The 107,964-nt window shown below is 43.4% G+C and overlaps 3 protein-coding genes across 5 annotated transcripts; 1 reads left to right on the plus strand and 2 right to left on the minus strand.

Moving 5' to 3' along the window:
- Nucleotides 1-6,558: 6,558 nt before the first annotated feature.
- SETX (senataxin) lies at nt 6,559-34,478 on the minus strand. Its single transcript, XM_040531583.1, has 26 exons — nt 34,327-34,478; nt 33,672-33,815; nt 32,655-32,835; nt 31,141-31,351; nt 30,848-30,957; nt 30,094-30,313; nt 29,681-29,800; nt 28,076-28,247; nt 27,554-27,644; nt 22,143-26,699; nt 21,233-21,332; nt 20,407-20,580; nt 19,540-19,769; nt 18,861-19,028; nt 18,131-18,287; nt 17,186-17,287; nt 16,594-16,706; nt 15,973-16,044; nt 14,960-15,109; nt 14,344-14,451; nt 13,284-13,471; nt 12,831-12,923; nt 12,058-12,222; nt 11,477-11,575; nt 9,001-9,088; nt 6,559-8,448 (listed from the first exon to the last, which is right to left on the minus strand). Exons 3-26 carry the CDS (start codon nt 32,832-32,834, stop codon nt 7,645-7,647), a joined length of 8,472 nt encoding a protein of 2,823 aa, XP_040387517.1. The 5' UTR covers nt 32,835; nt 33,672-33,815; nt 34,327-34,478; the 3' UTR covers nt 6,559-7,644.
- Nucleotides 34,479-36,056: 1,578 nt separating this feature from the next.
- On the minus strand, nt 36,057-56,307 carry TTF1 (transcription termination factor 1). Of its 3 annotated transcripts, none has more exons than XM_040531701.1 (12): nt 45,515-45,616; nt 44,845-44,945; nt 43,792-44,700; nt 42,539-42,783; nt 41,907-42,092; nt 40,315-40,393; nt 39,899-40,029; nt 39,143-39,371; nt 38,737-38,826; nt 38,459-38,524; nt 37,689-37,774; nt 36,057-37,243 (listed from the first exon to the last, which is right to left on the minus strand). In XM_040531701.1, exons 3-12 carry the CDS (start codon nt 44,604-44,606, stop codon nt 37,065-37,067), a joined length of 2,106 nt encoding a protein of 701 aa, XP_040387635.1. In that variant the 5' UTR covers nt 44,607-44,700; nt 44,845-44,945; nt 45,515-45,616; the 3' UTR covers nt 36,057-37,064. The 3 variants fall into 3 exon arrangements, with proteins under 3 accessions (XP_040387635.1, XP_040387636.1, XP_040387637.1); XM_040531702.1 differs by having other exon boundaries at nt 45,375-45,588; XM_040531703.1 differs by lacking the exons at nt 44,845-44,945; nt 45,515-45,616 and adding an exon at nt 56,297-56,307.
- Nucleotides 45,781-106,641, plus strand: CFAP77 (cilia and flagella associated protein 77). Its single transcript, XM_040531704.1, has 6 exons — nt 45,781-46,022; nt 81,363-81,462; nt 82,019-82,247; nt 94,302-94,404; nt 95,959-96,054; nt 106,390-106,641. Exons 1-6 carry the CDS (start codon nt 45,897-45,899, stop codon nt 106,456-106,458), a joined length of 723 nt encoding a protein of 240 aa, XP_040387638.1. The 5' UTR covers nt 45,781-45,896; the 3' UTR covers nt 106,459-106,641.
- The last annotated feature ends 1,323 nt before the right edge of the window (nt 106,642-107,964 follow it).

Consider the following 107,964-nt stretch of genomic DNA (forward strand, 5'->3'; position numbering starts at 1 on the left):
CCAGGAGCCCCATGCAGTCCAGGCTGGAGCCCCCCTGGCATTTCCAGGTCTGGTGTCCTTGCTCGAGTGCTTCTCCAATAAGTTCTCTCAAGCTGTCTGTTCTGTGTCAGTGCTCTGTTGTCCTGTTCCTACAGCTCATACTCATCACTTGTGGCTGGCACTGGGAACAGACCAAGTTTTGCAAGTCCAAGAGCCCGCAGCATCGTCCTGCCTAATGCTGCACACCCCACCGTACAGCCACCTCCCCTGAGAGGGAGGCAGTGAATTTTTCTTACAGGAAGCAGAAGAAAACTGGAGTGAAGGCGCAGGACAGACACCGGCACATCAAAGATCAACATGAAGAAATGTGGGACCTATTCTGAGTGACCAGGACTTCAGCATTTAACATCACAGAGAAAGGTCACAGGACTTAATCCACCACAAAAGAAGCGAGGGTTAAACGCACCCTGCCGAGATTTGATTTCTGAGGGAGTGGGCTGACACAAGCATTTCCTCCCTTTAATGCAGTCATTTGCTGTCTGTTGCTATTGACACTTGCTCTTTCTTTGTACTTTCTTACTGAGATATATTTAAAATCCTCATACGCTACCGTTCGTACAAGTAGTAACATAGAACAGACTGTAACAAGATCAAGATCTCTAATGGCACTTCTGGAAGGTGAAGCACACATTCTCCTCTCCCTGCACTAGTGTTTTTCTCTAGCAAATTAGATTAAGCAACAGAAAATTTACTACTTCATAAAGCTATATCCCAGACAAGCTCTGCACCCAGCAGCTTCCCTGCAATTGCACACTTTTATTGCGATGCAAGCGGGAACGTGTCAAGGAGCAACAGCACCGAATTCCCACAGAAAATAACCACAGGAGAGCACAACAAAGCTCGGAACAGCCCGAGAGAGATTGCTGTAGGTGATATACCATTACACTAGCCCTTGGGGGATTTTCCTTTGGTTGATCGGGTGTTGTTTGGTTGGGTTTGGGGTTTTCTTTGTTTGCTTTTACAATAAAACATCACTGGCTTCCTAACCAAGTCACAAAGTTGGTGCTACCTTCCCGTGAAGCCCAAGTACCTCTAATGTTCAGTCCTGGACTTCTTTAACCAAAGCCTGCTGAATAGTTTAGTAACTGCAAGCAGAAGTGGACAGCTGTGGTGCTAATCCTCCTGCAGTTCTGCCAGAGGACACTTGAAAACTGTTCAGGAAAAAAGAGAAACCAAACACAAGCCCACCCTCCACCCTACCCATACCATCCTTAGGCTCTTGCTACTGGTGCAGAAGCACAGACCTCTGAAACAGTAATTGCAAAGGACAAACGCTCCAGACTTCATCTCCCAGAGGAAATTAAGTGGCATTCAGCCTGTGAGCAGGAGCAGAGGCAGAAGAGCAAGTTCCAGCCAGGGCAGTCAACCTCCTGATCTCCTCTCCCGGCTGCTGCGCGGGGCTAACCCCGCTTGCTGTGTGTCAGGACGCTGCATTACCTGCCCAAATGTGCTAAACAACTTGCAGTCACCTAACAGAAATCACTGCAAGACAGGAAAAGATAATCTCACACCAGACTTAAGCCTGGTATTTAAGAAAATAAAGCTACAGAAAGCTTCAGCGCTGAAAACCCCTTAGCTGCAGCCATCAGTTAGCAGCGAGGTGCGTGCACAAGGAGAATGGAGCATTATTGAAATCAGACTGAGAGAAACCAGCACAGCAAGTACCTGCAGAGCCTAAAGTTCTTCTTTAAGAGACGTTTGTGCATTAATGGGGAAGTTGTCCTAAATGGGACAAGCTGTCCAACGAGCTTGCTACTTCACTAGTGGAAGGTTAACCAACGGGTACTTCTCTTTCCGAGAAAAGCCACTTGCGCTCTTTCAAGAGGTTTTCATGTGTATCCTGTCGCCTGTGTGCAGCCAGCATTTGATTCCTTTGAAAAAGTTTTTAAATTATACTTCCGTCTGCAAAAAGGTGACCTCTTCAAGCTGTACAAGAAGAGCTTTTGATTTTTCTTGTTTACCTCAAATTCTTCTCTGATTTTTAACTATTTAGAGTACCGACAGATCTAGGTGTTCCAAACCAAAATCGCCTGGTGAGAGGGATCACAGTGGCCAGGCTGGGTCCACAGCCCCAGCTGTGGAGAAGTCAACAGCAGCCTGGCTTTATGCACATTTACTCACTCACCAGATGAAGTGTGAAGCCTATAGGTGCCGTGACCTGCAGACAGAAGGAGGAGGGGGGGAAATAAAATGTCTGCTGGAACTTACCAGGCATGGTGGTTGTTGGTTGGTGTTGTTTGTGCTGAAGACGGGGAAGCAGACGTCTCATCTGTAAGAGGGGTTGTAGGCCTTGTGCAGGCTAGAGTAGCAAAAGCAGCATGCCGTTAGTGGTGACGGAGTTACTGGTCTCACCAACTACTTTTATTCTATAATTGGCTTCTGTGAAGAGCCTCAAAAGTAAATAAAGGCATTGAAGTATTAAGAGTGTTATTGCCAGAAGTAACAGCAGATCTGGAGTCGAAGAGCTTTCCATGGCCACCGTCTCAGCCCTTCTGGCACGGATGTGGTGTTTGGCCACTGTCATGCGGAAACCAGCTAAAAATTGCACAGTGATTTGAGATGCAGAAATGAGCTTCAGACTGTCCTAAAGGCTCCTTTTATCATTTTGATTCTCGAGGTGTCATAACAAGCATCACTGCAGGGTGAATTGTGTGAGGAAAGCCTAAGAATATCGATTTTTTCCCCAGTGCTATGTTTTCTCCCGTCCAGCAGCACTACAAAGCTCCAAAAGCTCCATCCCGACCCTGCTCTGTGCTATTTCAGGGATTACAGAGAAGGGAAACCTCCTTTGTAGCAAAGGAAGGAGATCTTGCTTGATAAAACAGTGCAAGCAAGACAAAACGGGACAGTCACATCAGTGTAGCCTGTCAGGGCGATAAAACAAGTTTTCTACTCTTTCACAGTATTGAATGTACTCAAGCTACCTTTGTTTTCATTCCTATCACTGTTTGCCTGGGAGTTAGTGGCAAATTAGTCGAGGCCTTAGCAGACAGGTACGTATGGCTGGAAGGTCTCATGTCAGCAATATTCAATGTACAAGACTGCTTAGCTTACATTTATTTGTATTAAAGAATAACGCGTTGGGCTCCTTTCCAAGCATCTTAAAGACAAGAAAGGAGACCTAATATACGACTTGGGAACGGACCCGTTGTGGCAAGAGACTGTATTATATTGTTAACATTATAAATTCCATTTACAATACAGCAGCCATTTCATCCATCATTTATTCATGTAGACTAGAGGGAACATCTCGCATTTCTAGGACCACAGTTCTGCTTATCCTTGGTACTGCCACAGTCCATAGGCTGTGAATAAAGAGCCCACCTCCAGTCGTTGGCTGTTTCAGTCTCTCCTGTCTATATGGTAAAGTAAACCATGACATCTCACCACACTTCAGTAACTGCAAAAAAAAAAAAAAAGTCTCATCTGGGGTTTCCATGTTATATTTGGGTCTCACCTGGGACTGAGAATGTTGTTTGCCCTCATCGGTATGTTTGGTCTCTGCAATTCCTTCTCGCTCTAGGAGCATGCACTGATCAGCACTACCATGGCAGGGGGAGTTATTTCCTTACACAGCACAGTGCGAGGAACAGGCTGAGCTCCTTGCAGGGCACAACTCAGTCTCCCAGCCCCCGTGCCTTCACCCCCTGGACCTGCTAATTAGTTTCTGCACACAGCCCATCTACAAACCAGCGCTCTGACACCTCATCACCTCACCAGTATTATCAGCACTGGAAGGGTGAATTTAGACAAGAGACTGGGAAGAGATGCTGGTGTTCTCGGGGCTGCGTAGGCCTCCCCCTCAGCACCATCGCTCAGCTCCCGTGACTCCCACCCCCAGTGCGAGCGATCACCAGCTCCCAGCATTACTCAGGCATAGGCGCTGCTGCCACCAGCGCACCGTGAAGCAAAACCCTCCCAGCTGTTTTTCCCCAGAGCAGGTTAACGCCTCTGCAAGCGCTCGGCTCCTCTGGCAGGCTGGCAGACTTCTGCGGGTGTAACTGGCAAAGCCACCCTTCCCCGAGCCAGCACCCAGAGCATACTGCACGTACAGTGAAACATAGGTAAGGAGAACTTCTTAAGAAAGTACCTGTTTGGATATTATCATTAGAGATACGGCTCTGGTTTGGAGCAGTGGCATGGAAAATAATTGGAATAAACTTTAAAAGAGAAAGGAATAAACGAAGTTATGCTAACCTTTACAGGAAAGCCTACTTCATGTACAACCAAAGAATTAAAAAAAAAATCACAAAATAGCCTAGTGCTTACAAGACATTTTCCCTTCTTAATGGTACCAGTGACCAATAGCACCACACAGGGAACTGGTTTTGCACTGAGAATTAAGATGCCAGGCTTAGAAGAAGAACGAAAGCCTCTGTGTAAGAATTTGAACATTTCTTCCAAAGTTTTTTTTGGCACAAATTCCAATTAAACTGTTTTCCATTAACTTGCGCTGAATATATTCTTTACTGATTTTTCCAACTTTTACACTCTGTGAAAGAGAACGATCACTGAACAACCTCCTCTGTCATTGCTTCTGAGATAACATTTAATGAATAAAGCAACCTACACTCACAGCTTACAGACTGCCCATCACTACTAAGTATTTTAAACACACAATGGAAACAGCAGAGAAGTTATCAAAAACTATCTGATCTGTTTGTTCCTCAACGCAAATTTTATTTGTATCCCTAAGAAATGTGCTTTCAATTAGAGTTTGCCTGTTTTTAACACATTATGGATATAAAAGATGGTTAAAAAAAAGTTAATTAAAACTACAAACCTAATCTGAGTGATATGGGAAAAGCGTTCTAAGTGCAAACCACTCCAACGTTTTATTCCATAATACACCCGTAATGATACAGACTGATACAGTAGGATTAAGCTACTGCTGGAAGATCAACAACTTACATCAGACAAATAAATCTAGGATTACATGAGAAAAAAATTTGAGCCCCTGACCATGCCTCAAAGACGATTTATGGAAAAAGACAGGAATTATGAAGTTAGACGATTTACTTGCTGTGTACACAATACAAGAAAAATGAAATGTTGAAACAAAATTCCTTCCAGCACGTACTAAGTACCGTTCTCAGAAGAACACATTCTGAAACACAGACTATTTAAGCAGAAAGAAAACAAGAAGAAAGGTCTCAGAGAAAATTCCCTTGACCAAGGTCTGTTTAATGGCCAGAAAAGCATCTCCTCATTCACGCTGTTGGCAGCTTTGCTTTACTTACACAAAGGCAGACTACGTGGCTTCCACAGCTATGGGATCTTACGGCAGCTTGCAGAACAGCAGCCTTTTTAACGTGCTAAGAAATAGGAGGCAGGACAACAGGGCCCTGACAAGAAGGTTTCAAAGACAACAGTGTTTTAAAGTATTCCTATTAACATAAAGGGAGATAACACCTAGGGATGGATTCTGTGAAGTGGGAGTGACAGAGTCCGATTCCTGACACTCAGATTTGTTCGGGCAGCCTTCCTTCTCGCACAAGGTGCCCAACATCAAGGAAGAGTCACGGCAGTTTTAGAGGCACGTATACTGCTGACAGGAGAAGGTCAGGGTTTATTGAAGCAATTAAGATTGCACCGTGGTGAATAACTAAAGCTGAGCACTGCACACACATCCCCATTTCATTTCACAGGCATCTCAAAGGCCAGAATTCTCCCCTATTATCTTAAATGCTCTGTATTACCCAGCACAATGAGCTGGACAGACACAGACAGCAACTAAGGCCTCCCAACACACCTGCAGCGCAGTTGGTGCTGGTAAAGCACGTTTGTTCTGGCCTCGGATACATCAGGCACACAAGTTACACTGGCAGCAATCACCATCCACCTGCTATGTGGCTTTTTGTTCGTCAGGCCACCTGCCTATCACTGAACTGGACCACACACATTGCTTTGGAGGGGGTTAAATAAAAGAACAAAGGTAACACTCATCATTGCAATGAATGTGTCAGGACAGAAACATAAATAAGATTATGCTTAAACTCTGGCCAGAAAAATCTGGCAGCTCATTCCCTGAGGGAAAGCCACTGCCGTTACAGAACCAAAACCACCCTCACATACTGCTTAAATGTTTTTCAGCACATCGGCGTACCAGAACCTGCTTCCATTATGTGACAGGTCTTTATTTTCAGGCGCAAGATTCACTTACCAGAGCTCACGCACAAAGGTAAGATTGATGGTTTCCTTCTAGGTCTCAGAGCATCAGGCCTCAGCACAAAAGTCAGGCACAGTACAACTGTCCCTTCTCGAGTCACTGCTAGAAAGGGACAGCAGGATACTGCCGGCACGTAACACACAGGATTTTGACACAAATGCCTGGAGGTAGCAGCCTGGCTTTGCATGCAATGCACCCGACTTGTGTTAACGCAGCCTGGTGCCACATCCTGAGGCAGAAGCACACGAGACCCTCTCCATGCACAGCTCTGCACACAGGAAACGTTGCTGTTCGCTTGCTTAGGACAGACGCGCTGTATTCCAGAAAAGAAAAAAAACACACTTCATTCTTAGGAGAAATAATTCCACTTTTATTTGAAATGTTAATGATGAGAGGAAGACTTTCTTAAAAATAGTTTTTTTCCCCCCACACCCCATTTTACTGGTTTTATTTTTTTTAAATCAATACTGTGGAAAGAATACAGTAATACCTAGAATAAACCGCTTGCCCTTTTTACCTGTGTAGATCTTCAAGAGCTCTATCCAAAGAAACTCAAGTGTCATCATCAATACGTGTTAACTAGATCTTTGACTAAGATTCCACAGTCCTGTTGATTATTCATCACAAGGACTCACTGGGCCCAAACAAACCTCATAGGCTTTAATCTGCAGTTCGTGCTGCCGCTACAAGAAGAAAAGGATTCCAGCTGACAGAGCAGCAGCGAGAGCAAAACTCAAGGCACATTTGTATAAATGAAAGCTCTTCTGTTCCTATAAAAACAGGCAATAAAATATACAAAATAAGTAGAATTATCTCCATTCAACCAATGTAAATCTGCCTTCAGTCTTCCCTGAGGCACTAGTGGAACATGAGGAAGACTCATTGTTACCACATTTTCAACATTCACTCTTCACTATTAAATAAATTAGACTTACTAGTGCAAAAGGGAAAAAAGAATTCTGGCTGTTTTTTTCCTTTTTTGTGTGGGGACTTTTTTCGTTCGTTTTATCTTTATTTCTTATTTTTTGCTTTGCTCCTGTTCTTCATAAAAAAAAGTTACGTCACTAAGAAATATGCATTTGCACAAGGAAACAAGAGGCTATATATTTGCCAAGTTAAATCTTAAAATATTTTTGTATGCTGTACAAATATACATCATTAAACATTTACAACCTTAACTTCCTAGCTGACAAAATTCACTGCCATTCCAAGCAATGCAGCTGCCCAACTTCTCTCTTCAACAGCTCAAAGCTATTAACTGTCAGGTACGAAGTCCCCTTCACAATTCGGGACTGGATGTGAAAAAAGATGGATCTACTGACAGTAGTAGTATCACTGTAACAGAGCTGTACCAAATATTTTAAAATACATTCTTTGCTAGATAGAAACTTGGGAAGAGACTTTCAGTAGCGAGCCATTATTGAAGGTACTAGAAGTCAGTGAAAGGTCTTTCTTCGCTTGGCACTGTTTGAGTCTGTGTTCTCTGGTGGCAGCTCTGATGTTCTCCTCGTTAAAGCACGACAGTCTTTGTTCCCCTTACTGCTATTACATTGACCTCCTTCATTGATGGCTTTTGAATTGTCTTTTGGTAAAGGAGCTTTCCTGTCACCCTCCTGCTGAGCTGCATAAGGCAACATGGAAGGCGTGTCACATTGTCCCATTGTTTGCTGGGGCTTCTTAGAAGTTTCTGTTCTGGAAATCTGATCCCTGGAAGCTGAGGTCACGTCCAGACACTGTTGTGACGTTGATCCTGGATTGCTCTGGGCTAACCGACTGCTGTCTTTTGGGACCTGTTCCTTCCCTTTTGTTTCAGTCCTACTGGCCAGACTTGCCAGCCTTGGGTCCCGTGGTTTCTCTTGATCAGCAGGGAGCGCTGCAACCTCCACCAGTGAGGAGACACTGGCTCGCCTGGACTCTGCAGCCTGAGCCCCCTGCAGCTGCTGAGGCCCTCTGCTTGCTTGCAGCGCTGCATGGCCGGGACCAGCAGTGAGTTCCCGCGGGCTGCTGACCTCATTCGGGTTTGCAAGCTCACCCCTCTTGCTGCCGGAAGAACAAGCCTGTGCTGGAGGAGCCTTCTTTGCCTCTGCTTTGGTGGGCGGCTGCCCAGCACCCCACTTCTGTGCTGTTGGTTTGAGCTTCAGAATCTTAACAGCATCTTTCTTGTAGCTTTTGTCTGACGTCTTGATAATAGCACCTCTCCTCTGAGCATCCTGAATCAACTCATTCCAGTCTTTATTTTCCTTTAAAATAAAGGAGAGAAAAAGACAACCCCACCCACACCAGAAGAAAATATTTATCAGAAGGAAATCAACACATATGGTCAGAGGTGTCAGAAGATGCACGACTCCTTTAATCAAGGTACCCAAAACGTAATGGAAATCACTTATGTTCCTTCCGGAATGGAAGGATCTAAAGTTTCTTGTGCAAAACTCTGGCTGCTGTAACACAAGGAAAGTACTTTCAGCAATCAGTGAACTAACCTTTAAGTGACAGTTTCTGTATTTATGCAGGCCAAGAGAGTTCCCTCAGAGCATGAAACATGGTTTTAATGCCCTCTAGTGGTGTAGCTAACACCCCTTGACTCAGAAAAAGAATAAAAATCAAGTACTGTAAGATACCAAGTCTATTCAAGAGCACTCCTTGCGCATTTCATTCGGCCTTTATAGTCCACCAAATATGTAGTTCTTTTCCAGAAACATCTGTTTCAAAAAGTACAACTGAAGACACCTCAAAAACTGACTTGACCTAAATGGGTAGATCACAGAAGATCATCTGATTAACACTGTACCCACCATGAGCGTTTTCAGTCTTCCAAGGATGAAGAGGCTGAATCTAGCTCGGGTAATTGTAACATTCAGACGCTGAAGACTTGCCAGAAACCTAAAAGACAAAACAAAATTAAGCTCCTAAAATACTTCTTGAAAGAGACTTGTAAGTTATAAGAAAAGAGATAATATTCAGCTTAAGTGAAATGAAGGTAACAAAAGCAGTTACAGAGAAAACAGTTCATAGCCAACTTCCAGATCCCATTGCAGCGTCCCTGCTTCACATGCAGGGCTTTGCTTGAATTGCATTTTCATTCTTTAACCACTCTGATTCCTTGCAGGGAATTCCAGTTGTTTCCAACTCTTCCTATCAATGTTTCCTTTCTTAGTGCAAATCCACCCAGTGCCAACTGCTGCTTCCTTAAATGTTCCTCAAAGTACAGAAGACATCAACCTCACTTCACCAATCAAGACTAAGTTTCTTTTTGACTTGAACTGAAATAGATTAATAATATTTGGCACGATTAATGGGAAATTTTTTGCTGAAATACTGAACACTGGACTTGAATATTTTATTTCAAAGGTGACCTGCACTGGAAAAACATGAAGGAAGACTTGCTTTGTCATGCTTCAAGATCTGAAAAGTACATTGCTTGCAGAAGAAAATTTTCATATTGTGATTATCAGAGTACCTAGCCTGTTTCTGTGGGATCACCAACCAAGGTACTAAAACCTAAACAGATAAATGTTTAGTGTATTCCTAAACACTGATTCCTCTTTTGGCTTGTTTACCTAAGCTCCCAACAAATCTTCAGGATTTTTCAGAAAAGAAACGCCAACAGTTTGTGAAACATTTCTTCTCTAATGAAAAAGCTCTCAAAATGCACAGCTTATTCTATACTGACAAAGTTTGCAATTCAAACCCAAGTTTTTGTACAACTTAATTTAAATAGGTACAACATCAATACCTGATACTGTGGTCAAGGCACTGAGACCTGCCATTCAGCAAGTTCACAACCCCTGAGCAAAGGCTGCAAAAGTCCCAGAACCACCCCAGAGGATTTGGCCAGGGCATGAAAAAGGACAGAGAGGCAAGAAGAGGAGCAGATGAGTGGATCCAGCAGCACAGATGATTTAGTTCTATAGGTCTTCTGGTGGAGAAATGGTCTCAAAAGAACACTTAATATTCTTATAAGCTTTTAAAATTGAAAGATGACAAGATGATTGTCTCAGGAAAGGAAAAAAATCAAAAACTTTGTTATTTCTTGAGAGTTTTCTGCTCTCTTGCAAGTTACCTTCAGAGTAAATTTAATGCTGGACTAGCAACCTTGGAGACCAAAATACTTTGCTCAGCTACAAGCTGATCAGTAATGGTGATGCAAACTTTCCCACTGCACCTTGCCAATGACACCTGACCTTGTAACAGAGACGTCCAAGTCATCGGCACGTACAGCTTCTAGGGCATTGTATTGCCAAAGCTTTATTACATAAACCTTCAGGGCAGTAAGTTGGAAAGTTTTCTTCTGAAAGAACAGATAGAGGTTAAGTCCCAGGCCAGCCAAAACCATTGGCAGATTCTAGCTGCCTTCAGTTTCCAAACTCAATCAACTAGATTAAGACATCTCCAAAAAGCATCATTGCTTACTATACAGTTTGGGTCCTTTTCCTTCCCAAAGCAGCATGGGTCAGCACAATTACAAGCCCTCTATCTAACAATTAGGAAATTACTATCAGAAAAGCTTAAATGGCTTAGCAAAACTTAGTGCGAAAACAAAGATTTCTGTTTATGTGGACAACTGTCGCGTAGATTAACTTAAAAGCTAACGCACTATAAGAAAGCACATTTCTACTGCCATTTTTAAACTAAATTAACAACTGCTGTAGCAGTCTGGGGGATAAACAGCTTACTTGGTATCTAGATCCTTCTATTTCAGATAGGAAAATCCTATATAAATGATCAAATCTGCAAGCTTGAATCAGAACTTTCTGCAAATCTCAACTCAAGCCCATTGCTCTGTGAATCAAAGATGCAGCTGCTCTGATCACACTCCTAACAGCCTATGTAACTAGGCAGCAGTACTTTTACAGACAGAATGCTACATTATCAGTAAAGCGACAGTCACAAAAAAAAGGATTTAATTTTAAGAGAGCAGCATTCTGAAAGTTACAACATAGAACAAAAGATACAAAAAAACTGCAGCAGTACTACAGATACAAGTTCCCAAGACCGATCCTGCCACAACAAAACGGTGACAGGCTAAGACAGACATGCAAATTCACCAGCATATAATGCAGAACAATGCTTAGCAATTTCCATGTCCCTTTTGTTTGGAGATCCCAATCCAGTAACATCAATAAACGCATTACAGTAACTTCTAATCCTCTGGCTGTAGTGACTTGTTCTCTAATAACTTTTCTACTAATCATATTTAAAATACAATGGCAATATAGATGTAGAGTGTCATTAGATATGGGACTTGCAAAGCACTGAAAAAAGTCATACCCAATTGATCCTCTAGCGCTGTTTGCCCGGACACACGTCACTATGATGCAGTCTTTCTCTCGTCCCTGGAATGCATCCACTGTATCTACTTCTCCTGGGCTGTTGAAGAAAAAAATATCGAACAGTTAAATTGTTAGTTGGATTTTTAAGCAACACACTGACGCAAATGCCCTAAACTATTCCGAATGATCAACTGTCAAAATTATCCAGACCAAAGTTTCTGATTCTAAACTTGAAAAGATTTAGTGTATGAACATAAAGGAAAATTTGCTTTTCTGAGGCCAGGATCCTTGCTGAAAAGCTGCTTGGTTCCACATAGGTTGGAACTTGAAAGAAAATATAAAGTCTGCTTTACTCAAAAAAGCAATATAATGAAAGCACAAATACAACCAGTAACTAAGAAAAGGCCATGTCAGTTTTAAGAGGAAAGGCTTGGAACGTCCCTGTCTGAAGGCCTAACCAAGTTCCGATTTTGGAAGTATAGAGAGAAGTTTGAGAGTTTTTGCTGTGATATTAAGAGGACGAAGAAAGAACTAACAGGCAAGAGCTAAGACCCATTTGAAACCTCACGGTTTCTTTACCTGTTATTCTTAAACACTCTGTCCAGTTCTTCTTGAATTTTCTTCTTCTGTGCGCTGTAAGGGGTAATTATTCCAATGCGACGAAGACCCAGATCCTTCCGTTTTTCTTTAATTGTTTTAATTAATTCTATCACCAGCTTCACTTCCTGGGGATTACTAAAAGACCTAGACAAGAAAGAATGGAAACATTAAAGAATTATGTTTGACAGCTTTCAAATTCGACTCTTCAGCCCAACTGGAAGGTGAATTGTGAGTCAAAGACCCTATTTTGAACTTTCGGAACCCCCTTCATATACGTGCTCAAAGACCTTTCCAACAGGCCCTGACAAGGGACTAACAATGAGAAATGCTAGCAGTGAAGGGCTGTTTCATGTTTCCTTAAAACTATACAGCTTTGTTTGTCTTACAGAATATACAAAGGGGAGGACTGAGCATGCCATCTTCTGGCCTTACCAAGGCATGCAGCTGTGAAAAGCAAACGACTGTTTAAAAAAATAATCAGAAAGTCAAACTGTTACTAGAGTTAGCAGAGACTGTCTGCTAGATGCAAGTGAATCCTGACAGCCAAATCAGGATTAAAACTAGTTTCATATAAAAATTAACATCTGCTTTTAGTAAAAAGAAAAAAAAAATCCATAAATTAAATCAAATTGAAAATGCAGTTCTAGCTACCTGATGCATATTGGGAACAATACAGGAAAGAAGACAATGCTTCTGCAGTTAACTGATGCTCAGCAAATCTAAAATTTGGTAGAGTGGATTGCAGGACTTACTCATTGTCTCGCTCCTCACGACCATCTCCTACATCAAAAACAAGATAGGGCTGGAATGGCCAGTCTGAAGAACATCTGTTCTCTTCTGTTGCTCTGTAAATAACAATCTTAACACTAAGTAACCACAAAAAATCCTAAAAACTGATACATTATTTATTTCTTATCAGTATAAATTACCAGCAACCTTCAGCTTTTATCCAGAGTCCTTAATTTTCACTGTTACCTGCATATACTGAGACCTAAAAATCAGCTCCGTGTAGTAAGGAATATGCTCCATTGTAAGTGATCTAGTTAACTTAAGTATCTAGCATTAAGAGACAAAACGCAGGTTGTCTTCCATTAAGCAACTTCCCCCACAACCCCAAGAGTTTTTAGACTAAAAAAAAAAATCCCGATTTGAAACCCTTCTCTGAAGTCCCCCCTGCTCAGAAATCAGAACAGAGTGCTACTCACTTGTCTGTCTTTAGAGCCCTTCCATAAACATAATTGGATGGGAAAAGGCAGATGTCAGGGTGCATCCTGTACTGCACAGTCAGCTGCACAACTGGCAGACTTCGTAAAACATTCTTCTGCACTTGCTCTTCCAGGTGTCTGTGCAGGCGTGCCATCAAGGACTGGTCGTAGCCATAATCTTGAGCTTTCTGCCAGAGAGAAAGCGTAAGTGATTTCTGTGGAATTCGGTCCCAAACTAACACTAGGAATTTGCTTTCTGGACTTGAAATCATTTGGTATTTTCTTTTGAAGTTCTAAATCACTGATTAAATTACTTGCACTTCAGTTTATTTGTCTTACTAACTGCTAGGTATCGCCAGCATAAATCTGAATTTTGTCAGTGTAGTCTTCAGCAAAAGAACTTTCCTTTCTGAGTCATAACATACTAAAATTTGAAGCGCAACAATAATGAAAAGCAAGATCTTCCAGGTGGGATCTCTCTAAACAAGCACTCAGCATCCAGAAAATTTGTGTTTCTAGAAAAGGCAGTCTGCTTTAACTCTTTTCTTTACCAGATGTTCAAAACACCTCCTTACTGTTGGATATAAGAAAGTGTTTCTGTGTTTTCATCCTTAGAAGGCATCTGTAGGGTGAGGAAGTCCCCACACAAACAGGTAGCATTCATCCTCCATTCCTTAAGGAACGTGATGCTGGCTGAAGCTCACGTAATGATATAACAGAGCCTGCAGCAACAAAATCCATCACAAAGCACTAAGCTGCACTGAAGTTTGTGTTGTCGTAGCTGTTCTTACTGGTGTATGAAATTAGTTTGAAGCTATGCCAGGTAAGCTACGGAAGTTGCGCCCACACTTATACATTAGCTTTACTCAAACATCTGAAGGCAGCATTGATACGGTCTCCACGTAGCAGACTAAACAAGAATTACTTGGCAGTGTAAAATGCTGTAATTTGATACATACTGTGATGTGCCTCCGAAGTTGTCTTTTACCCTTTTATATATTTTTCATACTGTTCTTATATAATACCCAATAGATAGTAAGAAAAAAGTTTGAACACTTACTACTGATTTTACAGTAGGAGGGAGCTGTCTGGGATCTCCAACAAGGACGAGTTTATTACAGCGATGAATCAGTGGAATCAGCGTTTCAACCTCACAGGACTGCCCTGCCTTTTGTATACGTAAACAGGACAAAAAAGTAGAAGTTGTAAGAAAAAGAGTGGAAGCAAGCATGGTAAGTTTCCTGTAATACAGTCAGAACTAACCCTGGAATGCTTATTAAGTTTTCTAAAAAAAGAAAAAAATAAATAGAAGGATTTTTCCCTAATGAAAACCCCAAACAGACTTTTCTTTTATTACTAAGTAGGCAGAGTTTTCCAAACATAAAAATATAACCCAACCATGTAAACATCTCTACAGCATCACTTCAGCCACAATTTTTAAGTAAAAGATGTCTGCCATTAAGGCACCAAAGAAGTCAGCAAAAGAAGCAATTAGTAGTTACTTTTTCTTCTCATTGCGCTACGTGGCAGGACAGGCTGGTTACCAGATAAAACGTGGGGACGGGGCAGTCAACCCAGAACATATTATAACAGCAGCCAGTCTCAAGTAACCTAAGCAGAGAACAAGGCAGACTTTAAACATGGAACAAGCTGCAAGTCTAAATATCTTTACTGACCTCATCCACGATGACACAGCTGAAAGGATCAAGTCCTTGCCGCCAAAAAGCATACTCCATGAGATTTCCTCCGCTTGTGCTCAGCGTGCAGCAGATTATGTCGGACTCCAAGATGATATCTGCCTGTACTTTCTGAGAGTGTCCCCGAACCTTCAAGTACAACAGGACACCGTGTCTCCTCTTTTCTTTTAGTGTTTTTGAATCAACTTAGAGCAATTTCTAACTGCCTGGACAATTCTAACTGCCAAACAAATCATTTGTATACATCAACCCAGTGGAACTCATCTCCATGACTACAAACAAAAGTCACAAAAGTCAGCTTGACTGTTACTTTCACTTCAAAATCACAGATTTGTGCTGTTGGGGTGGCAAACTAGAAAGAATCCCTTTACCTCTACCTTCTAGACACAACATCTGTGAGCAGTTTAGTTTGCCATCCCACTCGTTGCTCTAAGCCTCCACAACCCTGAGGGTTAGCATATTGTCAATCTTTTGCAGTTTTTGCTACTCAGCCTTAATGTCTGTTTTCTACCAGTACCGATTTCCACTTTCAAACCTCTCTCTTTCCACACCCAAAAATCTTCTTCAGCCACCACTTTTCTTAGAAAGGCTTAAACATATCTCAGCTCCAGTAGGACCACAAGGGACTTGAAAGCAGGGACGAAGATAGATCCTAGTACATGAGGATAGTGAGTACATTTTTATCATCTCCTTTGTGCAATATGCTGTATTTCCTTTTAAATTCACCCTCATCTGTTGAGTGAATCATCACATCCATTTTTTCCCCTCCCCAAAACAGAGCCAGAGCGCACCTGTATCTCACACCAGACTAAACATAACTTACTCAGCTTATCTCCTTATCTCAGCTTATCTCTTTACTTACTACTCGATTTACAAAATGCTCCCAGCTATGTCAAATCCAACTCTACACCACACCACAATTAAAGGATACCGAGTATACAAATACATTAGCTGAGGTTTAATCAAGAGCTGCCCTGAAAATAAATTCCTACCTCCTTTAGTTGAGAAGCAAGCTGTTGTCTCTCCTTTGAAAGCCTGCCAATTTCATCATCTATCATTTGATTCTATGTAGGCAAAAAAAAAGAAACCACATAAATATGAGGAATAATTAACACATATTTGCTATACACCTTTTTTCCTTCCATACTCAATACTACATTCTCACATTTCTGTGCAACTAGAAAAATGGTTTACCACTAAAAAAACCTACAATTTCAACATAAATGCCTATTTTTAAAGCAACTAAATTGAAAATTCTAAGTGTAAAACATATCCCAAAGTCTCAGATATTAGGTTGTCTTACTAGTTCCATGTGAACAAAAACAAAGCTTTGAAGTAAACAATGACTTCAAATCATTAAGCCTTATAAATGTGGTTACACTGAAATTAAGTGGTGATAAAACCAAAAGACGACTATTCAGCCCTAGAGCCATAGGTTCCATGACTGAGAAGCTGACAATACTAGTGTAAACAGACAAAAAAATCCATGATATAAAAGTTCCTCATTCCATTTCAGAGATGGCTTAAAGGAAGAGTTCTTTACTCTTTGGATACAATTTTGAATATAAAAAAAACACGAACAGGATTAAAAATACTATCATCTTATTTATTACCTCTCTCTTTTCACATCTGTGCATGGCACGCTGACGAGACAGCGTGTCCAGCTTTTGATCCAGAGCTGCTTTTTTCTTCTGAATATCCTGGTCACGGTCACCTGGCTTTCGTTCTATAAAAAATGAAGGAAAACATGTAGAGGGAATACAACAACTCTTACAATAACAGCGTTAAGTCATTAAGAATGAATGGACAAACTCATTTTTTGTCGCAGTTTCCCTATTATAACCTTATTTGGGGCAGTAAAATGAAGACAATACACTTTTCTTGATTCCAACTGTAGCTCTCAAAAGCTGCATAACTGGATTGTTTAAAAGTGATGGCTTTAACACATTTTAAAAAAAACATACAAAACTTAGCGTTGCTTAATTTCTATGCTTTTGCTTAAATTTTAGGCTGTATGTATGCTGACATTTTCCCAAGACTGAGAAAAATAATGCTTATGAAGCACTGTGGTATGACGTGCCATGCTGCGGAAAAAAAAAATCTTTTACCCAATCTACCTTCTTAAAGGGCACATAGTCCCAAGTGCCCCAGGTACATAACATTATCTAGAAAACTGAAGGAAAGTCTGATTTGCATGTTACTTACTCATTCTGTGTTCAACTTGCTTGTCCAGGCTAAAACCCCGGACTTCACTGTTGATCGATTTTTCGGCACCCAGTCGCACTAATTTGATATCACCACAGTTTCCTGTTTACAAAATCAGAGTCAAAAAATGTTTAGATTTCTCTAAGCACCTTTTCACTTTGGTTTGAGAAGAAAAAAGAAAATGTAATCATATCATGGATACCAAACAAGGCTTTTCCTTTTCTGCTTTTCAGGGGACCGCAACAATTTGTACTAATCTAAATGCAGGAACAGAAAAATTCAGTAATTCCATACTGAGAAAAAGAGATGTTGCCTATGCTTTAGTTATGCTTAACGGTTAGAAATGTTATCTTGAATCAACAAAACTACCTCTTATTCTCAGGCTTCTTATCTAAAATGTACAGAATTCCTAAGTTAGAAAATATTAGAGAAGTACCATTTAGTAATGCAGTTGGTATGGAATTAACTTCTGGTTAGAAAGAAAGTTCCCACCACCACCATCACAGACTAGATGCCTTGCTCAGAACTCATCTGCTTTGTATTAGCCACAAACTAGAAGGTGAAAAAAGTGAAAGGTTCTGGCACATCAAAATTTTCAGATCATTTAGGGTGATAAGTGCAGTCCAATTTTATTCAATACAATAGTAGTACTGTGTTCATATCCTTAAGGGGTACTTAAGAAGTAGTGACTTCATATTAATACTAAGAGAAAAGAAGGGGCAATGTCTACATATAGACAAAGAACAATTTATTCTTTTTTTTTAAAGTATACCTTTCTGAAAAGCAAATTAAAATCAACAACAGTATGCATGCCAGTCATGTTCTGCAAGAGAAAACAGCTGCCTAGAGCAACACAGAAGTATTATACCTAATCAATTGTTCCAGTTTCTCCTTCTGGTTTTGTCTGTCTAACATAGAAACAGATTTTTTTTAAATAAACCATACCCAAAGGCTCTTGTCTGTTTTGGCATTTTTCCTTAAATGCAACGATGATCTTTTTCATGAGTTCATCAACTGCAGCATTGGATGGTGCACAAACTAGAAAACGGTTTGGCTTGATCTTGGAACTTGTTTTTTGAGTAGTTTTCTCATTCCTAGTGTTCTGTAGATTAATTAACAATAAACCAGAATAGGCTCTTTAGATTGTTTTCACTCATATTTTAAAAGCCAGACTTGTATACTCATCTTGATCAGCATGCAGAGAATAGGTACTATTGTAATTTAACGTCTCTTAAAGCATACCTGTTGTTATTCAGTGTAAGGCAAGTCAAACATATAAATACTATAAGCACAAATTCCCTTCAACAATTATCTACTTGATGAATCCACTGAATGCTAATGTGAAAACAACTAAATTGGACAGGTCAAATAACACCCTTTAAAATACCTTAGTATTTTGATGTATTAATGTAGCAAATGTTAATACTACCAATTTACATGTTCGGCAAGAATGTTTTCTTCTAATTTTACCTTCTAAGATCCGTAAAACAAGTGTTTTCCAAAATGTCCAAAAGGTGTTATTTCCACCATTACAGCTTATTCAGTGCTGGTTTAATTCATTCAGCTTAACGAATTACACCGCTAGCAATTACCAGTGTTACACTTCCATTCAGCTATCACTGACTTCTATTGGGAAACCACACACCAGCACGACGAACACATCATATTCACCTACCCCTCTCAAGACACGAGACAGAAGTCCAACTATGGTTTTTGATTTCCCAGTTCCAGGTGGTCCATGAATGAGGCAGATCTTGGGAAGCCCGGGATGTTGCTTTACCATGGCATAAGCTGTCTCAATGGCTCTCTTTTGATCTTCATTGTATTCATTCATATAAAACGCCTGAAGGAACAGACAGGAAAGAAAAATAATGAATTACTTAATCACGATTAAGCCCTCCACGCTCATTTTATATATCTTCAGAATGTTCCCCACCCCCTAGCTAAGACTCAAAAACTCAAAGGACAAAGCTTTTGATTCTACATTTCCTCTAGACGTATATCCGATTCTGACTCAAAAGCGGTGATGAAGATTTTGTCTCCTCTACAAGACTAATTTGCATTACCTTCCCCATACTAAGCCTTATTTCCTGAACAGACTCCTCTACCTCTAGCAAGGGAGGGGAGAAAGCTGCTTACAGTACAACAGAAACACCTGAACAAGTTCAGCCTCCTTCTCTATCCAACCAATCACCAACTCTGAAAAACTGCCTGACTCAGTGCTTTTTTAAACTGGACTATTTGTACTTGGTTGTCTCCAAAATTAGCATGCAAAACCAGTTTTGCAGAACTCTCAGAAGCCAAGTGCCCACTTGCCATTTTTAACTATCGCTTCTCCTAGGTCCAGAACTTACAGCACTTTCCGAAGCTACAGGCAAGTCTCTTGGACAGAAATCATTGTAACTTGGATTTATGATTGGTTTAGCCAGGGGACTCCTGCTCAGTAGTAGTAGACCTTTGAATGTTCGTTGTGCAGTCACTAGGGAGCCGACCACTACGCACTTCACTTGTTTATTTATGAAGAACGACAAATTGCCTCGAGTTTGCACAGAAAGATGACAGACAGTATGCTGTTCCTTTTGTCCTAAAGTGGGGAAAAACGACAACACATTAACTTAAAGAATATTCAAAATGTTAAGTGGAAGATATTCAAACAGGTTATGCAAAGAATTTGTCAGAATCAGGTGCTGCCTTCTATTAGATAGAAAACAACTAATTCTCAGGGGAAAAATACTGCTCTGTAAAATGACTCTGATCATATCAGTCATTCCATTAAGCCAGACCATCGATGTTTTCATCAGGCAGCACCTATCGTGATACTTAGGAAACCTGGTAGTTCACAATGCCAGTTAGACAAGATTGTGAAGGTTTTACGCAATTACGTCACAGCAATTCATGGCACTTCGTATCGTACAGTACTGCACTCCTGAAGATGCATGCACAACACCTACTCATTAGTTTCTGCTGTAACACAAAGTATTAACATCTGCATTAAAGTCCATACAAAATGCATGAAAAGCTGGTCTGCAGCCTCAGTTGCTGTTTTGTTGTTGTTTTTTTTTTTTTTTATAAAGCTTCTAGCACAAAATAGGCATGCTGCAATGCTGCAGTGAAAAAAAAAAAATCTATTTCCTCCAAAGTAAGTGCTATACTACAACCCTCTTCAGCCAGCTTTAACAAAAATAAAAATTGTACCTTGAAATGCTAGCCCGTTTACTTACTAGTTAAACAGCCAGCACGGGAAAATCGTGTCACAAGACCAACGTGATTCACTAGATGCTCCTCCATCTCGCCGTCTTCCCCAAAGGCGTCTTTGCTCTTTTGGACCACCAAAAAGATTAAGTCATCCTCCTTTGGATGAAGCTGCTTTGCCAAATCACTTTCTCGAAAATGAGCTACCCAAAACACATTTAAAAGTTAGAGCTGTGCCTGTTTTCCTTTTACAACTACTTCTTGACTAGTGAAATAGTACAATTAATGTTATATATTTCAGTAATACCTACACCTGATAACTTTTGAAAGCTATAGAAAAATTCCATCCTTACTAACTTCATCCTGCACTCTTCAAGCTTGAACGTTGTAAAGGCAGAGCAAGTCAAGGAGTATTTTATTTACTAAAAGAAGTTACGTGGTGAGGTGGGTATAAAACCAGGAGGTAGTACCACCCAGATTCCTACTACAATGCCGCTCCAATTCTATGACTCAAGACACCACTTTCAGAGCTGAAGAATTGTGGCAGCAAACAAAATGTGTCAGGTTAGCCGGGTGTCAGGTGCTAGGAAACACACCTTAAATTCACCCAGTGAATCTATACCCGTATTTTAAAAAAGAAAAGTTAAATATCAGGGCAAAAAATAAACTGTCACCCAATCTTCCTAATATTCTTTTAAATTCACGTAAGCAAATTGCAAAAGGCACTCATGCTTATGTCATGTACTTATTTCTACCTACATGTGCTAGCTCATTAATAGGCACTATCTACTTGAAAACAAAAATAGGATTTTAATTAAAATAATAATTAAAAAATAAAGAAAAAATAACTCTTACCTATAAAATCTGCCGTATTCAAGTCCGCACAGAAGTTCTGTAAGTGGAAGTAGTAACTCTTCTCTCTTGTCTTCTGGTTTTCTACCCACTCGTGTGCCAGCTGCGTATTAGAAAGTAAAAGGACATAAAAATACTTAGAAGGGTTTAGTGATTCAGAAGCATAGCTTATCATGACTCAAAGAGTAAAAATACTAGGAAGAAATAAATTAAAGCTAACATACTGTCAAAGACATAGAAAAGTCTTACCATTTCCTTTCAGCATATGCATACACATTACACATAAACACACACACAGCAAGCAAAATGCTATTATTTTTCCTGTCATTTTGAATATACTTTCCTTACAAATCCCTTCAAAACAAACATGGGTTTTCCCTGCCTTGCATTTTCACCTTAAATACCAGCATCATCCTGATACCGTCTTCATTTTTTAACATATTTCTACTGGAGAAGTAATGCAATGACTGAGCTTAAAAGCATACAGCTTTTAATTGAAGAAACAGTGCTTTCTATTAAACTATAAAATTGAATTGTTTCAAAAAAATATTACTTAGATTAACCCACCCTCCCACATAAGTTCTCAACGTGAATCAAAACACTACATTCTTACTCTTTTACAGAAGCTGTAATTGAAAAACCTGTTTCTAAAACAAAAATTGCTGTTTTAAGCTTTAAATACTATAAAGAGGAACAACTTTCTTTTTTCCTCCTTTTACATGTTACTGTGGATGGGTACAAAAAAAGCCCTTATTATTTGCCCTAAATCATTGCTCTATTCAGATGTGTATCTGAACCGACCAAGGTGACATGATTTTCAGAACATAAAGAAATGTTTTACATTCTCTGTTTATCTCTTTCCAAAGTTTACTAGGGTTAATGAAAAGAAACCAAGAACTAGATAGCTACTTACTGTTTCAAAGGCATTTAGCATCATCAAGGGGAAAAACGTATTAAAGTAGTCATTGTATCCCTGAAATCTGATAGGAACAGAGGCCACTACAGATTGCAGGAGATTACTTGGAGGTCCAAACTGGCTGGAGTTCACAAACATTTCGTAAGTCCACTTTAAGACTTCCTTAACAAAAATACTGTGATCACGTTGCTGAGCACCAAGAAAGGAAGAATATTCTTCTCGGACAGGCCTTCTAGACATATTTGAAGCATTGTTGATATGTACATTTCGTGACTGGAGAACATTTCTAGAAACACAGGGTTGAGGAACATTACTGGAACTTGGAGTCTTGTATGTTTGATTTCCTGTTGGTAGAGCCTTTACATTTGGTGGTCTTACCACAGGTTTTGCTGTGTTCACTTTGTTTTTTGGTGTTGGTGGTTGTTTTTTAACATCTTCGAGATCCTTGCTGAAGGCTGCATTCCGCGAAGAACTTACTGAACTGAAAATTTTGGTAGTGGAAGGCTTTCTTGTTTTAGAAGGTGGCAGGGCAGGCGGCTTGGCAAACAAGTGATCTGATTCTGAATTGGTGGATGAATGCTTACTACAGTACTCTCCTGTTTTTTCCACTTTTTCCATACAGTCTTTGTATTTACATTTCACAATAGTCAAGGGTTCATTCTGCTGAAGCTTTTCAGCAGTTTCTACTTCCATTTCCTCTGTTTTTTTACTAGCAATAGAAGTATCTTCAAAATTTTCCTCCTGGGAACACAATTCCATATCCACAGGATCTAACTGAGTTAAAAATAAATCATCCTCCTCCTCCTCATTGTTTTCACTTGGTTTACATCCGTTTTCATTTGATGTTACCATCTCAAACTCAGGCTGGACAACGCAACCTCTTTCTGAAGAGCTATCTTTATCTCCAACAGCTGCAGCAGAACGCAGACTTGAAACCATAGGTACCGGAGGAACCACCACATTGCTCTCCTTTGTTTTTCTGTTTGAGTCTGAAGAACTAGGCATTTTAGAGAGATGCGTGGTTTGCACAGCCTCCTTCTTCCCAGAGACACTTTTGATTTGTTCTTTTTCACTGGCAGAGGGACAATAGGTCTGCTCCATTTTTTTCTCTCTTTGCTTTCCAACAGCTCCTCCAACAGATGCCCCATCAAAAAAATTAGCCTTTTGTTTCACAGACTTTGTATCCATTGTGCTAACCTTTTTGCTTCTACTCTCAGAACTTCTGGCAAAATTTTTCACTCTAACATTTTTGTTGGGCCTTGTCTGCCTTAAGAACTGAAGATCTTGGCAGGCTAGCATTTTTTTGTTATTTTTTATAGACAAACTCTGAGGTGCAATTAGTTTAACCTTCTGTTTCATTGCAATTCCAACTTTCCCTGCAGCTTTACCATAGCTACGCAATTGAGCTAGACTCTCTAAAGAGCGCTGGGATAATTCAAATGCTTTGCGGGGTGCCTTTTTCAGCCCAAGTTTTTCTACAGTTGACGTTGGTGCAGGACACTGACGAACTTTCTTTGGAGGAACCACAGCTGGTAACGTCCTGCCAGGTTGAGCATTTTTTGATGTAGTTTGAAGCAGTTTTTTAGTTTGTGCTGCTTTAAAAACCATTGTTTTAGGACTTCTTTGGATGGTTCTTGCCACCTTAGATTTTGCTGTATTCTTACGTGGGCTCACAGTATTTTTCTTAAGTGCCAACTTCGAAGCTAAAGTGATGTTAGAAGTAGATGCTCTGGGTTCAGTCGATTCTGCATTCAGACCAAAGTCTTTATCAACAGTGCTTTTGTCTGTAAAATTCTCCAGTTGATCTTTTGCATCTCCTTTACTAGAAGATTCTTGCAATGGTGAATTAGCTACTTCTTCTGTATTATCAGCTTCTTTCTGACAAGAAATATTATTTATCTGCTTTTCTGTCGAGTCTGCTTGTTCCATATCATCATCACTTATGTAATCTGTATCATAACCCCATTCATTTGTGTGATCCTTCAGTGAGCTATCTGAATGACTATTATCAACTGATGATGAAGCACAGTCGTGTTTATACTCTTGAGTTTCTTCCATGCTATATGCTTGAGTATCGTGCCAAACTGAAAAGACATCAGCTTCTGTTTCAAACTCAAAGTACTGAGAGTCACAGTCTTCAAGTGGCAAGGGAGAGCTTGGCATCTTCGATTCTAATGTGTTATCTTTAATATCACGCTGCACTTCTGTTAAAGGCTGTTTTTCAGGACACACATTTTCATTCTTTGTTTTTGTTTCCTCTTGGACAGTGACACCTTTTTCTTCATCAGAAGAGTCTGAAATTATAATGACTTCATTGTCAAGGCAATCTGCATCACAGGGAGACTTGTTACTCTGGGCATCGTTGGAAGACCTTACAGCACCTTTCACTTTCCTTTTAATATCACATACATTATGATGTACTGAGCTTTCTTGACTTGAATCGAAGGGAAAATTGACACCTTTTGCATATGCAGCTAAAGATAATTTACTAAGATCTGTATCAAGCTGTGAGTCTGTTAAAGTATCTTCAGAAACCATCCTCGCAAAATCCTTCTCCTTCTTCCCCACTGAATCGCTGTCTCTCTTGAAATATTTTGAAAATACTAACAACTTGTCACTTGATTCACTCTTTGTTAGTGGACTGATCAGAGGAGTGTTGGATACATCCCCCTTATTTTCAGAGCTAGATGGCACATGACCACTTGCCAAATTTTTACCTTTACAGCACGTCTTTGAAATTTGACCATTGCTGTCATAGTTAACTAAGTCACCTAAGTTAGCCTGTCCCTGGTCTGAAGTTTGCATGGTAGGGTCTTTCTTAAACACAGATGTCAAAAATGAACTTGATTGTTCTTGAGTGGTTACTTTTTGCAGTAAGGTGTCACTAATCCCTGAAAGCAAAACATCGACACTTTTGTTTTCTTGCAAGCCAGGCTCATTTTTAGAGGAGCTGAGGCAGTCTAATGGCATCTCTTTTGTTTCCTGTTTAACAGGAACCTTTCTGTATTGAAAAGCACTTTCCTCCTGCATACTTTCAAAACTCCTTGAATTATCTGCTGATTTTCCATCTTCATACATGGTATTCACTCCCTGATGTTTAAAACAATCTTTTCTGGTGCATAGACCACCAGTGCAACATACACGTTGGTCTGCTTCCGCTGCGCTTGTTGCTGAACTGCAGCTTTTCAAATCATGTGGCGCCATTAGAGGCAGTAGTCCTGGAGGCCATTCAGTTTTCTGTACCTTCATTTTCAAACTCCTAAGCCTATGTGCATCTACTTTAAACTTTGATGAGGAACCAAGAGACACATTTTTCTCCTTTACATCTGAACTGTAAAGGCATTCCGGAGAACCAACACTAGTTTGAGCAGACAGACGCATTGGTGTTACAACAGGTTCTGCTTCACATTTGTTTTCCAACTCTCCACGTCTTCTGAAATCTGAACACCGGGCATTTGGATTAAAACACTGATTATCCATACCACAGTTCCCTGACACAAGATCATTGTTCCTATTTTCCTTAACTTTCCCATACATTTCTATTGTGAAAGAGTTCTGTTTGCATTCCTGAGGTGTCATGTCATTAGGTTCCTTTTTAATATTCACCGACAGGCAGTTCATGGATGTCCAAGATCTTGAATTTTTAGGTGCATCTTTACATTCCTCTTCCCATGCACTATTTCTTCTAGTGAAAGAGTTCTCTTGACAATCTTCATCCCCACCTTCCTTCGCCATGAAGGCAAATGGTGAACAAAGGCCATCTCTGCCATGTACACCCATCTTATATCCATCACCAGGTACAGACTTCTCTTGCTTCACAGAAACAGGAGGCAAAGTTGTAGAGTTTGCATTGTTTTCCACAGGTACAGAGGCATTTAACGCTCTGCCCTTCATACTTCTTATAACCTGCTTTAAACACATTTGTAATTCCTGAGTTTCTTGGATGTTCAGCTGCCAACCTAAAGATAGATTTCCTCGCAGAAGGAGATTGAGTTTGTCTAGGTATTTCTTGCAAAGAGCATGCTGACCGATTTGATAGCCTTCTCTAAGAAGGCTGCGTATCAACTGTATGCAAGCGTGCTGCACAGAGTTAGAAGCCTGTAAAGATGGACTTCTCGCGTGGTTTCCAGATGTTTTTTCAGTGCACCGTGTAAATGCTATTGCTGGAAGCTTAGCACATCTCACCACTGCTTCCACCCATTCTTGTGAGCTAATCCACAGCAAATGCAGGCACTTTTTATTTCTGTGCAGTTCAATAATTGACACCAGGATCAAGAGAAAAAATTCAGAGACTTTGTCACACTGCCGGATTCTTTCATTGAGAATATCTTTGATTTCCGAGCAGAGGTAGTGAATGACCTCTACTATGTATGCTACACCCAAGTCCTTGAGATCCATAAGTGACTGAACAAATGGGATGAACCACAGAAATGTGCTGTGATGAACACGCATATCTCTGCCAATATCAGACTGAAGCACGCTAGCCAGTGTTTGCATATCTTCATACATATTAGGGCAGTAGTCTGGACAAATAGCAGTTTTCCACCCAGTGTCCTGAAAAAAAAATTTACCATGCATCATTATTCACATCTGCACAGTTTGATCTGCCTTTTTGTTTCCTAACCGTGTTACTCTCTCTCAAATATGTTAATTGATAGCAGATCTCATATCATAAATCAAAATTAAATGAAAGACAAGAAATCAAGATGGAACAAACACACACAAGAAAAATCAGTTCTTAAAGAGTAACCTATGAAGTAAGTGCAGTGTTGGATTTCCTTTAAAAATAATTTAGAACCCTCCAAATATATTATCATACTGGCATAATTTAACCTCAGATAATCAGGTACACTACATTTAATGCCTTTAAAAGATATTATAAATACAATGTTCCAACATTAAGAGAAAAACACACAAATGTTTCTTCTGCTTTTGAAAAAACAAAACAACAGCACTACAAGTTATGACAATTTTGGAGAACATTTTAAGTATAACACTTTACATACCACTACTTCATATTCGATATACTTTTTTTTTTTTTTTTTAAGTTGCTGATTGAGTTTTTGTATTTTACTTTTTGTTACTCAGTATTGTACTTGAATTCAGAGTGTTCATGGAGGTACCAACATTTGTTTCAATCTCAATACCAGTTTAGGGGCTTTAATAGTATCTCTGCCCAATTCACATTCTTCTTTCCTCTTGTAGCCTGAGAGTACCAGGCAAACAAGGAAGTGGCCACATTGGCTGCTCCTTAACGCACACAATAGCGACTTAATATTCTTGATTTGCAACATTATGAACATTACCAGTAGAAAGTGAACATATTTCCTTCTATATATTATAGATGATTTAAACTGACAGTGTCATTCAGTGATCAGAGTTCAAAAAGCAAGGCAGATTTTTAATACCTTTTGAGGCTTTTCTGTGTTATAATTATATACAATCTGACTGCAAGTAACCATTTCATCATCGTAGTCTGGCTCCGGTTCAGGTTTTGTCCTAAGAAGAAATACAAAAAAAAAACCTGAAACTACGTCATTTCACTGAAAATTCTGTAATTCTCATAATTCTGTCAAGAGCCTCATACATGACACGCTTCTTTAAACTCAAGTGCAAGTTGGTTATAACACTAAGCACTAAACGGTTAGCAGCCCTCCCGGTTCAGGAAAAAATCCTGAAAAAGTATACCAGGCATCAAGTAGTCAAAAGGAAGTAAGCATATTTTTTGAAGTAATCTCAAGTTTTATTGGCCCTACCTCTACTTTTCATTGCTTGAAGTTGGCACGACCTGATTTTTCTCCTTGCCACTTCCCTCCCCCCACCATAAATTAAGGCAGCACCAACAAGGAAACCAAGACCAAGCTGCTATGCTACCTGATATTAAAATCATAAAATCATAAAAACTGTTCTAGTATCTTAATAAAACTGACCTCTTAAAGCTATTGCGTATATTTTTTATTTCGTTGTTGTAGCTCACACTGTTGATAATGGTTTGAAAGGCTTGGACAGGATCAATAAGCTGACCCCATACTTTAGATCCGAGCTGATCCAAAATAACCATGAAACAATGCAGCGCTGGCCAGAAGGGGTCAGTAGAATCATCTGAAACATACAATAATATTGGCAAAAATTGAAATGCAAGAGGCCTGCACATTCTTCGACTAAGCTCAAGGTGAAATTAGTGGGTTTTCATTGTTTAGGTGTGTTTTTTACTAAACACTAATATAGATATAAGTATGTAAGTTGCAACTATGCTTTTTAACCCAGAGAAAGAAAAAGGAGGAGGAAAAAAAATCAACTTCACTTATCCGTACAGACGGACACTGGTGCTTGTCGTATTTAATCGACAGGAACCTGGATAACTATTATTAGCATTTCCCTACTCCATAAAACGGATTGTTCCACACTATTTTTTTGCAGTGTTATTCTAAGAAGCGAGTACTACTTACATGCTGTGACAATTTATGTTTCAAATTTAAGATAGAAGCAATTCACTGTCCTTCATCTGTGTTAATCCTTCTTCATATAAGGTGAGATGATACCATATCCTCAGACATACTAAGCTTTTAAAGACCGAGTTATTTTCTCTAAGAAGCAGCCCCACTCTTGAGTTCATGTGCCGTTCTGGAGCTAAGCTATGGCACGCCGGCTACAAGGACAGCACAAGGGCTACCAGTCTAAATTCTGAAGTCTACATTCCCATCTGTAAAATTGGTTCCCTAAAACTCAGATGCCTATTTAATCTGGGCTTGCAGTAAAGCTCTGGAAGACTCATCATCTGCCAACACACAACTCTCAGAATTTTCCTGACATGTAGGGTACCTGGTAAATGTCTTGCAGTTCTTGGCAATGTTAACATTTGCTAGGCAACTCATAGGTTCATCCTCCTTTTGTTACCATTGCTAATTATTTCTTAATTTAAAAGGCCTACGTTGCAAAAAAGATGATAAAAAAATGCAAAACAATCACAGCTTGAAATCAAGATATACATACACAAATAAAATCTCCAAGTTTCTGAAGAAGCTGTTAAAAACAAGTTTTTAGTTTTCCACAATACATTGCAAATGTTTGGGGAGGGGGACACGACAAAAAGGAAGGATGGACAAGATGGACAGAAAAGTCAGTTCTTTAAACCAGTTCAAACAAGTCAAAAGAAGGTGTTTCTCTATTTTAGGGCTCAAAATAGAATCGTCAAGCCATAGCGAAATGTTCACTCCCACACAACCTGTATATTACATGAAAATAACGTGGTAGAAATGAATTTGTCCTCTCAAAGCACTACCATCCTCTCTCCAACAAGGAGTTTGTTTTGAATGTAGTTTTACAGTATTTTTAACGATCATCCAAATATTGCAAAATATTAACCATCTCCCAGAAGAGAAATAAGCCTCATGGCTGAGATTTTATCAGCTCAGCATTACACTGCTAAAAACGTCCTCAACTAAATGATAAAGTTCTATAGAAAATAACAGAAAATGATAAAGATGAAAAATAGACCAGGAACTGCCTTAATCTCAGCAGCCGAAATTAGTTACCATCTGCTTCTTTCTCCATGGTGTGAAGTATTGACTGCATGAAATCATTCTGTTTGTCTGGGCCCAGCAACAAGGAGTCCATAGCTTGTTCTTCCAGCACCGTGAGCAACATACAAATCCCTGAAAAACAAACAAACAAACAACCTGTTTCTGAAAATTTGTCCAACTTTCATCAAATCAAAGCACCACTAGTTTCCGAACATCACTACCAGTGTAACACTTGACCAAAGAGATCAGCAGCAGTGTGAAACTAAATACCACCTCACTACTGAAGTTGCGCAACGTTCAGTTTTCCCATTTGACACTCCCCAAAATAAACAGCATCTACTTGAAATAGTAGAGCTCTGACTTAAAGTGCTTACCAGATGAGAGTGATTACAGGTATGAGTTCATTTCTGATCAGAAATACTCACCTAGCCAATAGTTCTTGTAGTTGGTAGTATCATATAAATGAGCTGGCAGAAGGATGAGTTTACCCTTTTCAATCATTGAAGAGCTGTAAATATCTGGACTTTCAAAAAGCCCCAATTCAATGACTTTAAACAAGCAAGCCAACACTTCCTGTAAGTCATAGTAGTCATCCCTGTCAACCTTCCCTAAATTCCTTGCAGTTAGAATGGCCCATCGACGAATCTAAGAATTAAAACAAAAAACATAAATCAAGTACAAATTAAGATCACAATGCTGCACAATTAACAGTCACTGCTACTACAAACAGGACACCGTATTTTTTTAAACCAGTATTTATTATTTGCATAACTGTATACTACAGCAACAACAGTTGAGTTGTGCAGTCAGAAGAGGACACTTACCACTTCTTGTCTAGGTGGAATCATTCTCTGAGCTGAGAAGCTCTAAGAAAATACTTGCTGAAACTGAAGTTAAGTACAATACTACTAAATCTTTTACCATTTCTAAGGGCAACCTGAAATTCTTTACTTCACATTGGTGTCCAAGCCAATCTTAGAAACAGTACAAGAGTCTTCTCTATTTCAGTAAGACTAACTGCGCTCCTACTGAAATCTCATTTTTGTTTACACTCTTCAAGAAAAAGACAGATCGACCATTTAACATTCTGAATGTGAACACTTTCTTATCTTTTTGTTAAAAATAAGAATTTGTTCTGATTTAAAACTAAGTTTTAGCGGAACAGAAAAAGTAACTCACCACTTCATTCGGGTGTACCAAAAAGAGATAAATTCCTGGATATTTTTCAAAGACCTGAAAGGAGTCGTGACTACGTTCCATTCTACAGAGCACTTCTACACAAAGCTCACCTAAAAGGAGAAACACAGTTACAGTAAGAACTCATTTATAAGCTCACACAACAAAAAACAAATTCAACTACTTGATAAAAAAAAAGGTACTTTGGTTTAGCCAATATTTTTTTTTTTTTTTTTTTAATCTCCTACAATACAAACAGCACCATGCCTTCCAACTATTTGCTATAAGATACATACTGACTTTCTCATGCAGCAGCAGATACGGGTATTTCAGTATTTCTAGAAGGGGCACTCGCAGGTTATTCTCAAAATCTGGACCTACGTAACCAGACAGCTGTGTCTCTCCATTCTCATCCACTATAAATAACTCATCATCTTCTCCAGCTTCTTCTTTCATGGATTTTCCTATGTGGGCTATGAGACGGGAGGTTTCCAATTCCCACAAAACCTATTCAGAAGGGGGGAAAAAAGAAATATAAAATTTTATTTTATAAGGAAAGCAATTAAGGACATTTATTATTATATGCAGAAACCCTGACTAGATTTTCGAAACCTACAATTTCATCTTGAAAAGTTTCTTTCCAAGCATGCTGTGAAAAAGTTTTGACACGGAATTCAGATTGCATAAATCACAACATTCTCACTTCAGAAATAAGATTACAAAGTGATTAAAGAGAAAGAGAGTGGCAGTCAAACTTCAAGCTTTTTTGTATCTCTTAAACAGCTTCAATAATTATTTCAGGCCATAGATTACACATAAAAATTTTGTTCCATTGGCCAACATAAAGAAGCTCACGGTACAGAAAAGTCATACTCCAAAATAGGGAAAAAATGATTTTAAAATATTGTCTTCTCATGTATTTTGCAATGTATCAGTGGAAGGGTATAACCAACACAAGCAGACTGACTGACTTGCTGAATATTTGTACAGGATTCTTCTCGCATAATATTAGCCATCTAAAGCAAGTGCTCCTATTAGAAATTGAGTTATTTCCTACAATCAGTACAAACAAAAAGGCACCTTCAGTGGCCCAGTTGCCCCAGTCTTTGCTCAGGTGAGATTGCCCTCCACAGATATGCATGTTTGTGGACTTCAGAGAAATCTGGCTTAATTTGAAGAGCAGCTGCACTACAGTTACTTAGCTATGAACATTCATTTTACGTACGTACTTATACAAGCACCATAAACATGAAAATAAGCTTTCCAAAATATGAAACTTGATGCTAATGAACAGCTTATAATAAAACAAGAATTTTGGAACGTTTTTGATTGTTTTTAAATCACACAGTTTCACATGCTTGCATGATCACAGCTCTGAAATTCATTGTCGTAACCATGAATGAGAAATGAAAGCAAAACCAGACGAGGAACAAATCTGAAACTGAACAGAAACTGAGGAAAGGACGAAAGAAAACACCTTACAAGTAGAGCTTGGCTCAGCTGGTCTCTTCTCTTTCAGACCTCAAATCACCACACCACGAACAAAGTTCAAACTGTAATGTCTAGTCAGAAACTTGCCAACACTCTTTCAGTTACTGCTAATTTGAATATATGCAAAACGAGCGGGTCTTCTCTTGTAACCCAGTACAAAAAAGCACGGATAATGCAAGATACCATATTCCCCCAAACCAGTAAGACAACCCCTGCACAAGGCTCCCCCGTACGCTGAGGCCAGACCACAGAAGCCCCTTCTGAAATTTTCCTTCCAAGTTCTCCTTGCTCAGTCAAGTGCAGGAGTGAAAACAATTACCTCGTGCAAGCTTGGCAATTTCTCCCTTGCTTTGTGGTATTCAACCACACACTCCAAGCAGTAACAGAGGTCATCGTTGGATCCTTCAAGATCTTCCGGGGACAGCCGTCCAGAAGCATAGCACTTCAGGTACTCAGTGGCATCGGGACCACTCGGCGTACACCATCGACATGTGCTCATTCTTTAGATGGAAAGAAAACGATCAACAGAAGACTTAAGACAGAGCAGCCAAGCACTTCCTTTCAGCCACAACAGTACCTCATTTTCAAATATAACGAGCAATGCAGTGATTCATGCAACTCATTAGCTGCACACCTGCTTATGCCCTTGGCTGCTTTTATATCACACAGGCAAATGCAATTAAACAAAGAAATACGGACTAAAGCATTACACAATAGTTACGGGAAAAGGTCTGCTGCATGGCAAACATTATAAACAGAGCACTGCGAAGAAGTCGCATTACACAATTTTCAAACTAGCGAACAGCAATGCATGAAAATTTGCTTTACGTACCAGAAAGCCCTTGTTCAAACTTGTGCACTTTCAAGAAGCACAATGCTAAATTTCAATCTGTCACTTTGCTGATACCTACAAAATCTAGGTCTAGTAAGTACAACGTTTAATTGGCTTTTTTCTTAGCCTGCTACTAAAATTTATAGGTCGACAAATCCCTGTTGTCAAAAAGGAAAGGATATTTATGCAGAGCTTTCCAGTCTTTATTATTATTGTGAGAAAGCATCATAAAGCCCTCACCACAACCTGCGTTCTTCAAAAACAGTTTCTTCACCAAAAAGCACTATGGGCATCCCAGATCACACCAGTCTAAAAAACTCAGAGTACTGTAAAAGTACGAGCACTTGGAGTGACTGTAAAAACTGAACAGTGTCAATTCACTGGTATTTAGCATAACAAGGAATGCGAAAGAGGAATCAAGATAAAGCTGAAAGATGCGTGTCCTCATGTGTAACACACCCAAAGGAAAATAAAACAGAACAAGAAAACGATGTGGTTGTTTACCTTTGGAAAATGATGGGACTTGCTGTGCAGGTGTTCTCTGGTCACATGATGGAAAAAAACCGTGCTGCCCTGCAGCTAGCAACGGGGGTTGACGCCTTCAGCCATCCGTGCCCTGGGTAACCGTAACAACTCTATTTCGGAGACCTTGAAGAGAACGGTAACCATCAGAAATCAGTTCAGCTGCTGTGGCATTCAGATGAATAGATTTATCTTCGCGTTAAACCGATCCTTTGAGCTGCCGAGCGCCCTTTACGCCTAAGCCGCCCCTTGAGCCGCGGGCAGGGCTTTGCCCGCCCCGCTTTGTTCCGGCGGACCCGGGAGGGCCGGGGCGCAGCCCAGCAACAACCCCTAGGACACGGCCCTGCGGGACACCAGCGGCACCTGCGGGGGCAGGCGGAACCCCCGCCTCCCGGACACGCTTTAACGGCCGCCCGCCGCAGCGCCCGCCCTGCGCGGCCCTGACAGGAACCGGGGGCGGCTTCCCACCGGCCAGGTGCCGCCCGAACCCCTCACAGGCCTCCAGGGGGTCTCCAGAGAGCGGTGCCCGGGACCAGACCGGGCCCGGCTGCACCTCCCCGGGAGCCGAGCGGAGCCCGGAGCCCGACCCGCGGGGCCAGGACTAAGGCCGGGGCCGGCCGCGGCTCCCTGCCCTCACCTCAGCTCCCCTCAGCCTCCACCGCCCCCCGCCATCGGCCGCCCGCCGCCGCCGCCGCCGCCCCCGAGCACTTCCGGGCCGCGGCCGGAAGTGGGCCCTGGAAAACCAGGGCGCGCGGGGCGGGGGCGGGCTTCCCTCGATGCCCCGCCCCCTTCCCGATGCCCCGCCCCGTCCCTTGGCCCCGCCCCCTCCTCTCTCGGCCCCGCCCCCCGCGGGGTGAGCGCCCTTAAAGGGCCAGCAGCGCTGGGGTTGCTGCGGGGAGGGCACGGCTCGGCCTCGCGTCCTGCTCGCCCCCAGCACCCGGGCACGTCGCACATCGCTGCTCCCTGGGTTGCACAAACCCAAGTTCCTCAGAGCTCGGCCCCCAGCCCCGGGGAGGGCCAGGGAAGGTGCTGGCCCCAAAGCCAGGGGCTCCCAGGAGCTGAACAGGGCGGGGGGGCTTTTCTCTTCAGCCTCCCCACGCCGCTCCTTTAGGTCTTCGCAGAAAAGGGTTGGGTAAAGAAGGCACGGCCCTCTTCGGTCTTCAGCTGCTGCCACGGTGAGGCTTCTCAACCCCGAAGCGCAGCTGTGCTGCAGCCACAAGGCCGGTAACCCAACTGTCTCTGTCACCCCCCGCATCAAGAGATGTTTTTTTACCCTACTCAGACCATTAACGCACTAGGAAAACACTGGCGGTTACGTACCTGGTTGAATCACCTGTGGTTTTAGGGTGCTTTTTAGCCCTCAATGCTTTTTAGCAACTCATGGTGCTTTTTAGACTGAGAGGACGCATCACGCTCTTATTTATGCGACAGCCTGAGACAGAGAGCTTTGTCAATGCTATTTTTTTTTTCCATTTCATTCTGGGGAGGGTTTTGTTTGTTTGTTTTTAACCTCTGCCTAGAGTTACTCTGTTTTTAGTAATATTTAAATATGCATTTGAAACTACTCCCTACCCCTCCTATGCTCCTTTGTAAGAGGAACACACACAGAAAACATGCTTGCTTATGCTCTCACGTCCTAGGACTCAGAGAAGGTGCAGTGATCTAGAAACCCTCTCCTCCGCCAAACAATTGTTCGTCCCTGCACACGATGGTTATGAACAACAAATTACCAAAGACGACTGAGGTAAGGAAATGTTTCCTGTCTCTGTTCCCAGTGCCCATGGGGAGGATGGCCACAAGAGTCTCCCCTTTGCGTGGTGGGGAGAGGTCTGCTCTGTTGTTGTTTTTTCCCCCCAAAGCAGCCACTGTAGCGAAGACCCCGAGTTTACAGTTCTTGCCCTGGCTTACTCCCTTATTAAATGCAGCTTCTCTATGAAAGAATGTATCAGCAAAACCCTTCATTTAGAAGCTTCCCGTTAAAAACACAGGTGACAAAATCCATCTTGTCATGGAGGTAGAAGTTTGTTTCCGTTGAGATCTGCTCTGCAAAATCTGCAACTATACAATGTTTTCTGCTCTAACCTGCAAAAAATTCAGAGGATCTCCATCTTCCAGGATACTTAAAAAAAAATAAAGAAAAAACACAAACTGTTTATATTTAAAAACTCAAGTTCTTCAACTTTTAACCTTCAAATTAGGCAAGTCTGGCTGGAAAACTTAACTTTATACAAGTGGCTGATCTCATGTGGCATCCTGCCTGTCCCCCTCAATCACACTGTTTTCTATCTTCAGAGAGACTAAAACCAAACCACAGTTAACACGGAACGTTCTCATGCAACATCCTTGGATGCATCACAGTCAAGAAGAACCTCAAACACAGCCTTTATTTCAAGAGCCTTTTGAATTTCTGCATTTTCAATAACAATTACTAGGGAAGGAAATTCTTACTTATCAAAATGAGCAAAAAGTACTGTCAGAACCAACTCTTTCTAATGCAGCATGTATGAAATATAAACAAGCCGTACAAATACTTTTTACACAGTAAGATTATTTTACATTCAAGTCAATTTATAAATAGTAATTTTAGGCAAATTAATAAAACATCATACAAAGACAGAAGTACAACCTCCATCTTATCCCTCTATTTTCATATTAAAATGTAAAAAACTCTCCTTGGCACAATAAAAAAATATGTATGTGCGCATATATATACACACAGTCTTTTCTCTCTGTATTCCAAATATTAACAAAAACACTTTAAACACATTGTTCTGGTTTGCATGAAATGATAGTACAACGTATGAATATAATGGAGAAAACTCCCTTTTCTCTAAAAGAGTTAATAAAATCTATAACAAAATAAAAATGAATTGCTCTTAAGAATATTGGTCAAAAAAACCCTTAAGGTTGTACTGTTTCAATCAATGCAGATGTCTGAAGTTTTGTTTATATGTTAGTGATTTAACTAACATATTGAAAGTCTACTTCTTCTACTTCAATGTTTAACTAACATTGAAAGTCTTCTTTTAAGGGATTTAATTTTTTTAATTACTGAAAATCAAATTCTTGGACAAAGAGTAAACAGCAGTTTCCAACTCCACAGAAGCCTAAGCAATGGAAAAAAAATATTTTTGAAGCTTTTAGAAAGAAACTTGGTTGCAATTAAAAAAAAAGATTTCTAAAATCAAAGCTAAATTAAGGTAAGAAAAGGTGGCCCAAAAAAAAAAAAGTGTTTACCTCAGTCTTCAATATAAAACAAGAGAAGACGACATGCTTTTCTTTGCTTTTTCCATTACTTCATTACCCATGTACCTGGGGTTGTTGATCTGTGCCCACTTTCAAACAGATCCCTTTCGCAGTTAAATTTGCAGACTCTTAATTGTTTTTCAGGCAGTCATCACTCTCTTCACTGGAATCGAAAACATCACTGAATCGGAAAACCTTTTTCTGTTGATTGTCTGTTGAATCACCAGAACTAAGCTGTTTCCCTTTTCTACTTTCTAACTTTTCTTCAAATTCCGGAAGCTTCTCTTCAAAAAGATAATCGATAATTTCTTTGAAAAAAGAAAAAAAAAGTTGTCTTAACTGGACCTGTAAGGGAACTGGATGCCATGAGGAAGCAGGATCTCACAGGCAGAAATTATTTCATCAATACTAAATACAAAGATCTTACTATTCCATGGTAATCATACTGACTGCGGAGTAGATCAGACGCATAAAAGTACATAAAAAGATACAATGAAAAAGCACAGGCAAAGCTTTTAAAGCCAAGGTACTAAAGAAAAGGGGTTAATAAATACTGCATGAAGATGCAATTGAAAGGAAACTAAGTGTCACAAAACAAAAAAAGCACTTAGGAAAATAAGTATAAAGCCAATGATTTTAGGCAATTTGCTTAGGGAGAAAAACTAAGAAAGAAAACACCAGAAGTAGAATATGTATCCTCTTAGATTCAAACAAAAACATTAAGGAGTAGATAAAAACAGCTGGAGTACTGACCAGAAAAAGTCTTTTTTTGCCAGAAAGGGACATGGGAGACTTTCAGCTTGTAAAATCTGGCTCGAACATAGTCTTTAGGAACACCTCTGAAAACAGAATTCAAAGGATTAGTGGTGCAACAAACTAGTAAAATCTACTTGTAACTGAGTTACCCATTCCTGAGAAGGACACCAGTCAAACAGTATCTTAGTTTTAGGTAGAAAAGACAGATTGTACAACCTAATAAAAACAGCTGTTGAGACAGTAATTCCCCTTAAGGTAAGCACCAAAACCATATCATTACATGTACGTATTATACATTTATTAAAGGAAACAAAGAAAGCTGAAAAAATGTGGAAAAAGAAAAAAAAGCACTACACAGAAAGCATAGCTTTCAGAGTATTGGTAGTTTCACATTCAACATTGATTTTGTTTGGAAGACGACTATAATACTGTATCACGCATTGCAGTACTAATCCCTTTCGCTATTTGTTCATTAACATTTGGAAAAATGCTTTTTCAAAGACTATAGCGCAGATTACGTAACAGTTCTAATACATAGAAAACACTGGGAATACAACAAGGGTTGCCTGAAGTAGTTAAAATAAAATTTCAGTGCTGCTGGGCATGGTTTATCATGTGGTACTGCGCCAGGATATACAGTTGTATGTTATCAAACCAGTGTTTTCTATGGTTGCAGAGACCTAAGAATGTTGATTCCTTTGGGGATTTTTTAAGAGAGTCTGCTTCAACTATCTTTTGTATCCATTTAAAAAAAAAAATGTTTTTACCCAACTATGTCACTGAGTTCTTCCCAGTTTACTTCATCAGCATCCTCCACTTTCATTTCATACAACCTGTGAATGTAACACAGAAGCAGTTTGCAGGCAAAAGTCAAGAAATAATAATGTTCACAGCTTTCCTAGTCAAAAGTTACAGGACATTTTGTCCAGAAAATGCGGTTGCAAACCTGAAGCTGCAGGCATACTGTTCACAACCAGCACGCTTTCATGAACACAGCTCAGAACAGTAAGAGATACCAAAACATTCCAGCAACTCTGAACTGTACCTTTTAATAAGATTGATCTTGGCCTGTAGTCCTCTGGTCCCCCTATATAACTGCTGCCCTTTGGTTATCTTGCTTGTTAAAATCGAAGTCCTTCGAAAACACACAAAAAAGGCTGCTATCATTTCACGAAATCCCAAGCATCGAAAGGAAGCAACTTCAAGATGCCATTGTTACAGCAACGAAGCAGCAGCTATCAGGCTTCATGCCCACAGCACAGAGAAAACTCACCGCAGCTGGCAAGGAGTTACTTATTTATCTCTTACACATATTTGCAATACCTCTTTTGTAGTCTACAACCTATTACCTATCCTGCCAAACAAACATCATGTTACAAACTGTTCTTCAGAAAGAAGTTAAGTACTCTCCCCAACAGATTTCACTCTCTCTATTTAGTATAAAACCTTACCATTTCTGTTTACATTGTCTCCAATACCTAGTTCCCACTTTAGCTTCAATCTCATTCCATGGCAATTTCTGGAAAAGTTTCTCACGTTCAATCAAGAGATTTCTACGTGACTTTTCTGATGATGAAACAGAATTTGCATCTTCCGGCTCCATTCCTTTCATAAACACCTCCTCCACTGCACGCATTAATTTCTGGGTCTCTTCCTTTGACCAAGGACCATAATTAATCGCTAAAATGGAAAAATATTCACAGTTAAGGTATAATTCATCATAAATTACTAGGGGAAAAAAAAAGAGCAAAACCCCAAATGCTTCACTTTGCCTTATTTTTATTTACAGGAACAGTTTCTTACACGCTCCCTGGAAACTCTTCTGCATACCAGATTTGAAAGGAAAATTCACTCTAATAAGAGGAGTTCAGCCTAAATAATAGCACAAGTTCCTAGTTTCTATTTTTTAAGACCTAGCTCTCAAATTCCCCTCACCCTCTCCACAAAAGCTTCTGTTTAGATAGCAGAAACGTCAGTTCCATTTAAGAAAGAATTGCATTAATCCCATGTCCTGTTCTCCAGACCCCACCCTTTTTTTCCTAGTTGGAGACTGTTCTTATCCTTTGTCTGAAATCACAAACAATGGTTTACAAAAAAGGAACCACCACCACCGATCAGTTAAAAAACAAACAAAAAATCACTCCAGCAATTTTTTCCAGAGTTTCTGCAATACACAGAATGAATTGTTTTTCTTAAAAATTACGTACGTGACTTAATTTCAGAGTATTTCATAGCAACTGAGAGGTTAGAACGGGACATCATCTCAGAAATCTTCTTCCAATCATTACCATGGAGAGCATGATACTTCTTTAGTTTTTCTTTTTCTTCTTTGGTATACCTAGTAGAAAAAATAGGCACTGCCTCAGACACAAATTCAAACCCTTGCAATGCCTTAAGAAAGCTGTACTCTTCACAGATGTTTCAATGTTACTCATGACTACAATTTCAATTTATATATTCCAGAGATTTATAAGAACTAGTCAGAAAAATGAATTGCCGGTTAAGTCACAGGAACTAGCACAAACCCAAGAGATTATTTTCATTGTATCCATATTTAATGTACAACTAAACACCAGAGAATTATATTAACCTTCTCTTAAACTCCTTCAAATTATTGGCTTACCTCCCTTTATAATTATTCGAGTCAAACATCTTCCTTGCTCGGTAATATATCAGCCGCCAGGCTCGTGGTATGCCCTCAGCTAGAAAGTAAACAATTCAATTTAAAGATTTTTTTTTTTTACACTGGTGAGGCCGCAAAAAAAAAAAGACATTTTCATGATTGTGTTATAAGTGATAAGATTCTCTCCATTCAAGAGAAAGCACTCTACAACTCAGGAACTGCACAGGAAACAGTCTGGATAGAATCTCCTGAAGACTTTCAAAGATGTAATTTCTACGACCGTGGTAAGATTGTGAACACTGACAGCTGGTAAATAGTTCTGTGTACCTTTGTGCACGAATATCCAAAGCTGAACCTTTGAACTCTGAAGCACAAACCTACAACTCTATAGCTACAGTTTGCACGGACTGGGTGTAGTAGTTGTTTTGTTTGTTTGTTTTAATAACATCCACATTAAGTGCAAGTAATGTACTGAGTGCTCCCGGCAATAAAGAGACGTGAGACTGCCAGCAATGAGGAGGCTGACGACACACTGTGCTTTTGCGTGCAGCGTATTGCAATTAGGAAAAGCAGAGAATGAAGGCAGCCAGTGAAAAGAAAGCAGAGATCTTGGCTGAAGGAAAGACCCTTGAAGTGGGGGAGAATCCACAAACACCTGAGAACACCTAACAATCTTGGCCCACGATGCGCAAGGCTGGTAGCTGCACGCAGCTGGCACAACACCGCTGCGAGTTTCTGCCCGATGTTTCCAGAACCGAAACGACCTCCCCAATGGGAAGAGAAGTCAGCGCCATGCAAATGTGACAATGCAAGTGGAATGACTGAGCATGTAAAATTCAAAAAGGATCAGGTCTGCAGCCTCACTGGACATTAAATAGGTAGCCAAACCCATTACAGGTTGTCATTCACTGTCTTGACTGTAATAATACAGAACCAACACCAAGTGGAGAGCCACTGAGCAGCTTCATCGTAGATGTTACAAGATGAACATATTTCTTGTATGAAGCAAGAAAGTCTTCTAGCCAAGAGAGAGAAGTCTAAGAACTAAAATGAGGAAGGAGGAAGAGACCGTACCTTCTGCAAACAGAATCTTAGTAGCTGAAATTTCATTTGCTCTCCTGGCATTTTGGAAAACTAACTACTTTGGTTAATGACCTAATTCCTTCCAGTTTATGCCATCACTGGGTCTTGAATCTGCCCCCTATTTATGTGCTCTAAGAACAGTTAACAAATTAAAGACAATATTTAATCATGCCTCCCATTAATAAATCACTAAACTTAGTTATAGCCTAGCAAATAATGTACCTTAAGCCATAAAACTCAAATGCAAGTTTAAAATTTCATCATGACCAGCAGCACTTACAGGCTTTTTAATCTCTAACATTTTCATGACCTAGAACAAAAAATAACAGTATACTGTAGAGATTATCAACTACATAACCTCAGCAGCATGTTTCTTTTTTTTTTTTTGCCAGCTTTACCAACATTTGTGCTCTTCAATTAAAAAAAAAAAGATTTGTGAGTATAGATAGTGATATCAGCAGTTTGCGGAATGTAAGATTCATCTATCTGAAAACGGACTTTATGCTTACCAAGTTTTTCACAAAAAAGATGCCGTGCTTTTAGGCGATTGATAGTGTTTTTCTCTTCTGGATACCTCGAAGTAAACAGGAGCTTTTCAGCACTGTCTATTCCAGTAATTGCCATGAACTCTTCAATATTTTTCCGGATTTGATCATTTTCCTTCTGGGAAAATCTGCCAAACTTGATAGGAATACCTAAAATATACAGAAAGTATAATTAAAAAATAATCTTTTATCTTTTGCACATTACATTTCAGGTTTACAGAGATGTTTTAGCAAATGTATAATGGAAGATCAACAAATTCAAAAGGTAAAAAGGCAAATGAAGAGAAACTAAGCAAGAGCTGGGAGCAGGTAACTTAAGCATGTACCCTGGACTATAATTTGACGATGAGGTTGTAGATGCTACTAAACAGAAACCACACTAATTGCAATTAAATATATTACAACAAAAGCCTACTAGAAAAATGCGTGTTTTACATATGCAAGCCTGTCACTAAATAAATTCATGAACTGTTGCTGAATTGAAATTAATTGAGCTCGGATGTGACAAGACACAACAGCAAGCTATTTCCGCCCTGTCTAAACATTAGCACAACTCCACGCTTCTTCCTCACCGCAGCATTCTTTGGGGGTCTCACCTTGTTTTTTAAACTCTTTAAATCTCATCAGATCTCTTCCAGCCATCTTCTTGATTGAATCTTCTGATATTTGCCTCACGTGAGGAATAAACTCCTCCAATTCTTGTTTTGCAGTATCTAAATCGAATAATGAAAATGTGATAGAGTCCAGGGACTCGTCACCATCCTGGCTGACGTCACCAGAAGTTACGGTTTCAGCACACGTATTACTCTGGGCCTCCTTTGACACTGTGGGTTTTGGTGTCCTGATTAAAAGATAATTTTAAAAAGTAAAATAAAATACAAAAACAGAGCTTCAAAACAGGGGTTTTGATCATATCTCTACATGTTGAACATCTACATCTCTACAAGTATGAACATGTTCGTTAATTAAATAACAAGGAATACTTCTCACATCCATGCACCCCAGCCCAGCATAAGCCTTTAAACACACATGAAATTACTGAAATTTCAGTATTTTCACAATATTCAAAGTTTCTGAAGTCTTGAAACCCCCAGCTTTCCCACAGAACTCACACATGGATATGCAGAAGAAACACTGTCCCTTGCTACCAGTGGCAACACAGAACTTTTCCTTCTGTTTCTTATTAGTGCTCTTATTAGCAAGAGCTGAAGAATATTTTTAACATTATTTTTCATTAAATGTCAGCTTTAGTCCACTAAGCTTGCAAATGGATTAACTTCACGTTTTGGTTCTGATGCTACACCACACGATAGCACACCGACTAGTGGAGATATTGGTCTAGGTTTTACGTGGACAGAAATAACGCTTATAACTGAAACACTCAAGCATTTTTTTCAAAAAAACTTCCATTACTCACAGTACTTAAAACTGTGGGTTCTAGACGCTGTAAAAGTACCAAGCGCTATTTACACGAGTATTTGCACAGAACATTAAATTCTTTAGTTGACCTCTCTAGTTTTTTTGGTAAAAATGCACAAGTTCAATATAAAGACCAAACTTAACAACTGGAATCTATTCTCCCTTTCCCCTGCCCCCCCCTTTTTACACATAATTTATTTCCATACCTACATTTTTTAAACAGAAGGAATTTTGTTTATTCTCAATCAATGCAAGTAAACTTTCACTGTACATTCATAAAATAACTAAGCTCTAAAATAGGTCTGTAATATCTTAACATTTAGGTTTTTTAAGTTGTTTTTAAAAATACATACAAAACAAACTGAAAAAGAATCGGGGACTCAAATTATGGGATATAAACAGCAGGGTAGAAAAAAAAGTCTAAACTTACGTTGTGTCAGAGTCTGAAGAGCTTTCATCTGTGATAAAAGCTTTGCTTTTAATCTTTATGGGCCTTGCTGGAGTTCTTTTGGAAGACTGATTAGTCTCTTCAGTAGGTTTTGAAAAATTATCAGGTACGGCTTCACATGCGGCAGGAGAAGCATCACAGTCACCATCTTCATGGCACGGCTTCGACACTGCCACACCTCCCTCTCCTGTGGGCGATGGCAATACCGCATCCTCCTCCTGCCTATTTTGTTCCGGAGATGGCAAAAGTGACTGGTCAACAGGCACAGCTGTGTCCTCTTGTGTATCTTCGGTACTACTGACTCTTCTCTTCTTCTTTTTCTTCTTCTTCTTCTTCGCTGGTTTTTCATTATCACTTTTATCTTGCATTTCTGAGGTAGGCTGCTCACTTACTCCATCCTCCTCTGGATGGGTTTTTTTTCTTTTCTTCTTAGCAGACTTTTTTATATAAACGTAGTCAGCATCATCCTCCTGACAACTGCCAATACAATGCTCATTTACTGAGATGTAAGTTACGTCACTTTGGCCATCTGTATTATATTCATGTTTATGCTTCTTTTTTTTCTTTTTCTTTTTCTTTTGGGGAATATCCATCACGGGTTCAATACTAACTTCAGGTTCCAGGCCTACATGAGAATCATCTAACAAAAACTGTTCCTCCTCCTCCTCCTCTCCTCTTTCTTTCTTCTTCTTCTTCTTCTTCTTTTTCTTTTTATAGACTTCACTGCTCTGTGCTGCTTCATCTTCAAAAAGCTCTGCATCTTGTATAGTTTCTTTCTCATCATCTTCCTGTCTCATATCGCGTTCTTTGCGTTTTTTTCTTTTTCTTCTTGAGAGGCTCCCCAACCTGAAAATCCTCTGCACTCGCTTCTTCTGTCATATTTTTTCTTACCTTAAATAAAATATGAGTTTACTCAAGCACCACAATATATGTACCTTTATATACTATTACGAAGTAAAAAGTTACTAGAGTTACTAGAAAACTACTGTAGAACAATTCAGTATTAACTTCGAAACATATAAGGAAGATACTTGCTTTTCAACACAGCAAATTGTGCAAAGTGACTAGACCAGAACGATGCCTTCTTCATCAAACAGATGTGCATCACAGCTGTATTCAGCCTTAAAACCGCCTTCCTGTAACAACAAAGACACACTTTAATAACTATTAGCATTTAGTTGAGCTGGAATAACTCGCACAGTAATAGGCTGCAGTATTCTACTCTTCCTCCAGCGTTGAAATAGCGACAAATTAAAAATAATAAAGCATTAAACCCATCAGTGCTACAACCAAGCTCCCTTGGCAGAAGCTTCTGAGCACGCCGTGACTCAGCGCTGGCTCTGCCTGTGCTCGAGCAGCTCCACGCCGAGCTCGCACCGATCCTTTAACGGGAATCACCCCTGAAAATCACAGTTACTCAGCGCGGGCGGGAACATTTCAGCACGTTTTTCGGCGCCAGCACGCGCAGGCACCCCAAAAAGCCTCCGCCGGCCCCAGCACGGCCCCGCCACCTCCCCACGGTCCCCAACCCCCCCCCCCACGTTCCCTCCTCGGCGGGGCCTTACCGAGGCCTCGTCCCGCCCCGCTGCGACCCCGCCGCCGCCCTCAGCCTCCCGGGGGGGACACGGGGGCGGGGAAGGTCCCCCGAGGACAACCTCGAGACCGCCTAAAAGCCCCCTAAAGCCCCTCTGAGCCCCTTAAGTACCCCCAGAAGGCCCGCGAGGCCCCTCAGCGCCGCCCGCCGGGCCTCAGCGCCCCACGCGGCCCCACCGCGTCCGCCCCTCAGCGGCGCCCCCCCGGCCCCCGCTCCCCGCCCGCTTCGTTCCCGTTCCCGCCCAGCGGCGGAAGCGTTCCCGGCCGGAGCCGGCCCGGCGCGGACCGCGGCGGTTGCTAGGAGACGGGGCCGCCGCCGCTCCGTTCCCCCCCCCGCCCCTCCCCGATGCCCGCAGCGCGGGCGGCGGCCTCTTTATCATTATTATTATTATTATTATTTTCCGCCTTTTTTTTTTTTTTTTTTGCCTTTGGACGCGCCCTCGGTCCGCGAGCGTCTGGTTATCCGGGAACGGCGGCGGAATTCGTTATCCGGGATGGCGGGAGGCGGCGGGGGGCCCCCGCGGCGGCCGCTGTGCTTGGCTGAGGTGGAGGCGGGCAGCGAGAACGAGAGGCTGGGGGTGGCCCGGGACAGCATGCTGCGCAACCCCCTGATCCTCAAGGTGAGCCCCGGGACCGGGATCCCTCCGGGCCCGGTCCTCCCCCGGACCCCTCACCCGGTCCCGGTTCCCCCCCCCGGTCGTGGTCCCGGTCCCGGTCCCTTCCCCGATCTCCTCCGTTCCCTGGTACCCCCCCAGTCCCGATCCTGATCCCGCCCCCCGCCCTGATCCCGGTCCCGGTCCCGATTCCCACCCCCCCCCCCCCCGCCCCACCCTGGTCCCGGTCCCGCTCCCGGTCCCGGCCCCGGTCCCAGCCCCGTGGAGCGCAGCCCCCAGCCCGGAGCCGCCTCCCCCGGTCAGAGCCGGCTGCAGCACAGCTCCCGGCCCCTGGGTGGCACCAGCCGAAAGGCTTCCGCCGCTCCCGGCGGCACCGGCCCCGCGCTGCTTCCCCCCCCCTCCCCCCCGCCGCCGGGCTGGGGCCGTGTTCTGAGGGCTGGGGGGCTCCGGGGGGGGGGTCCAAGGGGGTCCCGGCCGCTGCCGAGCTTCTGCGGGGCCAGCACCGAGCTGCGCTTTGCCTCTTCTCCTTGGGAGGGCAGCCGCTTCTGCTCAGAAACGCCTGGCGTGGGGGGTTTGGGGGGGCGGTTCTTACCCCCCCCCCCCCCCAGTCGGACAGCGGTGACATTTAGGCTGCTGCTGCCCAGCCTGCGCTGTGGCAGGGAAGGTCTTGAGCTCCCTTCGTTATCCCACCCCCCCCCCGGCGTACCGTCAGGCCTGGAAGGCGGCCGTAAAATAGTGGAATAGCACAGAAAACAGGAGTCCTGCAACGCTCACTATCTGCTCTTCCTCATGAAACTTAAAAACTTAATTTGGAAGCGATGTTAGGAAGGCAAAGAAAACAAGTAGGTTCTGTGCTATAACTCAAAAGGAAGCATCATTTTCAATCCAAAGCTTCTGCTTTGTTTCTTCTCTCTGGATCCTGTGAATTTGACTGGGAGTGACTTTAACTTTGGTTGAAGTGAAATTGGGGCAGGATTTCCTCGCCTAGCTACCTGCCCCAGAAGGGTGTGCCAGACCCAGGTGCGAGCAGGGCAGCCGAACTTTTGTGCGTGCGGTGATGCCCGTGGGGATGGAGGCAGCTCCGCTGGTGGCTGGGAGGGAGAGGAGGCAGCGCAGCACCTTCCCCATCACTCCAAACCATCCCTGCCTTTCTTAGAAAAAGATGCTAGTAAATACATTTTTAGGTGATACATAAATATAAACCAGAAGTGTATGTAATTATATGATAGTTAAGGTAAGTTAAGGCATAATCGCCAGGGCTGATCGTATTTGTCACAATGCATTCACATTCCTGAAGTCGAAGCGTGTATAACCACCAGTCAGCGCCGTAAAATTCCAGGTCTAAGAATTTATAACTGTGGTAATACTGCAAAGAGTGGCTCTTCTTCTGTGGCGCATATAGGGCAGGTAAATTATACGCAGTCGTGAAGATTATGTCAATTTGTGAGAGATCTGTCCACCTGGACTGGAGCGTTCAGCCAAGCACTGGCTGTCCGTAGGGTTCAGTGATGTCTCCTCCCCTTGTTTCCAGCAGTTTGCTCAACCTTAGCTCTAGGGCTTGAGTTCTTGCCCAGCACAACTGCTGCAGAGCACCTCGGCAATGAGATTTCTGAGCAATTGTAAACCGTGGGATGTTTTAAAAAGACTCAAATGGGATTTCAGCTATCTGGCCAGGTGAAATTAAAATTTGACCAAGTTTTGAGGAAAAGTTGTAAAAAATTTTAGCATTCTGAACAACTTCTCTCAGAGCTTCCTTGCAGGAGAGTTTCCTTCACAGTAAGCCAGCTGGTAAGGATGTAAAGAGATCTGTATGCACTTGATGCAATCCTCCCTCGTGCGTGAAGTAACTGGGCTGCTAACCACGACGCTTTTACACTTGGAATCAGCAGCAATTTCACCTCACAGTAAATTACACAAAGCGCGTGTAGCAAATTCTGCTGACCACCTTCCAGCTGCCTTCCCACACCATGTCATGCTGCACTGAATGCTGAAGTTACCCGCGTGTCCCCTGCTGCCAGCAGGTCACAGCGATGGGACGGCAGCTGTGGCAGACGCGCTGGTGGTGGCATGCTCACAGCACCAGCCCTCTGCCATGTCTCCTCTTCGTGCTTCCAGCTGCAGGCCTGGATCCCTTCTTCCTCCAGGGGAGCCCTGGAGACTCGGGATTTTGGAAACAGCTGCCCGAGGGGTTGGCCAGCATGTCCCAACCCTCACGCTGTGCACTGCACCTGAAAACCAAAGATACAAAGATGGTTTAAAGGAGGGGACAAAATCTTTTGAGACAACTGCTGCTTGGACGGGTGCTTCTAATAGTCATGGGAGGGCCTTAAAGAATGCCCAGCTGGCATTAAGGTTCACCAGTCAGCAAATACAGAAGAACCGAAGGCCCAGGAGTGGTGGATGGGATGCTTGCTCCCCAGCCTTCCTCTGAGTAGCATTCAGTCCCTGAAACCCTCAGTGCTCCGAGCAGTGGGCACAGCCAGTGGAAACGTGACAGACCTCCTACTTTGCAGCAGCTAACCACGGCATCCCCATCCTTCTCTCCCGTTCTCTCACACATCCTCCAAACGAGGCTCCACGTGCCCAAATGGAGGCCGTTGCACCGCCGACTGCCCGCGTTTCTGGCTGACCCTCCTGCCTCAGCGCTGCACAGCCCCTCCTCCACCAGGACGTGTCCACACGCAGCAGCTACCTCAGCACAAACACAGCATCTTTTCACATAACGCCTTCTAAGGAATGGACACCGTATTATTCTCTCGTAGAACATAGAGTAGCTTTTAGTTGGTCAAGGAATAAGTTTAGTTTAGCAACATCTGTTTTCTTGCAGCATAAAGCTGAGGAAAGTATTTCATCTAGGAATGCCAGTAAAAATCTGAGCAAAGCACTTTTGGGTTCTTTGTTTTTTCTGGTAAAAGCCTTAGCAAAGCACTTTTTCTCAGTAAAAACTTACTGAAAACTACTCTGTGGTACAAAAATAATTCAGCCCTGGGCACGAAACAAGACTTCACCACGCTTAACACCCAGCAGCCCATAATTAACCTCGACAGGGCTGCCAAAGTCATTGCGTCGCCAGCCTGTAACAGCCCATACCCCCGGTACGTGGAGGTAAATGTGAAATCAGAGCTGCAGGACCAGCTATCAAAGCATGCTCTTATCTGCTCAGGTGTGTCCAGGGGGCATGCAGGAAGCAGGGGCTGGGAGCTGCTCTCCATGATACAGCTTCAGAGCTGAGTAACACCCAGCTTGCATTCAGAAGCCCAAACTGAGCCTCAGAAGAAGAAAAAGAAGAGCTGTTTCAGAACCAGCAGTTCCAAGGAGGAGGAAAGGGGCTTTGGGTGCTAAAAAAGGCTGGCGCCTGTGAAAAAGGCCAGGCTGTGGCCGGGAGGGCTCAGTCCCAGTCATCCGCGCTGCAAGAGGACCAGATTAACAAACAGAACTTTACAGAACTACTAGAATGCAAAATATTTGTTTTAAAAGCGTGTTATTTACATAACAACTGCTGCCGGGCTCTTTTTATAGGTCTAAATGCCAGACCATTTAGAGTTCGTTTTCCTAAGCTTTTCTCTTCAACCCTAAGGGATGGAAATTGGGTACCAAGTAAAGGCAGAAATCACTCACCAGATTTTACCTTTTCCTTTAATGCCCATTGAACCTTATCACGAACTATTTGTCAGCCATCGGACTTGTTACAGAGCAAGGCACTGCTGAGAGTTGTTGCAAACTGATTTTGTTTTCTGGAGACATTCATAGGTAGAAAGGACAGCTAAGAAAAGGAACTGGTGGCATTTTATCAAACTAAAATTGTGTCACGCCATGAAAAAAAAGCGCTACTGATGTGAGAGACAACCATGGACAGGTGCGTGGTATGAAAAAGGATATTTACTTCAAGCTGCCAACTGCCACTATCAAAAACATCTCTTGCAACAGTAATTATTGAAAGGACAGGTTTTCCATCACTCTGGAGCTGAAGTTTTTATTAATAGACCTGCATTGTGGCAGTAACAGGGCTTTTATGTGCCTGAATGTTGTGCTCAATCTTTGAGCCTTTAACCTTCACCTTACTCTGTTTTTTTTTAAACCTTCTCTCCCAGTCCATGCATCTTCTTAAGCTCTCCCCACACAGGCATATGATGAGCCAAGGTGAACCTGCGCTGATGTTCCTAACTCATCAAGCCCCGTCTCAGGGCAGAGCCAGGATGCGCCACTCACCTTTGTAATCCTCATCCCCCTTTGCGCAAGGACGGCTAACCTGCGCAGGAAAAGAAGTTGATAAAATGAAGGCTTCCCTAAAAATACACCCACGGCTGGATGCTCGGAGCTGTGAGAGCTGGCAGAAACCGTGCAGGTACAGTGTCTGCGGGTGGGACTGATAGAGAGCAAAATCATTCCCTCTCCCCAGAAACACTAAGAGAGCGCAGGTCCCCATGGCCTCCTCTGTCCCCACGGCGTACCCCTGCTCTGCCCGCCTGATCCGGGGCTTCAGCCGGCAGCCGAGACCTCGCAGCTGCAGCAGTGCTGGCCGAGAGCAGCCAGAGAGAGCCTCAGACGTGGCAAACACCGACAGCATCACCGCCCAGCAAAGCAGCTTCTGCAGGCGTTCAGAGAACTTCTCTCAGGTGTTGGCTTTGTCGATTTAAATAACCATTCTCTTTCCTAATGCTTGCTCTCAGCTGTTTGGACTCGATGCATCTATTTGAAACTTGGTCAGGAACCAAATTTTAATTTGCCTGTCTCAGGTGAATAACCCCTGCAACAGGGAGGAGAGTAGCCACAAGTGCTGGGAGCTGTGTTTGGAATAGGGCTGTCTTTTATTCGCTGTTAATTATACTATTTACCTCAAATCACTACATGTGCTGAGCATTCTGCCTTCTGTGCTTGCTGCTCAGGGACACTGAGGATTAATTAGTGTTTATGCAGCGTTTTGTGTGCTTATTATTATTATTATACCACTAGTACTATTATATTTTTGCAATCTAAGGCAAGTATTGTGCTTTTAAAATGTATTCTGAAACGTCTACCCAGTACAGCTCAATAATTCATTAGAGAAATAAACTAATGAAGGGCTGGTTAGTCAAATAATCATTAGATTTGGTTCTGAGCTTTGTTTTGCCAATGCTCCGACTTCTAAGGGTTTTCTTCTCAGCATGAACTCATTTAAGATTTTAAATGAATTATTTGGTACACTAAAAATTAAACTCCTCGTGAGCTTTAGTACCCTCCCACATCTTGCACAGAAACCGCTGGAATAAATAAGGCATTTCCAAGCGGCAAGTAAACATTCTGCAGGAGTGAAAATAGTGGATTTTTTTGCTGATTATTTGAAGACGGGATTTAGGCTGCAAAGTGACGGCGCTGATTCAGCGGACAGAGGGGCGGCAGCAGCAGCACCGGGCGTTCAGAGCTGCTCGCCCCAAAGACAGGCATGCAGGATGCAAAGCAAGCAAAAGGGCATTTTGATCCTCTACGTGAACAAAACAATGCAAATTGGTGAGATTAATAGGCCCCAAAAACATTACAAGGTGAATGCCTTTTATGTTTGTGAAAATCTTCTATGTTTATCCATCCAATACAATGGAAATAAAGCTTCAAAGGGCCTTTGATTTAAAAGTGCATTATTGAAGTCAGCCAGCACGATAATAACCGTTAGACCAAATTGTTCCATTATGACCCTAACAGCAGAGAAAATTTGTACAGCTCCTTATGTGAGTTGTTGGTGATATAAAATCAGAAATTAAGCTAAAGGAAGAAAGAATGTAGGCAGAAAAAGAAAAAAATGAAATGACAAAAAAGGTCACAAATGTGTCCACGTACAAAATGAGGCCGCCTTACTCACAGAGCAACAAGAGGTGCGTCAGCTGTAAGATTTTGTGATGAACCTAGAACTCAGACTCTACTGTCTGAGAGATTTAAGAAACTCTGGGGGAGAGCCAACGCCACTTTATGGTGCTGGCCCCGAACCATGTAAAGCCAAAAGATGATTTTCAGGCTAATTCAAATCCAAGACACCATGCAAAATGTCGGGGACATTTGAGTCGCTGTCAAACAGAGGGGAAATGTTTGTAATAATCCCCAAGGCTCAAACGACACGCATCTCTCAGTTCTTTTCGGAGGTTATTCCATTCTGCCGTTTCAACCAAAAACCTGATAACGCGCCCTTATTCACAAGCTGTTCTCCAGAGACACTGAACCCACCAGGCTGAGAACAGCACCGCAGACCCTGCTGAAACTTTTAAGAGCACAGGAACATCTCTGCCTTATTTCCTTCCCAGCCCACCAACAATAAATATCCTTCCTTTTCTGGAAGAGGCACAAGGAAATGTCCCGAGCATACAGAAGCTGGAAGAGGCTCAGGAGGGACTCTGCTGGACAGGGGGACATTGGGCAGGCTTCGGGTGGGCAAGTGCCCAAAGGAAAGGCAAAAGCTTCTTCATTTTTAAACCTTTGCTAAAATCATTTTCCCCTCTTTTTAAGTGCTGCATGGCAGAATGTAGAGCAAACAAAGCACGTTCCCAGCGATCACAGGGACCAACGTTTTCTGCTCCACATTTGCAAGTTTTTAGCCACACTTTCCCCAAGGGCAGATTGCTTTCCACGCAAATTCTTAGAGATGCTCTTATGCTTAATTATTGAATTGGAGAAGCCTTTGTCATCTTGCAGAGATTGTTTTGTTCTTGCTTGTTGCTCACATTGTCCAATTAGACAGAACCTGAATTTCTAAGGACATTTTCTTTTTTAACCATTTGTACTTAAAATAAATTAGAGTGTAACTTTTCAACTTGCCTGTATTTGAAGTGACATAGACAAGTGAAAGTGGGGCCCTATTACTAGGCTTCCTACAACAGCTTTTAAGAAAATTTCAATATCGGGGAAATCGCTGCAGTTTGATTTTTTTTTTTAAATCAGTGTGCTGATATGTGCGTAAAAAAAGATAGTGTAATACCCCAGCTAGAAAAAAAAAAAAGAAAAGGAAAAGCAAACACAGCGAGCCTTGTACTACTTAGTGAAGAGCAAACTAGCCTGAAAAATAAAGATCATTTTCATCACAAGCTTCGGGCTTCTTGCCCAGGTAGAGGAGACCCTTTGTGTGCAGCGTGCTTTTTAACTTCACAACGCCCTTTACATTTGCTCCCTCAGATCACCTTCGTGGCTGCCGCATGTCCCCCGCGGTGGTTCCCAGGAGACACCGATCAGCTGGTCAGGAGGCGACTGTAATGACAATAATTACCATGTATTACGGTATGTTAAAGCGCTAATACATGCTGAAATGCAAGTTTCCCCGCACGCCCACACCGGCACCGCCGCATCCATCACCGGGCTCTGCCCCTCTCCTCTTCCCGCTCCGCGCGGTGCCACCACGAGGGGCTGCCTTGCTCCCTCTGCCTCCATAATCAGGGAGATAAAATTGTTATCAGATTAGCCCCAGCAATGAAAAGCACAGTCCCAGATCACACTCGCAGTTAGTTAGCATTTAGATAGGCTGGGACAGGGGTCTGTACAATAGGCATCAAAGCTGAACTCTTGGTGCAGCAAGAGGGATTAATTTCTTTAACCAACATGCCTGATCTGGCCTATCTCATTACCCTGCCTTGTCAGTGTCGATGTTAGATTTGATTGAAGATTATACCATTTAGGCCTTTCCCCTGTTTTCCACAGAAATCAGGCCTATTGAATTGCACATTCTTCCATGGGCCCCTGTCAATACTCAGTGGCCTGAGCCTCTAATTCTGCTTCATTTAAACTTCATCAACTTTTCCAATCAAGTGGAAGGATCTGAAATAGGCTCCGTAAGCAGAAAGGCCCTTTTTCCTTTTGTCAGATAATTTATTCTGTTTTCTCCTTCTCTCCCCCTCACTTCCCCACCTCTTTCTCTTTTTCTTCTTTTCGCTCCCTTTCCCTGATGCTGAAAATGAGATTACAGTATTTAAATGACTATGATAATCAATCGGGGGACCTTGAGCCGAGATTGAGGTTAATTTTTCTTAGCAGAACAAAGAAGCGTGATGCCATCGGGGATTTGAAGGTGCAATCTGTGTTTCATGCCTGTATTCCTCCTTCCCAGTCCGAAACTGCAGTTTTAGTAGTCTTTTCTTGTTACTAACTAGGCGGTTGTTGTGATTTTTAACAGAGGCAACCCCTAGGAGAGGAGAAATGTAATTTTGGGCTGATAAATAGCTAACGGCCTTCAATCAACAATTTTAATAGGAAAAAAAATCGCTTGCATGATGTGACTGCAGATCTAATGAAAATGCTATCATTACCTTCTTTATTTTTAAATATAATAGGAATAATTCTCAGCAATGCTGTAAGTAGCCCTCCCAGCCCGCACAGTCGAGTTGTGAACTTTGAACCGAACGCCCCTTTCATTCAGCCGCCCTTTCTGCTTAGCAGCTTTCTTGGTTGCCTTGAAAAAGTCAAGACTTTTGCCATGATTTTACTAATCAGAAACAGAATCGCTTATGTTCCTCTTAAAACTTGCATTGAAATGGCTTGTTAAGTCTTCAGACAGTGTATTTTTCCCTGTAACACAGCAGCATTCACTCACCTGGATCTTTCCCTTACCCTTCTTAGGAAAAGAGAATGAAAAAAATATGTATTTCTTTGCTTCCCTCCTAGCTGTCTTGTCAGTGCTGTTTTACATGCTGCCACCCAATGTTATCTTTTATTTGTGTCAGGAGAGAGGATTTGACAAGTTCAGTATACAATGTTCATTTGGCAAGGCAAATTTTTCATACCAATTTTGAGTAGAAAATGAAACCATCCTTCAATAGAATGAGCAACATCATTTTTAGACAGACTTATTATGAGAAGAAGAATTGCAAAACTTTATTTCCCTGCATGATTCCCCAAAAAAAAACCCTGGAAATGAGACATTTAAACAAAAAAATAAATACATGTATGAATGTTTGAGGCCATCAGTTTGTTTTAGAAATAAAAAATAACCACCAGCTGCTGTCAGGTAGCTGTGGCCTCCTTTTTGTTAATCAGATGCTGCTGAAATTGGTTGCATCATAATGTAGCTTTGTTTCAAATCTCTTAAGCTGTCAGAAGATTGGGAAAGGCAGACCGACTTTAGAAGTTTGTCAGCGTTCACCAAGCAAAACAGTCATTAGTCTACAGCAGCGTAGGCTGAGATTTTCAAAGACGCCCAGGGCCTGAGCAGGCTAGGGGGCTACATCTTGCTGAATTTCAAAGGGAGCTGGGTGCTTCGCCTCCCTCGAGAATCCCCATTGTAACTTCTGGTCATACTAAAAACTCTGAACAATCCAGTTAACGGAAAAATCTTGTTATAAATTCTGTTGTCTCTGTTTCCTGCTCTCTCTTGACTGTGCATCCTGTGTGTGTTGCAAGTTACACAGCCTCCCTAGGAAGAGGCTCTTCCTTTTCTGTGGTTCTGTTCAGCCCCACCACGATGGGCTCCTGCTCCCTGACAAGGACTCCTTGGTGCAACTGCATAGCCAGGACCCCCGAAAGTTAAATAAGTATATGTTAAGGAAGGCCATGTGTTAAAAAATTAAAAAAAAAAAAAAAAAAAAGATTGTAAAACCTTCAGAAGGTGATTGAGTTCATTTTAGCACCCAGGATCCCTGCAAGGTTAAGAGGTGCAGCATAAGCTGTACAGGGCTGTATGTTTGCTGTGTTCTGCAAGTCCACAGGAAACCACAGCCCACAACGGGGTCGGGATGCTCTTCGGTGCCCCATCTCTGGCCCTCTGTGAATTTTACCCACAGCAAAAGCAGCAGCACCTCCAACATGCCTGTTCAACCCCACAGACTTTAAGAAGCTCTGTGTCTTGGGGCAGTGGTTTGCTGTGACAGTCTCTCTTTAAGCAAATGTTGGCTCACCACGGGGAAATTAAAACTCCATTAGATGTTGCCACATTGTAGAGCAGACCCCATTACAGCAGTCGCGTTGCAATTAATTGGTTTCTTCTGATACTACTTAACTCCGGGAAGGCACGGATAGAGGGGAAGGACAAGGCTGATATAAACAATAATTTCCTAAAATGATATAATCTAAATAAACTAATGAAGTGATTACATAAGTTATTAATCTAAACATAAAGAAGAGTCAAAAGAAAATATTGGATATATAACAATTTAGAAAATATGGTAGACTTAATACCACTCTGGTTAGAGTCATCATGAGGCAATCAATGTTTGTGCTTGGAGATGGAGGATGGTTTAACAGATTAATTACATTTCTTGAAAAAAAAAAAAAAAACCAACACCAAAGCATCCCATCTTCTGCTTTTGTTTGCTCCGTTGTTCATGCTGCTTAACTTTTCAACACACAGATAGAAAGGGTTCTGCATACACAGCACTGCAGGTTTATGGGGTGGGTTTTTAATTAAGGTTACTGTTGGAGTAGGAAATGTAGAGCTAAGTGATCACAGAAAGTGACTCCCTTACATACAGATAGAATAATTAGTAATTTGGAGCTATTGTGGCCCAGGAAGGGCCCACCATGCAGGCAGTCGCTCTGCAGCAGGGAGCTGCACACTCAGGCACCCACTGCACCAGCACCTTGGGTGCTGTGGGGCTCCTTAGAGCCATGCAGTATCCCTCACCCTGCTGCCCTGCTCCCATGCAGCTCTTCTGTGCAAAGCTCATCTGCTCACATTATGAGGGAGAGACAGTATTTGGCTTCTGGAGAATAAATAACTAGGCCTTATAAGTCATTAAAAATGTATTATAAGAAAAATACAGCGAAGCTGTAAATAGAAAACAAAGCAACTTGTACGTAAACTTTTACAAGGACTGTTACTCAGACTATCGTCACTGTCTGGTTTTAAGTGAGTTTAACATCCGTGATCTCCAGACTGATATCCCTTGAAACTTTGGTTCTCCAGAATGGGCACTGGCAGCACATTGGCCTCGGGAAGCCTCCCCCCAGTTTTGACGAGGAACATTTAGTGACAGCAGCTCCGCTCTGCGACCTGCTCAGCCTGTCTTCAGAGCCTACGACAGCGAGTGGAGATGAGCTGAGATGGGTACAGAGGGGCTGATCAGCCCCAAACTCAAACCTTTTTTTTTTTTTTCCATTTTTAAAAGTGGAAATGTTTTACTTATTTCAGATTCACTTACAAAACTGCATTGGTGACAGTCTGACACATTGCAGTTACTTCTCTAAGAGTTATCAGCTCTCCTTGCAAACCTCCACAGGTACAGATCTTGACTTAATATGAAATGAACTCCGCGTAGCAGCACATTAATCATTCAGTGATACATCAGTAGTCTTTTTCATTACTTAAACAGTAGTCGATGGAGGTAAAGTCAAGTTTACCTCATCATTTTTAAACCTTCCTTGAGGAGTATGCCTACTTTTTCAAACAGTATCTCCGCATTCTTCTTAATGCTCCAACTGAAGTCAAGACAATCTTGATTTCAGGGGGAGACAAACCGTACTTTGTGTTTTCAGACTTGAAGGTTAAAAGTTTTTGTCCTCTTCTGATGTACCTTGGCACCCAGCAACAAAGAGGATAGCTCAGACTTTCAGGCAATTTCAGCTGTCTGATATTATAACTGAAAAATTAAATACTAGCTGTGGTCCTAACATATGGACACTGAAAAGTCCACGGCAGAGTACCTGGAGTGCTTAAACTCCCGCAAGTAGCTAATAAGTCGCTCCAAGGGAAAGACTGGGTTGCCTTTGCTCAACAGTGATGAACAATTAGAGATCACAGCACACAGGTGTGCTGAAGTGTCCCTATTTACATATTCAGGTCAGGGAAAGTAGGCCACAGATATAGATAGCGAATCCTAATAGTCTTAATTGTGGGGTCTTGGTAAGGGGGAGGTTTTGTGCAAGTTATGTTTTAAGAAATGGGATGTTTCCATCACTACTCTGCTGGATGCAAAAGAAAAGAAGCTGCTTCAGTCTGGTACAGAGGAAGAACGATTTGTTTGCAAGAGAAAGAAACAGTCAGGGGCTGGAGGGCAATTTTTAGATTATCCACAGGGTTGGGGTACTTAGGACCTGGGGTCATGCTGTCCTGTTCGTTTCCATTAACGTGACCCTGAATACCCTACAACAGTATGGGAGATCTCCACTTGCATCTAATTCTCAATCAAAACCGTAGTACTCAAAGTAGTTTCAAAATAAGCCTCTGCGCTGCCGTTGGGGTCATTGTGCCCAACTCCAGCAGCAGGGCACGTGCCGCAGGGCTGTGAGGGAGAGCAAATTTGCTCTTCTGCATGGGCACATGTTCTGCTCTGCCCTGCCAGGTACAGAAACCGCTGGCTGTATACACTGGCTGGGTTTTTTTCTAGTAGAACACACCAATGGGTCTTGCTTCTACAAAAACATGAAATTCAGCAAGCAATGGTTGGAAAAAGCAATTCGCTTTTCGTGAAACATAGGTGCTCGTTTTCTTTTTAACCTAAACTCACGGAAACCTCTTTCTAAAATGCTCCACCAGCCTCCCGCAGGAGGGGTCTGGTCCCTCGCCTCCCTCCTGCAAGGCTGTCAGCATGCAGCAGTCCCTTAATTCGAGAATTTAACAAGTAATTCCAAATTGGGACATCGGAAAATCCATGATCCTATCTACCGTGTCTATCCTGTCAGATGTGGCTCTGTGCTTTCACTGCCCTGAAAACAAAGGGGAAGAAAGTTGCACACATGGTATCCTTGACTAGAAAGGGCTTTGCTGTAAGAGGATATTGAGTTGTTTCATAAAGCCCAATATTACGCTTGAATTATGCCTGAATAAGGAGCAAGGACATTGTTAAAGAGCCCTAAACATTGACCATAGTGGATCTTCTTTCTTCCAAACCTTTTGGTGGTGGTGGTTTGGGCTGTTAATGATTTGGTATTGTATTTATAAACTGGCAGGGTAATCCAGAGAGCAGCAGGAGGGGCAGTTGCCTTAAATAAAGCTTTACAATGCTGCTAATTAAAATGATCCTTCCTCTCCCTGTGATGACTAATGAGACAGAAAGAAGAACTGGGGAGGGTTAATGAAAATGTTGCCATGAGATTCCCTATTTTTAATTGGCCTTTTTAATGTTTTAATCTCCTTTATGGTGCAGGGGTGGAGATGGAGAAATTTTCTTTCAACCTCTCTTGTACCAAGCCCAATAAGATTGTAATGCATGGCTTTTGAAATGTGCTTTTCTTGATAATATATTGAGAATCTAAGTCCGAGCCTGAGTGTGTGAATGTCTTGAGATGGAAGAACCAATTTTGGACTTAACTGAGAACAGAAACAAGAAATGTGAAATCTGTTTGTAAGCTCAGCTTCCAAAACTCCAAGGGAGCATTCGTACCCTGAGGACTGAGGCTAAGACCTATTGTGAAGGATTGGCACTGATGCTCAATAGTATTTAGAGCTTTAGGTCATGATGCTCTGTTAAATGCAATATTTATCCCATGAGCATGTCACAGTTCACCTCAGATGTCAAGAATTCAATTAATATTCTATTTAATAGAACACACCATGACCTAACCTTTTAATACTCTTAGTGATTCTGAGCCCTCCTTATTAGTGTCACTCTCTAACTTTCCTTCTCAGCTGATGCATCAAACAACAACTGGGATGGGGAAATTGGGAGCAAAGAGAGAGGGGAAGAGATTTAAATTACTTTTGGACCTCACTGTGAGGATTCAGTAGCTTTATCCCTTGTAAAACTCAGTTCACAGAGGGTTAGCACACCCTGCTTTTCCCATTTTTATGGGGCTGACATCTTATGAGTTTCAACTTGCTATTGATGTAAAAACACAAAAGGCACCGCCAAATTTTTCACGGTTAGAGTCGGTCTGCTTTTCCGTTGAAACAGCATTTGTCCTTCCTCACACCACATTATCCAACTTAGGGTCAGGGGAAAGCATTCATGTGAGTAACACCTGCAGGATTAAATCTTGGGCTTGAAACTTCATCTGTTCTTGGGTGGTGGGTTTCTCTGTACACAGATTTTGGAACCACCACTGCAGAAGTTTCCCTGTATTGCATCTGAAAATAGTCTCTGAAAGTGTGATCCCATGAATGCTCTTTTTTTTTTTTCCAGAACAGACTAGAAAATCATGGCACCCCTTCTGGCCTTAAGTCTATGAATAAACAGAACTGCCCTCTCACACGTCACCAGCAGCAGTGCCACAGCAGCCCAGCTTGACAGTTTTGCGTTGATTCAGATCAGAGACACAGAACTGAAGGTTTTGCCATCTTTTTGTCAGCTCTGGGGGCTATGGAGGAGAAAACTACAAAACAAAAAACAGTAAATTGTGTATCTCAGATTATGTGAAGTAGAAGACAAGCTTAGCAAGCTGATGTTCTGTGTATAGCTCTTTTTTAAAGAATAGAAATTCTTTTAAAAACTCCTAAACTGGATCTGCTTCAGCCCAATGCTCTTTTTGTGCAAGACTTCTGTGACACATTAGAAATGAAAAGAGACTGAAAGCAAATAAGAATTTGAAATTGTTCTGTATTATGTAGCCTTTACAGTTTGAGAAGCAGCTAAGTAACACAGGATTTTTTCAAGGCAGCATTTCCGTGACTTCCATGTGGTTAGCACAGCTGAGAACACCTGCCTGCAGGTGGGAGGGGGCCACAATATTCCCAACAAATCTTCCTGAAGTCACAGGTGTGGTAAGATCAACCAATAAATACAGCCTCTGTACCACAGCTCCTTAGAGTGGGAGGAAGAACAGACATCGTGCCAGATATTTTCATGCAACTGTATTCATTACTTATGCAGAAGAAGAGATATTTCAGGGAAACGGAGCTGAACCATGAGTGACAAGGTATCTTTCCAGAGCGCAGGGTGCAGGAAAATTGCACTGAGGTTGACAGGTTTTTAATGTAGAGTCTCTATTTCACTGAATTACTGCATGTTGGCATTTCAAAAGTACAAGATGACCTATTTATTAGCTGTGAATCAAACAGAAATTACATGCTAGAAAATAAAAAAGTTGTATGTTTCTTCCAGCTGGTAAGATGCTTATCCTACAGAAATAACATATACATAAAAGAAAACCTGCGAACAAAGGATCATCAATCACAAGGCACTAAATTTAATGTTGTAGGACCTATATCCATCTTGTAATACCGCAATCATATGTGCTTGTTTCCTTACATGTGATGTACTATTAAATGTATGTATGTCATAATACTTTACATTTCACTATCCTTGCTCCGCTTAGGCTCCTATCATCCTCTTCCCTTTTGTAGAGGAAAGCAGTGGCTTGGAAACTTGGTTTCAACAGTAATGAGCATCACAGAGCAACACAAAATAGCTTGCTGAGATGAAGCTTTCCATATTCCTAGCTGGCCTCTCCAAGCAAGCCCCCTCTCCATGTCCAGGCTGGGGTCAGATGTCCCCAGTCTGAGGATGCCAGATTGCCCAAGGCAGAGGCACTCCTGTCTCTCGGTACATGCAGCACACCTTTTAACTCTCAAAAATCTTAGCCAAGCTCAAGCAAGAGCTGCCCAATATCACCGGTAGTGTGGAACACAGCAAGTTAGGAAATAAGAACGTAATTGCTGTGACAAGCAGCAATGAGCTGTTTTGTACGCTATGAAGCGTCTGCCTTGCTGTGTCCCTTGATCTTCCAAATCCAGTCATCTCGGAAAACACAGCCATGATTCACTGATATAGAGGAGCCCCTACAACATGTGGGAAAGGCAGGTGAATGTCACCCATCTAATGTCTCTCAAACATGGATATGATTTTATTGTCCAGTTAAATCTATGGAAATATAATGGTTTTTCATTTGACGATAAAGCCGTATATCACTATTTCAGCAGAGGTGGCATTATCCCATGGTTTTCGGTCAATACTGTAGGTCAGCAATAGCAAGTGGATCTCAGAGCCCCAGTTCAGCAAGTCTTTCACATTCCACCATTAGGAAAGCAGCTGTTGCTCAGAGAAAAGCATGCGGTTTACTGCTGTCTTAAAAAACGTAGGAGGCACAGCCAGTCCTGGGGCTTGTAAAATAGTTGAAATTTACTCACAGCTTCCAATACAGGGAAACCACAGGTTTCTTTTATGAAAAAGCTGTATATCAATATACCATAGACACTAAGCACTGCATATTATGCCCAAGTCTGAGCCTGAAAGGCGGTGTCCTATCTTGGCCCCCCTTTTCCTTCCCACTTACAAGCAGAGTGCCAGAACTTCATGTAGAAGGTAACCAACTACTGAACTAAATGCTAGAAACTGCTCAGGCCACACCAAAGGAGCATTACCATGAGGTAGAGGCAAAAACAGGAGGAAAAGTTGCCAAAAGAACCTAAGGAGCAACCATGCACTTGGCCAGAGAAGCAAATAGCCCATCTGAAGGGAAACCCTTACAAAGCACAGCTTGTCATTTGAAGAGGAGTTCAGGTTTCACTGGGAACTTTGTTATTTATGATCTTAACAAAGGCCCAGAAGAAAAAAAAAAAAAGAAAAGCTGATCTTTGGATCTGGCAACTAACATTCAAGTGAAGGTGGGATGTTCCTGCCTTCTCTTCCCTTGTGTTCTTACATAAACACTTTAAGGAATAAGTTGCAGGAACAAGTGTCCAAGCCCAAACCTGAAGCAATATTAAGTATCGCTTTATGAATGTATTTAATACATATTTTATCTCAAATATTTTTTTTACTTCTCATTATTCACTCTAAGTATTACAACCATCAACATGAAAGCTAATCTCTACACAAAAAAGGCCAATAGATGGAATATGAAAGGATGGAGAATCATTCAAGAGACACAGAAATGCACACAGGTACTACAAGTATGCAAGAGTATAGAAGTAACAATCTGAAGTAGAGATTGGTGCACATCACCAGCTGTCTGTGAAGACAAAAATCTGCAGTATCGCAGCAAGAAGGTGGCCTTATTTCCTTCCTTAGACAATCCCTCTTGTTCCCCCACTCTCTGTAGCAACAGCACAAAGTCTTGGTGTCTTACTGTGTGGCCTGGATGTTGTTTTCCCAATCAGAGCAGCAGGCTTTGCAGGGAAGATGAAATGATTGCTGACTCTTTTCTTCTCATTAAGTTTGTTTATGTTGTGGACCATTGAGGTTTTTCTGGCTTTGCCTCCTGTACTCTTGCTTTGAGAATCCCCAGCATTCATAAAAGTGAAGCCAGCTAAACCTCCACAACTCTTATATTGCTTAGAAAAGTCCAGTGTGATTTGTTATCATGTATGCATCATTGTCTTTTTTTTTTTTTAAAAAAAAAGTGGAAAGCACAAATGGCTACATAGAAAGAAGTTTACTGCTAGGTGTCTCCTTAGACCTGGCATTTACTGTACCCAAAGCCATTCTGGTCCAGCAACCTCCTTTCAGCCAGAATCAGGGGTCCGGTACACCTGGCCCAGAGCACCAAACATTCCAACTTTATCATAACCTAACAGGCATTTGACTCCTGTCCTGAGAAGAGCAGTGAGCAATAACCTCCCAATAGTTATTGTTTGTTATTCCATCCATCCAAGTAGCAAGGAAGGGGAGGATGCCATTAAGAACTGCTGGTCCAGCTAAATACCCCAGAAGGAAACGAAGAGAAGGAAAAATATCACAAAATTCCTACTGGCTTATCTGAAACCCATTAGCAAAGGCATGTGGAGAACTTTATAACTGCATGTGTGGCTGCGCCACTTTGCCCTTCTGGGACTGCAAGGCAGCATCTTTCACCAACCTTAAATTCCCTTCAGCCTTGCAATTAATCATTACCACAAGGATATATGTATTCTACCAATACAATTTTCATACTTGTCACTATAGTAGCTGCTTCCCCAGAATAGCTGGATAAAAAGTATTTAAAATGCATGTTGGTTCAAGTATATTTAAAATAGAAGCAGGGCGGTTATTTCACATCTACACATTCATTTATTCAGAGTGAATGTATAGGATCTTCTGGAAGAAAAAAAATCAATACATTTAAAATATTTAATTGACCACTTGATATTATTCTAGTCCCTCTGTGTTAAATCCTGAATGGCAAAACTTAACATGATTCTTTTTTCCTTGAATTATCCTCCCGCTCTTGCATATATACAAGCTCTGCGCTGTAATGCAAGACTCATACATTCGTCTTTGTAATTTATCTCATTTCCTTTGGAATGGTGTCCCTCAGTGGCTCAGAGAAAGTGGAGCGGTTGTTTTAATAGATTTGAGTTTTATCTGCCTCTCTATTTGCAGCAGGGCATAATAATAATAAATTATGATACTAATAAGTAGGTTGTGCAGAATGGACTACAGTGGTACCACTTCCCTCCCCCTCCAAAAAAGTAATTTATGGGTACATTCTTGTGACTTTAGGGGTGTAATAAATTATCAGGGTTCGTTTTTCCATCCAATTTGAGGCAGTGCAGCTGTGTTTTGCAAGCAATAAACTCTCTTGTTGTATTTCTTAGCTAAGCACTGAAAAACACAGTGTGATTTTTTTTCCCTCCCTTCCCAATTATTGTTGCAACGCCTGGTAGCTTCTCTGTAGTTAAGGGTTTGCCAGCGCTTCTCTATTATAAACCTCTATTTCCAAGAGCCTATAACTTTGCTCTTTTAAATCAGAGTGCTAGAACTTGGTGTACATCTCTGTCAATCTATACAATTTTTTAACCAAGAAAAAAAAAGACAAGATCTTTAAGGAGCCCATATTGGAGCCACGTATTAAAGTCAGACACACAAATACGAGTGGCTGGTAATGCTTGGATACCTCTTCGGCTCCTGAAAAGCCCGTAAGAGTGCCTCTTATTTTGGACACATCTTGGGGCTGTATTTGGTCCGTAATCAATTATATTTTTGACTTCAGACAAGAAGGGTAGCACTGCGTGCCACTTTGCTGCTGGAGGTGGTCAGCTATGAGTCAGCCACTTGCAGAATTTCGCTCCTGAAAGGCGATGCCCTGCCATTGTGTGTTGACCCATAGGCTCAGCATGCTGAAAATATGGGAAGTTTAAAAGAAACAGCACAGGGCCCCCTTCCAAGCACCAGCTTGCAGTCTTTGCAACTAGCCAACCATATTGACCAGAACACTGTCACAGGGTCTCTGAATTCAGGCAGGGGTTAAGAGCCTTTGTAGGCCAGGTTCCCTTTCCCAGTTCCTGCCCTGTCTGCATTCAGCCTGACACGGGCAAGGGTCAAAAAACGCAGGGGGAAAAAAAAAGTGAGAATATACAATAACGCTAGAACTGCACCATCTCTCTACTGCAACCTTGGAGACCCAGTGCTGGAGAGTATAGTACATGTTCAGCTCTGCCAGGAAATAGGATTTTCATTCCCTTCTACAAAACTTTACTGAACAGAAAACTGATTTTCCAATATGACTTTTTACATGTGCAGTTACATCCTGTTTGTGTCATGCAGGCACTGCTCTGCAATAGGGCACCAAATACCTTCTAGCACAAGTGAGTGAGCCAAGATTGGAGTAGTTATTCTGGGTTCCTAGGGTGCTCTCGGGAGGGCATCGCACCGGGAAAAGAGCAGCTTGCGGCCCCTTTGTGCAGCCTGCTATTCCAGCCTGCCACATCAGGCCTTACCGCACTGCTAGGCTAATGCTTCTGCTAAAGCAGCCTTCTACGCGATCAGCAATTAAGCTGTGAAGTCAGCCCCTTAATATTATGTTAACATAGTTCAGTATATTAAATGTAAAACAAGTCATAATTTTTAAAGGTACCTTGGCTTACTGAGTTTAAATGAAGGCAGCAGTAGGACTATCACAGCCATATGCAAATCATCTGCATTTTAAAGCTAACAATAGATTTTGCTTTATTGTTTTGGCATTTAACGAGTGGGAAAATAATAAATTAAGCCACATGGGGAATCCCTGGTGCTTTTACAAACTGAAGCAGTGCCCATTTGGAGAAAGAAAATTCCCCATTTTTCTCCCTAGCTGCATTTCTCTTAACCCACCACCTTATTAAAGCTTATAGGGCAAAATTCTCCTCTCATATTCCTCTGGCAGCTCTTAGTCCACATTCAGCTCTCCCTACCTTCCTAGCTGTCTTTCATCTTGCGAGCTCTCTCTGCAGACAGGGAACAGAAGAAGAGTAAAGACTGGCTAGGCCATAGGGAGTCAGAAGAAAGATGCTGTCATAGTTTTAGGATAGTTACAATAGCTGTTAGAGCACGGACAGCTTTTTCTGCCTGTAGTAACTGGGAATGCAGTCTGCAACTACCAGTGCAAGGTCTAGGGAAGATGCAGCTGCATTATAGACTCTGGTCAGAAACAGACAGGATCCAGGCAGTGAAAACAGGGCTTCAGCTCAGTGGAGCAACATTTACTTGGGGCTGTGTAGCCAAAAGTAGGAAGGGAGCAAATGTCTTAATAAGATGACCTCTGGTTTGAAATATTTTTGAGTATGGTGTTAAATTGCATCACAGAGGGGTGCAAGCAAAAATCAAGAGCAGTATTTTCATGTTAACTCAGCTCTTACTGATCAGAGCCTTGAGCCAAAAGCTAGTCTCAGCTGTGCGGATGTTGGTTATCTCATACTGATTTAATGGGCCAGTGCTGAACTTGCAAATTGCAGCATTTAGCTCACTTATTGGTAGTCATGAAGCGTAGCTGAAAGCAGATTACATCATGGATGTTCACTCCTGAACTCCATCCTAGGCGTTTCTTCTCCAGGCCATGTTTTTGCAAGTCACCAAAAGGAAAATACACCTCATTGCCCGTGCCATTCCTGGGTGAACAAGTGCAGTTTCCTTGTGCAGAGCGGTCACACTAGCCCATTTAATACGTGCTTGCTTCCTCTGTTATCTGTGAGAAGTATCAATTATACATGACCGTGAACATATCCCTGCACCTGCTTTCCCCCAGGAACACTGCTTTACCAGCACCAAAGGATACAACAGAAATCAGGAACCAAGGTAAAACAGCCAGCCTGAAGTCAACACGACACTGCAGCATTAACTGGCAACAGAAAATTGCCACAGAAAGTGTAAACAAAACAAGCAATAGGAATGTAGAGAAAATACTTTGAACAGAAACCTGCAAACCTCATAAGTTTTGAACGTACCTAAGGGTAGTTCAGCAGCTTCTATCTCCAGGCTCTGTACAGCCTTTTACAAAAGCCCCTGCAGTCTTACCACACACGTCTGTTTTTCCACCAAATCTGTTTTTTGGCCTATTCAATGCATTTCATCTACTGTGTGTAACATTTTCACTTATATATGCATCATGTGCAGAAATTGTAGATATAAGGCTCATACAAAAACTTTTTATATTAAGTGCTGCACAAGCACTAAGGATTATGGTTGTTTTCCTAATAATTCTCCACCACTGCCTATGTCTGAAGTCAGGGATGTCTGGCGGCTGAAGCAGACAAGCAGAACACACACAAAAGCCCAATTAGCTTCCTATCTCAAAAGCTCTTACAAACACTAATGCATTAATCATTGTAAAACTAGGGTGAGCACAGGTCTGTATTCCTGGCTCAATTCAGGCAGGATGCAACTCGACTGATACTGAGAATTACACTTGAAATCTCATCTGTTTATCCCCGGTGTACAGCAGAGGAAACCAAAACAAAGGCTGAGCACCTTACTGGCTGCCCCAGTCCCAGCCCACGATGTCCCTTTGTAAAACCCAGCTCAGGATCAAGCACATCCCAGACTGAGGTCCAGCCAAGCATCAATTCCCCGTGCAATGCTTTCTAACCTCTTCGAAAATCCAGAGACTGTACAAAACAGAAGTTCTAAAAATGAATAGACGCAGAAGGACTAAACAGCAAGAAGCGCTTGGTTCTGTAAGAGATGCACAAATACACAAAAGCAAGCTGGCTCTAGGAAGACCTAGTCAGATTACTTGAATGGCTCTTAAAAAATGGATTAAAATACAGATTCCCCTATTATTTTTCAATAATAGAAGTGCAGCACAGAACAACTCACTAGTGCCACAAACTAGTTTTTCATTTCTGTTTTTGTTTCATGCTTCAATATCTTCTTCCAGCTGCTCATGTCTCCTTTTCCTTCTCCTCACTTTGATCTATTAGTTTTCCACAGAAATGGGGTTTATAAATCATTGTAATGCAGCCCTGGGAAAGACGGTGCTTAGTGCAGGGAGAAATACATTGCAGCTAACAGCCACGGCAGGGAGGAAAACTCTCACCTCGTAGTGGGGCTTTGGCGACAGGTTACTGATGGCGCTGGGTTATTTTATGTCTGCATTCGTGCCATCAGGGGCAAGGCCGCAGGGAGCGCTGCCTGTACCCCCTCTGCAATATTTCAAGCTTCCTTCTGCAGGCAAAAACAAACTGCTCAGAGGCTCACAAGGGAAGGGGGGGGGAGGAAAAATTGCCAGCAGAATGGGAGGGGAGGCAGGACAGGTGGGATGGATCACTTATTTCCTGTTTTCGCACCACTGCACTTTTTTTTGAGACATTTGTCTAACTTTGCAAAGATGCAGATTGGCAGCAGCAGCAGCAGGATCGAGCTCTCCTATGAACATTTCCACCCCGTGGTGCCAAAGCTTGTGTGTTTCCAGCTTGCACTTGGACAACTTTGTTGCTGGAGGCCCCTGCTCATGGCCAACCCCAGCATCACCATACATTGGGGACAGGTTGCACCACAGGACCCCCCCTCTGGTGCTGCCCCAACTTGAGCCCCATGAGAACCAGTGCTGCTGCACCAGCTCATGGCATTCAAAGTCACGTTGTATTTGAGCCTTAAGGATTGGGCTTCGTTTTCTCATCAGGCTTTTAAGTGTTGGCTACATCAAAAAAATAAAATATGAAGCCGAGAACAGTGCAAGGCTGGGCAGCAGGTCACCGAGCAATCTCAAAACAGCCCTACCAGGTCATGTTGGCCAAAGGGCTGCTGTAGTATTTGTGGCACAACACCAAAGCCAGCCTGGGGTGAAAGCCTGAACATCCCCCCAGCAAGGGGAGGTGCCCTGAACCCCCTCCCAGGAACAAGCATTAGCCCTAAATGCAGAAAACCCAACATTAACTATGGCCAGAGAGACAAACCTCTGCCAGCAGAGATTTAGGTACTTATCTCCTGCCCTGGGGTGCAGGATGGATTAGAGGAACCTATTGCCAGCCCTATTTGATTAGGAAGGAAATTTTCATAACCTCCTAAGAGCAGCACAATCACACACAAGCTAGCAGCTCTTTTAAGCACTTGCTGTGTTTTTAGGATCACCAGCTCCTAATAAGACCACCCCAGGCAGACGCGCCATCCTTTAGTTTTGAAAGCACACAAAAGAGACACCATGCTGGAATCTTACCTATATCTTTAACAAAGCATTACCCCCTCCTCACCCTCTTCCCCATAATTGCCTTGTTATTGTCATTGGTGCCATTGTTCATAGGCTCGGCCGTAGAGAGGCCCGAGGGAGCAGTTCTGCCTTAGCTAAACCAATATCTCCTGCAATAACCCCCTGCAGTTTCCCCTTTGCTATCCCATGTTGAATAAATCCTCCATCTCTGTTTGCTGAATGATCATAAAGATATGATTGAAGTTTCAGATTTATGGCTTCCTTCGAGTTGAGGAGCAACTCCAATAACACCAGAGCCTGTTTGCTGACTGCTTTTGACAGGATATACGTAAAGGGAGATTTGTAAGAGCAGAAACACAAATGCAGATATTAAAGCGGGGTATTTTCTAGACACACAGCAGACTCCTGCAGTCACACGTGGGGGCTGAATTCACACACACCTCCAGAGCATCCTGCCATGCAGGGACCTCGCCGCCACTCACGGGCACCCTGCAAGGCAGGGTGTGCGCACAATATTTTACTCTAACAGCAAATCTGTCTCCAGTAGCCACTCAAGGGACCCACAAGAATCGGTTGCCTAGTAAAGGAGGATCCTAACTAAACATCTAACACAGTCGTACTGGAAACTACTCTAAAGTTGTTCTCTCCCTCCCTTCAGCAACTGTATATTAAGGCAGTCCTTGCTGACAGCTTTCTAAATATCTCCACTTCTCTCCTGAGAGAATCATCTGGATGCTCTTTGGGGAGCCCAGAAACCCTCTTGCTCCTCTGGGAGAACATTCCAGCCATTTCTTGCGATTAAAGCACCAGCAACCAAAAAAGCAGCCAAAGTGGCATTCTGCTTTCAGGGAAAGGCAACTGCCTATTGAGGACAGTGCTGCCGCTTACCCTTTGAGACAAAAGCCTCAAAGAACCGGGGATTCTGGTGCATGGTTGTCAGCTTTGAGGTGGGGATGGTTACTGCCTCCCCCTTCCTCCAGGTGCAGTTGCCTTGGCTTAGTGTTGAAACCCTTCTTTTTCCCCACCACCCCTTTCCAGCAGCCTCTGTCACACAGCTGTATGCCAGGAATTGCACATCATGGGGCACATCAGTACTCAAATTCAGGTTAGTAGTTGTTGTTATGACTAAAACACCACTAAAAAAATGAAGTTTGTGACTTTGGCACAGAAATCTGCACAGACCATCCCAAGTACATTCTCTCTGGCCCTGTGGCCATAGCGTATTTTCTTTTCCCTGATTCACAGCCATTTACACTCATTCTCATTTCAACACAAACCTATAAAGCTTACAGCATGATGCAGTCCTAAATTAAATGCATTTTAACACCCCTACATAACAATGGAGCCTTTGCTCTTTTAAATTAACACGTGTAGCTGGGAAGGGACCTTCCTTAGGAAATTTATTCCACTTTATTTGGAGACAGACAACCCCACCTCATTCCACCTTCTCTGAGAGCAAAGATTATTTTGTGTTATAATAAGGAATTTGTAATAACGAGAACATTGTGCGTTACACTAGCTACGAAGCTAACAACAGAAAAGAAGACTTCTGTGAACGGCAGTGTTTGTGTGATGTATGGTAATATTTTTCCTCAGTGCATTACAAAAGAAAAGCAAGATAAAAATATCTTCCATTTTCTCCCTAATTTGTAGTTTTCTGGTGTTAGCAAGGCTTATAAGACACATGCTCCCAATTAGCTGCTCCTCTTAATTTAAATGCTTCATAAATTATCTCCTGCGCTTGTGGATTATCACTTCATAATGCGAGTTAGCATTTAAATAAATAGCTGCGATGTAGAAAATTAGAGAGGTTTACAGTCTGAGGCAGCAGCATAATGAAGGGAAATACCACAGCAGCTGAACAGGGGTTGGGAGAGATGTGAGGAGACAGATTTTTGCCTTTACCTTTTAGCAACCAAATTTGGACTGCAGCACTGAAAATATGGGTCAGAACTCCAGCAGAGCAGGATCCTTTTGTAATGGCTGAGTAAGAAGGGAACATAGAGAATTCTTAAGCACATAAAACATCTGATTTAGCAAATATGGTGCAATTATGAAGTGAATTTTCAGAGCCAACTCTTTCTTGCCTCACAAGAGTAGCCCCCTTTGAAAGTAATTGGGCTACTTGTGTACATCGCCTGAGCCATATCTGACCCCTTATGTTTCAGCCTTGCAAAAAAGTACGGGATTGAGAAGAAAAACTGAGCAGAGCAGAGATTGTATTGAGAAGATTTAGTAGGGAAAGCAGTCAAAGAATCAGATATAGGATTAAAGGGAATTTTGTGAAAATCCATATATATATCAAAGATGAACACTAATTTGTAAGCCAAACAACTTTGGCCATATTTTTAGTGCCATTGATAAGACCAGGCCATGGGCAACAATAACTCCTTATCCAGCAGCAACTTTCCAGTGCTGCTTCAGCCTAGTTTAATTATTATTGTCATAAATGGAGAAAATTAGGAATCTGGGCAGGATTAGGAATCAGGGCAAGAAAAAAAACTCATGATAACTCCTTAGGGCACTAATGCTCTCACCAGCATTTGCTGGTCTTGCCTTTGGTGTCACTGCTTTTCCTGCCACAAGAGGAAACTCTGGCCAAGATCCTACCAGCAGCTGATCACGCTTGACTGCCATTGACTTCATTGGGAGCTGAAGACCTTGAGGCACTCGTGGCCTCAGAACCCTCTGGTATTTGTCATGCAGAGAGCCCAAGGTTGAACTCTGCAGCTCTTGGGGAAGTTGAGCTATTACAGCTCCCTGCTTGCTCACACGCAAGTCCCAATGTGTCAGAATCACGGGTATTTTTTTTCAAAAATACATGAAAATCATAGAAGCCTTGACAGCCTTGACCAAAGTCCAGCCTTAGGCAGGAGTAAAGTTATTAACTACCTTATTTCCCAGAGAAAGAGTCTGACACATTAGAATTTCACAGTAACTGGCTGTAAGTGTAATGGGCAGGGTGTGATTTTGCTCACTAGGTTTTGCGGTTTAATTTCAGCATGTTGAATACATTTTGCTGTAGGACAGAGCAAATGACTCGGACAGATTCTTGCAGTAGCACAAGACCCTCCGTGCTTAATAGGAGTTCTGTATAACTGACAGCACAATTTGGGTCTTCACTGTATTTAATATACTTCAAGAGTGGGGGTCAAATTGTCTCATCACGTACATCCGTACAACCCTGCTAATCCCAGGAGAACTGTGGAGCCGAAGCTCAGGACAACTTGTAACTGACTCAATTTTCACTGCTGAGCACCTTTAAGCTAATTTTTTCTAGCAATGCGCCCAAAATGCTCTTGGTTACAATTCACATGCCTCCTAAGTCGACAGGACTGAACATGGGGAACTGAAAAGTGTTGGATGGAGATTTGTGACAGGATCCTCGGGACATGTTGGTGGAGTCCACAGTCACCGCTCTGACAAAACACAGTTCACCCTGCAAAGAGTTTGAGTCAGCAGAGCAACATCCCTATTTCATCTTCTGATTTTGTAATTGGGCATGTAATGTTTAGAAAATGAAGGGGCTCATCCCACTCCAACCAAAATCTGAAAGTTTACGGGAGCTCTTCTTGCCTTAAAGTTTCCAGGCAATAAGAGGCAGTATGGGCCTAACTGTACCCATGCTCACAACAGCTCTGCAATGCCTTTGTGGCAGATTTGCATCTTTATTACCTTCACTGTCTTCTGCACCAAACAGTGGATAGGCACAAGTTCTACTGCCGTGCTTAGAGCCTGATAAGCCCCTATTTTGCTGCAATATGAGGACATAAAGCAACTTTTCACTCCCAGCTGCAAGTGCTCTTCAGGTCTCAAAAAAGCCCAGCAAATGTTTTGGGCGTTGTAGACAGGAGACAGGGCTGGAAAGCCAGGGACTCATCCCTTCAGCAAGATGGTGCCACTTTTTACTGAATCACCTTTTCTTCTAAAAGGCATTTTAAATAATAAAATTGGAAGCTGCTGCATATATCTTTCCAACTGATCTACTAATCATATTTCTTCAAATTTTATATCCCTGACCCTTGTAAAGGGATTGCAAGGAAGGCGTTTTTTAAGCTGCATTTTAATAAGTCAATATGAAAGCTCAAAATTATTTAAAGCTTCTTAAATAGGATTATATTTGATTTCTTATGGGAATACTGGGGGATAGTCTACTAAAGACATTCTGTCCTGCTGAGGTTTTATTACATTAAAGAAACAGCATCCTTTTTTTAAACAGCAAAAACTTTTATCTATTCTCTAATGAAAACGAAGATTATTCTGTACATGAGGTGACAAGGTGGGAAGTTCCTGCATCTATGATCAGAGATGAGAGTTTCTCCGTGAGTGAAAGCAAAGAGATTCCTAAACCAAGGGGTTGCCCAAATTTTACAAGTTGTCTGTAAGTCTGAAATACTTCAATAGTTTGTCCTGGGTGGAACCACAAGTACATCGACTTCAGACAAATTCTGCTGTGAAGTGACAGGTAGCTCTCAAGGCAGTCAACATCTCATTTGCAGCCAGGGATTAAATTTGGTCCTAAGATCAGATAGCTATGCCACAGAGGAACTATGCTGCCATGCTTGGAATTTGGCCATGTTTGTTCTGCTGCAAAAGCCCAGAGTCACACTCATTTGCATCCAACTCCTTTAATGTCATTGGGGCTATATGGATGCTATGCTGGCAGCATTTTGCCTAATATGTTTGATAGCGACCAAAGAAATTCAGGAGGAAGAAATTAAAACTACCTGTACAGAGCTGAAGGAACAGCTTCACTGAGTTGAGTTGTTTGAGTTTGTCCAGCACAACATCTGGCCTTGAGAACATAAAGGGATTTTTTCCTCAGAGTAGCAGATGGGGAGGCTTATGGAATAGATAATACTAAGGAGAAAGCACAGAGAAAAGGTCGTAACTGATTGAAGGGGGAGGAAAGTTTACATTTAACATGCCATCCCATCTCTTTAACATTTATAGAATGTTCTCTCAGTCAAATAACCCAAATCCTGTTCTCATCTAAACCCCAGTGCTGCTACTGAAGTCAACAGAACCTGAGCAAAAGCATTCTCTGGCAGAATTTGATCTCAGTTTACAATACAGCGAAGATCCCCAAGGCTGTGGTCCTTCAGGAAGGAACAACCCAGCTACATCCTTTCAACCACTGTCTGGAGGCCCCTCATCTCTCTGGAAAGAGAAATGCAAAGAGGGTAAAATAGATTAATAAAAAGAAAAAGCTATATGCCACTCGCTTCTCTGCCCATATTCGCTGCAAAGCTCCCAGAACTTCTGCCATGCTGGAGACAGAATTACTCCACTGGTTTTCCCACCCTGATCCATCTATACACACCATCTTCATCATCTCAGACTTCTCTCACCATTCAACTGCTGCAGGGCTACCCCGACCCAGGTGACAAAGCAGAACCTTTCCTGTACCAAACCTTTCTGCTGTGTTCCCCACACATGCTCACATCCATCTCAGGCTCATTCCTCCTCTTAGAGAGGAGAGGTAGCTGTAGCTCAGAAGGTCAGGTACAGGTAAGATCTCAGTCTAGCAGTAGCTATGAGCTGCACCCATCTTCGTTTAGCCCAAATAATGCATCCTTCCTGCCAGCAGCTTTATCTCATGACTACAGAGCACGCTGCTTCTTTGGGGCTTGCGAGCAAGCAGAGGCCGATGTGAACTTCACAAGCAGTGACACCCACTACAGAAACACGTATGCTGCTTTGACCTTCAGCGCTGGCATGAAACCTTACACAGACACAAATTTATCTTAAAGTCAGGAGCAGATTTAATAGAGCAGGAGAAGATCGTTTTCAATATTTCCATCTCAATTACAGTCAAACACCTCAGCAAGTCTCAGCCTTTGGGGCTGTACCTGGGCTGCCTGCTCCCAGCATTGAGACTGTCAGCAGAATCAGCAGAAATAGCACAACTGGGCAAGGTGGCGGTGATTTATCAGTGCTGAAGTAATTCATACTGACACAGATGCACTGAGGAAGAGCTCAGGGTCCAGTAGGTGCCCCCAAAGACCCCAGAATTATATTGTGCCACACACCAAAAGTGGCAGACCTGGGATCTCACTCCCTAGCAAAGAGGATGATTTTTTCCAAAACCATTTTCAAGTAGCAGAAAGAAGCAACCTTGTTACAGAGAAAGAAAATTTTAGCATTTTTCATACCCTACTGTTAAAATTGTCCCTCTAACAGCACATTGTATTCTAACTCAAGCAGTGACTAGTGCTCAGAGTCCCAGAATTGGGGAGCAAATAAGATTTTTCAGGGGAAACCTAGAAGGTGAATACGCCCATGAAGACAAATTAAAGTATTGTGCAAGCAAATACTTTTCTATCTGTCTGGCCCTTTAAAACCAAAATGATAGAGTTCATTTGCATTTAGATCTCTTTGGCTCCCTCTTTTCATCTAAAGACAAATCCTCACAAAGGCTGCTTAATTAGACCAAATTAGATTTCCACCTAGTGGCTTGTCATTCATTAGGAAACGCTGTTCTTTTTTTCTATTTTGGTAATTATAGGCTGGTCTCACAGTGTTCACTTCAGGCTCAAAGTATGACTAGCATTCATGATTTTGTGCAGATGAGAGGAAAATTATTCAGTCGCATCAAGTCTGCCCATTTTACAAGTTGGATAAAGATCATCGCCGGAGTCTTTTATGTAATGGGGTATACTCTTTCTTAAGTCTTTAATGATTAATTGTAATAGCATATCTCATGGCAATTTTCAAGACAAAGCGAACTACAAACAGTTCACATGTGAAGCTACTGTACCAGAGAGCGGGTGTCTTTCCTCAGATCTGTTCCTCTGTATCAGGAACCCTCACGGACAACCCTTAGTTTTTGGTAATTCCACCCCGCTAGGCCAGGTCCTGCCCTCGAGCAGGAGAGCAAAAAGAAGAGGGGATGGGGCCAGCTGGTGTTGCTTGGGTAAAACCCTGGGGTGGCAGTGCCCATTGCAACCCCTTTGTGCTACTTGTGCCTAACCCAGCGGACGGGACACCTGTGTCCCATCCATCCTCACAAACTCCTGCTGCCACCCTTGTGCAAAACAGCTTCTGGAGGGGAAAATCTTTCACATTTAGACCTGAGACAAGAAGGTTTCTGTCTAATAAGGCTGGTGCTCCCAGTGTGGATCAGTCAGGAGCACAGATTAGCGCACACTGAACATGTAGATGTATTCTGGATTAGCAGCATCTCTACCCTATCTGGAGTACTTGTAGTGAAAGGAGTCTTGATATCAGATCCCTGAGCATTACCCCCAGATAAGTCCAATGAAAGCCTTTTGCCCAAGCATTGCTCTTCCCTCTGGAAGGCCCACACACCATTGTGGGAGACTAATAATTTGGTCTCCCGCTCTGAACACAGGGCACCATCCGCAGTCCTGTTTTCCCTGGTCCAAGCTCCATTCCCTCTGCTGTCAGACATGGGCACATTAATTCCCTGCCTCAGTTTCCCCAGCTATTACAGCGGGATTATTGCTCAGTAACGCATTCTGAAGTTTAATAACTCAGGGCCAGATTTTGTGGTTCTTCATCAATCACAACTTCCTTTGACTTTGACCTTTAATGTTTATGAAAAGCTTCAAAGATAAGTGCCAACTTATTATTAATAATCTTCTTGGGAGTGGAAGTTGCAGGCGGATAGCAGCATACCACCCAGCAGCCACCAGCCCCTGCTAGGATTTCTTCTGCACTAACAAATGTAGATTTTCACATGCTTTTAATATTCTTATTTTCCCGACCATTTCTGAGAGAGATGGAAAATAAGTTTTTTCCCTCCACCTTTAAAAAACTGATCAAATTTGCCTTTCTCAAAACACTGAACATTCCCTTTCTCATCTACCTAAACCTGATGTTGAGTTACTGTCCCCCAGAGGCTTTCAGTAGCTCAGTTCTGATGTATCCCTGCACTTTGTAGCTCACTGCCTTCTTAGAGTGTAATCAAACATCAAGCTAAGTAGCAAATAAATCTCCCGATCTCATAAGCTGCACAGCAAGATCATGTAAATGCAAATGAAGGGCTTGATTTCAAGCTGTCGCGGGGGGAAGGAGGGAAAAATGCTGGGCCTTGTCACCGCAATCACTTCACTCTGCAAGTGCAGTAAATCTGCAATAATAATAGTAATGGCAGCGTGACGGGAGGCTTTACTGTACAAGGGGGTATAATGAAAAGTGGAACAGAAGGTAGGGAAGCAAGCAAGGCCTGGTGGGTTGAAAATGCACCGGTATAGGGTTTGCAGGCCCCCTCAGGACAGAGCCATGGAGGAGGGACAGGGCAGCCCTGGATGAACTGGAGCAGAAGGGATTCATGGATCTGCCCAGCATCCCCTCCCAGCAAAGGGCTGCGTGAGATGCAGGGATTAAAAACCTGTGTCTCCATCTCTTGCTGTACCCCTCTGTACACAAGCAGGTGCCTTACCCCTCTCAGAGTCTCAGTCATCTGTAGAAAATTAATGAAATGTGTTGATGATCATAAATACCACAGGACAAGACACATGAGGCTTGCAACAAAACCTGTAATCCTTAGAGTTTTTGTCCTTTGCTGCACCTTCGCGACTCACCTACCTTTTGCAAACAGACCCATTTCCAAGCCCTCCTTTTGCTCCGCAGAAATGCTTTCCAATACCCTTAGACACTCAAATCTGAGGCTGCAGAAATCAGAGCCTACCCAGGAAGGGCCAGAGAGCTCGATACACCCAACACTGCTCTTCAGCCGAGCAGGGTATCCCACTGCCCAAACACCAGCACTGCACTGCAGACAGACTGGGAGCAGCTCTCTCCAAGCACAAGACACACACCTGGTTCAAAAATGACAGTTGCCTGGCTCAAGGGGAAAGGATGCATTAGCTGAGTCCTTGAAGACAGTTTTAGAGAGCAAACAAAGCCTCAGCACACATCTCTTGCAGCCCTAGGAGGTGGCGATCTCTGCAGGATACGCTGGGAATGCTTCAGGAGAAAGCCTAGAGTTGTCTTTTCTGAATGAGCTGGATAAACAGTATTTAAGATGCCTGGTTTTCCTCGCTGAGGTCGTAAAGGGAAAAAACTTGCAGAAGGTACCCAGAGAAAATTAGGACCGCCTGGGATGCAGAGAGAGACGGTTTTAATTAGAGCCAAGAGGTGGGAAATAAGGCAGAGAAATGACATCTTAATGAGGTTTAATGAAGTTGTCTGCTGATGGGCACAGCTGTCAGACAGATCTGTATTCCAGCCAAGCAGCTTTGTGACAGTCTAAACCTGAACACAGCAAACAGTGCTGGAGCTGGGGAAGAAAAAAGGACCTTCTGCACCAACTTTGGCTCTCTCCCACCAGCGCTCTGTGGCACAGCACACCGACACTGCCTGAGGACAAACAAATGGAACCAGCCTGCGAGGCTGCAGCAGCATTTTGCTAATTTATGAATGAGAGACACTAATCTTTGATTACACTCAACAAGATTCATTCCTGCTACATCCTTCCCATTCTTTGCCTTTGTGGGTAAAAAAAATTCTTGGCATGTGGAGTCCTCTCCTCTGAACCTATTGGTTTGCTTCAGTCACAGGTTCCCTCCATGTTCAACATATTGGACCAGATTTTTTTCTTCTTTAATTAATTAGCCAGCACCTTTGGCGTTATTTATTCAGCGCAAAGTGACTGTAAAATGCCACCCAATCATAAAAAGAAACAGCATGCATTCATTTTGCAACAGAGTAAATACCCAACTGTGTTAACTTCAGGTGCCGTGCAAAAGGGAACCTTTAAATGCCGTAATTTCTTCTGTTCTACACAGCTCTGCGTTCAAAGGTCTGGAAGCCACCTCGCCACAGATTACAAACCTCTCCTTTCCTGCGGTTTCTTAGAGATTTTCTCCCACCTGCCACACCTTCCTTATAGCAGCAGATTCCTGGCCTCACTTAGCAGATCCAGTATCAGAACATGACCCCGGGAAACAGCCTTTCCTCGTGCCTCTGAAGAGCTCTGTACGATTTCCCTGGTACACAAGTGACAACCAACCTAAAAATAGCTCCTGTACAAATGCCTGTAAATACAGGAGAAATAGATCAACAGTGAAAGCTCCTTTATCATTTCTGGCACCAGTTTATGCATTTTGTGTGAGCTCCCTAACTCACACACAGCATGCACATATGGTTTAGCGCTGCCGTGTGATATTTCAATTGCAGTAGCACTAAAAGCCCACTCGCTCCCATTGTGCTCAGTGCTGGACACATCTGCAAGGGACGGTCCCCTTCCCCTGCCAGGGTTTTGCAGGAGGTAGCTGGGGGGAAGCAGCCACTTCATGCACAGATTCCTTCAGGTTACTCATTTGATTGCCTTCAAAAAGCTCATTACTAACATCTGCTGACATCAAAGAATCTGTAGGCTCATGCAGGGCAAGGAAGCTGGTAGAGTTTAAGTCTATGCAAGTCTAGCAAGTCCAGAAAACTCATTTTCTGGTGAACTTATGCTCCTGAGAGTCACAGGGACACCACACCTGTTTTATAGTATCACAAGCAGGTGAATTTAATGTGACCCTCACAGACCTGGGAAGCAAATGCAGGCACCATCTCACCCCTGGACACGCTGGTGAGGAACCCAGTGCCCACAGCATGTTGTCCGCAGCCTCTGCGTGCTTTTAAGTCTTTGCATAGTGGCCTGTAGAGGTGGGAGCTGAGAAATACCAAATTGACAACGTACAAAAAATGACTCCAGGCAAAAAGTTTGAGGAGTTATGAGCAACTTTTGGAGACCTCAGCACAAAGCACTCTGGACAGGTGCCTGTTTGGGCAGGCATTTAGCCCTCGCTATTCAGGCAAAACAAGCTCAGTGAGAGCTTTGCCTGAGCTGAGGGTGATGCAGAAAGAGCTCAAGCTGCGCTGCAGCATCGTGCACGCCCAGTGAGTGCCCTTTATGGCACACTGCAAAGGGGCCACCAGGCTGGCAGCATACAGGAGAGCTGGGGATGGTCCAAGGCCCCAGCCAAGGTTTGTGCAAGGCTAGCTGGGAGCAGAATGTAAATTTGGGTTTGGCCAATGTTCCTGTACAAGGAGCTCCAGTAGGCAGCTGCACCCCTTACCGACTGCTGTCCAGCCCTGGCCTGCCATAGTGACGAGTTTGAAGTGGATCATTTTCAGCTACAGTCTGTCCCTGCAGAAAGGACTACATTTGGTTCAGCACCTCCTGATCCAGCGTTCACTCTGGAGCGTAATAACAGTCACTTCAATGCCAGTGTTCAATGATGCTCCAGCATGCAGCGCTAGAATAGTATTTCGACATTTCCGTTTTCCCCAAAAGATCTGCCAATCCAGCTTCCACAACCCTCCATCCTCCCCAACAGGCTTCCCATGGAAAATAACCCGTCTGAGGCACCCACACTGTGCCACATGGCTCCAGGGGGCTTGTTGTCTGACCCTGCTGCAGCCTCCCCAGCAGGAACGCACAGCCCCAGGCTGCCAGGCTCTCACCCCTTCCCTCCTCCACTGCCTCCCTTTCAAGCAGCAATAAGGTTTCAAGACACACACATCCTGCAGTGACTTCACCATGGAGATGGGAGGGTAGAGACAAAGGGGTGAAGGGAGGTCAGTTAATCCCACAGACAACACCAGGCTGGGATACACATGGGCTGGGGAAGAGTTCATTTTAAAACTAAATAGAAACGAGGTTATTGAGCTCAAGTTCTCTTTTCTGTGCTATAAACCCCGGGATCTGCTCCCCCTTCATCTCCCTTATCCCACCCACAATATGCCTTGCGTCTTGATTATTCCCAGGCTGAAGTGGTGGTGTGATTGCATTTGGGGGAGTTTTTGCCAGCTTTCTAAGAAGAACTTGGAAATGAAGCAACTTAAAGCAAAGTCGAGCCTAGCTGCAGTCTCCCCCTGTAGATATCACAGCTGGGCACCCAAGCCAAAGGATAAGTTAGCCAAAAAAGGAGACTTCAAGTCCATATATATTAAATCAAGATCCCTATTCCCAGTAGGGCTAGGTCACTTTATAACTCAGGTATGAACTTTTATGAACTTCAGCATCCCTTGTGCTTCAGCGCTGGTGAAGCCTCATGGCTATGAGTCCTCCCTGCACTGCGGCACTCCGTTGTGTCCAGACACTGGGATCCCAACCTGTGCCAAGTGGAGCCAGAACCACTGCTGACACTCATGGTCACGTTCTGTTACATATTTTTATTTTCAGGAGGTTTACCTCATCAAACAAGGTCTTTATGCTTCTCCTTTAACTTCACTCTTCTGCAGGCAGAACTGGGAAAGCCCCAGAGAAACTGCTATACCCTGCCAGGCTTTGATTTTTCATATGGGCTGTACATCGAAAGGACAGATGGAGGAGTCCCTGAAGGTATGACAACGCCACTAAAACATAGACCTGCAAAGTCCTAATGCTAATAGGGACTCTCCTTCCCAGTGCTCCTCATTACTTCTCACCAAGCTGGAGGTGAAGAAATCCAACATTCACCCACTTTCATTAATATCACAACAAATGCTTGGTGACTACTAACGCTTCCCTAGCATCTTGAAAACTTTTATAGGATCACACAGCCCAAGCAGAAAAGGGTAGAGCATCTGCAAAGGGCAATACATGTGGCCACTTTCATAACTCAGAAGAGTTTCTACTTCATGCTCTGAGAGATTATTTCCCCCGTAAAATCAGACTTGCTGAGTAAGTCAGGGTGGAGAGTGAGAAGACATCTAATTCAGATGGGATAGTTCCCCATCTGAAAATAATCGGGGCAAGATATGTTGAAGGTCACACCACAGTGAAGCTGTGGCAAAAATGCATACAAGCCACTCAAGGCCCTCATGTGCAACACACAAACCGTGCATCAACCTGCTTCCCCAAACAGAAGCTCACCCTAATCTTTTTCTCTTTGCCTCATGTCTCCTTCCATCTCCAGCAATAGGCCACTGGAACACAATAAAGCCCAGGACTGGTTTAACTCAGAATATGCCCCGAGACTTCATCACCATGAACCGCAGTGCTCTGAAGGCTGGTTTTAGCACAGCCCGTGAATTTAACTTGTACTACAAGGCCAAGGACATACGGTGCAAAGACAATGAATACAGTCGCTTCAAGAGATCTCCTCCAAAAGTACCTGCAGACATGACTTATGGCATCCCAGCACGGTAAGGGGAAAGGATTGGGGCCCTTCCCAGAAGGGAACTATCGCTTTCTACTCTCTCATCTGCATCTTCCCCCATCTCTCAGCCAGTACAGTCCCCAAAAGAGAAGTGTCCTGAACCTGGACATGATGCAAATGAATCATAGCATCACTTCTGTGTTTTGCCACCTGATTCCACCTTCGTGTCACAAACAGCTACCTAAATCTAGTCTGCATGCCACAGCACATCCCTATTTTACCTCTAGCACCAAGTGCTTGGAACTACTTAAAAATATTTTCAATGCCAGTCCTTTGACTTAAAGGAGCACAGATCTGCAAGCCAGAATAACGGCCTCCCCAGGTCAGAAAGTGATACTGAGTCAGAACAAACAGCATTTCTACCTGTTCGTACTCTGGTGCAATTAAGGATCAGTTCAAGTTCTTTATTCTACTTTCTCCCACTTGTTAGTTCGCCACCATGCATCAGGCAGAAACTTCCAGTAAGTCAGAATAAACAAAGCAGCTTTTCCCTGCTCTCTCTTCTGCTTCCAGGGGCTTCTTTTAGCACAGCCCAGGGGTTGCTCCCTCAGCAACCCCTCTAGCAGGGTATAAACATACCCGTTCCTGCTTTGCAACACAGTGGGATGTTTAAGGCTTCACACTGAATTGGGTTGCAGTGCAGCGTCTAAAAGATTTTTAAGAAGCACCCAGCATACACGAGCCCCACCTGAGGTTCAAGAGATAAAGTATTTAGAAGTGGCAAAAGTGACCCATTTAACATATCCGTCACATACCAGTTCCCAGCTATCTGCCGTGCTGATTTCTCCTGAGTAGTTGTGAACAGGGGGTCTGCAGGGGAGAACGTCAGCACCTTGCTTTGACTGACTGCCTGTCCTCTACAGCAGCACACAGGAGGCTGGAGGGCGCATGGTGGCCTGGAAAAGCCAGCATAAGCCCAATGCAAACGAGCGCTAAAACCTCTGAAAAGGACTCCAAGGCAGCCCTGATGCTGCTGGAGCAGAGTTTTCATGCTCTGTACAGGTCTGGACTAGACATTAGGTTTCATTTTAAGAGCTGGATAATAATCACTACCAGAAAAATAACAGCTACAAATTCTAGAGAAAAGACATGATGAACGGCACTGTGTATTTTACATGATAGTAAATGGGCTTTGCATATGCAAATTGAATGGATTTTAAAATGGTATTTAATGACAATTTTCGTAGCAGACATTAACATTAATTGCATCAAAATGAAAATGCAGCATTAGCTTGCTGTTAGCTGCAAATGCCCCAGCTATAAAGCTTTATCTTTATCAGTATCAGCCCTCACCAATGTGACAGGGCTGCTCTGTAAATTGCAGGCAAAAGGGCTTTTATGTTGCAAAAGTATCCCCCAATGTAGACCAAAATCAACATCAATTTTGCTTTATTTCTTCATAAACGGAGGTTAAATGGCTGCCTGCAAGAAGTCTAGGCACGTTTCAGAAGTTTTAAGGAAAATCTGCAGACCCCACAACAGCAGAAGTAGTGGGAAAGGGCTTTTAATTTAAAGTTATTATTGTACAACTTGTCTTCTCCTTAATAGCTACCTTTTATGCAGACTGATTGTATTTATCCCTTTACTTTAAAAGCATGTTATAGACAAAATCAAATTACTAGGATTACTAAGGAGTTGTTACAACCATTTGGGTAAAAGTGGGGAATTTAACTCAGTTTTCATGACTGGCAAGTTAAAGACAAACACATGGGTGAGTGCTCCCCAGCCCAGGTCTGTTCCTAGTCGCAGCGGACCAGTTCAACACAATGCTCCCTGTTAAAAATGGCATGGTCATCAATGGATTTAAGTTGTTTCTGCTTTTGGACTCTAAGCCTTGCATAACTGTGTTCTTAGTGCAGCTAATTGGGAATGCACTTGCTGTAAGATATGTGCTTGTCTGGCAGCAGAAGGGGAGAGAACAGTGGCATGCAGTCCCTTCCCATGACTCCAAGAACTCACTTGCCTCTAGAAGCATCCACTTTGCTGCAACTGAGATCTTTATCAAAGTGTTTTTTTTTTTTTTTTTTCTGAGAACAGAGCTTGCATGATGTTCCCTTGCCCAAGACACAGCACAGATGGTACAGCCAAGGAGCAAAGGTGCCTTCCCATCACACTGAATTCATCTGCACTGATCACTGCAATGCTCTGGGACAATCCCCAGAGCTCTGTGAGCCTCCCAAAGTGCCGTTGCAAACCGCCCCCCATCTGCACCCACAGCCTCGATGCAGCTCCTTTGGGCAGCTGGCATCATTTCTCCGGTCCCTTCCCAGGCCCTAGCCTGCAGTGCTAAAGGTACCTAAGTGTCCTAAAGGCACCAAGGTCAGGAGTTGTCCCCAGGCTCACATGCACAAGCTCTCCTGGATCATCCCAAATAGAAGAGAACATGGATAAATGCTGGGGTTGCTATTAGTGCCTTATTAATCACGTCCTGGCCCTGCTGCTCCCTCTAGCACAGCAGATCACTTATGCCTCCACTTCCCATTCATGGTGGATGTGTGCTGCAAGGAGCATTTCACAAGGCAGCCTCACAGGCACTGGTGTGAGTTTTCTGAAGCTCAAGGGCCTGTTTCCTTCCACAATATATTTACCTTCAAAGGTCACCCATGCCCCCTCTCTATTAATTCCCCAGGGGCATCTTCCAGGGGAGAGAAGCAGCTCTGCTTTTTTGCTGATTCCCCCTGTTCTCACCCTCCCTCTTCTCAGAGAGGTGTTTGCTACGAATCATGCGGCCAGCTTTGTTGTGAGAGTCGTAAAAAGGACATTTTTCATCTCTCCTTTTTCCTGCTCTCGCTCCCTCTCTCTCTCAGTATCAGACAAAGATTTATTCCCTCCCTGATGCCTGTGGCATGCGGAGCTGGGAGGGGTCAGGGGAAACACTGATGGGACGATAATAGATAATACAGTGGTTCCCCAGGGTCTTGTCCAGCTCCGTAACCGATCCATCAGCAGGCAGCACTCGTGCCAAGGTCAACAGTAACGAGGATGTGGTAGGGTCCCAGCCTCCCCCATGGGGCACCCTCCAGTTGGGCTCCTCTGATTCATGCTCCATCTTCTGATCTCTACAAGAGCTGCCTCGTGCAAGCCACAATTTGCAAGAGTGCGTGCCCACTGGGCCCAGGCGCTGCAGTAATGACCATGCTGCAGTGCGAGCACACTCAGCGTCACCTGCCTCAGTCCTCATCCCCACTGCAAACAGGTCTACGGATTTTCTTTCAAGGAAAATACCCAGAGTTGGCAGTACCTCCCCCAGGAGGTCAACCCAACCCATCCCATCCACACAGGCTCTTTGTGCATGGCAAGTTACATAGCTGTAAGATGTCTGTGGTTTAGGGTTGCTGATGTCCTGGACCCAAGTCCTCTCTTTTCATTTAAAATAACCCTACACAGCGCTACTAGCAGGTGTGTTCAACCCCATCCTCCTCATGTAATGACCTTGTTTTACAAAAGGGAGAATGCAAGGCACTGAGTGGCCTGAGTCTTGATGAGACTGAATCTAGAGACACAGAGGGTCTGTGAAGACCTCCAGGATCATAGCTGGTGTCAATACAGCCTGGTATTCAGATGCATTTGGAAACTCCCAAAAGAGTCCCAAGCCCATATTTAGCCTCCTAACCACCTTCTGTGATTGAAGTTTACCATGCACTGAAATTAGCAGGTATTAAATCATCATTCTTGGAACTAGAAGCAAGCACAAATATATGGATGCTGTCTACAGCTAGATTTTAGATTTTGATTTACACAAGGTCACACTAGGAGTCTGAAGGCAAAACACACCAGCATAGTTGGTAGCCCGAGCACAAGTTTTATCCCCAGGAGCTAGAGACATTATAGCAGCACAGAGTACGTCCTCAGTACGATCACAGGCTAGCATTTCCAGGGCTGCTTTTAAAGACAAGTTTTCATTTGCTTTTCTTTTACTAGAGCAAGTTTGCTAATTCTGCCTTCTGCATTCCTGAAGGTGTTCCTGGGCACAAGGACTGCACAGACATGCCTTTCTCTGCCATCCCACACCTGTACCTCCTTCAAACCCTGCATGGCCATAACCCTGCCTCAGACATGCTGCCATCCACTTGGCAGTTGGCCTGTAGGTTGGGCTGACCTTGGGTGTGCTGGCAGGATTTCCCTGGCACTCTGTCATCCCCACATCTCCTGCTGGGTCCCCCCTACTGGCTGCCTTCGCTTCAATCGTCCCTTTCCTGAATTTCACATTCCATTTTCCTTCTAACTTCATCTCCGCCCATCATTCTACCTCCCATTCTCTAACACTGGTCTTAGTCCTATGAGCAGCTGCTTTCACCATGTTTCTGCAGACTCACCTCTGAAGCATTTGTTCACTGCAGTCTCTCCTCTACAAACTGCTACAACTGGCCAAAGGCTTTGGTTTTCCAGTACCTCCTCTTTCCTTTGTATCATTTGCAGTTGTCCTAATGCACTGCTGACAATCGTCTTGCTGGCCTTTAACAGCTCAGCTGTTACATTGGCTTCTCCTGCAGCTTCCTGGCTTAACTGATTGCTCTGTCCTTATTTTTCACCTTCCCCAAAAAGGGAGCTTTCAATGTTAGTGCTTGTGCTTTGCAAGTGGCCTTTCCACCCAAAGTGCCCATGATTTTTGCACACAGTCAAAACGAAGTTCAAAAGGCTGCCCAAACGCTGTTTTGATATTTCCAGCATCTCTTTGGCACAGAGTGCTTTAGCAAATTTATTTTTGAAACACTTAAAGAACATTTCAGGTCATTAATATATGGCCCAGGAAGAAGGGAGAAGAAAAAAAAAGTCCAGCTATAAAGAAACTATGCTGAAGAGTAGATTGTGTTCCAGGTAAAAAAAACACACACTAGAAAAAAGCTGGACAGGCAAGAAAGAAATACTACAGGAAGACCACACTTGATCCACAATCATTGGAAGCAGAACAAATGTGTAAGCCACAAAGCCCACAAAAGACTGGGGCAAACCAAAATTTGAGGGGGAAAAAATATCTGAGACTGACAAAAATTATAAAAATATTACAGAGACTGGAACCACAATCAGGCTGAAGATAAAAACATGCAACCAAGTTAAAAAAAATAGGTCTCCCATCAGTTCAGATAATTGCATATCCTATCCAGCTCCACAGCAAAAGATACTTTGTGCCTCTGCCACCATCCTCGTGTTGCTGAAATAAGCATTTCTATTCCAAGAATCATTTTCTTGTATTGGACATGTGGCAGGCTGGCTGTGTTTGCATCTCTGTGCACGTATTGCTACTGCATAGCTCCCAGCCACGTCTGCCTGGCCTGTACTGCCTCGTGCAGGGTGGGCAGAGCACTGTGTACAGACCTGTTATCCCTTCAAACAATCTTGAGTGCACTGTGAAGATGCTGATTCTCCTTCAGCATAGTTATTTACTGCAGTTGTAAGTCTGACTACTTCAGGCTCTCACGTGAAGAGAAAAACAGACATGTTTTGGCATAAGGTTCAGGTCCTGAACATCAGCCACAAGATGGGGAAAAGGGGAATAAAGATTTAGATCCCTTATTACCAAATGCATTAAACTGAATAGGAAAGTAATTTACTGTCACACAGACTAGCTATTTTCCATGGGTTTGTCTCTGTGGATCAGAGCTGGCTGAAGAATTTCTACCAGAACTTTTACCCTCTAAAACTACTTCTTGCCACAAGTAGACTTTTTTCCCCCCTGCAAATTTCTGCTTTTGCAATTTGTACAATGAAAACCTAGTTCAGAGGGAAATAACCACAGAATCCTTTTTGTGAAAGCAAAGCTTTCTACCCCTTACTTCATTTGAAAGGAAACAACGCCAGTAACATCCCCACCTAGCCAGAGATTTAAGCATGAACAGGAGGTCAAGGGGAAGACCTGGCTCTTTGATTTGTTCTGTTCAGTGTTACAGTTGTTTGGTTGTTTGTTTTTTTTTTTGGGGGGGGGGGGAGGATTTTCTTCCAAATGAAAGCAAAGCAGCACACTCATCAGGACGGTTTGCATTTGTTGGCATTGATGGCTGCAGACTGTGCAGAGTTCACTCTCGGCCCCAGCTTGAGGCTTCCAGGCTAGAATAGTTCTGTCCCCTAACCACGTCCCACCTGAGTTTCTGGGAGGATAAGAGAGGATTTCCAGTCAGAGATAAATTTGTTGAAGACAAATTTAAATAACCCTCAACTAAGTAAGCCACACGGCATTTCCAACCCAAAAGACCAACGTTAACATGCAGATTCCAGCTTGTGAAGCCAGTTATCGAATAGGTAAGAGCTGGCTTGGTGTCTTTGCTGTGAGATACGAGTTTCCATGTGTGCATTTAGGATTGTTACAAGTGTACATCTCACTCTTGGCCTGGGAGGGAATAGTAAAGCAAATTGGTGTTCTTGTAACCACGTGTACTCCTAAGTACAGCTATGAGCATCTGATAAATCTTTTAAAGTACATGTTTACAATGGATTTTATTCTTTTTACTGTTCTATACATACGAGCCCTCTGAGCAAAATAACAGATCCTCTAACACTTAGAAGAAGCCACTGCCTCATTGGCTGCCCACGGTGAAATAACTTATATTGTTATTTCCTCATCCAAATTACAAGGACTGTAAAGAAGCTTCAGAAATTCAGAGCAATCAGTGCTTTGACGGCACGGATCCTGAAGCTGCCACACAGGTGAAAGACCCACTATTTCAACTGGGAGGTTTGCCAGTGCAAAGACTGCAAAAAAAAATTGGTCCCTGAGTGTTTTCTACCAATTTTTCTCTTGTTATTTTCTTCAGTGGTTAATGGAAAGTGAGGACAAGTGGAGATCATTTAAAAATGATCTTTCAGGCCTCTCCATGGGTTTATTGCCAGGACCTATTTAGAGGACCATAAAGCTGTAAGGGGCCTATAACTTTGCTGTATAGTCCACAAGCTTCCTAGGAAAGCAAAGAGCCTTTACATTCACACTCTGCATGTTTTTCCATCTCTCCTTCTTACAAACACATGCACATGTGTGCAGGGACTTCTGGAGCCGCTAATTGAATTCACTTTTGTGAAAGTGTTAACAAATTGTAAGTGACCTTTTATACAAATTTCAAAGTCAAGAATCCACCGCTAACTGAACATCCCTCTTCTGCCATTCACTGTTATGCAAAACCCACAAACAATTAGAAGAAATAACGAAGAGCCCAGCAGCCCTCTTTCCTAATTAGCTGCAGGAGGCAATGTTGGGGAGTGTGGCTAAGTGCTTCAATTACCTCGGCCCTCCTCACTGCCCTTGTTAGAGCAGACAGGTCCACTGGCCAAAGGGGAACAATTAAGGCAAGGCAGAGCCAGGCAGTTTGCAAGGGGATGCCGGGGCCGTGCCGGCTCTCACACAAGGGCCAGAGCTGTAATCATGCCCCAGATTCCTGCTGGGCTACACAGAGACAAATTAATGGTAGATAGATTGCTAGCTCTAGCCCATCAGTAACAAGGGAGGAAGGGAGACAATATAGCAGTACAAGGGAACTGTAATCAGAGTTTTCCTGTACTATAAACACCCTTTCAGGGCAGAGGGACCGGAGCATTAATGCCTCAGTGCTGTGTGCATTGGTGGTACCCCAAGGCCCCGAGCAGAATCACAGACCCCAGCTTGCACTTTATTTGCTGAAGATAATCTGCACTGGCTGCACTGAGGAGCCCCACACTGGATAACAAACTGGTTCCCAGCAAGAAACTGATCTGTGCTGGTGAGAGCGCCAACTTGGCCATCCAAACCCCAGCCACAAGACAGGACAGAGAACTCTGTATGGACAGTACCGCCACGGGACAAATCCTTCACACCACGACGCATGTGAGGAAGGGGTACAAAGGCTGTGCCTCTTACAGCTCTGTGGGCTGAAGACCCCAAATGCGGATCCTGGCTGTACACCAAGAGGAAATCATCTCAGATTGAAAGACACTAGCAAGGGCTGACTCCAAGAAAATGAAGCCTCATTAACCTTTCAAGAAAGGGTTAAAGTTTCAGGATAGCTGTTGGTGTTGTAACACAGCTTTGATATCACAACTGTAAAAAAAATCAGTGATATGATTTACCTACTGTATAGGCACCCATACAGCGTCAGAGCCTGCTGCCACTAAGCTGCCCTTGAAAATTAGAGGGTCACACGTGGTTCCTGGGAGCAGAGCTTTTGATGCAGCCCCAAAACCACACAGCCACCAGGGAGTCAGTGCCCATGCAAGTGTCCTCTGCTCCCCACCAGAGCCTGTCCTGACCATCAGCGGGCAGAGTACGGCAGGAGCCGTGCTGCACTGGCTGGAGGGCTACCAGGAAAATCCAAGGGCTGTAGTTCGCACTAAAATATTTATGAGCCCTTGTGCTTTTGAATAATACAAGAAAAAAAGCAATCTCAAGTCAAGTTTTTGCCCTTTTACAATACAGCAATAAAATTGATTGCATCTTTTAAGCCAGTATAAAAACCCCTTCCTGAGCAAAAGTCCTTTGTATCCACTTTTGCCAAGTACCTTTTTTTTTCCCCCGCTGATGTATAAACCTTTGAAAATAAGTTTGAGGGGAGACTGACAACCCTGAAACCTCAAGAGCAGCATGGCATTGACGGGTGCCGCTCTCAGAGCTGAGCATTATAGATAGATTTTAATTTCATTTTAACAAAATAGCTGTCTCCAGTGGAAGAAGCATCAAGAGCTAAATGAGGACCCATCTTGAGCTGAATCACGTTGAACAGACCTCGGTACTGTCATTGATTTTCTGGGAAGAAAAAAAATGCCTCTGGCTACTAAACCAAATTAGTAGTCACTGATGACCAATTATTTTGCCCCACTGTGAACGGAGAGGCGTACTAAAATTCCAGTTTGTCAGACCCAAGGCTCTCTTCTCAAACACCTTTCAACAAGCGTGTACCAAAAGTCCCTCAGATGGTTCTGATGCCTTCCTGTTTTCGGCAACTTCTTCTCCAAAGTTTTAATGAGCTGCTGCTCTGAGGATGGCCTGCCAGAAAGGGAGCCCTTCCCGGATTGGTGGTACACTATTTGGCACGCCGCACAAATCACAGCTGTCAGAATTTATACACACGTACACAAAAAAGTGTCAGCCTAATGTTTGCAAATTATAATTACCATTTCCCTTGCATGTCCCTGGTGCCTTCATTTTAGATAAATCCCAGCTCTGAGGTATCAGCTGCAAAGCACTGAAGGCTCATATTGAATAGAATAGATTTAACTAGTTTGTAGCTCATTTAAGGCCTACACTGTTTTATTTTAATATTGTTAATACTTTATTATACTTTTTAACATTGTTTTCACAGTAAAATAGCCTATTAGAACAGCTGCAGCTTCGTTTCCAGGAGACTTCTGGCAGAGTAGCATACCACATTGTATAACCAAGTAAGCAGGCGCTTGTCATTTCAGTTGAAAATAGGTCTATACCCTCACTCTTGAAAGTAAATTAGAGAGAGTCTATTAAAGAGACAGGAACTGTTTCAGGGATAATAGTTTTGAAAATGTGCATAGATAAATTTTAAAATATTTAGGAAATGTCAACATTAGAAGTGGCTCCAACTATTTGACTATAAAAGGAAGCAGCTGATTATTTTTTCCACAATTATAAATAATTTGTTACATCCTATCAGAACTTTCTTTCCCTTCCCTTTCTGTGGCAGGATGCTTGTGCCAAAACAAGGAGATCTGAGTTGCTCTGAATGAGACAGGTTTTAATCCACAATAAGCGTTTTCAGCAGATGGCTCTCTGCCTACACCCCCACACCCAGAAACCAGCAGCCCCAGACGGTAACAGCAAAATCCTCCCAGCCCAGAGCAGCGACATCTGGGCAGGGTGACAGAGGGAAACGTAGCACACAAGCAGTTCATTCCTGTCCTCAAGTAACACTAAGGTGAGAGGACGTTTTCCCCTAGGCCAGCTGCACTGAGCCATACCGCCACACTGCCAAATGACACCGATATCAGGGCCAAAACTCCCCGTCCACCCCAATGGTAGCAGCGTTTGACCTACAAAGAAAGAGCTGCCTCGCTGAAATTTCTCCAGTAACCTTAGTCAAAGAAGTGTCGCCTGATATCCCCTGCTCCCTGCCCCACTTTCTCAGTGTTTCTCTCGAAGGAGGCAGGAAAAGCCAGATCAAGCATCGCATCTTACAGCCCACCAGAACCCATACGTATAACTAAGCACACGAGTCATCCCTACTAATTTCCCAGAGACAGTTCATGCATGTATTATTCCAGGCATGATTCTATACTTTGCTGGATCAGGATTTAAATGCGATTAATCACACGGCAGGGAAGAGTCTCTGAAGAGCATCAACCCAAATGTGTCCTTTCAAGCATTTACTTACAAGCCAGCTGTGGACTAATCAGTCACCAACTGGCTGGTCCACCAGAGATGGTAAAAGTCACCTCCATGGAGATGTGAAAACACTCAGCCATCACAAAAATCAATAATCAAACACCACACACAAAGGCTCCATGTTTTCCTGCATCCCTCCCTGCTATTCACACTCCCCAGGAAAGCTCCTGCCTTGGAAAGCAAAGGGTCACGCCAAGGAAACAAGCCCACAAGGCTCACCAAAAGCACGTGCAAGGACTACCAAATTTACACCATACAATGAGATGCTCAACCACAGCTATGCCACATCTTTTAATCCTTTGTAGATATTTTAGCCCAGCTCTGATCAGCGTGAAATACCAAACTGTAAGGGAAGGTGAGGGAAAAAGAGAAGACAAGGGTAAATGTCAGTGTCCCCTTTGGCACGAGGTGTCTCCAGATGACAGTCTGGAGCAACACAGCTGTTTTGTAGGCAAAGCCTTGAAAAGCTCTGCAGCATGTGATCTATGAAACGGGCAGTTTGCAGAAGGATGTCTCCTCTGATGTGAATGCCCCCTTGGGATGTATATTGCTGGGTTGCACATCTAGTATCATTAGAAAACACGACCATAGATTAGGCTGTTTTGAAGCATGTGGTGTGCAATAATTAAGTAATAAAAGTCACCACAGGGGTGAAGGAACAAGGAACAGAAGAGTTACTATTTGCATATGCCCTGCTGGCGCCCTCCACTACTGTCAAGGATCCTCCAGACTGCTAAAAGCTGGCTGCTGATGATTCCAGGCCAATTGCTGACAAAAACATTGAAGCATCAGCTCACTTGTGGCCTGGTGCACGAGCTCTCTCCAGAAAGCCACCTTCTGGTGGCCCAGAACCACCCAGCATTTAGCCCAGCTCAGATCCCTGTTCAGGCAGGGAAAGCCCTGCCTTGCTGCTTCAGAAGCAGCAGCTGAAGGCACAGCATGCTACAAGTGTGAGCAAAGCTGGTGGCTCCACAGTGTCGTTGGTAGCTGCTGAGATGGAAAGAGTCCCTCCCCAGCAAGGTGTGCAAAGACAAGGACCGATAAAATTTCAGCTGCAGGTCCTCAATCACTTTCTCCCTTGGGATTTCTAATTTTTGCTTCTGGGGGAGAAGAATAGCACCACAACCACAGTGATAAGCGATATGCTGTCCTTGAGGCAAGAGCCCTGCTGTTCCACTGCTGCCACTGCCAATTCTACCTCCCACGGTGGCTGATGAAGTTAAAGCATCCTCCCTTGCCAGGAGCAAGGCTCAGTAAGTCTGGGCCACAGCTTTGCTGCAACTTGGGTTAATGCCAGCTCAGTGCAGGTAAACTGACCAAAAAGCAACTGACTTCTTAATTTTACCATTTATCTCGAGCTGTAGTCATCTGCAGTTCCTCTGCTGCTGCTCTCTCCTGGCTGGGACACTCACTGGTGCCCTGTTTCAAGAGGCAAATCTGCTCTGTGCAGCTGGGGCACCAGAGAGGCTCAGTCGTTCAGCTCCCCTTTGCACTGCAGACACCTGACAGTGTCTTAGTCTGTTTTAATTCCAGACTCAGATCATCAGTAGCCCTCTCACCCAGTCCATCAGTGCATCTGTTTGGGCTTCTTTGTACACCACAGCAGTCACATTTTCATGTTCTCACCACTCACATTTTCCAGGAGCAGGGAAGGGAATCAGCACAGGGAGGTAAAGATAGGCATTAACCCTGGAGATAACATTGTTGTATTTTGAACATTTTTTCCAGGCCTTCCACTCCCTTTTTTGATGTCCTCCAACACAAATACAAGGAGCTGTGGATGGAGCAGCAGAGAGCACTGACAGCAGCCCAGCGAGTGGAAAAGAAAAAGGTAATAGTACTCCAACAGCACTGCTGCTTGCTACCAGGCATGAACTCCCCTTATCCCACCCCACAATATATGGGCTTCTTTCTACCCATCACAGTGAACAGTCCCATGTGGGAAACCATTTTCCCTGACTGCTAGAAGGCTGGCAGAGCCTAATGAAGATCAGCTGCTTCCGAGCCAAGATGGGCCTGGCTCCAGCCAGAGCATATCCTGCAGGGTAGTGCTGTGGGAGTGAGCACCAGATGTGAAAATTGCAATGTGCATGCCTGAAAGTGCACTGGAGACAAAAGGAAAGGTTTAAATAAAAGTATTGTTGTATCTGAAGGTATATGCAGGAACTGAGCAAGCTCAGGGCAGTGGTGGTTTGGTCAAGGCCTTCCAAAAGGCTTAGACACCTGTCCCACAGATACACCTTTCTAGCTATCATTAAGCATCTGTCTGCATCAATGTGTCCCTGGTCACAGGGTGCCCAGCTAAACTCCTGTTATCAATTAAAATGGAGGCTCTAATTCTTTTTGCATCACCACAACACTAAAAACTCTGCTATAACAAAGCATTAGGTTTCAAGTTATCTTTGGTATTTAATGCCATCCTCTTGCCAGAAGCCTTGCAGATTGTCCTTGGACAGCATCAGCTCTGCTCAGGTTACCTGCAGCAGTGGACAAAAGAATGGAGCAGCCAAATGTTCGAAGGACCAGCACCAGCCTTGATCCTGGCATGTCACAGTGAATGCACACACCCTGAGCAGTTGTTAGAGCTGTTAAACATAGCAATATTATAACAACATTTAAAAGCAGCCAATGACTGTTTTATTAGTTAATGACTCAAGGAAGAGTCGAGCTAATATGGTAATGACCAATTTCAATGGGCTTACTGCCATCACAAAGTATGCTTTATAGTGGAAGTGCAATACAGTGTTCTTAATTAGCAGCTATTTTATGAACGCACAAGCCCAGGATGTTGGAAAAATGCATCCCTAACTTATCTGTTAATGACTGATGTTTTAATCACTAAGTTCTCTCCATCAAGTTCCTGAAGCTTGCAGCCCCCACTTACTGAGTTAAGCAACACATACCTACAAACCAGACCACAGAGCAAACAGATTCTCCGGGGTTTCATGCAATGGCCAAAACATTCACCAGGTACCTGCACTGGCTTGTGCTGGGACTATCAAGTATTGTACATTGCAATTAATCACGAGAGAAACACTTCAGTCAGGAAATCTTCCCCATGGTTGTGGTGGTGGAAATGACTCTCCCAGACAGTGATGAGCCAGTGCTGTATCTCAGGGCTCCTAGCAGGCACTGGTCATCTATCTCACTGAGATGCGGTACAAAGCTCAGAGTTGGCAGTTGTCCCTGTTTCCCTCAGTGTGTTTTAGGTATCAGCATTAGCTGCATGGACACAAAAGACCACCCAGACCAGGCACTAGTGATCATCAGGTGATCTATGAAGTGACTTTTAGACTAGTTCATCCCAGTATCGTTACAAGACACCAATGGGATCTATATAGCTGCGCAGCCATTCCAGCCTGTTCTTGTGTATCTTTGATTACAGAAAGACAAATTGCGTGAAACTCGTACCACATTTCTCCGAAAACAGCCAGTACCTGCGAAGGAGGAGTCCTTCTGGCACCTGCCCCACCTGGAGAAGGTATGGAGTACTTGACTGAACTCGGAGACACTTTCTAAACTTGCCTGTGTTCCCTGGTAATACCCTTATCACATGAGGGTAGACATGAAGCTCTTACTCCGGAGCTCTCTGAAACCCAGACCCCAAACATTCCCACACTGGATGTGTTTAAACTCCAGCCCCTATCGCACTTCAGGGTAGGATGCTTTTTGCAGACAAGGCCTGGAAGAGAAGCAGCAGTTGACCAGAGGAAGGGCTTAATGACTTATTTTCTAACATGTGCTCTTTTGTGATCTCCACCAGATTAGAAGCATCTTGTTATATTTCCCCATTAGTACTGTCATGGCCTTTGTTCTCTCCTGGTATTCCTGCAGCTGCCCTACCTGAGCAAAACAATCCAGTCTACTTTTAGGTAGCCTGACATTTTATCAGCTGTCAGCGTAACTAATTCAAGCCACACCAGATTAATGTGTCTCAAGAAGCATTTTCACACCAAGAACTACAAATTTCCAGAAATTCTGTGTTCTTGATACCTATCTAAACTACCTGATTGACAATATTCACCCTGTGACTGAGCAGAGGGCCTAGCCAAGCTACAGATGTGCATGACACTTCCTTTAATTGATCCAAATAAGAGCCAGGGTGAAGATTTCTTGTTTTAGCAATGGGATCTGAACATCTCCCTGAACTCATCTGTGCATCTTGCTGTGCTCTGGGGTACTTGTTCAAATTGTTAGCTTTGTTTGTGGTGTAAATTACAGGGGAACTTCAAGTGAAGAGCTAGGGGGCATTTTACAAAGGAAGGGAGAAGAACTGGGCAAGGGAAATAGAAAGGAGACACCGGAAAGTCTGAAAGCATCAAAACCCTGTAGGGAGTGTGCATGGTCAAAATCGTATCTGGCATTGATAGATACCACTGCAACGAGTCTCTCAGCCTTCTGCCCCAGCCCTTGTTCTGATGGTTCTGAGATTATTTTATTTTTTGCTCTGCTGTTGATTTTTAACTGCAGTTTAAAACAATGAAGGAGCCTTGTGACTTCCTGAAGCTGATTTATTTATACAAGTTGGAGAGTTTCAACCAAGAAATGTTTTGCACCACCTTGATGTATTCCTTTTACATCCTGTCTAAGACTGTCCGATTAGCATATGTCAGTAATCATTTATCCCAGCTGCCTGTCAGCACAAAGCTGCTGCTGCGGCTAGTGTCAGTGAAAGAACATGACCGATCGCTGTTAAACAGATTGTGTAAGTCACACGAGATACCGGGGCAGGCCTCCTCTTTAGAGCTCCTCTCACCCCAGACCTTTCCATCACTATTCATTTTTCAGCCTGTTTTTCTTCATGCTTTCCCTTTTGTTTCATCCAGGATTGCACTTGGGTTCTTCCCCCAGCCACAGGTCTCAACCACCACTTGAGTCTTTTCCTCTCTTCTTCCTTACCTTCTTAGGAACAGCATCTAGGGGAGGAGGAGCAACTTGCTGTGCACGGCATCTGCAGATTTGCCTCATTCCTCCTTTCTCACTACATTAACCTGGATGGTTTACCTTTCCCCAGCTGCGGATCTAACATGCGCTGTTCATGTTAGAACTTGGATTAGGAAACTCATTGCTCAGTTGAGTTTCAGTACGTGGTTTTCTCCATGGAAAAGAGACCTCAAACATCCATAAGAGTTTGCCCAGTTATGAGCAGCAATACCCCAAGGAAAGCTAATGGTTTCAAAAACCACTTGATAGTCTCCCAACTGTGCCTTAACCATCTCTATAAAGTTGTTTTTTACATGGGTGGTGGTGCAATAGCCTTGAAAGACAAACTGGCCTACCCCTTTAGCCAAACTCAGCCAAACCCAGGGACTTCAGTCATTCACTACCATCCCCTCCATTACAAGAAGGACGATAAGGAACAGTGCTCCAAAGAGGCAAGGAAGTTTGTTCTTACACCAATTCTGTTCTCATTAAATCTCTTTCTCAGGCTCTAACATGGTGGGGGATATCTAACTTATGGCTTTCCTAGAATCAACTCAGTGGCCTGGGGAAGACAGTGGTCAGCATTGGCTACTGTATGTAATTCACACAAACACCGTATTTAGTCTATACCACTAAAAAAAGCAACAACTCAATACAGTCGGTACAGGTCTCAGGTGCTCTTCTGTCCTCCAATTTACAAATTACAGAGGCCAGAGAAGTTTCTGAATAGGGCAAAGTTGTACATGAAATGGCAGAAAGCTCACCACAGGTATTTAAGGCAACTGCTTTGAATTACAATGCTCCTTAGAGCTGCTCCTCTTTCTCAGACTCCCCACCACCCCTACAAGGCCTCCTCAGCATCACCAAAAGATGACAGCAATGAAGACAAGGCTCCCATCTGACCAGGTGTCTAGCTTTCTCTGACAAAAAGCTTTATTGTGAAAGTCACTTTGATTGCTGAGGAGCTGCAGAACAAGTCAATTGTCCGGAAGTCCAAGCAACAATGCCTGACTAAAAAAAAACAACTTAGTTTTAAGAAGAATTAAGCTGAAGTCTTGTGTTTTTTCAGCACTATCAAAGGATGTGGTCACTGGCATTTCTGACCTGGGAGTGAACAGAGACAATTGTTTCAGGCTGTTTCAGATTTGTTAGCACCCATTAGAGTCAAGCAGCTAATCAGAAAGTTGGATAAAGTGATAAAAGGATCTGCTTTTGTCCTGCTTTGCACTTTATCAAGTATGAGACATCTCCTGGGAATTTCAACAAAATGCTAGGTGAAAAGAGATTGCTCTTAGACAAAGCTAAAAGTAGATCTTGATACAAAGCAGCAAAAGTACCACACATGCAAAACACCAGAAGCATTTGTGGGTCCTACCAGGTCAGGAGAAGACTCTTCCCTCAGCATTCAGGAAATGCATCCCATAGCAAGGCTTTGCTTCTGATTCCAGAAGCAAAAACTCTGCAGAAGTATCACTTCACAGAAAGCTCATTAGCAGACTACCATCTGCATATTTCCCTACTGTCCTTCAGTGAGATTGTCCCGCTCTGGCCATTATACAAGGTGCTCATGGCCTGGGAAGAACTTAACTCTGGGCAAGAACATTTAAAGAATCCCTTGCCCCCCTCCCCACAGCCATAATTTATGCAATTTTCCTTGTGACCTGAGGCTGGTGCAAGGCACAGGGGTGCAACATGTCCTCAAGCCACTCATCCTTGTGCTCCCTCTGACACTGCCTATCAGATACATGATGCCTTCCAGAGTCTTGCCTGCTCTGAGCCTGCAGAACAACCTGTTAGCAAGGTAGTTGTAATCCAAAGCAGGGGGCGACAGGAAAATGTTGTTCTTCTAAACCCATGAAGATCACCTAGGAGGACTTTTCTGCTCCCATCCTCTCCCCTTGCAGACTCTTAAGCTGGACTTACCACTAGGTCCTTGTAAGACCTGGCACCGTGCTAGAGCTCAGAGCAAGCAGAAGAGAAAACAAAGGAGCTTTGCCCTCCCCTCTAATTGCCTCCGCCTGCTCCCTACATTGCCAGGGCTGAATGGCATTACCTAGCCATTCAGTCGCTAAAGTACAGACAAATTGACTATGTTTTCATTTGGATTTAGGTTTCAGCCCCACTGCTTTAGAATAATGGCCCAGGCTATTAAGCCAACCATGTGGGTTACAGGCTCTCGCGCACCGGGGGCACGCTCCTACTCCACGTCTCGCTCTGGAGAACTGACCTGGCGCCGGGTCTCCTGGGCCCCCAGCTCACTGAGACAAGCAGGTCGTGGGGAGCCAGTCACATCCTGGCGGGCACTTCATTAGGGAAAGGTTTTTTAATTTATTACAAATCCCAGCAGAAGTTAACTCCTTATTCACCTCAGCAAAATGTTTCTACTGCCCTCCCCTTCCTCAGGCACCCCCCGAGGCAAAGGCCTCTGCCTTGCTCTGCCTGCAGAGACTTGATTCCTGGGCTCAGGTTTTGTGATTGCAGCTAGAACTGTGCACCAAGACTTTTTTTTTCCAATGTAGGACTACATTCTACATTCTCTGGGGACTGTAAGAACTCAGGCACCCAGCATAGAGAAATCCTCCTGCCCCCAGCTCATGCCTTGTGCCCTGTCCTCACATCACCCATCGCTAGCATTGTGTTGGTCTGGGCAGAATGGCATCCCCAGTGTCAAATTCTGGAAAATGTCTTGCTGCCAAAATACAGCATCCCCACAGCCTTGCCGTCTGCAGAGAAACGGTCCAGGGTGAACTTCAGCTGCCTCCATCTGAATTTTTAATAGTCATAATCCAAACCAGTGCTCAACACTGGCCACTCGACAATAGATTTTCAGGGCTCTGTAAAGTCAGCTCAGAAGGGCATTTATTTTGGTAACAACACCTCACGCAGCAGTGATGTAAAAGGACAGAATTTGCCCACATGCCAAAGCAGCTCTGCACACCATGTGTCAGTGACACACCTGAGGTTTATTTTTTCCTTTGCTCATTAGAGAATTCCAACTTGCACAGACATTCAAGGTGGCTTTCCAGGGAGAATATTCTTGTTTACTTGACCAGACATAGGGAGGAAAAAATGCAGCAACTTTGGACAACACTTTTGTCAACACGCATTGCCTTCCCCAGCAGATGAAACGAGCTGCACTCGATGCGCGATATGAATAAGCGATAAGCAATTGACGAGCAAGTGTTCGGGTACCTTGGCAAAAGACTTAATTTGCAACCTGGCACAAAATCAAAGGCTCTGTCAACGGCTGAGCGGCTCTCCCGCGTATGCCTTGCATTACCTGGGAAAGCTCTGTCAGGTAAATTTCCAGTGAAAGTAATTAGAGGAATCCCCACTGTATAAACTTTGCAGCAAAATTCTGGGCTCCAGAATTTGATTCTCACCAGGGATCCGATATGTGCTCACAGCCTGATCCTTCATCAGAATTAACAGTTGAGGTTTAACACGCACACAAAAAATGTTCTGCATTTTTTTTTAATGCCTTACCTCTATTTTTGTCTGAAGAGCTGAACTGACAAGCACAGCTCATGTAATCCTGCAATTGTTGTCAGAAAAGCCACAGACTGTGCTACACTAACCTGTGCTTGATGCACACAGCAGGCTGGCTTTTCAGAGGCACCATTTATCCTCCCAGGCTTGAGGAGGACAACAGGACTTCATGGAGTTGGAGTGTTATAAAACTTGTCTCCTGAGGCCTTGATAGCACTCGAAGACCAATGCAACGAGTTCAAGAGCTTTCTGTCACCATGGTACCAGATCAAGCCTCCCTTCAGCTGGGATTTTGGCTGACTAAAAATCAGTGGCACCAGATGGCTGATCAGTGGCCCAAGTGAAATGAATTGGTGGGTCCCAGTCCAACTCAGATCAGCTCCATGGGCCTTCAGTGCTGCCCTGCCTGCAACAGGCACAACTCAAATTAAATACAATGCCCTGAAAAGTCCCAAATAGGTGGAGACCTAGCTAGCCAGGGCTTAATCATTGCACATCTCCTCTGGGGCAACAACATAGGTGTCACCTCCCACGTTATGGCCATCTGTAACTAAATGTATGCTTCAGCCCTTATCATCAGCTCTAAGTTTTCTTGCTTTAAAGAGATTCTTTGGGTTTTCTTGTTTTGCCCAGCAGCTAGAACTACAATATAATCAATCAAGTCACAGGAAGGCATTTCTCTTGTCCAGTCTCTGCCAGTATCACTTCACTCTCAACCTCCCCATTGCACCCTCCACTCCCCTCTCCCATGCTCGGCCCTTCCTTCCCCTCACAGACCCAGTAGCCCTTCATCCTCTGCCATTTTCACTGCTCTCCAACATCTCCTGGTTGACACCAGCAAACAGAGCATAAACAGCCATAAAAATCCTTTTAAAAAAAGAAAAGGGAGGAGATATTTAGATCTGGCCTCTATCTGAAGCCCCACTCCCATGACCACATAAGCTCATGACTTCCAGCACCACGATGAACCAAGCACCTCAGGCTCTGCAGCACAAGGCACAGCTCACACCACCGCTCCCTGCACAGCTTTACAGCCCGGGCCATCTCCAGGGCAGGCTCCACCTGCATCCAAGCCCCCATGTCCAAAGGCTGCAACTGCTGGCAACCAGTGCCTGTTGCCAGTAGAGATATTCATCCATGAAGGAACAGATCTAGGGCACTTGCAGCCTCACATGCTGTGTTGTTTTCAGGTAAGCCCCTACCACTGCTACCGCTTCATACAGTTTCCCAGATCTGCTTTTTAAATGGCCTGGAGGGTTTGGTCAGGGAATTCTGCCTTCTGTGGAGGCACCATTTGCCAACTGACAACTTAGCTTGGAGTAAAACTCTTGCCTGGCACAAAAGGGGTCTGAGTTACAAATCTCAAAAACCCGCAGTTGGTGTGAAAGCTGCCTGCTCTGCTTCAGTCCTGGGACATCTGCCGAGCAGGCAACACGCCAGGTTCCAGCTCAAGTGCCTGAATTCTCCTTTACTTGCACTATCGCCCAGACCTAGTGACCAGTGTGGTCCAGCAAACATATGTGGTCTTCATTTTCAGGAAGCAGAAAAAAAGGAAAGTCTCAGTGGGGCATTAAACACAGCAGCCAAAAATTACTGAGCATATTCTGAATCCTTCCTGGTTTTGCTACACTAGGACCGTTTAGCCCAGATCCCTTTGTCCTGGATTTCCTCGCCTTCTTGAAATTAGAAAGGTGGGGAGAAGCCATCCAGCCCGTTCATTAAGCAGGTTAAGCATGCTACTGCCAGGAAAAGCCACGGTATTTGTAACCCTAATAATCCAACAGCCACCTCCCAGCGCAGCTCAGCTTGGACAGAATAATGTCTGTTTTAAAAATACCTGCCTCTCCCTAACTTGTCATGGCATTTGTTGACAACCCTATTGAAAGCCACTCTCCGTGCAGCTGTGAAGGATCTTTCAGCACCCCTTTCTCTTTCCTAGACAGTTTTTGAAAGGGAGGGGAAAAAAAGCCATCAATACAGGGGGAAAAAGGCATCAGCAGCCAACATCAGCTGATGAAGCGCCTCACCTGGGCCCCCAGCGCACCGCCTCCAATTAAATCAAAATGGTTTGTTTTTAATGGTCTTTTACACTGACAAGTGGGCTATCATTCCAGGCCTAGAGAGCTGTCAGGGAGCCGAGGCAAATCCTCCGTTGATAATGCCCAATGCTTCCAATTAGGAGCCGAGGCCGCTCCTGGCGCACTAACGATTCCCCAGCCTCCCCCAAGGCCCCTTCGGCACTGGCTGTTTCGTCTTCCCTCTTCCTCCGCCACAAATTACTGACACAAAACGGAGGCGCCCCGGTGCCTCCTCACCACGCCGGGCCCCGGCCCTGTTGGATTTAATGAGGCGATGGAAGTTTTTGCGGATCTTTCGCTAAATTCTTTTCTTGTTTGACAGCTGCTTGAGTGTTGACCTTATAAAAGATTTAGTGTTTCTCATTATTTTCTGTCAAGCTTTACAAGTGATAGCTTCACGGAAATCATTTGCATCTCGATGCGCGCGCGCGTTTTTGTCTGCACGGGGATGCTCAGTGCAGTGCACGTACAGCACCCATCTCCCGTATTGTGTATTTTATTCCCTCCTCCCCACCGAAAAAATCTACAAACATGATGCTGTTGTTTTGTGTTGTTTTGGGAAAAAAACAGGAAAGGACTTAAAAGGCCCGGGATTTGTTAGACTCCTGTAAATGAGGGAGGTTTTGAAAAAGGAAGAGAGATTGGTTTCCTGTAAAGAGAGCTCAAGAAAGTGTTTTGTCACCCACTAAAAGGATTCAATCAAATGGATGATGGAAAAACTAGGCTGAATCTAGGGGTGGCTTTGTTGTTAAAGTGAAAAATCGTACGAGGCTGGGAGGCTGCCTTTGAGCACACAGAGCCAGGCAGGTGCCGGGAGAGGAGTGGGTGCCACCATGCACGGATCCTTCTCCAACAGGAGAAGAGCCCAGCGCTGCTCCGGTCCTGTCCACGGGCTCCTTCTCAACATCTCCCACAAGTCACCACAAACCATTTAATCCAGCTACCTCAATTAATCCCCCCAACCCCTTGCAAATCCCATTTACTCCCACCCCCCACCCCCCAGAAGCTAACCTGGCCAACCTCCCAAGGGTGCTCACAGAGCAGAGCTGCTGCCATGCACCCCAGCACCCACCTCAACATCTGCAGGCCCAACTTCAACAGCACCCAAAAAAAAAAAAACAGTCTCTGGGGCACATACTGCACTGCCTCAGGGGAGTTCTGCCTTCCCTGCACCAGCTGAGCTGCTTTTGTATCTCACACAGAATTTATTAGCCCTCCTTTAACAGACTGATCTCTGCTTGTAGCATGCAAATGGTTGCACTAATGCTTGGCAAGTGGTCACTTGCAGTCCTCCAATTTAGACCATTAACTGAGAAACCCAACTGAAAATGGTCCCCCAAATACATATTGAAGTTTGAGGAGTGATAAGTTTATTGTCCCTCTAATTCTCTGAAGCAAGGGCTGATGTTACAATATCCCAGCTGCACATGCCCTGCATGTTTTAATTTGTCAATAAAATGTGCAATGAAGGAGCAAAACACTGCTTCTAATGAGCAGATGAAAACACTTGCAGCTCTGTCATCCTGCAGAGAACACTACCAAGATTGTGCCTACAAACTACATTCCTATTCTGCTACAGCCTATGCTCCAAATCTGAGATTCAAACAAAACCCTGGTGTAACAGCCCATAACCACATCAGAGTAATGGTAAAGATCATCAGCTGTCTCCAGAGAAAGTACCTTTGGGTTCATCATTTAAAATATGAATTAGAAGAATCAGATATGGGGATTCATCACTGACACTGACTTCTCACACCAGTCTGTCATAATAAGACCTTTGACCCAAAGACACCCTTATCTTGTCTCTAATTATTGGCCTGGGACTAATCCATACTTCTCAGGTATCCCTCATTATGAGGGGGCTTCTCATTTTTTAAAAACACTTGTCCCCTGTCTTACACCTGGTGCTTCCCACTTACTCATGCTGAGGGCAGAAGCTGGCATCACTCAACTTTGTCAAGGACTCTGCTAATTTTAATTACAGTCAGTAGTGGCTCAGCATGACATTTCTCACCCAGGAGCTTTGTACCAAGACTGGAGTGAACCAACTGCTCTTTCCTCCTCTGTGGCTTCAACCCAGTCCCATGCAGAAATTTCACCCTGCCCCATTCCCAGTGGTGCTGGGCAGGGAGCACAGCGGGAAACACAGAGGCACCTTCAAGAGAAGCAGCTCAGCTTGTCCTCGCAGTGGATTTTCCTAACAATCCCAGCTCTGTCTCCACACAGGTCAGAGGAAAATCTCCTGCATCTTTAATGGGAGGTCAGAGTCAGCCTGGCTGGGGACCATCCCTGCCAGCTCTGGAGGGCTCCCAGGGGCCACCCGCCCCTTTCAGCCACCTTGGTTCTGCCTCCCCACCCCGACAGGGGTTATGTCTCTGCTGCTACTTGGGGGAAAGCAAGAACATCCAAAACAACTGTCTGAAGTTAGGCACTCAAATGCATATTTAAGCACCTGAACACCTTCCTCCAGTGAGGGGGAATAGCTAAATATGCTTTGTTTGTCTTGATTAATGAGATCACTAGCAAGCTTTTCAGGGCAAAGACTGCTGTGCATTATTACATATGCAAAACCTGACATCCATCCAGCCTGAGCAGGGTGGGGGAGGCAGGAGAAAGCTCTGCACATCCACACGAGGCAGATATATGGCACAAGGAACTGGGTCAAGGCAGGTGAAGCCCATGGCCTCACACAGTAAACCCACCCTGTACATGGAGACACGCTCACATGTCACAGTAAACCTAGCATCTGCTGCATGGGTTTGTTGCACACAACTGTGTAAACCACGCCACTGGTACAGCTCACCCCGAAGGGCCCTGGAACTTAACTCCACCAAGTGTCTTCTCCTTTATCATGGTCATTTGTTCACCACATCCCCACCTCAAATGAGATTTCCAGGAAGAAACTGCTCGTGTGTGTGTGTGTGTGTGACCTGCCCAACAAAATAAGTCCTTGACCTCAGTGGGAGCTCTGAGCCCATCCCACGCCCCACCAGTGAGGGGAATAAGTCCTGTGTTGTGGAAAATAAGTCATGTTTATTTCAGAATCCATCTTAAGGCATGCCAGCATCTGAAAATGTCAGATAACTGACACAGTGTTAAGACTACAGGATTTTGTTACTGGAGCAGAGTAAGAATATCCTGAAGTTGATCAGAAAACTAGCCCCCATTTCAAACACATTAAATGGTTAACTGCAACAGGAGTAGTGTTTTTCCAAGCAGTCAAAAACCCTTGCACTAATCTGCAGTCTCTTCCCTGCTTGTGCTACACCCTGTTCTTGGCCAGCTGCTGCCTGTAACCAATTGTCTATCTGCTCCTTTCCTTATAGGTTGGGCCTCATCTCAGTACTTTTCCAGACCATGATGCTCGTAAAAAGGCATTCAGTGCCTCCCATTGAGAAGTGCCTGCGAGACACGGTCCCCTTCCCTGGGGCATCCACGTAGCAAACTGAAGCCCAGAGCAGAGCCCTGTGCTGGGCACCGCAGCCCCCAGACTCATTTCAGCCACAGACAGTGGCTTTCTCTCAGGTTTTAAGAAGTTATGCTAATGCAGATATAGCCAAATAAATCATTAACATGTAAGGAAAGATCCTGTCTCAGCCTGTTCATTGCTTCACATCAGATGCACACCAACACTTTGCCCAGTCTGACCACCACAAGTCTCACGCTCCAGGTAACAGCAGCCACACCAGTAACAGGCGGCGTCTGCACCAGTATAACCCCACAGGGAAAGCAGGGTGGTCTCCTTCCCTGCCCATTCTGAACAAATATACTAAATTCAACCATACCCTCACCAATATCAAGTCTACAATAGCTCCATAACACATCAGCCCTTCTCAAGCCAAGCAAGTTGCCCCTGACTGCCCAATTCGCAGAGCACCTGTCTGCCTACGTGAAGGCATCCCCACACCTGCCTCAAGCCCCTGCCAAACCGAGGCCTTGCTGCATGAAGGCAGCCCCTGCCAGGCAGCCCCCTGCTGCCCGCCCCTGCCAGCCCCACAGTCACACTTGAACACTGCTGGTGAACCTCTCCAGGCAGCTGCAAAACAGACCCAAGCCCCCCAGCACCAGCGCAGCAGCACAGCACCCAAACCCCATCCTGGTCACCAGCAGGCAATGGCAGAGGCCCAGCCACACACAGCCTAGGCAGGTAGTAGAGCATTTAAAAGTGGTCTGCTCCCAAAAGATCTTTACACCTTAAGAAAATACCAGCTGATAATAACTGCGATTACTTTAATTGTGTGTCTCCAAGATTGCTAGAGGAATAATCAACTATCCCTATGCTTCTCACATCTGTTATCATATCCCAGATTATGCCAGAAGACATTTAAGTCTAATGTTAGCTTTCAGCATTGGTATTCAGCACCCTGTTCCCACTCAGAGAGCTCAGCCGTGGTCACCCCAGGACAGGTTGAGCACCTTGGGGCTATGCCACAAGGTGAGAGTCGCTGTCCCAGAGCGCCCCAAGCCCAGCACCAAACACCGCAGGGGGAGGTGGATGTGACCTTGTCCTGCACACCTCAGCCCAGCCTCCTACATGCTCCTACACAGGCCCAGAGCAGCCAGAGGGGCACAAAGGCTCAGGAAGTTTTGCTGAGCCCAGGTCTCTCTCCACACCCAATCTCCAGCCAAACTTTTAGACCCAGACCTCAAGGAGCAGAGCCCTTCATGACATTAAATTGTATTACTTGAAACACAAGAACAAAGCAAGCTGCAGGAGCAGCTTTTCTTACCTTCCACAGCACAAGCAGGGCTCCACAGCAGCTGCTCAGGCATTCCCAGCACCTTCCTTAGGGCAGTTTGAGGCTCACCCTGCCCTTTTTAAGGGAGAGCTGCTGCAGCAAACTCCACCCTGCCCGCACCTGAGCCGAGGGAGGACAGAAGTCACCTGCTCCACACAGGGA

The sequence above is a fragment of the Cygnus olor genome, chromosome 19 (genome assembly GCF_009769625.2).
Source record: "Cygnus olor isolate bCygOlo1 chromosome 19, bCygOlo1.pri.v2, whole genome shotgun sequence".
Classification (NCBI taxonomy): domain Eukaryota; kingdom Metazoa; phylum Chordata; class Aves; order Anseriformes; family Anatidae; genus Cygnus; species Cygnus olor.

Excerpts from the sequence above, each read along its gene's own strand:
- CFAP77 (XM_040531704.1), top strand. The coding sequence starts at position 45,897 with ATGGCGGGAGGCGGCGGGGGGCCCCCGCGGCGGCCGCTGTGCTTGGCT. Across the intron at positions 46,023-81,362 it reads GCAACCCCCTGATCCTCAAG|GCAGAACTGGGAAAGCCCCA; the intron begins GTGAGCCCCGGG and ends ACTCTTCTGCAG. Across the intron at positions 96,055-106,389 it reads ACCTGCCCCACCTGGAGAAG|GTTGGGCCTCATCTCAGTAC; the intron begins GTATGGAGTACT and ends CTTTCCTTATAG.
- TTF1 (XM_040531703.1), bottom strand. The coding sequence starts at position 44,606 with ATGAGACAGGAAGATGATGAGAAAGAAACTATACAAGATGCAGAGCTT. Across the intron at positions 42,093-42,538 it reads TAAAGAGTTTAAAAAACAAG|GTATTCCTATCAAGTTTGGC; the intron begins GTGAGACCCCCA and ends TGTATATTTTAG. Across the intron at positions 37,775-38,458 it reads GAACTCAGTGACATAGTTGG|AGGTGTTCCTAAAGACTATG; the intron begins GTAAAAACATTT and ends TTCTGTTTTCAG.
- SETX (XM_040531583.1), bottom strand. The coding sequence starts at position 32,834 with ATGAGCACATGTCGATGGTGTACGCCGAGTGGTCCCGATGCCACTGAG. Across the intron at positions 29,801-30,093 it reads CTACAAGAACTATTGGCTAG|GGATTTGTATGTTGCTCACG; the intron begins GTGAGTATTTCT and ends TTTGTTTTTCAG. Across the intron at positions 12,223-12,830 it reads CGTGAGGAGCGAGACAATGA|GTCTTTTAGTAATCCCCAGG; the intron begins GTAAGTCCTGCA and ends TTTCTTGTCTAG.